General features: G+C 35.3%; 5 protein-coding genes and 1 non-coding gene across 10 annotated transcripts; 1 reads left to right on the top strand and 5 right to left on the bottom strand.

Moving 5' to 3' along the window:
• Nucleotides 1–29,782: 29,782 nt before the first annotated feature.
• LOC127809239 (mitogen-activated protein kinase 9) lies at nucleotides 29,783–34,406 on the bottom strand. The gene is given in 14 exon segments (XM_052348002.1): nucleotides 29,783–30,230; nucleotides 30,327–30,354; nucleotides 30,357–30,427; nucleotides 31,265–31,285; nucleotides 31,484–31,536; nucleotides 31,680–31,763; nucleotides 31,765–31,815; nucleotides 31,936–32,091; nucleotides 32,238–32,347; nucleotides 32,350–32,386; nucleotides 33,600–33,639; nucleotides 33,785–33,941; nucleotides 34,035–34,325; nucleotides 34,328–34,406. Coding segments are annotated over 14 exon segments (1,380 nt in total). The 3' UTR covers nucleotides 29,783–30,028.
• Nucleotides 34,407–40,023: 5,617 nt separating this feature from the next.
• LOC127810058 (uncharacterized) lies at nucleotides 40,024–45,603 on the bottom strand. Its single transcript, XM_052349278.1, has 3 exons — nucleotides 45,053–45,603; nucleotides 41,517–43,187; nucleotides 40,024–40,384 (listed from the first exon to the last, which is right to left on the bottom strand). Exons 1-2 carry the CDS (start codon nucleotides 45,197–45,199, stop codon nucleotides 41,532–41,534), a joined length of 1,803 nt encoding a protein of 600 aa, XP_052205238.1. The 5' UTR covers nucleotides 45,200–45,603; the 3' UTR covers nucleotides 40,024–40,384; nucleotides 41,517–41,531.
• Nucleotides 45,604–46,935: 1,332 nt separating this feature from the next.
• Nucleotides 46,936–69,571, top strand: LOC127810630 (uncharacterized). 5 transcript variants are annotated; one of them, XM_052350200.1, is made up of 26 exons: nucleotides 46,936–47,290; nucleotides 47,690–47,802; nucleotides 47,984–48,110; nucleotides 48,565–48,663; nucleotides 48,740–48,808; nucleotides 48,920–49,054; nucleotides 49,123–49,191; nucleotides 49,636–49,688; nucleotides 49,787–49,946; nucleotides 54,509–54,596; nucleotides 55,351–55,431; nucleotides 55,520–55,750; nucleotides 55,895–55,989; nucleotides 56,116–56,158; nucleotides 61,536–61,693; nucleotides 62,777–62,887; nucleotides 63,345–63,413; nucleotides 63,543–63,686; nucleotides 64,178–64,252; nucleotides 64,373–64,549; nucleotides 64,642–64,727; nucleotides 65,193–65,247; nucleotides 66,509–66,634; nucleotides 66,762–66,875; nucleotides 68,942–69,082; nucleotides 69,149–69,571. In XM_052350200.1, exons 1-26 carry the CDS (start codon nucleotides 47,177–47,179, stop codon nucleotides 69,212–69,214), a joined length of 2,799 nt encoding a protein of 932 aa, XP_052206160.1. In that variant the 5' UTR covers nucleotides 46,936–47,176; the 3' UTR covers nucleotides 69,215–69,571. The 5 variants fall into 5 exon arrangements, 4 of the variants coding, with proteins under 4 accessions (XP_052206160.1, XP_052206159.1, XP_052206158.1 ...); XM_052350199.1 differs by having other exon boundaries at nucleotides 54,509–54,635; XM_052350198.1 differs by having other exon boundaries at nucleotides 54,509–54,673; nucleotides 55,347–55,431.
• A 684-nt stretch (nucleotides 69,572–70,255) lies between these two features.
• Nucleotides 70,256–98,352, bottom strand: LOC127810629 (SEC12-like protein 2). Its single transcript, XM_052350197.1, has 10 exons — nucleotides 98,025–98,352; nucleotides 97,202–97,296; nucleotides 74,996–75,146; nucleotides 73,514–73,605; nucleotides 73,300–73,399; nucleotides 72,836–72,911; nucleotides 72,610–72,730; nucleotides 71,295–71,411; nucleotides 71,122–71,189; nucleotides 70,256–70,776 (listed from the first exon to the last, which is right to left on the bottom strand). Exons 1-10 carry the CDS (start codon nucleotides 98,310–98,312, stop codon nucleotides 70,694–70,696), a joined length of 1,191 nt encoding a protein of 396 aa, XP_052206157.1. The 5' UTR covers nucleotides 98,313–98,352; the 3' UTR covers nucleotides 70,256–70,693.
• Nucleotides 98,353–111,807: 13,455 nt separating this feature from the next.
• On the bottom strand, nucleotides 111,808–118,496 carry LOC127809136 (probable sulfate transporter 3.3). The gene is made up of 13 exons (XM_052347839.1): nucleotides 118,135–118,496; nucleotides 117,806–117,854; nucleotides 117,468–117,675; nucleotides 116,868–117,039; nucleotides 116,604–116,669; nucleotides 115,421–115,534; nucleotides 115,018–115,134; nucleotides 114,608–114,734; nucleotides 114,244–114,530; nucleotides 113,961–114,151; nucleotides 112,622–112,710; nucleotides 112,439–112,515; nucleotides 111,808–112,193 (listed from the first exon to the last, which is right to left on the bottom strand). Exons 1-13 carry the CDS (start codon nucleotides 118,417–118,419, stop codon nucleotides 112,035–112,037), a joined length of 1,941 nt encoding a protein of 646 aa, XP_052203799.1. The 5' UTR covers nucleotides 118,420–118,496; the 3' UTR covers nucleotides 111,808–112,034.
• A 2,505-nt stretch (nucleotides 118,497–121,001) lies between these two features.
• TRNAS-AGA (transfer RNA serine (anticodon AGA)) lies at nucleotides 121,002–121,083 on the bottom strand. The gene has a single exon. It is a non-coding gene; the product is annotated as a tRNA-Ser (tRNA).
• Between the last annotated feature and the right edge of the window lie 23,096 nt (nucleotides 121,084–144,179).

The following is a 144,179-nucleotide window of genomic DNA, read 5'->3' as shown; positions in this document are numbered from 1 at the left end:
TTGATTTTTGGACCGTTCTAATGCCTTTGCATTTCAATTTTGGACTATTCTCACGCTTTTGCATTTTTGTTTTTAGATAGTGAACCTAGGTTATTTTCAAGCATTTTATACTTTGATGTTAAGTGAACCTTAGATCATTCTCACACTTTCTATGCTTTGATGCTAGGTTTTAGATAATGAACCCCAGATCATTATTGCGCATTTTACACATTGATGCTAGGTGAGCCCTAGAGTTCTCATGCATTCTATGCCCGATGCTAAGTTTTAGATAATAAACCCTACATCATATTCTCGTGGATTCTACACTTTGATGCTAAGTTGATCACTTGTTTATTATGGTTTTGGCCTTTTTGTGCATTCATTCTCCTAAAAAAACAAAATACATAAAAAGAAAACTGTAATAGGGTAAAAGTCATTTTATTTAGGCATTATATATTGAATGACAGACATAACTGTTAACACTCTTAATCTTGCTTATAATACTTTCCTGAAGTGTATAAAAGTGTTATGAATTCTTTTGAGGGCTTTACACATTCAAGTAGTGAAACATGCTCCTTGAACCTGTCATTCATCGAATTAGTAGGAATTTGAGTTTTACCTCTTACCTCCAAGGTAGTTGGTTTGTTCATCCTTTTGGGATTCTATGTCTAGAAAGTCTCCCAATTCCCCTTTCCTGATCAAAGCCTCTATTTGATTCTACAAGTTGTGGCATTTGTCAATAGAGTAACCATGAGTATTGTGAGATTGGCAAAAGACTTCCATTTTTTCTTCTCATAGGCTTGTCAGTCTTCTTGGAGAATTAGATAAGGCATGATCCTTTGATAGATGCCAAAACAATAATGCATGACTCTATGAGCGAGGTATACTGTAACATCTCGATATTTTGAGAAAAATTAATTTCTATAATTGAGATGAATTATTGTCAACGTTCAGAATTAGCCGACCGTAATTCGTGGGTCCGCAATGAAAAGATTAATACAAATGCAAATAGGAAGAATTGATAGAAGCAAAGATAAACAATACGCAAGGAAATTTTACGTGGTTTGACCAAAATGATGCCTACTCCACGACTATTCTCTGGGTATTCCGGCAGAGTAATAGTATATTATTCTTGTTGTTCTCCCTCTTACAATGGTATTTTTGACCCCTATTTATAGTGAGAGGTGTTTACAATTGCATAAAATTCAAAAGTGAAAAAATGACATGATAAGGACAAAATGTCCTTATCAACTCCATAAAATCGGGAGTGGGCTCCGTATTATTAGGGATCTGGTTTGCTTTGGATAAATTAGGTGAGTCCTGACCTCCAGTTATCTAGCGATTTTGTTATTATGCGAGTTGAAGGATTAAGCCAGCGAGCTAGAAGCATCACTGGGAGCTCGCTAGATTCCGCAATCTTAGCTTGAGTCTCAACGACGTGTGACCTTGTTTTAACGATCTTGGTCTTGGGCCTATTGGGCTTTTAGCGATGGGGCCGACCTGCTGAGTCGAGTCTAGCCCATAAGAAATGGTGTGGAAAATACCCATAACAATTATTTATGATTTATTGATGACTTTTAGATTTGAGAAATTTAATGGAAGAAATTAAAATTTTTATATTAGGGAGATGATTAAGAGTTTTTTGGGAATTTCTAGGGTTTCAATGAAATTTCAGAAACTAGGAACCAAGATTAGTATTCTTGCATATTAATAAGTGAGAAAGCTGATAGATCGGGTGGTATGCGTGCGCAAGGAAGGATGTTGGGCTGGTTGTTGGTCGCAGGTTCGACTCCAAGCAAGCACACGGGTTAGGGAAAAATGCTAGAATTTTCCTAGCCAAGGGGGGTGCCAAAACGGCACCATTTTGGGCGCCACCTAAAGGCCTTGCGTTGCTTGTTGATGCTAAGAGAACGTTGCTTGAAATGCTTAGACCACGTTCTCTTTATTGTTTTCAACCCATTTTGAGTTTTGAGTTTTGAGTTTTTCAAAACACTAAAAACGCATTTACTTTGCTATTTTCAAAAACGTATTTTTAAAAATAAAAAAAAATTGTAAAGAAAACCCATTTTAGGTGTTTTCAACCAAAACACATTAAAAACACTGAAAACGCGAAAAACACCCAACCAGCCCCCCTACTCGCCAATCTCGCACAAACCCAGCATTTTTCTTCTTTCTTCTCTTTTCTCTTTATTCAGCCGTCGACTACCACCACCACTGCCATCACTGTCGTCGATCGTACCCGCCACCACGACCACCGTTATTGCTCTCTTACTGGTTTTGTCTCCTCTCTTCTCTCCCCTCTCTTTTCTTCTTTTGCTGATTTTTGAGTATGTTGGTCGATAGGCCCTTAGGTGCCTTTGATCGCCAGAAACCACCAGCCACGGTGGCCGGTGGTGACTGTCTGTGCGTATATAGATGGGTGGGTCAAACGTTTAAACTTAGATCTAAGGAGATTTGGCCATTAAATCTTGTTGGTTTTTGGGTATGTTGGTCGATGGGTCTGGGTGTTGAGTGGTTGCCTTTAATCGCCAGAAACCACTTGCCACGGTGGCCGATGGCAACTGGCAGTGCATATATGAACGAGTGGGTCAAACGTTTAAACTTAGATCTAATGAGATTTGGCCATTGAATCTTGCTAGTTTTTGGGTATATTGGTTGTTAGGCCTTTGGATGTTGGGTGGTTGCCTCTGATTGCTGGAAACCACTGGCCACAGTGGCTGGTGGCGACAGGCAATGTGTTTTTCATTTGTGATCGAAAATTAAAAATTAGATCTAAGAAAATTCAACCATTACATCTAGTCCATTATTGTGTATGTTAACGTCCTTGGCTTAGTGTTTCTAATGGTAGGTTCTAATCATGTGAATCTTCGGTCGGTGATGGTCACCGATGATAGAGAAAATGTAGGGTGCCGGAGAAGAAGAGAAGAGAAAAAAATAAAAGAAAAAAATATTATTAAATTTTGAAAATAAAATTATATATTTATTTAAAAATTAAAAAATGTAGTATATCTATATTATAATTAAAAATATAGGATAATATATAATATATTATTAAGTGTATAATTTAATATAAATTATTGTTAAGATGTGTGCTAGTAATTTATTAATCAAATTTATTGTTTTATTTTAATAGTAGAATTTCATTAAAAAGAGTTAATTTTATTTTTAATAATTAAATTTATTAAATAAAATATCAAAATAACAAAAAGAAATAGTTTTTCAAAATTCTAAAGTAAACGCATTTTTTAGTTTTCTATTTTAAGAAACAGTTTTTCAGAATAACAAAAAGAACCCATTTTCAAAAATTTCAAAACAGATACTCAAAATACAAATTTGAAAATGAATTCAAAACTCAAAACTAAAACACAAAGAGAACACCATCTTAGAATTTTGAGTGCCACAGTTCCAATTGCAAGCAATTTTAGCCACAAAAAATTGAAGCCATGTGACGAATGAAAGAGCATTAATTAACATAAGTGAGAGAAACACCACATTAATTGAAGATGTGAAAAGGGCATTAAATTGAGATGGGATTGAAGAATTAAAAGGAGCATGCATGGGATTTTAAATTGGATTTTGCTGCCAAATTAGCTTGTGAATTAGAGACACGTAGCATGCAATTAGAATGTGAATTGAGCATGAAATTAATTTGATTTGATGGTTCTGCAAGTTAAATGATGATAGCAAATGAACGGAGGTGAGATGGAATGGAATTAGAGTTACAAATTTATTGAAATTTTGAAATAGAAAAAAGAGAAGAACTCTATAAATAGAGCACTTCCATGAATGGAAAGTGTTTGCGGGATAGAAAGTTAAATAAATGATTAAGAGTCAGCAGTAGATTGTGAAAATAATTGAGCAAGTCAGAAAGTTTTAAGGTCCAATATCATATTTAAAAATAATTTAATAATACTTAATTAAAATAATTATTTTAACCTATTATGTTGACTTTTTGTTAGAAGAATTATATTACGTGGCAATAGCATTTTTAACATTTAAAAGAATCTATTTAAAGAAATTTATTAAGGTATCAAAAGCAAATAGTAAGGGTCAATATATATTTTATGTGCAAATTTTGTGATTATAACTTGTATGTGATGACAGAGAAGTGTCTAAACATGAGACTATAAATTTTGAGGACAAAACAGAGCTCGTGTTAAGGTTCTTGGAAAATCATATAGGGGCCACCAAAAGTCCAGGATGGATGAGGTACAGGCTTGAATGCATAAATCACTTCATGTTTTCTTTTTTATGTTTGTTATGAACTATAATTTACTATTTTATATATATTGCCTTTATTGATTTTTAGGATTCACCCCCCCTAACTAACTATACAGATAGATTGGATTCTAGCAAAAGGAAGACGGTATTGGAAGAAGGCTCGCTGATGGGCATGATCGATTAGCCATAAGGAGACTTTTATTTATTGATGATTATTTTAATTACAAGATTTCTAGTGTGTATAAAGTGGGTGAGACAAATGGGATTTTACGTATTTATATGAGAAATAAGTTTATATCTAGTAAAAGATATTGAGTGTATGGTTGGGATTTCTTATAGTTATTTTCTTTGAAAAATAAAATGGTTTCATATAAGTTGTTTTATAACCTCATTCGGTCTCTATAACAATTTTTTTTTTTTAAGTTTCAAGCGTGTAGCCTGACTGAGATTCAAGTGGCTTCTGCAGCCTATTTTCTTTTAGGATTCAAAATCTCAGTGAGTGAAGGCGGTGAAACTTAGATCCCACCCAGGAAGCCCACATCTTTGGGGCATAATCGTCCTTCAAATTTGGCAGATGGTTATAGTTGTAATCGTGAGTTACAGTGGCACCCCAGAGGTAGGACCGAGGGTGTCACATATAGTTTTTGAATTAAAATTGGGAAGAGCTATCAATTTTAGCTTTCTCTTTCCTATTGCTTGTCCCTTCATCAAAGTCTCTTTCCTCTCTCTTCTTATCTCTTTCTTCATTTCCTCTAACTACTTGCATTACTTCAACCTACAAAATGTACTTGTTGGCTCGAGCAAACAAATCTACAGGTTGATTTAGAGCTAAGGATTCTTACAGTGGTATTGATTTCGTCCCTTGAAGTATTGCAATTGTTGTCATACCCATTTGCATGTCTTGTATTTTCAATGAAGTGCTCCTAAAATGATCAACATATTGTTTGAGTGTTTCTTTGTCACTTTGTTAGATGCTAAGCAAATATGTAGCATCTTTCTTTCTATGGTTGTTGATAATGAATGCATTAATGAACTCCCTTCTCAATTGTTTGAAAGATGAGATAGCCTTTTCAACCAAACTATTAAACCATGTACGTGCATAACTAGTCAGAGTCAAAGAGAAAGCTCAACACATGATAGCATCTTCTCAACCATGTAATAACATCATGGACTCATAGTTTTGAATGTGATTGAGTGGATCATTTTTTTGGGGGTAAGTAGTAAGTTGGGGCATCTCGAATTTAAGAGGAAAGGGTTTATCCATGATTTCAAGAGTAAATATAATCTTCTTCTTTATGCTAGTTCTCTTCTATTAGTATTAAGTTCTTTTGTTCTAGAATTTTCTCAATCATTTGCTTCATGTTAGTGGCTTCATAACTATTGAAAATAAATTGATTATTTCTTTTGGATTGATGTCTTGGTGGGACCACAACTATGTTTTCTACAATTTCCTAGAATTTTTTTTCCCCTATGGTTGTGTTATTCCAACTTTATTTCAGACTAGAACTTCGCCCAATCTTTCTTGTCACATCTAGAAATTCTCGCATCTCTCTCTCATGACAGGTGTTTGAGAGAGTGCTTTAAAAAACTCTCCTGCAAGGTTTTTGCTAGTGGCCCACCTTCTAGTAATTCTAAAAAGTAGGTGAAAGTGGAGTCCTTAGGAGTGCATTCTAGAGAAAGGTTGCTATCTCCCAAAGAACCCTATTACAATGCTCTCTTCGTATTGTCGTTTCAATGCTTCATGCTCATTAAGAGGACTAGATTGAGAAACTATCCCCAAGTCTTTGGGAGCCTCTATCAAAAGAGTCTTTGATTAGGGGGACTATCAACGTCATAACCCTCTTCATTGTTCTTGTTTTTGGTGATCTAAGATCTTGTACAAACCAATTTTAATTTTTTAGATTTTTTGATTGAATTCTCACAAACGATATCAATTATTGTTGCCTAGATAGACAATAAAATTTATCGTTGGAAAATCATCTTCAAGCCTGTTAAGACTCTACAAGAATGAAAATGATCAGAGAATGCAAGGCATTCCCCAAGCAAGTACTCTGATGAATGCTTAAGTCAAATTCCCTTATTCAGAAGATGGTATGTCTATTTATAGTTGAGTTAAGGGATTTGTAATGAGTATCTCTGATATTCCGAAATTAACTAGGATTTAAATTCTTGTAGATAATTTTTATCCTTTGCAAGATTACCAAAGGAATTTTTCAATTTATCCATTTGTGCTTTTTTCACTAGGAATACCCTATAATGTCTTCTCCTAGAGACCTCTTCGGGAGATCTCATGGCTTTCCTAGAGTTCTTTTCACAAAAATCTACCAAGGCTTCCTGAGAGACCTCTCAGCCAGATTTTTTCAATACTCTTTCCTAGAGGCCTCTTCTTTTAGCCCTTATGCTTTATATCCAACTTTTGTTTTACATAGACTTTATGATTAATGCATATTTAGTCTATGAATCTTTTTGTCTCAAATCTTTTTCCCTTTAGGTTTTTTTCTGTGTTTTTTAGAAATTTTCTCTAAATTTCCTGTTAAATTTATTAACTAAATCTTAATCCATGACACATCAAAAATCAAATCGTTATATTAAAAAAATTAAACCAATCACATTGTTGAGTTCAATTCTTAAATTTACCCAAAACTATAAACATCCCTAATATAATGGGCCATGGGCCACCCATGATTGGTAAATGTTTTTATCTCAATTGTTATCTGAGAACAAACAAATTATCTTCCACCACCAAAACACCCTATCTTTTGGTACCAATTACTGGTCAAATTACAAGCAACAGTCCCACCCTTTCAAGGCTCAGTAGTGGGTACAACTTGGAAACACACTTCTTATTTTATCAATAAAAAAAATTATTACCACGAATTTTGGATGCATATTCCATGTAGATAGACTCATTTCATAAAGTATATGTAATAATTTACAAATTCATATATAATTTCACTTTAAAGAAATTTAGGGTGCGTTTGATTGCAAAGGTGAAATTTGGGTAGAAAGAAAATAAATTCTATGGAATTAAATTACTTAGAATTAAATTCTAGAGAAAATATCAATTGAAGGCATATATACTATGTAAATCAAATATACTATGTAAAATATTCAAAAAACCGAATATATATACACAAATATTCAAAAAACCAAATATACTATACAAAATATTCAAAAAAACAAATATATAAACACAAATCTACATACATACACACACCCTGCTAGTATTAATCTGTGCGTGGATCCAAAATTCATAGATATGTAGAGAGAAACTGTCCAGTGAACAACATCAACTAAGCAAATTAAAATACATTAATGACGAACCAGGTAAGATATGAAGCCATCGCCATCAATCTTCGTCGTTGATGGTGAGATAATCGGCGACGGTTTCCATAATCATCACCAACGACTGGATGCTGATGATGGAAGCGTTCACCGCAGCTTCTTCCTTCAAATCATACTCGATGGTGGCTTTCGTGATGCAGCAATCTTCACTCTTCTCAATCACTTCAAATCGAACTCGATACAACGTGTACCCTAAATTCAGATACCCTCCTTCGATCACCTCCGCTTCCTTCGCTCGCTTCTCATCGTCGATCCTCGTAAACTTCTCCTTGTAATACGTAAACCCCGGTGTCCCTATTCATACAATACATACAATTACAGATTCAATAATCGATTCAGATTCGATCTCACAGGCACAAACTCTTCGCTTTCATCTGAGGGACTACTTAATTAATAGGACAAAATATCATTACCCGGTGGAAATTGGAGGCCGAGAATAGTGCCGACGCTGTCATCGCCTTCTAGGATGTCGATTTTGTTGATGAGATGGTTGAGTTTCTGCAGGACGACATTGGCTTCCCCTTTTCTTCTCCTTCGTGCTTTGGCTCCTCTGCTGCTGTTTCTTCTTCTTCTCCAAATGTCAAAATGCCTAGAATTTCTTTTCCAACAACCCCCCTAAGAATTGATTTTCCAACAAAAGTTAGCATCACTTGAGCAAAAGTGGGAATTTTTTAGAAAATATGGTCTATCAAACACTATCAAAATGAAAATTTACATGAAAAATGAGTATTTTTCATGAAAAATATGTCCAATCAAACAGGCCCTAAATCTACTTATAGAAAAACCACTGTACTCATTTACCACCAACTTCTAAAGGCAATAAATGAATCAATTATGTTTATTAATTAATTAATTGAACAAATTTGAACCAATTTTCAAAACCCGTTCAATAAACAAGCTAAACTGGAACCTAAATTTAGTCAGTTTAATTATATTCATAAATAAATTCATTTATTATTTATATATAAACACGTTTATAATTTATCAAAAACTCATATTATTTGTTTAAAAGGGTATTTATATAGTTTTGTTCTTTCTCACAAATAAAATAATTTATTATTCACAAATAAGTTTTCTAAACCAATAAATTTGAATTAGGCTCCTTTAATAATTAAGTAAAACAAACTCGAACACCACGTGTTCATGAACGGGGCCGAGCAACCTTTACAATGCTTCGCTTGTAAAAGAGCCGAATCCAAGCATAGCTGGACCTGGACTCAACTTATTTCCACAACAATCTCAAAATTGTTTTTTTGGGCACCCGGCCCATATCCTTACGTTAGGCCAAGCCCGTTTCTGGGCCCACCTTGTTCTTTCCCTATAAATATACCAGCCTAGGGCAAGGGTTTCTGTCGCCATATTTGTCTAGCGTCTAGGGTTTGCGGTGTGCCTAGGCTATGTCTTCATTTTCTGGTTCTGAATAAATCTAAATCTGAAAGGTTTCGATCGCCAAGGGCTTGAATTGAATCCAAGGGGAGAGCCATATGCTATTCGTTTGGCTCCGGAAATGCTTGCAGGTTCTCTGCAAGATACCCCGCCATTCGGGCCCTAAACAAAGAAATTTTTCCTGCGAATTTTCTCGGGAAAACGATGGCATCATAGTACGGGTTCCGTGCCTGGAAATTGGTTTGCTCGTGTCGAGGAAGTGATTCTTGGTCTTTGCCGAACTTCCTTTCGCCGGCTAACCGATTTCCGCTCCTCACGAACCCGCCTCCAAACGCCATTACATTCATCCACATTTTATTTGGTATGGTGTTTTGCTTTTAGTTTCTCTCTTCTTGAATTGTAAAATTATATTATTATTTATTTATTTTATTATTTAAGCAAGCAGAAAAGGAAACCTTTTCGAACTGAAAACTTTTTTCAACTTAACATTTTCTTATTTTCATTCATTTTTTGAACTAAATATTTTTATCTCATTTTATTTGGCCCACGATTCGTACAAAAATATTTTTGAACTGAATATCATTATTTTTAGGTTATTAGTTTCTGAAAGATTAAGCTTTTTTAAAGTGAATGAAAAGGCAAGAAGAAAATGTGGGTAATAATAAGATGGTGCTTATAAGTTTGTTTGAATAGGCTCAAGGCTTGATCAATAAATGAGATTCCATTTTCTTTGAAGTTGGTTTGATTGAAATTGATAAGTTGCTTGCGTTGTTTTAACCCGTGCAACACCAGCTCGCGTTAGGCAATCTTATGTTACCCAACACTAGCAACAAATCGTTCTCTTAATTTGATTTTAATTTATTTGTTTTGACACTCCTTAATGAGTTGAATTTGAATTAGGCCATCAAGTTTATAGAGTTAACAGCTCCGTCTAGCTGATTGCTTTTTTCTTAGCATTTATGTTAAAATAAGTTTTATAAATCTAAATATTTTTTATTGATTTAGGGTTTAAATCAGGAAATTTTGATATAATTTTTAAAGATTTTAAAATATAGACGTAACTATTCAATCCAAATTTAATTAGTTTAGTTTTGCTTTATTCTTGAATTAATCTCAAATTTCAAATTTGACCATATTGGGAACAAGCACAAATTTATATAAAACCCGAATGAACCCATCAAAAAAACCTCACGAGATGATGCCAAGAATCCCTAATTATAGAATCTACGAGTATAGTACGGTTGGTTTTTAGATAACAGATTGTACTCAAGGATGTAGATTTGAGTCGTAATAGTCGTAATGTGAGAATTTTACCCTCTTGTGTGGTGGTTCTTTGTGAGTACCATAAACCATGTCTTTTACTTGATGCGTTGTGGTGAGGCAATATGTGGGGACTTTTACCATAAGGGATTTCACCTTTTTGCACTCAAGAATCCTGATTATTATTGATGCTAAATGAGACAAAACTGGCTAAATCTCTCTGGATGGTAAATACCTAATTGTGCAATCTCCCAAGTTGGGTAGCCCTGTGGCCGTGTGATGCCAAAAGATGATATTTATTACTAGGGATCCAATATTCCAGACTGGCCTTTGAATTGCTAAAAGCTTCGTAGTAGAATACAGAGCGGACTCAACAAACTTGAAGACTTTAGACAAAAAAATTTATCGGGATTTTTTCAAGGGTATTAATTTTTTTTATAAAAAATAAATAATACATATTTTTATAAAAAATATTATTTTATTAAATTAAAAATTAAAAAAATTAAAATTTAATCAATTACAAAATACAATAATCTCTTTAATGATATTAATTTTTTAATTAAAATATAATATTTGAGATATCAAAAGAAGCTAAATAACTTATTACAATAAATAGAAAAATGAAAAAAATTAGAAAAAAAAATTGAGAATAATAAGATTTTTTTAAGGGTGCAAAAAATAAATTTATAATTTTAAAATTTATGTGATATTTAAGAAGAAACGTTAAAAATTGAGAAAAAAAATAAGAAAGATAAAATATTGTAAATTGATTGTTGGGTTGAGTGTCCGTAGAAATTTAAACTGAAAGTTGAATTTTATTTTAAGTTCAAATTTTTCTTAATAAAATATTTATTATTAAAAAATATATAAATTACAAAATTTTAAAACTTTCATAGATGTAGGACCTTAAACAGCCGCCTAGATAGCTTCATGGCCACCATTGCCAACAACGAAAATTTAATAAAAACCATCAAAATCCCACTTTGCTACTCTGCTGCTAAAAGGCCTCTCCAAAATAATGTTTTAAAAATTAGATCGGAAAGTAAATTGGCCTATTAATTGGGTCATCGATTAATTGATCTGACCGATTAGACTGGAGTAGTCTAATCGGATAATGTCATATGTATATTTTATAATTAAATAATATATATTTGAAATATTAATATTTTATATATTATTATGAGAAATACTATTATTAACTCATATATAATTAATATTTTATATATAATTGTTATATATGTTATTAAAGAATTAATTAATAATTAAAATTTTAAAAATAAGTGAGAGGGTGAAAAAATCGGGGTCAACCCGATTCCCGATTTTCGATTCACTGGTCCAACCGGATTTTGATCAATTTTGATCGAGTTGAAAGAGATTTAATTTTTTGAATCAAATCGAATTGAATAGGCCACCAATTCTCAATTAAATCAGTACAACCGGTCGTCCGGTCTGTTTTTTAAAACAATGCTCCAAAACCCAATCTTCTATCATGCCCTGGGAATTCACAGGCTGGTCAATTGGGACCAAGTGTCCAGCCCCCAACCACCACCACATGGCTCAAACTGCCCCATTTCTGCGCGTACCCAGCCAACTCTCCTCCTCCTTTCACCCTCCAAACCTTCCTGTCTGCTTCAATAAACTTACCAATCCCCTCCCGCTTCATTGTCTTCACCCAAGACTCTGTTGCCACTACTCCATCTCTCAAATCATACTGCAGGGGTACACCAAAACCTTGCTCTTCTTCACCAGCACCTCCACCATCTTCTTCACACTCTTCATCACATCTTCCTGCAATGCCGCCTCCACGACCACGCTGCATTCTCTGAAAACCATCGATTCATTCAACCCCAAGCGCCTTTTTTACCTCTGGCGCGCCCAGAAATTTAGTCACAGCTGCTAGTTGGTATGGGATCTGCCTTCTGAACCTGTCATGTTTTGGAGCTGCAAAAGCCAGTTTCTCGCATCGGTTGCTTCAGCCCACTTACCTTCCTTGGTTAGCTGAACAGCCCGAGTTTGAAGTTCCTGCAATTGGGTCTTCTGCTTGTGACTGATCACCCCAGAAAAGTAGGCATTCGAGGCATAAGTGGCCACTTGTGTCACACTGGATCAGTCTGTCCATTTCCTATGGCAGCACCAGCCAGCTTAACCTGTTTTGATGCTGAACAGGGCATTCTTTATCAGAATGTAGTGCCCAATTGCTGAGACATACTTTCCACCATAGCTTTCACCTGCAACATAGAGTGGACGTGATTTGAACGAGTGCAAGGTGATAAAAGATGTGATCGTGACATAGAGATGTAAAGTTCTTAAGGTGGCCCATATGTTTTGTCATTATTATGGTTGTGGGTTGCAAGGGAATTATTTACATTTCTTTAGCCCATATTATGTTCTCATGATTATTTTTCCATAATCACTTACTGATTGAGTTGTAAAGTGGCAAACGTATGTATATTCTTGATGGAAGAATGTAATATAAATTTATGATTTTGGTCCCTGAGCTCATCATCCCTTCTCTTCATCATACACCATCACCTGGGGTGTTTGAGAGCTTGGAAGAGCCAATATTAGAATACAAGAAAGCTGCAATGGCTGGAGGTAACTTCCGTTTAATTTTTTTCCGTATTGATCTAAATGCTATTTTGGTGTTTGTAGCATGTTAGATCTTATATACATATCTAACAGTTGGTATCAGAGCATTGTTTGCCTCTGCCTTGACATTTTCAGTATTCTGAAAATTTTTCTAGCATTCTGAAAATTTTTCCAGCAAGATTATTTTGATTAGATCTACATAGTTGTGACATATTTCGATAATTTAAGTTTAGAAATCTTTGGGAAGTTGATTTGTGAGCATTCTGCAATTTAAATCATCAATTTTTATGGCTAGAATAGTGAGATATAACTGGGTCTTCAAAACGGGTTGAAACCGGGTCAAAATGACCCGGCTGGAGGTTGAAGATGACACTGTTCAACAGTGTCAATGATGGCTGGGCTTGTGTTTCATGGGCTGTTTTAATTAAATTAGTTTGGGCCTGCTTTCATGGGCTGATTTAATTAAATGATTGGGCCTATTTTACATCGACTGTTATTTTAATTAAATAAGTTTGGGCTGTCATAAGTTTGGGCCTAGTTTTCATGGGCTGTTGTTTTAATTAAATGGGTTTGGGCTTATTTTCATGGGCATGTTTTAATTGTTTGCATGGAGAATTAAGTGTGCTGATGGTCCATTTCTGTTAAAATTTAAAATAAAGAATTTTATATTATTTGCATAAATTAATTCATTATGTCCATATTAAATTATGCAAAATATTGAATGAGTTCATAAATTAATAATATGTGCATAATATTATGATTTAATTATGCAATATCATTTTTATGCATGAGATAACATATTGTGTCTAGTTAAATCATGCAATTTAGATTATTTGCATAAAATTCAGATTTATGCATAATATTTAAATGTCTAGTGATCCATATAATTTTAATTAATTAAGGATTGGCCACAGCACCCTTAATTAAATAAAATTATATATTATGTTTATTTGGGATCACATGAAGATTCATAGACATTAATTGTAATTAATTATACTTAATATAATAAATTTTATCCCACAGGAAATTTTATTATATTTATATAATTAATTAGAATAAAATATCAAATTATTCTCATAATATTCCCACAGGATTTATGAGTTAGTATATAATTTGATAATTTTATCATAAAATTTATTTTGATAGAATTAATGTACTCATAAATCTTGAATTTAGTACATATTTTGATAATTCTATCATAAGAAACACATGAATCTGCTTGAATTAAAAATTTAGCCCACAGGCAATTTTTATGCCATTAGATTCATTCATGTATGATTTACATTGGTAAAACATACAATTTATTTAATTATACCTCAAATTTTGACATAAGCATTTATGATATTTATGCAGCTTCACAACTTGCTAATTTCTCTGATATTCGTTGCGATATTCCTGAATTAACGGGTGACAACTTTAAGATATGGAAAGAGAGAATTCTTCTCCATTTAGGGTGGATGGACATTGATTATGCTATTAGGAAAGATGAGCCACCAGCAATCACTGATACCAGTAGTGCAGCGGACATCGCGCTTTATGAGCGATGGGAGCGATCTAATCGCCTCAGTGTGATGTTCATTAAGACTAAAATTTCAGCTGGTATACGTGGTTCGGTCGATCAGCATGAGAAAGTCTGAGACTTGCTGAAAGCCATTGATGATCAATTCATCACTTCAGATAAGGCACTGGCAAGCACCCTAATTATGAAGTTCTCATCCTTAAGGTTCACCAGCGTAAAAGGTGTGCGTGAGCACATCATGCAGATGAGGGACATTGCGGCTCAACTTAAGAAACTCGAGGTTACAATGTCTGATTCATTTCTGGTGCACTATATCCTAAACACTCTCCCATCACAATATGGGCCATTCAAAATCTCATACAACACTCATAAGGATAAGTGGTCAATTAATGAATTAATGACCATGTGTGTTCAAGAGGAAGGTAGGCTTGTGATGGAGCATGATGAAAGCGCAATGCTGACTACAACACGGGGAAAAGGCAAATCTCAGGCCAATCAGAAAGGGAAGGGTAAAATGTCACCCCAGACTGATATTAAGAAGGAGTCCAAGTGTTTTTTCTGTAAGAAGAAGGGACACATGAAGAAGGACTGCGCTAAATTCAAGAAATGGCTTGAGGATAAAGGTAATCCAACCTCGTTTGTTTGTTATGAATCTAATATGGTCAATGTTAATATTAACACCTGGTGGATTGACTCTGGCTCTACAATCCATATTGCAAACTCCTTGCAGGGTATGCAAAACCTAAGGAAACCAGTGGGAAGTGAGCAAAGCATCTTATTCGGAAACAAGATGGGCTCACATGTGGAGGCTATAGGGACCTGTGTTTTAACTTTAAGTGGTGGTTTTATTTTAAAACTAGATAGGACCTTTTGTGTTCCAAGTTTTTCACGAAACTTGATTTCAGTTTCCAGACTTGTGCCTTTCAGATATTCCTTAAAATTTTCAGATACATCATTCAGTTTGTTTTGTAACTCTGATTGTGTTGGGAATGGTATTTTGTCTGATGGTCTTTATCGTATTAATTTACAAGACAATACCACTTACAGTTCAATGCATGTTCATATTGGTACTAAAAGGTGTATTATTAACGAGGACTCATCTATATTATGGCACCGAAGATTAGGACATATCTCTATAGAGAGAATTAAGAGATTAATAAAAGATGGGGTACTCAGTACTCTAGATTTTACTGATTTTGAAACATGTGTGGACTGCATTAAGGGAAAGCAGACCAACAAGTCCAAGAAAGGTGCCAATAGGAGTTCAGACATATTAGAAATCATACATACTGATATATGTAGTCCAGACATGGACTCACATGGTCAGAAATATTTCATCACCTTTATTGATGATTACTCACGATATATGTATCTCTACTTGCTTTATAATAAAAGCGAAGCATTAGATGCATTTAAGATCTTTAAAGCCGAAGTAGAGAAACAATGTGGGAAACAAATAAAAATTGTGAGATCAGATAGGGGTGGAGAATATTATGGTAGATACACTAATGATGGACAAGTGCCTGGTCCGTTCGCTAAATTTCTTCAAGAGCATGGAATAGTTGCTCAATACACCATGCCTGGTTCACCAAACCAGAATGGTGTGGCAGAAAGAAGAAATCGAACATTATTGGACATGGTGCGAAGTATGCTTAGTAGCTCCAATCTTCCTAAATCTTTGTGGACTGAAGCACTGAAGACGGCTGTGTATATATTAAACCGAGTTCCAACCAAGGCTGTTCCAAAGACACCATTTGAATTATGGAAAGGTTGGAAACCGAGTTTGCGACATATGCGCATTTGGGGATGCCCGTCTGAAGTGAGAATTTATAATCCACAAGAGAAGAAGTTGGACCCGAGGACCATTAGTGGGCTTTTCATTGGATATGCCGAAAGGTCTAAAGGATACAGATTTTATTGTCCATCTCACAGCACTAGGATTGTGGAATCAAGAAATGCCAAGTTTCTTGAAAATGACTTGATCAGTGGGAGCGATCATATCAGGGATGATATTCCTGAACGTGATCATTCAGAACTTCAACCTTCCACCTCAAATGATAGATTGGTTATAGTTCACAACGCCCCTCAAGTTCCAACTGGTGTTGAACAACCAATCAATGAAGTTCCACAAGCTGCTGACAGCATTCCAGTGGATCAAGTAGTTCAAGAATTACCAGCACCTCCTGAACAGCCAGTTGAATCACAAGCTTCTCAAGAAAATGTTGATACAGCATTAAGGAGATCCACTAGAACTAAAAGGTCAGCAATACCTAGTGATTATATAGTGTACCTACAAGAATCTGACTACAGCATTGAAACCGGAAATGATCCTGAGTAATTTTCACAGGCCATGAGTTGCAAAGAGTCAGAATTATGGTATAATGCCATGAAGGAAGAGATGAGTTCTATGAAGAGTAACGGAGTCTGGGATCTTGTTGAGTTGCCTCATGATGCAAAAGCCATTGGCTGTAAATGGGTCTTTAAGACTAAGAAGGACTCATTAGGCAACATTGAGAGATACAAGGCTAGACTCGTTGCTAAGGGATTCACTCAGAAGGAAGGAATCGATTACACAGAGACCTTTTCTCCTGTATTTAAGAAAGATTCCTTGCGCGTTATTTTGGCATTAGTAGCTCATTTTGACCTTGAGTTGCAACAAATGGATGTGAAAACAGCTTTTCTCAATGGAGATTTGGAGGAGGAGGTTTATATGAAACAACATGAAGGATTCCCCTCTAGTAATGGTGAGCAATTGGTTTGCAAGCTCAAGAAATCCATATACGGCCTAAAACAAGCGTCCCGTCAATGGTATTTTAAATTCCATGAGGTAATTTCTTCATTTGGATTTGTTGAAAACCCCATGGATCAATGTATATACCAAAAGGTCAGTGGGAGTAAGATTTGTTTTCTTGTTTTATACGTGGATGATATTTTGCTTGCAACCAATGATAAGGGTTTGCTACATGAGGTAAAACAATTCCTCTCTGAAAATTTTGATATGAAGGATATGGGTGAGGCATCTTATGTCATTGGCATCAAGATCCATAGAGATAGATTTCAAGGCATCTTGGGTTTGTCTCAGGAAACCTATATCAATAAAGTTTTAGAGAGATTTCGGATGAAGGATTGCTCACCAAGTGTAGCTCCCATTGTGAAGGGTGATAGGTTCAATTTGAACCAGTGCCCGAAGAACGACTTTGAAAGGGAACAAATGAAGAACATTCCATATGCTTCTGTTGTTGGAAGCCTGATGTATGCTCAGGTCTGTACAAGGCCTGACATTGCATTTGTTGTGGGAATGTTAGGACGATATCAGAGTAATCCAGGCATGGACCACTGGAGAGCTGCAAAGAAAGTATTGAGGTACCTTCAAGGGACCAAGGACTACATGCTTATGTATAGACGGACAGATAATTTGGAAGTGATTGGCTACTCAGATTCCGACTTTGCTGGCTGCGTTGATTCTCATAAATCAACATCAGGATACATTTTTATGATGGCCAGTGGAGCTATATCATGGAGGAGTGCCAAGCAGACCTTGACTGCCACTTCTACTATGGAAGCCGAGTTCGTCTCTTGTTTTGAGGCTACTTCGCACGGTGTATGGATCAAGAGTTTCATATCTGGGCTTAAGATTATGGATTCCATTTCTAAGCCATTAAGAGTTTTCTGTGACAATTCAGCTGTTGTCTTTATGGCTAAGAATAACAAAAGTGGAAGTCGAAGTAAACACATCGACATTAAGTACTTAGCCATAAGAGAACGTGTTAAAGAAAAGAAAGTGGTCATTGAACACGTCAGTACTGAGTTAATGATTGCTGATCCTTTGACTAAAGGCATGCCACCATTGAAATTCAAGGGTCATGTTAACAAAATGGGACTTGGTTCCACTATGTAATAGTATACATTTGGTATATGGATGAAACTCTTGTTTCTTGTAATGTTTTCTCATATTCATGTACACCTTAATTTATTTGAGAAAACACATCTATATAGGACCAAGAATGAACATAAGGTTTATTCATTAAGTAATGTTGCCACATGAAGTATAGTTCTTGAGAAACTGAATGCTTTGTAATACATGGAAGGTAATACTCATTGTTAGAGGACTTACCGCCATGATTCATGTATTTATTTCTTAAGAAGCGATAATCAATAAGATTACATTAAGGCATCAGATTAAAACATTTGGACCAAGTGGGAGAATATAAAGTTCTTAAGGTGGCCCATATGTTTTGTCATTATTATGGTTGTGGGTTGCAAGGGAATTATTTACATTTCTTTAGCCCATATTATGCTCTCATGATTATGTTTCCATAATCACTTACTGATTGAGTTGTAAAGTGGCAAACGTATGTATATTCTTGATGGAAGAATGTAATATAAATTTATGGTTTTGGTCCCTGAGCTCATCATCCCTTCTCTTCATCATACACTATCACCTGGGGTGTTTGAGAGCTTGGAAGAGCCAATATTAGAATACAAGAAAGCTGCAATGGCTGGAGGTAACTTCCGTTTAATTTTTTTCCGCATTGATCTAAATGCTATTTTGGTGTTTGTAGCATGTTAGATCTTATATACATATCTAACAAGAGATGCTTGGCAACAGCATGTTGATCTCTTGGGATTTCTTCGGGAGTTGAGGCGATACTAAAACCTATTCCAATTGGATTGTCAAGGAAAAGCAGGCCAAAAAGCCTGTTCCAAGAGCCTGAATTGGGTTCAAGAGTGACCTGTACAACATTTTGCTTGTGAGAGAGGCGCCATGGTCCAAGCTCATAGAAGTTGCCTATGGCAGAAGAACAGCCAGGAACACCTTGCAGCCAAATGAGAAGCGGGGTTTCGGTGAGAGGTGAACTGGGATTTTGGGCTTCATTGAAAGTGTAGAAGATGGCAGAACCTGTGAAAGAACTGACTGGGAGGTAGCCACTTTCCGAGGGGTGGGCTTCCTCGAGGAGGAGCGGGGCGGCTGTGATGGTGGCAAGTGGCGGAGGAAGGACAAGAAAAGGAAGAGCTTGAGGCAGCTTTGAGGAAGTTTAGATTCCAATATTTGAAGTTTGAAAGTCAACCATAAATTGATCATGGAAGAAATTTCTAAGTTTGAATTTGAAGAGCATTTCTGATGGTGTAGATTGATGAGTGTCAGGCTGTGAGCCTGAACGGTGTCAATAGCAAAGTTGAACGACTGTCCCACAAATGATTAAGGCCCAACAATACAGTCAAAAATGTTCTTCTCTAGTTTCTAGGTAAGGTGCTTTATTCAATCGAACAAGGTTTATCTCCTCTATGGTGTATTATTTTAATTCTATCACGGCATAAAAAGGGGTGAAGTACACTTCACTGACGAGGGAGATAAACTTTTCACGACAAAAATCCAATAGTTTTGCATATTGATGAGATAGAAAATACAGGAAAGGAATTCTTAATTATTTACAATTAACAGATAGTTTAGTACATGAAGATGTGATGACAAACTAAATAAACCTCTTGCATCAGCTAGATTATAGCAATTGATTCGGTATGAAACCTTACTGTGATTGACAAACAGAACTAAAACAAAATATTATGCATTTTGCAAATAAAAAAGTGGCAGATGCCTATGAGGTAGAGAGAAATAAGTCCTATTTAGTCAAACCCCCTTGCTTGTATCCAAGTACACGAGATACAAAACCTTGCCAGCTTCTGTGATTGGAATGTACTGTGTTCCCATTTTGCTCTGAAATTGTTTCCTGCAGAAAAATTAAAATGCAGATAAGCAAAAACAGACTTTGTGGGGTAAAATTCTGCTTTATCCTGACCTAATCCATAATCATGATTAATGAGCGGGAGTTGATCATTGAAAACTTTACATAAAACATGAGGATATAGCATATAAACCCCTTCCTCAAATGAAATAGAGAAATGAAAGAAATAATTGTAAATCTACACAAAAATCATAGTTCATTTCCAGTCCCAGTTCCTCCTCCAAGACACTGCTACGTGAAAAATATATACCAAAATTTGACTTACCAGATGGTTTACCTCAAAATTCCTTCCTCTCATGCTGGCAGTCGCTCATTTGTAAGCAGTAATGCTAGAATTTTTTAGAAGGCCCCTGTGAATAATCTGTAGCACAAAATAAATTAAGCAAGAAGAGAACAATTCTATTGAATACACGAGAAACTTATATATTATTGATTACATGAGAGAAAGTGTGAAGTAACTACCTCCACTACTTCTAACTATCTACCATGACCTTAACCATGATCCTAAAATCAAGCAACTACACAATAACTAAATTGACCAAGTAAAAACATAAAATGACAATTGATTCTCTGTGGAGAGTAACAGCTGGTCCTCTTTTCAGAAAGTCTCAAAATATCAACACTCCTCCTTGAGACTTTTCTTTGAGATCACAAGTTTGTTTCTCAACTCTTCAAACTTGTTTTTGGAAAGTGCCATGGTGAGCATATCTGCAACCTGTACTTCAGATTTGCAATGCAGCAACTTAACTTTTTGATTCTTCTCTGCCTCTCTTATGACATGAAATTTGACTTTAATATGCTTGGTCCTACCATGTTGCACTGGATTATTGGCAATAGCAATGGTAGATTTGTTATCACACAAAATGATAGTAGGTCCATCTTGCTCTTCTCCCAGATCAATCAATAACTTTCTAAGCTAGATGGCTTGGTTAGCAGCACCAGGAGCAAAAATATACTCAGCCTCAGCAGTTGACTGAGCTACCACCTCCTGCTTCTTAGAGTTCCATGAAAAAGGGCCTGAGCCAAATGAGAAAACATAGCCTGAGGTGCTTTTGCAATCTTCCATACTCCCAGCCCAATCACTGTCAACATATCCCTGTAAATTGCCACCAGTTTCCTTCTCATACCACACACCAAAATCAGTTGTACCTTTAATATATCTCAACACCTTTCTTGCAACATTCAGATGAGCTTGACTTGGTGTATGCATAAACCTAGATAACAAACTGGCTGGGAACATAAGATCAGCTCTTGTAGCAGTCAAATACAACAAACTACCAACCAAACTTCTAAAAACAGTAGCAATCACTTTGTCCTCTCCATCATCTAAACTGAGTTTTTCATTTTGAACAAGTGGTGTTGCAACTGATTTACTTTGCTCCATCTTAAATTTTTTAAGCACATCCCAGGCATATTTCCTTTGAGTAAGAAAAATGCCTCTTTCCATTTGATAAACCTCTATTCCCAAGAAGTAATTCGTTAACCCCAAGTCAGACATCTCAAACTCTTGTTGCATCTCTTTCTTAAATTTTTTCAACTGCTGAAAATCTCTTCCTGTTACCAACATATCATCCACGTACAAAGATACAATCAATCATTCACCACCTTCCTAGTCTTTGACATATAAAGTAGCCTCATTTTCACTCATCTTTAATCCTTGATGGATCAAGTGAGAGTCAATTCTTGAATACCAAGCCCGAGGAGCCTGTTTCAAACCATACAATGCCTTCTTTAATCTGTAAACTTTGTCTTCTTGACCTGTGACTTCAAATCCTTGAGGCTGATGCACATAAATCTCCTCCTCAAGAATGCCATTTAAAAAAGCAGGCTTGACATCCAAGTGATACACATTCCAACCATTTTTAGCATCAAGGGAAAGCAATAATCTGATGGTGTCATGCTTGGCCACTAGTGCAAACGTTGCGCCATAATCCACTCCAGCCATTTGTGCATACCCTTTCACCACTAGCCTGGCTTTGTACTTGAAAATATAACCATCAGGATTCAACTTTGTTCTAAAGACCCATTTGACACCAGTCACATTCCTTCCCTTTGGTTTGCTAGTGAACTCCCAAGTTTTATTCTTTTCAATCATGGCAATCTCCTCCACCATTGCTTTCTGCCATTCTTCATGTTTGGAAGCTTCAAGAAAATCAACTGATTTTGAAGCAGCTATATTACAACTTTCATAAATCTCATAGAGAGATTTAGTCTTTAGAGGTGGTGAATCTAGGTCTAAATTGTCATCCCTATCAGCATGCATACCATTGTCGTTTGCAGCCAAAAATTTGGAATCAGGTGCTCCTCTTGAGTTGGAATTTTGAGAAAAACATATAGTTTGTTTCTCCATTGTATTTTTATCCCAGTTCCAAAAAGCAGATTCATCAACTTCAACCTCTCTAGAAATCAAGATTTTCTGCTTCTCCAAATTGTAAATTCGGTATCCTTTGGATTGTGCTGCATAACCCAAAAAAATACCCAGTTCAGCCTTTTCATCCAATTTACTTCTTCGCACAGCTGAGACATGTACATAGTAGACCGAACCAAAGATCTTCAAATGTTGAATAGATGGCTTTGAGCCAAACCATGCTTCATATGGTGCCATCCCCTCTATAGACCGTGTTATGAGCCTGTTGAGAAGATAGACAACTGTATTAACAGTTTCAGCCCAAAAAAATTTAGACAAATTCTTCTCAACCATCATGCACCTAGCCATCTCCACCACAGTTTGATTTTTCTGTTCTGAAACCCCATTCTGCTGTGGAGTATAGGCTACTGTTAATTGATGATTGATGCCTGCAACTTCACAAAAATTTTGAAATTCACCAGACTTGTATTCCATGCCATTATCCGATCTCAAGGTCTTGATGTTACAGTTACTCTGCTTTTCAACAAAAACTTTGAATTTTTTGAAAATCGAGAAAACCTCAAACTTGTTAGCCATAAAATAAACCCACACCATTCTTGTAAGATCATCAATGAACAAGATAAAAAACTTGCTTCCATTGAAAGACAGAATGCTTACTGGACCACAAATATCAGTATGCACTAGCTCAAGTTTGGTTGTTGCCCACCAAGCCTTGTTGAGAGGAAAGGCTTTTCTAGTCATCTTGCCCTTTTGACAAGATTCACAAACCTCATCACTTATAGTAACTGTAGGCATATCCCTCACAAAATCATTCTCCTCCATAAACTTTAAAGACTTGTGATTACAGTGCCTAAAACGTTTATGCCACAACGAAGTTTCATCAGTTTTAGCACTATAAACATGGTGGGTAGCCGAGTTAAAATCAAGCGGAAAACTATCATCAACCATTTTTGCTCTTACAATTTCACATCCATCACCATCAAAAACAGTACAAAATTCACCTTTAAAATTTAATTCATAGCCTTTCTTCAACATTTTCGCCACACTCAATAGATTTTGATCTAAGCTAGGAACATAAAGAACATCAGAAATGAACTTTGTACCTTTTTTAGACTCTACAGCAACAGTTCCTCTACCCTTAGTTTGCATAAAATCTCCATTTCCCAACTTCACCTTGATTTTGTATGACTTGTCAAGTGAAGCAAACATAGAAACATCACATGCCATGTGGCTAGTACAACCACTATCAATAAGCCATAGATTTCTGCCAAATGAATGAGGAGATGAAATAGCCATGAACAAATGCTCCTTAGGTTGTGGTTGATTATCATCCATATTGGCCTATTCTGCATGCTGCTATTTATACTGATCCATCTTCAATTTGCAGTTTCTTTCAATATGCCCATATTTGTTGCAAAATCTACACTGGTATTGAGGTTTACCCTTGTAAAAGCAATCTTTCTCTAGGTGATTGGTTCTTTTGCAAGTTCCACATGGTGGGAACTTACCCTTCTTTTAAGGTTTTGTAGAAGCCCTCCCTTTACTTTCCTTATCACCAGCAAATTTCTTGCCACCATTTTTCTTGTATTTATGCTTCAAGACCAATGCTCCTTCAACAGTTTCTTCTAACCACATAGAGGTCATTTGTTCTTGTGCTTGCAATTTGCTAATAAGCTCTGCAACTGACAAATGTTTCAAGTCACAAGATTCCTCAATTGCTGAAATCTTGGACTCAAACCTATTTGGCAAGCTAATCAACATTTTCTCTACCACTTTTGAATCTTCAAATGCTTCTCCATAAAGTTGAATTTGATTCACAAGCTGTAGGAGTTTTGAAGAGTACTCCTTAACTGTCTCCCCATCCTTCATTCTTAACATTTCATATTCTCTTTTGAGAGCTAACAACTTGACTGTCTTTACTCGATCACTACCTTCAAACTCTTCTTTCAGTTTATCCTATGCTTCTTTTGGTGATTCACAAGCCATTATCCTTGTGAAGATTACATCTGAAATTCCCAAGTGTATGACAGCCAATGTGTAATACCCGGGAAATTCTTGAGGATATAAATGGTATTTGATGAAGGGTATAACTGGAATTTGTGAAAGAAATAGGCTGTAGGGTACACTATCGCAGTTTTAAGCGACCAAAACAATCTGAGGGAGTACCCCGAACCATAGGTAGCCAAGGAAAATGTAATGGTACTGACGAGTAATTCGAGTTATGATTTTAGGTGATAAAAAAAATTGGATCAGGAATAAATTTCGATACAACTGTCGACCGGGCTGAGAAAATCGAATCGACGTAGGGAATATCCGGAAAGTCAACGGAGCATCTTGAGGACTTAGATTTTGTATATGAAACAACCCTTGAGTGATTTCTGGTTGAAACGAATGGATTTAAGGTCAAAACGACCAATCGAGCCTAAGTGTAATTTTCTAAATTTACCCGAGAGAGGTCAAAATGATGGTTTTTCAAAAAACAATTAGGGTGAAATGAGAAGAACTAAACTCGTGGGCCTTAATGGTGGTATTGGAAAGATCAGGGGTGCTTTGGAAAGGCCAAAGTGAGATTGGAAGAAACTAGGGGGGCTGAAGTGCAATTAAGCAAAAATTATAGTGTGAACGCAAGGAGAAGACGTCCGCCGCACGTGGCCTTCGTTTCAGGCAATGTGACGGCCTAGGGTGGCTCGGGGGAGGTGGTATCCAGCGGTAGGAGGCTTGGGGACCAAGCCATGGCCGTTGATTGGCCGAGATCTGGTCGATTTTTGCGTATAAATAGGGGCTGAGGGTTTCGAGTTTTAAAGCACAAATCGACTGCATTTTTGGATGTTTTTGAGTGAGTGATTAAGGGGCTTTTGATCCTTGCATCAAGGAGAAGGATTCTGGAGACTTTGGAGGAGTTTTCATTACATTTGGAGGCTGTTCGAAGCTAGCCAGAAAATTCGAGGCGGTCCGTCTCGCCGAACCTGCGACTGGCCTTTTGGAGGCTTTTCCGGTGGTGTTTCGGCCTGAAACCAGTACCCCTAGGATCAATTGAAGAAGGGCTTTGTAACACCTCAAATTTCTTGAGCGTGTTATAACTTAGGATTTCGGGAATATAAAATTTTTCATATCTCAATAGCTGTCATACATCACACAACATCCCAAAAACCCTAATTTTCACCTTCTTAGCTTAACAAACCCAATTATTGAATAGCTAAGATAGGCATTAAAATTTCAAATGCGGAAGCTAGATCGAACCTGATATGGTTCACAACCATAATACTTTATTTATCATAAAATTGTTCAAGATGTTTACAAAATGAATTACATGGACATCATCTCTCGCAAGATATAACTGAACATCTTAAACATATCCAAGACATACATAGGTTCGCATATAAATGAAAATATTCTAAACATGCTATAGACAGCAAATTAAACTTATTCTTCAGCTACCTCATTTCCCTTAGAGCCACTCGTCGAACCTGAAATGTTTGAATATTCCAGGGACATAGTCCAATTAGAAGATGAATCTTCTAGTGAGAAACTCCAAAAACAGTTTATATCGATGCATGATCAGGTATAAAATGTATGAGAAGACAACGAGAACTACTCTGAAGTGTCTCGTGAACATGTTAGCCTCCTCCAACGAGAGCTTTCTCAATGGCGCACACATAGTGCCTCTCGGGAGGTCCCTAACCATGTCATTTTGGCTCGACTTCATAGCACTCATGCAAGCACCACATCCATTGTTCCTTAGGCTCACGGTCTTCCCCACGAGAGTCTTCTCGATGGCCCACGCATAGCGCCTCTCGGGGGATATCTGACTTTTGCCCTCGGCCAACAACAAATAGGTACAACAGTATGACCACACGAATTTTATAAATGCAACAGTTAAAAAGCCAATAGCATATATTTTTTAGAAAAATACATTTCATATATGCAACATGATTTCACGTAAGAGAATAACAAGCGTTTATGTATAAGAACTTCACAAAACACGTCTCATGCAATAAAAGTCTCTCATAAGAGAATAAAAAATAGGATTTGGAGTATAGTAGTCTCACCTTGTTGGTTTATCTCTTCGACGGTATAATTTCACAGCAAACGGCCTAGATTTCTGCAGAAAACATGCGTTTTGGTAAATCTAACATTGAATATTTTTATATAGGCTTGAAGGGTATTAAATTAGGGGCATAACTGGAAAATTTGAAGGAAAATGAACCCCTCACGCGCCCTCACACTCCCCAAGAAGGTGTCTCACGCGCCTTCACACGCAGCCACTTCCGGCGCATGTATCTCACGCGCTGCTTCTAGATTTCGTATTTCGGCCATATCTCCCTTGTTTTAACTCCGATTTGACCCCCGTTTGAACCTACGCGACCCTCTCTTCCCCCTCTACAGGATTATCAAAAAAAATTGGACTTACCTCACTTTTTTGCTGACTGATTTCGGCAAACTCTGGCGAAGACCCGCAACTCCGACGAGGCTCGTTCTCCCCGACTTCTCCTTCGATTCCTTCCCGCCTTCTTGCCGAACTTCATACTCTTTATCTAGAGCAAGCTCCTCCTCTTAGAGTGCTTCAACTCTCAAGCTTACTTGGAATAATTTGAGAACAACCCATGGTGCCTTTTTATAGATTTCTCCAACCAATCACATTATGCCACTTATCAAAATCTTAGCCATGGACTCCAAAGACTCAAAGCCATAATTGAGTGGCTTTTGAAATCCAAAACTAGAATAAATTGATCTTTTGAAATCCAAGCTAAAATCCCAAACTTCTTTCAAATAACACTTTGGCTCTTATTTCAAGTCCTCAACTTCAATATTTTACCACATAAACTCTTAATTTTATCCTTTTTCGTTCAAATAATTCTCTAATTACAATTACACCCTCAAACATCAAATTTATCGAGATACTTAAAATTTCAAAATTAATAACTCAAAATTACTCAATATATACGATTTTTCGGAAGCCCCTTACCATCATTCGGTCTTTTTAGGCTACAACTTAGCTTAACCGAAAACCATTTCTGATTTGATTTCTTTCAGCGTCATAAATCTCGCCTCGAGACGCTCGTCAACAATATACCTTTAATCTTAGGTATCTAAGCTCTAGGGTACTTTCTACGACTGATTCGGTCACTTGTTGCCATTTCAAGTATATTTTTCGGTATTTTAAACTCACTTAAAATACATGGCAACTTCACGAAAATATGGGGTATTATAGGCTTTAAGGGGGTACCATTTGTTTGGCCATCAGAGTCATTGGCGGTGGCCTAAAAATTGAGAAAGAAGGTGGCGCGTGGCTGCATGCACCAGTTTTCACACGCAGCCATGCGCAGGGCGCGTGGATAGGGGTAAATTTGGTATTTTTCTTCCAGTATTTTTCTTGATTTATTTTAGGAATTATTGTGTTGAAAAATTTGAAAAAAATGTTTGAAGAGATAATTATTTTGGAATTATTGAGGTGAAAATTGGGAGAAAAATAGAGAAAATTATGAAAAAATTGAGAAAAATAGATTTTGATACTTCCTTAATTAAATATGATGTTTAGAGAGTATCGTGGCTCGAGGCTGAGTATAAGTTCAAGTATTTGTGATTTGACACACAAATCGAGGCAGTACACGAGGCTCGAGGCAATCCAAATTGTTCGAGGTGAGTGTTCTACCTGAAAACTTGGTTTTAAGTTGCGAGTTGTTCACTACCAAAACTTGTTTTACTGTGGGTGTTTTACCCTAAAAACTTGGTGTTTGTTCTATCTAAAAGTGTTGTGATTTCATGAAAAATGGTTTTGTTGTATGCAAACAGTAATCGGTGATGGTTGGTTTTATGAGAGAGGTTCGTCCCTAAATGTTTCAAACTTGTGCATTACATTTTATAAAATTGTTGTTTATATGATGCTTTGAATTATGAAATGTGGCATTGTCTTGAGTTTTGTGTGTTCGTATGGAATGTCAGCTTAAGATGTTGTCTGGATAGTGTAGCTATAATTCTCCAAGGGCGTGACAGAATAATAGGAGTATCTGGTGCTGGTGTGCATGCTGGGATAGCCGCTTTGGTTTTCGTGCCGGGCCGTTTGGTCAAGGAAGTTGCACTAAGATGACTAGGTGATCTATATTGTGTTGTTCATGTGAGACGTCAGCCTAGGATGTTGTTTGGATAGTGTAGCCATAATTCTCCAAGGGCGTGATGGAATAATATAGGTATCTTGTGCTGGTGAGTATGTCGGGATAGCCGCCTTGGTTTCCATTTCAGGCCATTTGGTCAGCGAAGTTACATTAGGATGACTAGGTGGTCTATGTGAAATTTTGGAGTTGAGATTGTGTGGTGGTTCCTGAATGCTTAGAGTGGGAACATAATCTCCGATGTAAATGTGGTGAGCCGGGTTCCTGCGTTGATGTGACCTTCCTGGGCCAGGAGTTGGTAACGATTATTCCCAAAATGTTGGAGAGATGCGTTGGCTTGCCCTTCTTAAGCTAAAATCGCATCGTGTCGATGTGTCGGTATGGTGGCATAGCTTTTAGAGAGATTGCTCTTTTCCCGTGGTAGGGTTAAGTGCTTGGGATTCTCTTGAGTTACGACTTATCGGGTGTATTAGTTTATTTCATGTCTTGCATTCATTCATGAAAAATGTGTTTTTGAAATCTCACTTAGATGATTCATCATCTAAAATGGACTATGTCCCTGGAATATTTAAACGTTCCAGGTGAAGGCAGGAGTGCAAAAGGGAAAGGAATCGCCAAGGAGTGACGACGATTAATGGATAGTTTACTTTATGTCGTTTTCAATTATGTTGTTACTTTTGATGACGTCATGTAAACGTTGGTTTGACTTTATATTATAAATAAAGTGGGTTCGATTATGATTTATTGAGGTTTCGATCTAGCTTCCGCATTTGAGATGATGTACCTGTCTTAGTTTATTAATGCTACATAGTTGATATACTAAGAAGGTGTAACGGGATCTTTGGGGATTGGTTTTGTGTTGAGTTTCCGTTGATTGGAAAAAAAATATCCCCAAAATCTTATATTACCTAACGCTCCGAAGAAGTGGGGTGTTACACAATGCCTTGGGTTTCTTTGCTAAATCATCTTCATATTTCTTAATTTGTGCTAATGTTGGGTTTTGTCGAAAAGGAGTAGGATTAGCATCACTCTCAACAACTTCCCACAAACTCAAGGCCCTTAGATAAGCTTTCATTTTGATAGCCAATACTTGATAATTTTCTCCGGTAAAGATTGGAGGATTAGGAGCAGAAAAATTGTTGGATGCCATTAGAGAAAAAAATGAGCAGCACACTGATTCACTTAATAATCACAGCCCCTTAAGAAGAATGCTCTGATACCATTTGTGAAAAATCTGTAGCACAAAATAAATTAAGCGAAACGAGAACAATTCTATTGAATACATGAGAAACTTATATACTATTGATTACATGAGAGAAAGTGTGAAGTAACTACCTCCACTACTTCAAACTATCTACCATGACCTTAACCATGATCCTAAAATCAAGCAACTACACAATAACTAAATTGACTAAGTAAAATTATAAAAAATATTAAAAACATAAAATGACAATTGATTCTCTGTGGAGAGTAACAGCTTGTCCTCTTTGCAGAAAGTCTCAAAACATCAACAGCACCAACCACTGTAGTTTTGTTTGCTGCAGCCAGTTTGCAAAACTGCTATACCCCCATGTGCAGTTTCCTGTTTGTTGCTCCGTTGCGCTCTTGCTTGGCATGATAAGGTGGTAGGAGTAATAGCAACTCCAGTACGGTTACTAAACTTGTTATTTTGGTCTGAAGCCTCCTGTCTGGATGCACAGACCCGTTCCCTGAGGAAAAGACAGCAGTAAATGATAAAAGAAACTTGACAACAAAATGGCCTCTCATTCTCAGAATAATGCTGACTATTGTTTGTGATGTTATACCTAGGCAAAGAGACATATTGCCTCTGATGGGAGTGCCTCTTTTTCCTTTCCCATGGTCCTCCTCAAGATCGGCAAATTGTTGTTTAAAGATATCAACTCCACTGAAATAACATGTACAAGACAGTTCAATTACAACCGATGGGACATAAAGATGGAACGAACACACACATAAGTAGACATTTTGATTGCAAAACAATTTAAAACACAGATTTTTCAAGAGAGAAATAACACGAACTGATTGTAAAGATTATCAGACAGAATTTTTAACATTATTTGCCCAGCTCTGTTTTGATGATTAGTGGATCATATTTAACTGTAATCGCATTTTCTTATTATGTGGAGTGGAAGCAGGGGCGGATCCAGAGGGGATCCAAGGGGAGGGCTGGAGCTTCAATTTGAGGGATTGTGTATATATGGATATATATATATTTATATATAATGTTTTGGTTGCGGCTGGCACGGGCTGAAGCCCGTGCCAGCCCCCCCCCCCCTGGATCCGCCCGTGAGTGGAAGTAGAACAGAGAAAAAAACTATTTGACATCATACTAAAACTTGCAATAAAATCCTGTTTCAAAAGGTTAAATGCTTATAATAGTTGTAGCCACTATGTAGATGAGATTCACTTTAATTAGAGAGGGTGAAAGAGAAAGCTGGCCTTATGCAGTGCACAATAGCATCTGCAAGTAAAGACATAGATGTCAGGTCCGAGCCTGACTTGTGATTTTCTTGAAGATAGAATTGGGAGAATAGGAGAAATAGAGAGAATTTGGGAAGAATCAGACATAATAAGAGAGAATATCAGAGAGAAAGATAAGGAGATAGACAGGTGATAGGAAGAATTAGAGTGAACCCGAGAGAGAAAAAGGGAGAATTTCAAAGAGAAGGCAATAACTTTTCAATTTAATCAAAAGCAAAATCTCGATCAAGAGTTGTACAGCCTTAAATAGAGGTAACTACTCCTAAACTATCCCTCAATTGTAAATAAAGCAATAATTAACCTATTACACAAACTAATAAAATCAGTAAAAATAAAAATTAAAAATTACTAGCCTAGATAGTGACAATAGATAAGGAAGTATATTAAATGTAAAGCACAGACAAATGTCTGAACAATTCCAGATGAGAAGTGGAAGGCAAATAATTGAGGAAAAAAACACCCAGCTACACCATTGAGATACTCTTTTAGCATTTGTGCACGATATTCCAGTGTCTGTTTGCTTCAAAAGAAAATAGACCATAAGCTATACCGAGCAAAAAAAAAAAATTGACAAAGAAAAACCCCAGCAAAAATAGACCATAGGCTATGGCCAGAGAAAGAGAGAGAGCAAGAAGGATCATTCACCATGTTCAGACCTCCCTGTAAACAAGCTCTCTTACATTGTCTTTTGCCAGTCTCCTTTCAAACTCAAATTCAAGTTTTGAAATGGGCTCTATGAAATGGTTCATGGTCCACATTTGCCAAAACACCGAAGTATGGATCTCACAAGGCCTGTAAGCATAAAATAACAGCCAGTCTTAGAACATAGTAATATTTAACATCAGAACTGACAAGGTTTTATCAAAATCAAGGAGATCTCAATGTAGTATAATTAGTTTTGATGAATTTTACCTCTTCAGCTGATGGACGACATATGGGATCAAATGCAAGCAAATGCTCAAGTAAACGAAGAGCCAATGGATCTACATTAGGAAATTTCTTTGCAAAAGGAACTGATGGCTTCTTACTCATGCTGCTGAAATATCTTCTCACCTCGTCATTCCAAATCTGCATATACTTATGAAAGTCAAATTATGGGAACTAAGAGAACAGGAATGATAGAGAATTCGTGCACAGCTCAAATTAAAGGAGACCGCTCATGCACTAAGGATGCCCTTATTATCAAATGAAAAAGATAGAAAGAAAGATCAAACCCTTGCAATGGATTCAGCAGCAGGAGTGCCCAGCAGATCAGTTACAAGATCCAATTGGTGCGCTACATTCTTCCCAGGAAACAATGGTTTCCCTGTAAGCATTTCTGCAATATACATCCTATGCTCCCGATATCAAAAGCACGGGTACACTGCAAGTGCATTTAGTTCCACAAAAACCATGAGGACAACATACATGTATTAACCAACTGTCACATACCAGTAGCACAAAAGACACTTGCACCCTGGACAATGTTGACATGCAAAAGGATAGGGCACATCATTATCGGTCTATATGCACAGCCAAGGTTTAGACATACAAAATAACTAAGAGATCACAGACCATTTTCCAGACCATGTCATCGTTAAGAATTACCAAAATGCAGCTTTAGAATTGCAACAGATTCCACAAATATTATTCAAGTTTTCAGTGAACACAGAGAGGAAGGATAAAGACTTTGTACAAGTAGTACATAAAGCAAACAGAATACAACCTCACAAGCATATTATATTGAAAACCCAATATTAATGAAGAAATGTCAACCCCTACCCTTAATTAGCTTGCTAATCCCAAAAGAAGGTCCATGCCCGTGCTAGAAGAAAAATTCAAAAGCAAAGCTAAAAGCAAGTTGGGTTGCAAACCATACAGCCACAAACACCACATAGAAACAGGAATAACTTAGAATTATTTCAGCACTAAACACATCAACTGGAAATAAGATCATAGTAATGGTTAAAAGCTTCCGATGCAATAAATTCCAGAACTAAAAACTAGGTATATAGAGAAAAAAAGAGCTATAAATCCCACCCCCATCCTAACATGAATGGATAAATAATAGTCCATTGTATCGGCTGCTGCTGCTTCTTTTTTTTGGCTCAGCAGCTTCTTCATGTATGAGCCCAAACAAATGTACTCTGAACGGAAAAAGGTTTTGTGTTACAGATTCCATGGTAGAAGACTTGTGAATTGTCTCATCAGATTCAATTAGGGTGGCATAACATCCAATGGAACTAAAACGTAAAGACTCCAAAATTTCATTAGTCACGTCATCTCTATAACTTCAGAAATTTCATAGGAATTAAAAGGATCACCTATGGCTCCCCACTCCACTCTATCTCCAAGCCACTGCATCATTGATTCCTCAAAACAACTAAGTATTTGGAGGGGGAAATGAGCATGTGAACATTGAAAAAGATGCATATGCACAACAAGTGGATGTTCAAGACAAACTTCTATTTGAAGTCAGAGCAACGAAATCTCACAATGAAGAATGAGAAGAAATAATGCTAAACTTTCAGGATGTATAAATAAACATATCCTAGCATCCATGCATGCAGGCCTGCATGTATACAAGACATGCTTACTTTAGAGAAAAAGGAACCACAAAGTTCAGGAGCACGATGAGTAGCCAGCAGAAAGACTTAGAAAATCAGAAAGTAGTTAAATATGTACAAAATTAACAATCATCTGCAATTCAAAGAAACATAGATGAGTAAAATGGATTTAACAAAAATAAAAAGGCTAAAAATAATGGTGCCATTAATGTCATAATTTTGAATAATAAAAAAGGCATTTAACAGTCTAAAAAATAGTTGATGGGGTATCACTGAACGATGCACAAGCAAGCCCAAAATCACAAACCTTGATTTTGCAGTCTGCATTTGCAAGGATCTTTTCTGGCTTTAAATCTTGATGGAACACATTTGCTGCAAAAAACAAGAAAATGTAGGAAGCTTTATTTAGATGGGGAAAAAAAAAGTGCTCAAGCATGCATAAAATTCACAATAAAGAAGTTTAACCTGTACGTATATACTTCAGAGCTCGAAAAAGCTGATACAAGAAGAACTGATAATGTTCGGGGGTGAGATCATCATTTGCCTTGATTACCTGGGGAAGATCAGATTCCGTCAACTCAAAAACAATATATATATCTTTAAATTCTCTTGGGGATGGTAGAAGCATTATATGCTTTTTTTCAACAATCTATGGATGTTGAAGCAGTCTCAGAAGCTTGATTTCTCTTGGAATGAGAGTAGCATCAGGAATATGTTCAAAAACATTGTTCATTTTTTTTATAGCCACTTTTATCCAGTATGAGTATCAACTGCAGCTGCAACAACACAATGACTCCCCTTGCCAACAACCTCCTGGATTTCATACTGAGTTGCCATATTCTGTAAATAATTAACTACTATCACATACATGAACTTGTCTCCCCTGTGAAATGCCTTCCATCCATGGAATTCCATCTTCAAGTTCCAGTCATAAGGAGGTGGCAAGTGATGAGAAACAAAAAATTAACATATCCCTCATGATGCGCCTAAAAATGTGTTTTGTCTTTCGTGGTCAAAAACTCTACTGAAATGAACAAAGTTATATGGATGCTATGCCTGGTGATAATGATGAGAGTTTGGAAATAGCAAATGTCAATTAGATGGTCAGGACACCTCATGGATCGATAGCAGCAAAAATTTAGATAATTACCCAGTCATTTCATATATATTTGCACTTTTGCACTGGTCTCCCTTATTCAGAGTTAACAAAAGTTGTAATTTGATCATCAAAAATAAAAAATATAAATGTTAAAGAGGAATAATGTCAAAACTCAATCCCAAATTATTGAGAAGGTATTGGATATACTACTTAGTCCCAAAACTACAAGTTAACTTCAATTAACTCTTTTGGATGAGAATCCATGTTATAAGCACTGCACAATTTGGTTAGTACAAGAAATCTAGGTTCCCGTGTCTTAGTGATTTATGATGAAGATTTTTTTGTGAAGCAACCACTCAAACAGGTGTTGGCTCCTTTAAACAGTTTTACAAGGAGAAATTAAATTCTTTTTTTTTTTTTTTGCTTGATGAGAAATGAAATTCTTTCATTATCCGAATCTATTACTTCTGGTTTCAAGAATGATCTCTAAAGGCTTTATATGCACAGGAGACCAATCATATATAGGTTCTATTTCGCCCTGGCACACCCAATACTATTTAGACTCTATTTTACCTTTGACAGAGATAGACCAGTGATGTTTAGATCCAGATCTTTTGGTCCCTGCAAATCTACTTATCCACTATAAATTGGAGGGCTTGCTCCAATTAAACAGCATAACTGCAGGAATAGTTGCAATAACACCAGTATGTCTCTCTTTTTCTGATCAATATATTCTTTTTTTCCCAATGCTCTCTAGTATGTTAGGTGCCTTACAAATTTGATTAGATTCTCAGCAACCTATGTAGATCAGCCATCAGTATCTACTATATATGACATAGAGAAATTTCTAGGATAAATATAAAGAATATGTGATTAGTCTAACTACAGTTCAAATTACTCCATATTATTAAATAAGAGGAATAATAGAATAAAATTCAGAGGGATATGAAGAACAATTGTTATAATTGTATATATATCATTACAATACTCGTACATCTATCCTGAGAAAATCCTAAAACAGTTAAGTGATGTTCTCTTCGTATTTCACTTTTGAGTTTTGAATTTATTTTTAGTTTTGTATTTTGAGTATTTATTTTAAGATTTTTGAAAACACATTCTTTTTATCATTCTGAAAAACTATTTTTTTAAAACAGAAAACTAGAAAACTTGAAATTTGAAAAAAAAAATATTCTGCCTTCATTTATGTCATTGTAAAACTCCCTCTCCTACTGTCAGTGCCCACTCCCGGATTACCCGCTAACATAGGAAATCCGATAGAAGGTCCATTTCAGATGGATACAGATACAAACTCACTGAAAATTTGCCAAAAATTTAATTTCATATTTGTTCACTATCAATAGGAGCCAACATAAACATTATACATCATTCCTTACATCATAAATTCGGGTTTACAACCCATACATTTTAAAAATTAAATAGAAAGGCATCAAGGCTTTAAATACAAAATGAAACCCTCTAATCATGCCCTCAAACTACACTCATGGATCTTTGAAGCTGGGACATCTTTATACACATCTAACCAAAACTCGCCCCACTTACTTATCTTCCATTTACCTGGAATGACAAAAAGAACAAGGGTGAGCCACAAGTCCCAACAAGCATATAATAAGAGGAAAGTATCAACAAGATAATGTCTAAAGGCATGAACCATTCAAAGCCAAGGAAAAATTACAATCCCAACAAGCTTACCTCACTTGAATCCATGCCTTCTATGCTTGACAACATCATCTCCCAAGAATTTATAATTCATTACATTTCATCAAAACTAATTTTTCAAAGTGAGCCCTAAGGCTCGACAAGTGTATAAACCAACGAAATCTGGATATGATCATACTTTCATAAACATCATTCATATCATATAACATATGGACACACACCAGTCCCCAAAGCATAGGTGACACACAATCAATGCCATATAGTTATATCACAAGTTACCCAGTCATAACATCAATGCATGGATGCACACATAATGTACACATATGGTCCTTGGGGCCCACGAAAGAAAATGCACATAATGGCACCCAAGACTCTGTATACAAACATGTTGTAGCCAAGGGTAAGCTACCAAAATAAGAACATGAGCCCGAGGCTCTCATCTCACACCCATCACCATCATCTTCATGTACCACATCACTCATAATCTCATCAAGGCCACAAGCTGTTGTGGGCCTCCACTCATAGTCTTACGCATCACAAAATCTAGTTGTTGTGAGCCTCCACCCACAGTCTTACGCATCACAGGATCTAGCTGTGTAGGACTCCACCCACAGTCTTACGCACCACCAGCACAAGCCAATTTCCACCACCAACACCCTCGCGCACAAAGGAACCATGCAATGCAACATATAAGGAATGCAATGGCTCTTATGCATATGCTCGCCTAACATACACAACTTAGCACTCATAGGCCAATAGTGTCATGCTAACGCTCATGCTCCCATCACATACATAGCATGACCCCTCAATGATTGTAACCCATGTTCCAACATCACAAAGTGAGGCAATATAGAAACACAATGCCATGCAACACAACTACCAACAATGCTATGATTAATGGCATTCACACATCCTCACTTGAGTTCCCATTAGAGCTCTTCGCTCTTCCACACATTTCACATTGTTTAAGGGAAATTATTCATATAATGATAGTTATGCATAAAGCATGAGTTACCATGGACATACCAACCAAGATCACTTCTTATTAACTTCCCAAATGATTATCATCATGCTTCCTCATGCAACTTAATTAAATTTTTATCTCTTGAACCCCACATATATACATATAGGTGTATTCCACCACATTTTATCATTTTAGAGAATTGAGGGATATCAAAGGAAGCATTTAAAAACACTTTACATTAGCTATCTTACTTGAGTTGGATTAAGAAGAGCCTTAACCCATTCAAATCATAACCAAAATATATGATATTGTATATCAAATCGAATCCCTCGAAGTCTAGTTTATGAAACTTCAAACGGATCGCAAATCCAAGTTCTACATCAAAAGTTATGGCCGAATCAGCGAGACATGTGCAGAGTAGTCAAGTTGCGACTGAGTCGACTCGGCCTGAGTCAACTTGACCTCCTGGACGAGTTGACTTGGTCGGGAACGACGAGAAAAGTCCAAAAACCCACCGAAAACCCACAAAATGGCCACCAAACATTCCAAAACTTCCATTCTAGCTTCCTAACCCATCAAAGTCATTCCTTGAAGGATGAATAGGGTGAACAAACCCCAACGAAACCATCAACAAGACCCAACCAAAGCTTTAACACAACTCAAGATTTAAACAAAAGTGAAAACAACAATTTCCATCAATACAAGAAATCATTTTTACATCAAAGAATGAAATACCAATATATATCTTCAACAATACAATCAAAAGAGAGAAATAACTTGCACAATATAGGGAAAAAAATAGAGTGCAAGAGGAACTTGCCTTGGGTGATACTTAGAAGAAGAAGCAATCCACTAGAACTCCACCCTCACCTCTTGAAGCTCCAACTAAGATGATGATGGAAGAAGAAGAAATGAAGAAAATGGAAGGAGAAGAACATTCGGGAGAAAGAGGGAGAGAGAAAAGAAGCAAGAAGAAGAAATGAAGAATGGAGGAGGAATGGCTTTCACGCCACCTCCAACCACTCCCCCCAACCTTCTCTTCCCATTATGCCTCTCTACACAACACACACTCTACTAAATATATCACCCCATTTTGGTATTTTTCATTTACATTTCCCTTTTTCAATTATTTCCTTCCACTAATTTACACATGGGCCCAAGCCCATTTCATTAGCCCAACTCATAAGGTCTCAACAAATCCTTAAGCCCATTTTTAACATTTGCTATATTTTTTCATTTTCTTATCTCTTTTTCTATATTCACAAATTTTACACACACAAAATCATGCACATATGTATATATATATATATATATAATGTCCAGCCCACTTTATTAATGGCCCAACCCAATCAAAAGCCCAATTCATTTTAAGCCCATGGGTTTCCTCTAAACCCATCACTTTCATTGGCCTTAAAACACTTGGGCCAAGTCCACTTCCATTTAATTTAAACACATACATTTATTTACATATATTTGCCATATAAAATATTACTCACATTTAATTTAATAGGGCAAATTTTCCAATTCCCATAAGCAAATTATTAATAACTCCTAGACCTATTAATGGATCGTTACACCTACCATATCTAATGTTATGCACCGACACCATCTACCATTGCCAAAAACCTAGTTCTCTTACTACTACAAACAATCTTGTTGATTCTCTCACCAAAAAACCTTCTATCTCGTTAGAACCCTAGTGATAAGGTTTTGGCAAAGGGATGCGCACCGCTAGATTGATCCAATTACAATGACCCACATATTTTCAAGTTTTTTTTAATAATCTATGATAAAAATAAAAAATTAAAAACAAAAAACAAATGATAACATCAAGCTCAAACATGCATTTATGGAGAGTAGGAACCAATTTTGTAAACACTATAATCTTTTAGCAAGCTATTATTTGATGTTAAAACAAATGCTTGTTGCTTATTATTTAAAGTAATTATGAAGTTTAATATAATTGAATCGAAACAATAGAAATATAACTCTAGATGCTATTCATTTTTGTTATCTTTTTACTTTAGTATTGAAGGTTCAAAAGCTTTTAAAATTTTTAGAGATCTAGTTTAAAAGTCTGATTGGTTTAATATGAAATTAGAGAATAAATTTTAACAATTGTTTAAAGTTGCCCATAGTGTATTCTCAAGTAAAGTAGGTTTCTTAGCTGTAAATTAAACATTATTATAAGTCGTTAACGATTAAGAGAATTATTGACTTAACTTAAATCACAAGGACTTAGATAATATAATATTTTGTAAGTTCTAACACTTTATTTACTAATAATTAGTGAATTGTTAAAAATTTATTTTAATGAGAGGAAATTAAATATTAATGAATATTTAACTTATTTTGAGGATTAAAGTAGCTTATAAGTCAAAAATAAGTCATAAAAAGTTAGAAACAATTCATAAAAAAAAAAAAATCTATCTATTAAGTATTCTATACTTCCTTCTCGACTCAATTGAGATTCACGGGCAATTTAGATGTTTATTTAGGATCTTTTTCCCCTTTTCAACAAATCAAAATGAGTGAAAATTTTCTATTTAGAATTGTGTTAGGTCTAATTCTTATTATTTTGGGTGAATTATTCGTAATTACTTGCTAGTTAAACCAAACAGCCTTTTTTATTTTTGTCATCATAGGGATCCCCTTAACACTGGACATTTCCTTTTACTCAAAAGGGGGAAAAAAATAAAAAGAAGGCGATAGCATGAACTTTATCCAAATTTATCAAGTAAAAGAAACAAACTTTTACCTTAATTCTAGAGGAATTTGAACGCTTGAAACAAAGAATAGGAACTCCTGAAACTTGTTTAAGCATCAAACAGATAAAATCCTATCCTATGCTGAGAGTATAAATGGTTCAATCAGAAAACAAGAAACAGCCAGCTATAATTCCCTATTATATGAAAGACTTCCCCCCCTAATTCGCCCAACAAGAAATGTGGATTTGCAGGTCCTTCTTAGATATTCTATTCTGCCCACAAACTCCAGTGTCTTCTCTTTGGCATTCTCCTCTCCAACAAGTCTACTGATCTGTATTGTCAACTTCCCCAACTTTTGTTAACAACCCTGCAATAATAGAGAGAGAATTTGCATTAACATCATTTGTAGCATAAATAAGGAGAAAATCAACTTAACAAATGTGAATAGCAGGTCAATCCTTGCTTTCTTCAGTTCTAGCTTTATGAGCTGCCTGTTAAAGCCTCGACAAATATATAGCATAAGGACTTCAATGTATGCAGTGGATTGTTGACGCGGTATCAAAGAAGAAAGCGAATAACATAACTAGCTTTCCAGAAATAGAATTAACAAAAGTGTAAAGGTAACTCGAACACAATCCTGGAGGCCACCTCCCAAAAGGTTATCTTCGACAAAAGCAGTAGAGAAAATACAGTCCCACCTGACTCTTACTTGTCATCTAGACAATGTCTCCATCATGGAAAATCATAAGAACCAACATTCATGTCTGCGTACCCAATATAAGCATTAATATGGCACACAACAGTAATTGTGGCATTCATCTGTTGGGCTGAAAACTGGAAGATTGATCGCAATCCACAAAGGTGCTGCAGGACACTGATTAAGTTATAGCAATAAAACACAAGAGATATGACAAACATTCCATTTAGGATGTTTGATTTAAAGGAAAGGCATTTACTTCACAGCCACTTAGTCTGCAATGTTTATGCCAAAAGTAATAAATAACAATGGACTGCTGGAATAAAGTCACAGTTAGCAATAAATAGATGCAGAACAGCAGAAGTCAAAATTTAACTTCTATTTTCCCAACCAAAACTAGGAAATTTTGTAGTCCCAGCCCAATCAACGGAAAGCAATGCTAAAAGTGATGAATTCCTTCTGGAATTCAGTGAAATTCTCCAATTCTGTTTGTCCTAGCTCCACATGTTAGTTAGCCACACAAATTAAGAAGTGCATCATGGATATTTGGATGAATTTAATGGCAGACCTATATAAAACAGACAGTACATAATAATAGGAGAGTTTTAGGCTGCAACCCAAGGAAACAAACTGATCAAAACAGCAAGCCAAGATATCAATAGGGATTGCAAATATCAATGAAGGCAATCAGAGTTCTTGCTAACTGTGAGGAACTCACCAGCCAAGGCTACTTTTTGCCTCATTTATGCTACCATCAATTTCATCTAGGTGGGAGTGGAAAGCATAAGCAATGTTGACCTACCAGGTTTGTGTCATTTTACTTTGTCCAGCCTCCGTTGTCTTTCCTTGCCCGGAGGCCCCTGCGCTTGTATGCTTGCAACTGGTTCTCCAAAAGCAACAAATTGTTGCTTGTTGCATCACCTGGTTTTTGGTTAGGAGACCTTCCTTGGGTTTCACTCCTTGTTTGCTCCAGATGCTGTTGCTCAGAATTATGTGAAGACTTACAAGATCGCTGACGTCTTTTTGGAGCTGGGTGTTGCTGCTCCTTGTCCTGATCTTGTGTAGGCTCTAATGGAGTTGCAGTGGCAGTTGCTTCAGATTTGGGGTGCAAAGTCCGTGACTGCCCACGGCATGGCTTTTTCTGTAACTGTTTGTCCCACTGACCCTCTGCGCTTTCAGAACTTGAAATTACTGTTTGATGCCCAGGCTCTCTCTGTGAATCAATACAACTCTTTGCTCGTTCTGGATAAGATAAAAGCAACTTCAGCCTACTGTTGAGTTTTGATCGCTGTTGCTCTCCTTGAGTTGATTCCTCTGCCGGTGCCTGTTTCAACTGCTGCAGCTTTCCTCTATTTGGGGGCTGCATATTCTCCTGATAGTGATGCGCCCTGGGCTGATGGCTTTGAGCCAACCATTCATCTTTTGTAATTGTAGCAGCAGCTTCAAATTTAGGAGGCCGTTGGCGTAATTGTCTGCACTGTGGCTTATCCAACACCTGTTGGTGTTGCACCTCCAATATTATCCTCTCTGTTTGAGATAGTCTCTCTGTTGTCGCTAGCTCAAGCTCTATCTGCATCTCTTGGTTCGAGGACATTGGTTGCTGCTCTTGCTCAACCAAATATGCATCTGAAGCTAAACCTGCAGGCTTTTTTGATGTTGAAGGAGGCAAGAATGTATCAGGTGTACCTTGAGGCACCTTTAAATATATTTGCTCACATCGCTTCTCCTCATTAAGCTGCTTTGCATTGAAAGGTATATCAACAGGTATCCTTCTTGTTTCCAGGTGGGTTTTTGGATTCTTCTGCTGAGAACAAAGTAATGGAGACCCTTCTAGAAGTGGTCTCTCCTGTAACTTGGACAATTCCTGAACTGTCACAAACTCAAACCCGGGAGGTCTTTCAGGGCTTGCATCTTCTAGTTGATTTGGCTCTATATGCTCTAAACCCATGACCTGTTCTTCAGGTTGGTTCTGTTTTCCAATGAGAATACTTTGTTTGTCTAGCTTTTGAGCTTGTAGCACACTTAATTCTTCAATCAGATTGTTATGTGGTTCCACTGGTATATTCCATTCTTCAATCACTTGATCATGTTGATCTTGTACTTGGTTTGGCCCTTGAAACACTACCATATATTCTCCTTCGCATTGAATGTTCTCTTTAACTTTATTCTTTCTACCCCGGCTGGCTCGCCCATTTAATTTCTTCCCCTTATGCTTCTGCACCTGCTTTGTTGACTCTGGCTTAGGACTAGAGCAATGACCAGAATTAAGGCCCATGGTTCCATCAGCAAGCAAATAACGGTTGCTACTAGTTATAACAATCTCACCACTATCACAAAGCTTCTTTAGATTATGTTTCAGATAAGTGAAATGAGCCCAAGGCAAATCGTCATACTCCTTCCTAATAAACTCTGATATGGATCCCTCAGTGGAGCCTCCATCATCCTTCAGTCCCAATAGTGCCTTGTATATCATCTGGATTACACACACCATAAAAATGTCAAAACTTCACAACATTATACACATTTAAAGTTTGTCTCTCTTTTTAAAACATTACAAAGGAAAAAAGCTAGAGAAAAACACAAACAAAAAAGGTCAAAACAAAAGAAAAACAACAACACATAAAACTTAACCAAAGGGGATACCCCCCTCACATAGTTTCACCTTTTCAAGATGGTTTCATCCCTGGCAGAAACATTGCTGACGATATTATTCTAACACTAGAGACAAGAAGAAGAAGAAGAAGGTCAAGGAGGCCTTATGGCAATCAAAATGGATATGGCTAAATCCTATGATGTATGGAATGGGAGCTAATCTACTGGGTTCTCAAAAAACTTGGTTTTCTAGACAAGCCAGAGTCTAGAGACTACAACCTGTTCAATTCTCATAAATAGGTCATATGGGCAAAATTGTTCCACAGAAGGGGCAGCACCAAGTCTATCCACTTTCACCTTTCCTATTTATACTCATAAACGAAGTGTTGTCCAGAATCTTGATGAAGGCTGCAGGAGACAACAAATTAAAAGAAATGCAAATTACAAGCAGGGCTGGAGGGTGACAGTTACTATTTGGGGGCCAAAGAGAATGTATAAATACAACTACTCATGCATAATTTTATTAAGCTTTGACAAGTTTTTAATTTAACAATGTCATTGTACATAATCTCTTCGCTTATTTTTCTTAACATCAAATTTAGGTCTTATTTTACAAAGCTATTACACTCATTGTTTCTTAATATTAAATATTGGAGGCTATCTTTATAAAAATTATAATTAAATTTTCAACACTATATAAGAATTTATATTATATATGAAAGTTATAAGAATGTATAATATAAATTCAAATGCTATGCAGAGGAAGGGGGGCCATGCCACCCACCCCCACAATGCTCCACCACTAATAACAAGAGATAGTACTCCAATCAATCTTATGACATTTGCAGACAACCTGATGGTCTCCTGTAGTGTTGATAGCCAAAATGGTAAAACAATTGAGGAGGCTTTGGGTTTGATTGGGATGGTTTCTGGCCAGGAGATTATATAAAGAAGCCTTCAATCATATATGATAAAAACCCTCCAAGATGTAAGATACAAGAAGGCAGCAGCTTCACCTCACAAAGAGAGAAGCAATATTTCACATCTTAGACAAGCAATGTTTAAAATAAAAAAAACAAAAGTTGAAGCATTTAAATTCCTGGTAGAAAAGATGAAGAATAATTGAACAAGTTCGCTCTGCATGATCTGTATGTGCGTCCAGAGAATTTCTATCCCCTGTATAGGAAGACCAGATTCCTAGACTTTGTAGACTGCAAAGGAACAGGTTTTAATACACAGGCTTCATTTTTACAGATGATCATAGCAGATCATAAAAGGCTTGTCTGGGACCTAGCCTAATTTCATCCTCTGAATTCTCAGACAAATAAAAGCATTGGCCACCTCTATATCTGATTTTCTCCATTGCCAGTGTGAAAATCTCAATTTCCTAAATTTACCCTTTGAAACGAACTTTTTCAGTAATCCATCTTAGTATCAGTAGAAGCTAACAGAAAGACTTGCAATTTGTTAATCACCCTCCTGTAAGTGTCAAAATTATGCACAAAATTACACGTAACTTGAACAAGCAGTTGAAAGTTCCAGCTTCTTTCCCATTTGTTTGACGATAAAAATGAATACCTGAAACCCTAGGGCACTATATTATTTATTCACGAATCACTATCCTTTGTCTTCATAATACGTGTATTCTACAGGAAATAACCTTACTACTGGACCAACTCCATCCTCAAACATATACACATAAAATGTATATATATAGAGAGAGAGATAAAGATAGAGAGGTGTTACCGCAGCGTAGGTAGGATGATTGGGAGTGCGAAACTCGGTGAAGCAGTTACGGAGGTGTTTCTCGATGGCTGCCTTCCGACCGGGCGTCAGGGGTTTGGAGGGATCGGAGGCGGCCAGTTTCATGACGAGGGCCGTGAAGTTCTCCATTGCCCGTCGCGCGCGGCTGTTTCCTCCCCTGCCGGTGCCGGGGACGAGTCAATGCGGAATCCCCTTTCGACTGCTCCGGCGGCAGTGCCGTACCTGAGATTTTGGGGCCCTGAGGCAGCGAGCCACCAGCGACAGAGAGCGACGGAGCAAGAGGCAAGAGCAAGCCACCGGCCACGAGGGCGAGCGACAGAGGGAGAGCTGGCGAGGGTGCGAAACTGCGACGAAGGCTCGAAGCGACGGAGCAGCGAGAGGAGAGAGAGGCAGAGAGCGACGGAGCAGCGAGAGGCGAGAGCGAGGGCGAGGGCGAGGCGCCGACGGCGAGGGCGACGGAAGGAGTGACGGAGCGAGAGAGGGAGAAGGGCAGGGGCGAAGCTTTGCAGAGGGGGAGGGGGTGGGCGGCTGGACCTGGGCAGTGGGCCCTTAGAAAGAGGAAGGTTTTCAATTTATGGACTGTCCAATTTTCATGGGCCCGACCTAACAAAACAGCAAACAAAAGAAAATGCTTTGGATCAAACTTGAAGTGTTAGTCCGATAACTAAAGAAAAGGATAAGATCCTACGCAAAATCAAATGATAAATAAACTTAATTTCTACATAAACCAAAAAAAAAAATGAATGATTATTTTAAAATTCATAACTTACACAGATAATTTTTTTAGATTTCTATGAACAAACATTAGAGATAGCTAAATTGATTTAAACTAGTGGAGCAAACAAAAGAGCGACATCAAGATCTCAAACAATCTTAGCATGAAGAATTTTAAGATAAACAAAATAATTAGGATTTGAGATAGAGAAATAAGATTTGAAAGAGATTTTGTTTCAAAATGACTTAGAGAATGGAAGACATTAAATATCTTAATTGATCATCAGCTTACAAGAGATTCCAAATTATGTTAAATTAATATTAATAAACTTTACACAACAAACACTCTATGTATAATAATATAAAATAAAAGTTGTATTAAAAAATTAATATTATAATTATTCTATTCTCACTTTAAACTCTAAAATAAGAGAAATACATTTATTTTCCTCTTCTTCCTTAAAAATTGAAATAAGAGTAAGGTAACTTTCTCTCTTTTCCATCATTCAATTATTTTTCCTTTCATTGGATTTTCTTTTGTCACAAAAACTCAAATACAAATTCAACTCTTATTCATCTATTTATATAAAAAAGATGTCTCATGGACGTAGCACGGATGATAGCCAAATAATAGATTGCAGACAAGCATGTAGGTTCGAGTCATGGCAACTGTAGTGTGAGAGTTTCACTCTCATCTGGGGTGGCTCTTTGTGGGCATTATACACTGTGCCTTCTACCTGGTACGCCGTCGTGTATCGTGATTAACCCCTCTCAAGTACACGGAATAGTGTGTGAGGGGCCCTTAAGGTGAGGGATTTCACCTTTTGCAAATAATGATGTCTCATGTTATATATAAGGATAAAATAAAAAAAAATAAAATTTAATTGAGTGAGATTTGATAATTATAATTATATTTTTAAAATTTTAAACAAAATTTTAATTTAAGTGCATCTGATAAAATTATTTAAGAAATTAGTTATTGTTTAGAAATTATAAATTCAAAATTTGTTAGTATAATTAAAATTTTATTTTATTATTAAAATATATAAATAAAATCTTAAAAAATATTTAATAACATTAAAAAAAAAAACAAAAATTACACTTAATCCTTACTGTGCTCCAAATTTGGCGTGATACCTTTTCTCCTCCACTATCACACTTCCCTGCAAATTCTCGTACACTATCTACTACAGTGGAAAGATGTTGGAGGTCCCATCCTTGTCCAAAGCTTCACGAAAATTATAACAGAAGGAACATAGATGTTGGTTTCTTGACGAGGAGTCTAACGCGTGCATATATAAAACCCAGAAAGCAAAATCAAGATTCTCTGCATCTATCGTCTTCGATTGAGTTTCTGCAGCCAAGAGGAGGCTTGGATTTGGGGCTGTGCCCATGGACCATGACGTGGTGCAGCGGGTTTTCCAAGAAGGGGGCCGCGATTTCTACCAGCAGCCCTCCACTTCCTCATCTTCCTCTTCCATCCTTCAGTCTCTCCCTCTTCATGTGGTTAGTAAAACTCCCTCTCTCTCTCCATCCCTCCCTCCTGGGTTTATTCATTTTTGCTGATGGTTGATTAATGTTCATCTGGGCTTGATTGTTCATCAATGTACAGAAGAAAATCTGAATAATTTTATACTGGGTTTCATTAGTTATTATTTTTATTTTCTTCAAGTCAATTTGAAATTCAGTTTGGTGATTATTCTAATTTGAGTGATGCGTGTACTAGTTCTTCTATTTCTGGGATATATCCGATCCTGAGAGGGATAATTTGGGGCCTGATGTAATTTTTTTCCTGGAGTAGTATAGAAAATGACCAATGTTTTTTGATGTTTATGACGGGCTTGTTCATTTATCGTTTTATATTCCGTTTCGGTGGCCTAATTATGGTGGTTTTTGATTTTGCAGTCTTTCGATCATGGGTATTACTTGTTGGTAAAATCTGTTCAGGAACTAAGAGAAAAAAAAGAAGGAATTGTAACTGTAGGCATTGGTGGTCCAAGTGGGTCGGGAAAAACAAGGTATGCATACTGCTTTAGCTGTATTCTATCATATCATTTCGGTGTGTTCGTTAAAAGTTATGGTACAATTTGTACTTCTTCTGTGTTTGGCTGGACTTGTTACATACTATTGGTATGCGTTTGGTAATTGACATATTCTTTTATTGTTTTAATGAATCATGCAAATTTCATTCTCGTGAAGCTTGACAGAGAAGGTAGCGTCTGTAATTGGTTGTACTGTTATATCAATGGAGAACTATCGTGTTGATGCAGATGATGGGAATGATTTGGATTCAATAAATTTTGATACTCTAGTTCAAAATCTTGAGGTATACTACTCGTCCGCATTTCTTTTTCTTGGAGTTGAATTGACATGATGTGCCAGGTTTGGCTACAGCAACAACATATCAAGCATTAATGCTTTAATCTCATGGGGATGTACCTGGTTTGACTAAATCATATAAAAGATCCTGGCCTAGTTCTTAGATATACAAGCACATCTCTTTGAAGTCATTAACATTTTACTTACTTTAGGGCTTCTTGTCATAACTAGAATGATTTAGTTTTTCATCATTCTTCTCTAACTTGTGAACTTGGCAAGATCACTTCATTCCTTGGATGTGATTTCCTAAATGAAGTTGGATGGGTTTTGGCAAGTTTCACTTTGTCTTCATGGAATTTCTCATCTGATTGTGTGGGCCAGAACAGTGATGTTATTATTGAATTATTAGTTTAGTTCTCTTTTGTTTCACTGATGTTATACCGGGTTTTCTGTTCAAATAGGATTTGATAATTGGTAAAGATACATCAATCCCAGTATTTGACTTCCAAGAGAAAAGGCGTATTGGTTTTAAAGTAGTAAAGAGTAATTCATCCGGGGTGGTAAGTATGCATATAATATTTTGCATAATCAACCTTTTTACTGTCTTGATTTATTTGCTTTGTGATTTGTTTGTAGATAATTGTTGATGGTACCTATGCTCTTCATGCAAGACTTCGTTCCTTGCTAGACATTCGAGTGGCAGTGGTAATAGTTTCATTATAATTTACTTCATACAACTATATTACAACTTATAGATGTTGACAGTCTGAGGAAACTAATGAAGGCATACATATATATATATATATCACGGATCAGGTTGGTGGTGTTCATTTTAGTCTTCTTTCCAAAGTTCAATATGATATTGGAGATTTTTGTTCGTTGGACTACCTTATTGACAGTATTTTCCCATTGTTTGGAAAGCACATTGAGCCAGACCTTCACCATGCACAGGTTTGTGTTATAATAATTAACCTCCTAAATTGGTTGGCTGTTCTTGATATCATGGATTTATCATGCAGATCAGAATCAATAACAGCTTTGTTTCATCATTCCGAGAGCCAATCTACAAGCTGAAATGCAAAAGTGAGGTTCGTAAGTATTCTTTACTTGTATAATCATATTATGTCTCCTTAAGATAATTAAGAATCAGTCATGCTCTTCTATTTTGTGAAATTACTTTCACCCATATTTTTTTGGGAGGCAGTCTGGAAATTATCTCTCAGGACTTCTTTTTCTTCTTTCTCTTCCTCCTTTGTTGGATTCATCTATAGAAACTTGACAAGAGCTTGCTTCTGGTATCAGTGTGGTGTCAATTGGATTAGTTTATGGAAGACAATTATTTTCATCTTGTACTTTTTGTTTTCTTTAAAAAGCTATGTTTATTCATTTATTGAACCTACTATTAGAGCTCTATACACATTGACATATTCTTTACCAATGTCACTTTTCTATTCTCACTCTGCAGTCTGCCTTTTTGCCCGCCCCCCTCTTTCTCTCGCTGCTTTTTTAACTACCATCATGTGCTTTTCTAGGAAAATGGACATTCAGCTTTTACCTTTCATGGAAAGGATGTAACGACGGATAAGTGAGTTGTTTGCAATTTTTCACTCTTGTATGGCATTTCTTATCATCACATTCACAAAACTTGATGTGACTGATTTATTTTTACTATTTTTCCTCTAGTTATATTGAGATGTACTTGAGGCCTCCCTCTGCTAGTGAAGAAGCACACATAAATGATTGGATAAAGGTGCGACAATCTGGTATCAAATACTATCTATCATTGGGAGACCAGAGAATTGTTGACAAAAATTACATTATTCGGCCAAAAGCAGAGTTTGAGGTGAAATATTTCTTCTTACTGTTTTAGTCCTAGGTGAAACATTGACTTACTACTAAATTTTATACTATTCTAGAACAAGATTTACTTGTAAAAGCTAACAAAAACAGAAATACATGTTAATAATCATGCAAGCTTGTGGCAAAGAAATTTATTTTAGCTATATTTGTTATTGCTGTGGTTGTGGTGCAAAGGTGTTGTGGAGTGTTGTTGAATGCTTATAACAAGCATAGGTATTTGCTTGCTCTTCATTATCAACTCAATGAGATGGGCAGGGAGCTTTAAGTTCAGAGACAATTTTGTGAGGTGGTCCACACTCATTTTTGCAGACAACTTTGATTTCATCTGATTCATAATAGAATAAAGTGGCCTTTATATAGATACCAGGAAACACTAAAAACATAGGAACTTCCTAGAAATTGCCTCATATCATACAAAACCATCTACAACTCAAGTTCTAGCAAAAGTAGGATAAGGTAAATAACAGGTAGGATTGGACCCCTAGAAAATGAATCTTAACCAAGGAAGTTGCTCTTAGAAGAGGGAACTAAATGAAAATGCAACTAGAGAGAGAAATCTTAGCAATGAGAAATTTTGAGCTCACCTAAAACACCAATGGGGACTTAGTAAGCCTCCATTTTGCAACAATTTTTTTTTGGCAGAAAAGCTGAGTTAACAGAGAAAAAAAAGGCTACAAGAAAGTGTTTGATAATTGCTTAAAAGAGCTCACTTCCGTTTGTTATTTGAACATGATTTAGAAAATGTTAATAATATCATTAGAAGAAGCTGGATTTCATTGCTTACGAAATGGATGCGTAAAATGTAAAATATGTCTGATCTCTTTATTTACAGTTCTAAAGACGCTTAAATATACTAGTTTTTTGTGCCTTTTGCTTTTGGTACTTTTTTTGGTCCAATCTCTCACACAAATCTAGCATCTCAATTAGATGTACCTGTTTTCTTGGAACTTTCTCATGAAAACAACAAGCAGTCTTTGCTTCACTGGATTGCCCCCCCAAAATTTTCTTCATATAGTGGCTCTCAACCAAACAAAGCCATCTTAGAAGTAATTTTCATTTGGAAAATCTCTTTTTAAGAAAAGGCCGAATAGACTAATATATCCTTAATTTTGGGTCAATTTTCAATTTTATCCCGTTTTAACATTTGTTTCAATTTTATTCTCAATTGGCCAAGTGTGTGCCCCAGCTTACGTGGCGGTTGATGTGGCCTACTGATGTGTCCAATAATAGACACATCACCATACACCCGACCCAACCCATCTTGCCCCTGACCCGCTCGCTTAGAACCCATTATCTTCATCCTTTAGCTAGGGTTTTCTCTTCACCTGGAACTGAGCTTTTGTAGTCCACCCTCTTTGTCGTCCCTCTGCTCTCCTTCCACTTTATCTCCTCCAACAACCCCTACTTCATGAACTTCAAGTTCATAGCCGTCGACACTCTCTAGGAAGATAATGGTCGATGAGGTTTCAGATCTGGCGATTCTTGAAATAGATCGAATAAGAAGCAGGTTGCAAGTCAATGGGAAAACAAAGTTGTCACTGTCGGAATTTGAACTATCATCGACGCTGATGATGAAGTAGAACCATCATCGATTGGGTTTGATGAGGTGGGTTCGACCAGATCCGGGAAGTCAACAGTGGAGAATGGGCCAGTTTGGGTGGATCTCAACTAGATCTGGTTCGAATGAGGGAGATGGTTCGAAGAAGGAAGATGGTTGTGGTGGTTGGCTAGATCCGGGTCTAGGCGACGGTGGTTGTGGTTGGTCAGATGCTTCTTTGACGACGAGGCCTTTTAGGGGTCCACAATAGATCGGACGATTTGGATGAAAGGAGATTGTCAGGAAAATTGAGCTTGCCTCCAGCCATCCTCTGACTTGGAAGACATTGAGGAATCGAAAGTTGCTGAGTAGTTGAGGTGGCTACTATCTCTCAAATCTGAGTATTCTGAAGCAGCAAAGGATTGTAGATCGATGGCCACAGAAGCTCACTGAAGTAGGAATGCCCAGACGCTGGAGATGACAAGGTGAACTGATCGACGAACAGCTACTTAAGTAGCTTCTCGATCTGGGTCAAGAACGACGTCGGAGACCAGCGATTGACGAGGGACGCCAACCATTTCTGGTACAAGGTTGGGGAAGATGGAAGGGTTCATGTGATGATGAGAAAGTCGACCAGTAAAAAGGTCGGAGGTTTTCTCTAGAAGGTCCCATGGCGGGCCTAATTCCGACCAATTTGATTAGTTCGGGTCGAGTGTTTTGCTGATGTGTCTATTATTGGACACATCAGTAGGCCACATCAACCGTCACGTAAACTGGGGCACACGCTTGGCCAATCGAGGATAAAATTGAAACAAATGTGAGTTCGATGACCAAATTGAAGCAAATGTCAAAACGGGATAAAATTGAAAATTGACCCAAAGTTTAGGATATATTAGTCTATTCAGCCTTAAGAAAAAGAACACTTATAGAAAAAAGGATTTACCACTGAATGCTCCTAAGCATGGAAGACACATATAATTATGTGTTAGAAAGGTTAAATAAATGCTATTATGCCCTTCTGTAACAGCTTAAATTTTTGGAAGGAGCAGTGATTCAATGTGGTATCAGAGGTTTCATTCTAGGAAGCGCTGGGTTTGTTCTGGCTATTAATGTTGTTGTTCCAAATTATTCATGTAGCTGATCCCACCTAGTGCAATTAAGGGTTGTGATTGTTGTTACTGTTATTATAGTGCTACATCTTAAGAAACTTTTGAAACTTTATGTGATGCATTATATGTATGATTGTCTTGTGGTGTAATTCCTAATAAAATGAAGGTGGAATGCTAGTAGTCCTTTTCCCATATTTCTTGTTGTTATTGATCTACTTCTTCTCAGAATATTTCTTCTTGTTGTTTTGCTTCTTCTTCACAAAATATTATTCTTATAGTAGCGGAGCCAGGTCTTGGAGTCAGCAAGGGCAAGTTTTGCAAGTAAAAAAATAGAAGATTTGAAATGAAGGTTCACCTTCAAGGGGTGGTGCTTCTGTTTGCAGTTTAGTAAAAAAATTTCCTTAAACAAACTTTAAATAATGATAAGTTTTGGTGTAATGGTAAAATTGCTCTCAAGTTTATTGTGATTTGGAGGTTGTAGGTTTAAATCAAGAAGCAACCTTTTAGTTGTCATGTCTTTTTATAAAAATATATAAAAGAGGTATTTTCGTAAATTCAGGGCCTCAGACACCAAACCTGGTGTTTGCTTAATAATAGAATAGATAAAACTGAATAAATTAAGATGTAAAAAATCCTTACTTTGTAAAGTTAAATCTAAACAAAAAGCTACATGATTAAAAAGTAGTAACATTTACTATATTATACTCCAACCAATTACCAAACTCAAAAAACAAAGAGTATGTACAAAATTTCAATGACTTTTCCAATCTCTCTAAAATTGTTATAAGTCACAGGGTGGGCAAAATTTCTTTTGTATGATAATCTAAAATTTTAATCTATAATGATGGACTTGTATGAAAGATTTTCTTGAGCTCATTTTAACTCTACAGTTTTTTAAAATATGGATTTGTACGAAAGATTTTTAAAGAGATGATTGTTGATCTAATATTGTTTTTTTCTTAAAAAAACTTATCGATAACATATTAAAAATATTTTTTATATTAAAATTAAATATGATTCAAAAACCACCAATTAAATGTTAATACACTTCATATCGTTAGTATTAGAATTATAATCAATTAAAAGTTATTTGTCCCCAAAAAATAAGTTTGATTATAACATAAAAAAATGGGGGGCTATTTTCAAATTGACCCACATTTCATACTTTTTGAGTGGGGGCAATTTTGAAAAATAATTCAAAGACTATACCTTTAGTGTATTATTTTAGAAACTTGAGGGGGTATAATTGCCCCCCCTCAGCTCAATGCGGCTCTGCCACTGGTTCTCAATTAGTTTCCAATGGTGAAACTGCATGGATGGATCCTAATTTTTCGATGACTCTTTGTCTAAATATACATTGAGGTCCTCCTTGGATCCCCATCACAAATGTTAACTAATTTTTCCTTATATTTCTTCATAACATACATGGATATTTAGTTTATGATGTGGGCTGCTGTTTGTTTCACATTCACTGAGGTAATGAAGTAAAATGTGTTATGAATCTGAAAGAGTCCTCTGTTGAGACTGGCTTGGTAAGAACAATTACTGTCCCTTTAAAGTGGCATTATTAAGGATTTTCCTATGCTTTATGTTTGTTTGTATTTCTCTATATATTGTACTTAAGGTGGTTCTTACATTACATTTCTAGGATTTTCTTTTTTAATGGATACTAAAATGTGTACTATGCTAATAGAGTTGGGGTTAGACTACATGTATATGGTTGGTTAGCAGTTGCATCATCAAAGTGCAAGAAAGAACATATAAGTTTTTCGTATCTACTATTATTTCCATCCAAGTTTTTTGATCTTTAGATGAATTAATTAACTTTGGAACAATTTGCTAAGCTATTGGATTAAGATTGATCCATGTCTCATACTTCCTTGTTAATGACTGGAATAGGTTGGACGAATGACCCTGGGTGGATTACTTGCTTTGGGGTATTCTGTTGTAGTCAGTTACAAACGAGCATCTACATCAGCCAGCAATGGTAGTGTTTCAATATCTCTGGAAACCATTGATAGCCTGGGTGAGACATACTTGGTGTTGAGGGGTACCAATCGGAAAGTACGAACTATTTATCTTTCTAGAAATTTTACGTAGGATTCATCAACTATTGCTGTTCTTTAACACTTCTGAAGGGTTGGTACTATCTTAAATTGTGCAATTTTTTCTGTCTTACTGATTCTGTGGAAGATGTTTTTAGTTTTTTTACCCAAAATTTTGAAAGTGAAATAGAAAACTGAAGACTGTTATAAAATCAGATAACCCCTAAGCTTCCATTGTTTTATTGTTTCTATTTACATTAGGGTATATCTTAATCAGATTTTCGTTACATCGAAATACTTTTCTTCATTTGTTATACAACCAATTATATAATTTTTGGTTAGTGTCTTCCTTACAGTGTTCTTGTCTCTTCACTGTTACTTTGTTACAAGTATTACTTCTGCTGAGCATGGTAGAAATTTTGCTATAAATAGGTTACTCCTATTTATTGCATCAAGTTTGGATGAAGGAGGAGGGTTGTGTTAGGTAGATGGCAACTAGTGTAAATTTGTCTGATCAAACATCACCAATTTAGACAATGAGGTTGGAGGCTTAGGATTCATTTAGCTGACCACCTAGGAGGATTAAGGCTTGTGATTGTTGTTTTATGTGAATTTTGAATTAGAGATGTTTTCTTTTATGGTGATGGATTTTGTATTTTGATTTCATCTTGGACAAATATATTTTTCTGTAGACAGTTGGTGCAGAAGCAGCAAGAATGGATATGAATGGACCATGGATCACTAAATCATATCTTGAAATGATTCTTGAAAGAAAGGGTAGAGAACTGAATAATCTCTCATTATTGTTTTTACATCTGTTTTTTGTACATTTGTCTTGTTCTAAATTAATCTGCCCCACTTTCAGGTGTACCACGCCTTAATTCACCACCACTTTTGTCTGTTACATCTTCAACTCGTAATCAAGAAAGGTTGATTGCTGCACCGAAGCCTCTTCGAGTGCCTGACATTGTTAACCAGCTTGAAGATTTATCTCAGCCATGGACTCGTTCCCCAACAAAATCCAAAATGGAACCTGTACTAGCAACCTGGCATTTCATGTCACCAGATACTCCAGTTTCCGATGGCTCTGCTATTCGTATGTTTTACTATTATTATTATTATTATTGTACCTGGTAGAAATTAAAATTTCTTCACCCATTGTAATTGTTTAATGAAACCATGCTTCAGGTGTGTTTAATGTTCTTTATGTGTCTTGATTCCTTTCATGAAACAACTGCAGATCCTTCTTCTTTCAGGGATAACCTGCAGCTTGCTCCAATGCCTGATTCATATGACTTGGACAGGGGATTGCTTCTTGCTGTTCAAGCAATACAGGTAAGGGATTTTAGATGAGTAGGGGAGGAAGCTTTGAGGAGGTCAGGGCTTTTGAGATTTTACTCTATGGGAGTGTGCCTCATTTTAGTAAGTTTCAGACTTGATAGCCTATGTATTTGATTTCAGGCTTTATTGGAGAATAAAGGTCTTCCTGTTATAGTTGGAATAGGTAAGATCTCTCTCTCTCTCTCTCTCAAAAGTAAATAAATAAATAAAATAAAATAAAATAAAGACCTTTATTAGATCAACACCCCTCCCCCCCATCCCCCGATGGTGGAAGTAAAAAGGATAAGAGATTTATATGCCCCTGGCATCTATAGGACCTTGTATCTGAAACAAGCTTTTTGGCAGCATTGCTACTCTTGTGTCAAAGACATGATTTAGTGCATATTCTAGCTCCTAAGTAGATAAAAAAGAACTTTAGAAACTGACAGGTATGAAAATGCATAAAATGATACCTAATGTCTACATGATATCTCAGGGCTGCATGGACTGTTAGAATGAAATGTGTGAAGTTTTAATCTGCTTAATTATCTTTCAGCATTCAGGATTATGCATGAACTGCAAAGCTTAATAGTTAGTACTCTAGGGTCATTTCTTTTTGTAAGACAGGATCCTATCTTTAGAAAGGGATATCGTGTTTGAATGCTCCTCTAAAAGTGCCTTATTTCATTTATTTATTTACTTTTTGGAGGGTCACTTGGTAGGCTATCTTGACCAGAAACAATTTTGGAAGAGAGGCAAATTTCTGTACTTGCTATTGTTTATGAATGTGGTAGAATCTCTGAATCATCTCTTACTTTAGTGGCTAGGAAGGTTTGGCATGTGACATAGATTTGTAGTAGAGACTGTGATGAATAAGTGGGTGAGGCACCTTAGAGCCTCTTGAAATTACCAGTGTGGGATGGAGGTGATGTGACCTGGGTATTTGTTCCTTTATGTCTTGCATGGTGTTTTATGAGGGAGGAGCAAAAGATTTTTAGATGGCAAGGTTTTTGTAATTTGAAATGAATAGTGTTAGTCTCCTTATATTTTTGGCTTAGCAAGGTCATTCCTTGTTTCTATTAACTGTTATCTATTGATAATATATATATATATATATATATATTTGAATTTTTAGTTACTATTTGATTTATAGGCAGTTGAATTTATACCTCCTAAATACACCTGTTCACTGGGTTGAGTCCACCTTCTTGCTCCTGTGAACTACCAATGAAAAGCAAGTTGCCGCAGGCAGGCTCAAGTGCCGGAAACTTGTCTGTGAGTGAGCTCACTCACTGGTAAGGCTGCCAGTGCGGGGCTGTCCGATGAACCTCTGGCTAGCATCTTCTTGCTTGTCTCTCACTGATCTATACAATTATGTTTTCATATTGACCAAACAACAAATTGTTTAAGTAATAATTCATTCTAAAACCTCTTGGAAATCATAAAAAATACAAAATATGACTCATGTGCAAAAGTGATATCGTTCCCACAGAGATTGTATATTAATTATCAAAATTATGTTAACCCTATTATTATTTAAATTATTCAGAAAAGTTGTAACTAAACTAAAGCTAAAGAAAATAGAACTAGTTATTTAAGTTTAATGAATCAAAGAATAACAAGAAAAACGAATATTAATTAAACACTTGGGTATTTTGAATTCACTTAATTATTTAATTTATTTGACTGATAATCCAATTTTAATTATCTATGCAATTGTTGAACAATCCTAAAATAATTGATATTCTTTCCCAAGTTATATCAAATATATCGATCAATATTTATTATCTATTTTCCAATAACAATAATAAATATCAAACAATTTATTAAGATCAATGGTTATTCAATTTAATTCCACACAAGTCAAGTCTTGACTTCCGTTCCAACTATTTTCTTATAGAGTTTTTTACCTAGATCAAATCATGAAACTTTCCTTTCACTCTCATTTCATGATAACAAATCAATTAAATATTGGCTGAAAATTTAAGAGCTTTAAGAACAACAAGATACTCTTTGCATAAAAACAACAACATATCTAGCATTTATCTCACTGTGTGGGGTCGGCTACATGAATTCTAGACTTCCATGTATTTTTGTCTTTTGTCATATATTCATTTAAACCCATACACTTCATATCAAATTTTAATGTTTCTTCCAAAGTCTTCTTGGATTTGCCTCTATCTCTTTTTTTGACTAATTGTTCCATTTTATCAACTTTCCTCACAAGAGCGTCTCTTGGTCTTTTTCTCACATGACCAAACCATCTTAGTCTAGTCTCTCTAATCTTCTCCTCGATTGACACTACTCCTATCTTATTATGAATAACCTCATTTCTAATTTTATCTTTTCTTGTATGGTCGCACATCCATCTTAGCATCCTCATCTTCGTCGCTTGCTTTTTGCTCGTGCTAGTATTTGACTGCCCAACATTCTGAGTCATACAACAAAACTGGTCTTATAGCTATCCTATAGAATTTTCCTTTCAGTTTTAATGGAATTTTACCATCACATAACACCCCCAATGCATTTCTCCATTTTAGCCAACCCGCCTTAATTCTATGCATGACATCCTCATGAATTTCTCCATCTTTTTTAATCACTGATCCTAAATATCGAAAATGATTTTTTCTTTGTATGATTTGATCTTCCAATTTTATTATAATATCCTCCACTCTTGCATTCTTACTAAATTTACATTCCATATATTTTGTTTTCCTTCTACTTAATTTAAATTCCTTAGATTCTAAATTGTTTCTCCACAACTCAAGCTTAGTGTTCACTCCCTCTTTTGTTTCATCCACCAACACTATGTCATCTGCAAATAGCATACACCATGAATGTGTTTAGTGAGTTTATCTATTACTAAAGCAAATAAGTATGGATTTAGTACAGAACCTTGATGCAGTCCCATTGTAATTTTAAACGGTTTAGTGTCCCCTCCGCATGTTCTAACCCTTGTCTCTACACCGTGATATATGTCTTTAAGGGCTTGTATATAGGCTATTCGGACTCCTTGCTTCTCTAAAACTTTCTATAATACTTCTATAAGGACCCTATCATAGGTCTTTTCTAGATCTATAAACACCATATGCAGGTCCTTCTAATGATCTCGATACCTTTCCATTAAGCGCATCAGTAGGCATATAGCTTCCATTGTTGACCTACCAGGCATGAAACCAAACTAATTTTTCAAAACGTTTGTTTCTTTTCTGAGCCTCTGCTCTATTACTCCCTCCCATAATTTTATGGTATGGCTCATTAACTTAATTCTTTTATAATTTTCACAGTTTTGAACATCTCTTTTATTCTCGTATATAGGAACCAAAGTACTCTTCCTCCACTCATCTGGTATCTTTTTTAATTTAAGTATCGCGTTAAATAATTTCGTTAGCCAGAAGATGCCCTCTTCTCCCATGTATTTCTATGCTTCTATTGGTATATTATCCGGTCCCACCGCCTTATGATTTTTCATCTTTTTTAGTGCTTGCCTTATTTCTTTTGAATTTATGCGTCGATAAAATGTATAGCTCACGTTCCCTTCGGAGTTACTAAGATGTCCCAACCTAACTCTTGCGTCCCCACCACTATCATTGAATAATTTTGTGAAATACTCCTTTCATCTCTCCTTAATCGCTCCCTCATTCACTAATACATTTTGGTTTTCATCTTTTATATATTTCACTTGGTTTAGATCCCTTGATTCAGATCACTTGTTTTTTTGTAATAAGATACTCTTTGCATAGATAAAGAAAATCAATTCAAATAAATATAAATTGTCAATGATTCAAGCTTAATCAAAAACCCTAGTAAATAAAATTAATTCATAGCACCATTAATGGAATCCATAAAAAATAAATAAATGAAAATTAATTCTCCCTGCCCAGATCTGGAACCAGATCCGATACCCAGATCTGCTTCAAATCTGAATCGCTGCCAAGCCCAGCTGCTCCAACAGACGGCCCTTGTGCCTGCCGACTGCTGCCTGCTTGCGTGCTTGCGCCAACATGCCTGCTGCCTTGCAGCTTGCTTCCGCTGTCCTGCTTCTTCCGTCCCTCCTTTTGGCTGCTGCCCACCTTCTTTTTGTATTTCTTCTTTTTAATCTTCTTCTTCTCCTTGCTTAATCTTCAATTTCTCCAAGATTCTCTCCTGCTTCTGTCCTTATCTTCATCTTCAATTGTCCTGCTTTATCTCTCTCTTGACTTTCTCTTCATTTAAATTAATATTGTAAATTACTTCATAATATTTTCTTTTAAGACTCAATTATTTGCATTTATGTCCTTTGCTCCTTTCCTACAAAAGAAGTTTAAATTGTGTAAATTCCACATAAACTCACCCTTTAAATAGGAAAAATAGCACCAACTTAATATTGAAATTAGATAAAAATATATATAAAATTAAGCCCTATCACACACACCTTGTGCCTCAATCTAAGACGCACACCTTAGAGCCTAGACATGAGCTTCAAGGAGGGTACCTTACCTCAGCAGTGGAGAGGCGCCCTCATCTAAGCCTTGCACCCAGGCACGCTGATGCATATTGCTTGTTGGTCCTTAGCTGCCAACTAATCCAAGAGTCATAAGAAAGATAAAAACAGTTTTAGAGTTTTAGGTTTTTGCCTATTAGTCTTATGATATGAAAAAGTAAGTCGTCATGTGATAGTAAGATTCTAGTAAAGCTAAGAAGAAAATTTTATATATGGCACATAATGTTGGGCAATAAAACACTAACATGTGTAATGAGTATAATGGAGATGAGGATGTTATGATGGATGTGTGGGCATAATTAGGTTGGAGTGGTTCCTGTTGAAGATAAGATGTGCAAGGCATGATTACAATGGTTTGGTCATGTGAAAAGAAGACCAATAAAGGCTCCTTTGGGAAAAGTGAATGGAATGGAACAAGTTTTTAACAAATGAGGCAGAGGAAAACTAAGAAAAACATGGTGGAAGACTCTTAGGTACAATATGAGTTATAAGGGCATCATAGAAGATAGGACCATAAATAGAAATGATTGGTGAGCTAAAATTCATGTAGCTGACTCCACCTAGTGAGATTAAGGCTTTGATATGTTATTATTGTTGGTCTTATGATACAGAACAAAGACCTACAGTTGTACTGTCAAGGAAGAGTGGTAGTAAAAAGTGAGGGGTATTTTCTAGAGGAGGGAAAAAGCCAAAAACTAATGTTGGTTGACATTGCAAAGACTATATGTTAGCACGCTGAAAACATTAATTCTCTAACAATTCTCATGTAATCTGCATTAGAAAGTTGTGACAAGGTTTCATGCAGTTTTATTTATATTGTCAGCTTGTTGTTCTGGTGTCCTTGTCTATTGAACACAACATTTCCTCCTAAAGATTGAGGCCATAAGAAATATAGATTACTTCCACTAATGATAGTTTTAAGTGACTTACATGAACCATTGGAAATCTAAATTGTCCTTTACAGGGAAAAAAAAGAGAGGTTAAAAAGCATTTTATTTCTTATCTTGGTAAGTGTTTATAAAATGGTTCTATCATTTGAGCTTCAAAACTTTACTTATGTTTTTTGCTGTTGGTGTAGGAGGTCCAAGTGGTTCTGGAAAAACTAGTTTGGCTCGTAAGATGGCAAATATTATTGGCTGTGGAGTTGTTTCCCTTGAAAGCTATTACAAATCTGAGCAAGTAAAGGACTTCAAATATGATGATTTTAGTTCTCTTGATTTATCATTGCTCTCAAAGGTAAGGCATTGTATCTCATCTTTCATTAATTTCATGATGCTGAATGGTTTTTGGTTCTGGTTGAATTCACCTTTAAGTTACTCTGAGTTACTCTGGGAACTGGTAGACAAGTAAGTCTCTCAGAAATATGATGAGAAAATAGGTTTAGTCTTTTAGGAAATAATCTGATTGCCAACCTAATTTCTATGGTTAAACTCCTTGACTAAAGGCCAACAAACAGAAAGCTTTTCTGCAAACATCACCATCATTTTCCACATCCTCTTCGTTCTGTTTATATTGATTTCACACATATTTTTGGAAGATAATGTTTACTACCCAAAAGTTCTGATTATCTATCTACACATGTTAAGCAAAATGGAATAATTTAATTTATTAATTTGTTGATATATAAGGAAATTATATATCAACATATGGTCATGGATATATAATTTAGGGAAATTACATTTAATTTATCTACATATGCTCATGGATAAAGATGATTGGTAAGCTAGTATCATGTAGCTGACCTCACCTACTGGGGATATGGCTCGGTGTTGATGTTGTTCTATAAGGAAACAGTCTTGTTGGTCTTAGCCCTATGCTATGTATTGAATAAAGAAACTGTGTCCGTCCAACTATATATGTATTGTTATTTTTCTCTTGTCAACCATGTAGTATGTGCTTTAAGAGTTACAGTATATTTGGAATTTGGGTTGTAAGGTTTGCACTGTACGAAAGAGTTTTTTGGGGTATAGTAAATTTTTTTACTTCTCTGGCTCTTGAATATTAGCAACAAGCTGAACCATGTAAATTTGTATGCCTATTTACTTTTCTCATTCTTGTGTCTTCTCTATATTATTGTGTATTGTTATATTTTCCACAACAAGAGGTACTCTGATTTGTTAATGCCTGAAGAACTGAATTTCAGATCAAGAAACAGGGTTATTTCCTACCTATCTACTTTTTTCTTTTAACTAGATAAAAATTTTCCTTCTCTGAGACAGGTGCTTCTTTATCCTGGTTCATTTGATCTTGAGTTGAGGTTTAACATTTTTTGTTTATGTTCTTAAGGTATATGATCTTGTTTCTTTGCCATGCTTGCAGAATATTGAGGACATAAGAAGCTTTCGAAGAACAAAAGTGCCTGTCTTTGATCTGGAGACTGGTGCTCGAAGTGGCTTCAAGGAACTTGAAGTTTCTGAGGATTGTGGAGTGGTAAACCATGAAAAGTGCTATGCCTTGCTCCTAATTATACAACAAAAACGCTCAAGTCATCAAGAATTGAAAACACAAACTAATTTTGGTAGCATTGGAGTAACTTATTCTGCAATGAAGTTGTCCAAGATGGATTTCTTGAGCAATCAGAATGTTGGGTGCTAGGAAAGTCTGCTGCTTAATCCTTTTACATTGTTGGGCTTCAGTTGATGATAATTCAGACCTGAAGCTGTAGAGTTATCCACTCACAGTTCTAATTTTTCGAACTCTTTTTTTTTATCCCTTCTGTTGTGTCTTATACTGTTCATGGCGTCCATGTAAGAACTTATTTTTAATGTTTTCCCTCCGTTTGTTACATCTTATACTTGCTCTCATATGAATGAAAATAAACTCTTATATGTCTTAAAAGGTATGCAATAATGATTCCTTAAAAATATTGTGTGTTTAATTTTAACAGGTTATTTTTGAGGGGGTTTATGCTCTGCACCCTGATATCAGAAAATCACTGGACCTGTGGATTGCTGTTGTAAGAATGCTTTCCAATTCATTCATGAGGCTATATATTTTGTTGATTAACTTTACAGTTCCCCAAGTTTGAATTCTTCTGTCAAAGTAGAAATTCTCACATCTGAAGGTAATTGGTTTTTTGAAACAGGTTGGGGGAGTTCATTCGCATCTAATTTCTCGAGTTCAAAGGGACAAAAGTAGAGTTGGGAGCTTTATGTCGCAAAATGAAATTATGACAACAGTGTTTCCAATGTTCCAGCAGCACATTGAACCACATCTTGTTCATGCACATGTTGGTAGATTTTAATGTGTTTGAGGATTATTACTAGTACCTCATGTCAATAAATGTGTAAATGTTCCCTGATTAAAAAGACTTACTTTAAAAAATTAACAATTGTTTTTCAATGTTTTATTTTTCTGAAATAATTCAAATGTGCTATGGGTTATAAGATTGGTTATTCTTTTTTATTATTATTACTTTCTAAAATTGGGTCCATTCAAATGTTTGAAATCAATTCTGAAATTTCAAGATTTTTCCTAAAAATTGTATAGTTGTATTAAAATTCTGAAGTATCAGATCTAGACCTTTTGTTGCAAAATACGTGTAAACTTCATAATTACTTAGTACCACGGATTGTGGTGGATGCTTTTTTCCTCTTGACACATATCCATAGTTTAATTTTTTTTCCAGCACACTGTTGTCATGATATCTTCAATTTCGATATCAATTGTAGATTGTGAGGCTTAAGGCTCATGCTCCTCTTATACTGTATGTTGTTGCAGCTCAAAATTCGAAATGACTTTGATCCTGTGCTTTCCCCTGAGAGTTCATTGTTTGTGCTGAAAAGTAACAAGCAAGTCAGTCCATTTTGTAGTTATTTATTTATTTTTTTGCCAAGTCTTTTGCAGTTCTTTAAAATAGGACTAGTTTAAGTTGGTTTTTCCTGGACATGTTTTTCTGATTTTATTATTAAACAGGTGGGCTACCAAGATATTTTGAGAATTCTTGACCATTCAAAGATATGTAGTTCTGTTCAGAATTTTATTGATATATATCTTAGGCTTGCTGGAATACCTGCTAATGGACAGTTATCAGAGAGTGACTGCATAAGGGTTAGAATGTGCGAGGGCAGATTTGCAGTCCTTATACGGGAGGTATGTGGTGCAATTTATTCTCACTTTCCTGTATACCTTATGAATTATAATCAGTTCTAGATCCTATTTGGTTTATGAAATGTTTTTGTCAGCCCATAAGAGAAGGCAATTTTATTATTCAACCCAAAGTGGATTTTGACATCAGCATCAGTACAGTTGCCGGTCTTCTTAACCTTGGGTAAGTCATGTAAACTTCGAGGATTGTTTATATAGAGTATAATTTTTGGGGGAATCATCCTGTACTATTACTACCTCTGTCTCCATTTTTATGGCATGGTTTGTCATGCAAATGTTTTAAGGTTAACTTTTTTGAATAGTAGGTATACAGAACAGAAGACAGGTTTTCAAAAAAGTTAATTGTGTATACCTATGGATTACACTTGATCAAATTTATTGATGGCACAATTTTAATGGTTTATTATGCACATAATTGTGTACACCTGCAGATTACACCAAAAAGAGTGTGACATCAAACCCTTATAACTTTTGTTTTTTAATTGTGTGCGCTGCATGCAGTATCCACTGACTGTTTGTGCAAGACTTTTATCTTCCCATTTCATTTCCTTTCTTTCTCTCTCTGCTGATAGCTAGCAGATTTACTTTTAATTCTGGACAAGCCATATTTAATGCTTCTTTATTTCAGGTATCATGCTGTAGCTTACATTGAAGCATCTGCATATATCTATCAGGATGGAAAGGTATTATTACTTTAATGGGGATATATCTTTTCTGTAGCATACTTGTAATCTCATGTGCAAGACGAGCCCTTTCTCTATCCACGTGATTTTCCTAAATATTGTAAACAGTTTCTTGCCAAGGTTGCTTCAAATCGTTTTAATTTTAGAGCTTGTTTAATGTAGTGTGGGTAATGATGAGTTTAGTTATAGGGATCTGTTTGTTCGCTATTTCTTCACATCTATACTGCTTCTGTGTGTGAAATTTAAATTTCTTTATTTGCTTCATGACTATGCATGTATGCTTTTAAGCTTCCACAAGTGAGCTAGAATTCGTTGGGGAACAAGGCTTGTGATGTAGTTGTTATTAAGCGAACACAGATGTAGTTGTTATCACACGTGATGCTGCATGTGTTTCAGAAAGGTGCTTTAGTTATATGAGGTGGGGACGGAACTTTAATTTTTGGGATGCAAGTTTAGTCAAATATAGATGTGGATGATTTTATGGTGAGACTTGAAGATCAATTTATTTTAAGAAAAATAGGAGATTAATTCAGATATATTGAATCAATATTTAAAACAAAAAAGGAGATTGTTGAGAATGTTACTCATAGAATAAGGCAGGATAATTAAGATAGAGAATTACATATAACATGTTATGTGATAGTGCAATTCTATTAAAGCTACAAAATTTATTGGATGGCTATATAACCAGTTCTGTTGTGTGGATGCGTGGGCATATAAGAAAGGATTGAATTAAAAATGAGGTTACACATTGTAAGGTCAAAGTGGGTCATGTTAAAGATTAGATGTCTAAGATACAATTAAGATGGTTTGGTGATGTGATAAAAGGCCCAATGTATGCTCTTGTGAGGCAAATGAATAGGATGGAAGAATCTTTTAACAAAAGAGGTAGAGGAAAGCCAGGAAAAACTTGGTGGGGGATCGCTTATGTATGATAAGCACTATAGTCTTACAAAAGATATGGCTATAAATAGAAATGGTTGGTGACTTGGTGAACTAGAATCCATGCAGCTGACTCTACCCAGTGAGATTGAGGACTGATATGTTGGTGCTGTTGTTATATGGAATACTTAATTTATAGTCAATCCGTTGTTTCTGATATTGATGCTTTTTGTGAGGATTTATTTGGTCTTGTTTATGTTTTAGTTGGTAATCCTTGTACAAATGCTTTTCCTGGCTGCGTTTGATCTTCTTGCAACTGTTTAGGTCCATCCTCTTGGCAGGAAATTTCTTCTGAATTAGAAAATTCTCGTCTTCTCAGATCCTTATTGAAGTTGATCATCTACAAGATGTCCCAAGTTCTTACTTACAAATAAAAGGAGTTAACAAAGAGACTGTGGCTGCTGCTGGTTCAACTCTTAAGCTGGATGGTTCTTATACCACAAAGGTTTTTCCTTTATTTCTACTCATTTTGTTTTACTCGGTGTGCTTTTATGATCTCAGCATGTGATTTTTAGCATCCAAATCCAATATTCTGTGCATGAATTGGTGCGTTCTTATGATATCCTCGTCAGAGCTATCTTCAAATAATTCTGGAAAAATTACCAGCACCAGAAAGGAGTTCCAGCGGGATTCATACTCAGCAAGCTGCAAGGCTGCAGGAACTTGTGGAATTTATACAGTCTCAGGTATATGGGTGTCTGCTTCTAAAAGTAGGTTTATTTGACAAATGCAAGTAGCATACATCTTGAAACATTTCTGACCTGCTAGAACCATAAATGCAAATTCGAGATTTTCAAATATTTCTTGTGACCCTATAAATCAATAGATCTATGAATACCAGGACATTCTTCAGTTCCTGTTGTGAGTGGCACCCATGCCGGCAATTCTTGTTTTCTTGTACATTTACCGAGTAGTTTGTTTCTTTTCTTTTTTTTTCAACTTGTTTGGTGCTTGTGTGAATTATTTAATTTACATTAGTCCCATGTGATTTATTCTCACTCTCAAGTCTGGGAGGAGTTCTGTTACGTTTTTTTCATTTGGAAGCTCAAATATGGTCTAAACTTTGGTTCTATTCATACAATGGTATGGTACAGGATCCATCAAGAAAATTCAGTACTTTCCTCTACAAAAATCCAGCTTAGGAACTTTTATTCCCACGTATGAATGTGGAGGAGCAATTTACATTGTGTATGGCCCTCAATTCAACACTGAGAAGAGATGCTTTGGGAAGAGTTATCAGGTGACGGGGCATATTGGAAAGCACCTGGTGGGTTGGGGAGATTTCAATGTTGTAAAGATATTCCACGAGAGATTAAGGTGTGAAAGGGGTTTGGTGGGGCTTTGAGTCACATCTCTGATTTCACCGGTTTCTAAAAAGGTCATGTATTTTCTTTAGAAGGGGTAGGTTCACCGGGTTTAGACCTTTAGAGAACCTTCCCAACATCTTCATCAGTCTTGCTGTTCATATGTTATGTCTGAGTTTTGCTTGATAGTGGCAGCCTTTAGGACTCTGGTCCTTTTCTCTTTTAAGTTTTTTGACACGTGGCTTAGAGAAAAAGAGTTATGTGGATATGGCTAGGAAAAGGTGATTTAAATGAGGTAAATGGTTTCTAGTTTTTTGTCTAGCTAGGAAGCTGAAGTTGCTGAAGAGGATTTTAATTAAGTACATGGACACTACTTGGAGGAAAACACGAGCAGTGAATGATCATTTAAGTGAAGTAAGGGAGTCTCTGCCAAAGATCAAGCTACGGTAACCTTTTTCTTCAAAAGAGGAGGTAACGTAGCTGCAAGAAAGGTGAAGTCAGGGGGCTCAATGAGGTGAGTCGGAAACAAAATTTAGAATGGTGTACTTCAACGAAGGTAACAATAACACATTTTTTTTTTTGTTTTTATTATAAAATGGCTAATTCTCATAGGGAAATTAATAGCATGGGTAAGCTAAGGATTGTAGGAAGGAGGTTTCTGGGGATTGGGATATGTCTGTTGGGATTTGTAGAACCTTTCTTTACTCACAGGAGGGCTGTAGGCCTACTCTTCCAAGCTTGGAGTTCAAGTCTATCAATGGAGCAAAAAGAATGGCTTGAGAATATCGCACTGATGGTGTGCCCGTGTGGAAAATGTCAGAATTAGAAATGATCATCTGTTTGTAATTAGGTTGGAGTGCTGCTTATTTAATATAAGTATGTGCAATGAGTGTTTTATGATTTTTTTTTTTTTTATACGTGAGACAAAAATCAATATACGTACCAGGGTGAATGGAAATGTTTGCAGCAAAAGAAATAAGAGGAAGACCAAAGAAACTTGAGTGAAAATTCTTAGACATGACACAGGATATGATGGCTTATAAAATATATGGTAATGGATACAAATGATTGACAAGCTATAATCTATGTAGCAGACCCCCCACTGGGTTTGATGGTGGTAGTGGTGTTCTTTTCTCCTCTCTAAGGGAGAATTTGGTCACCTTGATGAAAAGAATGAGAGATTTGGGATATCATTAAGGAGAGCTCTAGTAAGTATGGAGAGTCCAAATGCATTGTTATTTGCTCTTGTTTCTAAGAAAGGGAGTGATAATGAATTGATGGACTTCAGGCTGATAGCTTTGATTGTGACTTCAGCAAAGTGCCACTTTTAGATTTATGGAACTCAAAAGAGCATCACTAGAATATGATTTTCTTACATGTTACACCGGGCAAGTTTTCAAGCATGACTTAACATTTTTATTCATCATTCAAATTTTGTGATGTTCCAGAGTAACATAGTCATAGAGAAACATGGTAGTAGCTCAGCTTCAGTTTCCTCACCAAGTAGGGAAGCTTCTTCATTGGAAGGGGTAATTGAAGATATGCAATCAAGGATCAAGAGACTCGAACGATGGCATACGATTAATACGGTACCTCTCATGCCTTCTCCCTAGTAGAGGTTCCATATATGTGTTCATTTTTATTCTCTTTTCCAGGTTTTGTGGACATTTTTTATGTCTGCACTGGTTGGCTATTCCCTGTATCAAAGAAAGCACAAGTAAACCATTATTTCGGTGAATTTACTCAGCGCGAGCAACCAAAGGAAAAAGAAGTTTGATGTCATTTTCTTACAGTAACTCCTTGAAGAGATGTCAGAAGTCAAGCAAGTTCTTCAAAGAGGCTAACCATTCCCAGCCCAAAATTGATGATGTACATCACATTATTGAATTCAATTTTTTTTTTTTTTAAATCCCATTCTCAAGCCCATTGTCAGCACCTCAATGTACATGTCTTTGTTTTCAATATGTTACAACTCAAAAGTTGAGAGTATTACTCCTTTGTGGACAAAAATAGAAATCCCAATAGAGTTCTAATGCCGAAAGATAAAACTGTTTTGAAGAAGGTTGAAATTGTTGACTAAGGGCCGTTTGGCTCTGTTCTTCTTCTATTTTCTATTTTGGTTTTCATTGTTTCAGAAATGAAGATAAAATAATTTTGCTTTAAAAATTTACCGAACAAATTGTGTTTTAATATTTTTCATCTCATTTTCATTTTCTCTCTAATCACCGGTGGCTAGGGGAAACAAAAGATACAAGAAATCGAACTCAAAACTAAAAACAGACCATCGTGAAATAATGCATTAAGTTATTTTTTTAAAATAATATAAAAATTATAGAGTTATTTTCTTCATATTTTAATTTTAAATTTATTTATAATTTTATATTTTAAATATTTATTTTGACATCGTTAAAAATACTTTTTTTTGTCTATAATATTTTTTATATTTTAAAAATTTTGTGCGTATTTTTAATAATATATATTTTTTTATTTTTGAAAATATAAAAGTAGATATATTTTTACTGTTTTGAAAAATTAAAAACAGTTTAAAAACAACAAAAGAGCAGAACTTAAAAACCCAAAAATAAAATTAAAAAAAATTAAGCTGTGGTGGCCCCTATTTGTGATACAAAGCCCTTTGTTAAAGAGACCTACTCCCCGACATATTCTATCCATCCTTAATACTATGTTAAGGGCCATTTTTGATAGCCTCATCAATCCTTTCAATCTAAAACCGTGAATCGCATAACGTGCAAGCGAGACCATCCAAACAATATCGTGACTCGTATTTGCAAAGTCAAATTCACAACGTGATGTATTCTCCCTATGCCAACCACTAAGCTGCCATTGCCGGTACTTGAAACTAGAGTTGGTTACAAGAAGAAACAGTATCTAAAGCAACAATGTTCTGGCAAAGCAGCAATTTCAAAAGAGATGTAATGGCTGCAAACAAAGAAGTAACCTTCCGCTAAGACATTTTTTACAAGATGCCAACAACGAGGTTTCACCACCAACAATGACATTCTAAAATGGGCTTGTATCAGCTACTTGTTTAGGCACTAAAGTTCACCAATTTTCAGCTCTGGATTAACCCAATGTCCAAGAAGGCACTCACTTCTTTGCCTCACAAACAAGCCTTTTAATTTTGTATTTGATTTATGGAACTGTTACAGTATCTCGGTCCGTCCGATGGCAAAATCAACTTATGGAAGGATGCCTTCAGCTTTCATATAATAAACAGCTACAGCAAGAAAAACGATTAATATGATCACCCACAAGCTCAGTCCTGCACCCATTACAGAAAGGAAAAACATTACCAGACGGCTTGTGGTAGTATATTACTAGATTCAAACCTAGGTACTTGCAAATAACAAGAAAAATAGTAGAGTTGATGATTTAAAATGTTGACCCAGTCACAGACAAGGTAGCACAAATAAGTTGAAATTATAAAAGAAACATGACCCAGAAAGACTGGCTAATGTTGAAAAACTCATTGAAGGCAGCTGCATTAACTATTTCAAGTGCAATTTGATAAAACTGTGAACATACATTTTTCACACATTTTGGCAGAATTTACAATAATATTCACACATTTTTCCCATTGCTTAAGGAAATTAAAGCAGGAACATACCAGTTTTCTTCTCATCTTTGATTAGAGTCACCCTTGCACTCGAATCCAAGGACGCAGAGACCAAAGCCCTGCATGAGAACCACATCTTTTGTTGCTAACATCATTTCGTATAAAGTACAACCACATTAAAACACAAGGTTGATTAATGGGAACAAATAAACTTTTATTGAAACCTTGAGTCTTGGGAGAACATCAACGCAGTTACAAGGCCAAGGTGTGCTTTTCTAACCATATTCAGCACATGCATATTGGCGGAATTTACAATAAAAATGTCGCCTTGAATTGTCCCTCTGCATGTTGATCAATCAAAACAGTAACGTTGAATTCATATAGGTTGTGAAAGTTGACTGAGATAGTTGATAAAAGCAAACAAGACTTGTTATTATTGCCAAAGACTCAAGTAACATCAGTTCCTAGCACTAGTTACTAAAATGCCACAACTACTATAACTGCTATTACTATTGGGAAAAGCCAGATAAATCCACGCAAAAGCAATAATATTGGGGGGGGGGTTGCGTTGAAAAATCTATGCAATTGAAGGAACTTAAAATCTCCATGCTTCCAAGACAATAAGCCAGCTCAAATCCATGCATTTTAATACAGCTGGTAACTAAAATTTCCATGCAAAAGTAAGCTCACAAACCACAACATGGACTGCCTTGAAAATTAATAGAAAATCAGATTGTTTTATGGCATCACAAAAGAACACTTTCCAATTAGTACTCATAATTTTTATGTAGGGTAGTTGAAACGGTTCTTCTTTTTATTGAAACTGAAGGATTTAGGGCAAAGAGGTCTGTAAAAATTATTAAGTTTACCTATATTCTATAGAATTGGGTGGGAGTGTTGGTTGTAGGTATGTGTCTAAACATTGGGCACATCTTTTATCTTATTGGGATGTCTATTTAGAGGTTCAGGATGAGTACTACCATAACAACACGTATGGTACTAATCAGATATGTGCTTCAAATGAAATACTTCTTTTTTTTGTTGAAGAAGAAGGGAGGTATTCTATCAAATTTAGGTTTCTTGGTCCGCAAACAATAACTATACAGGAGTTAGAACTAGTACACAATGGCGAACAAGTGCTTGGTGAGTACCTGTAGTCTATCTTACCAATGATAAATTCTCAACCTAACTATGGTGCATGATCTTTTGTAAGAAAACGTGTACAAGGAACAGTTGTTTCTGTTTGGCACTTCATGCACCTACTACTAATTGAGCTATTACGCTAATTTTGACCAACTCCCTCCAACCTTCAATAGAGGGTTGACAACCACCATACTGTGTCTCTACTCTAGAGGTAGGGCATTTTTAGGCAAGTATAGATATCCTTTCAGCACTTCTAGCAAAAAGGAAAAACAAAATACTTAACAGTCATAAAGCAATGTCTTTCCCCATTAAATAAATTACGTCCATGCAACCTCAAAAGGGAAACAGATACCCAGTTCTTGATTAGCTTAAAACAAATTAATTAAAATTTATTACATTGCAAGCAGCTTTCCATCAGCTGAAATGTTGAAAGCAGAAACTGGATCCCGAACTACAAGCTTCGAGCTCATCCTCTGCCATGTAGAAGTGTCCCATTTCACAATACTTCCACCTTGACCTAAGTAATCAGGAGGCAATATCATGATAATGAAGTTCTATAGGAAATCACTTTTTGGAACAGAAAAAAGAGAAATGCATCTGATGCTAAATAGCAAGTGCAGACCTCGCATGGAAGTGATATACAGAACCTGATCCTTGCTAGCATCTTTTGAGAATCTGCAGAAACCAAAAACCTCATCCTGGACAGAACAAAAATACAAGTTACTGACTAGGAGAAAACAAAGAGAAACTTAATTGGCAGGGAGAACTTTGCCATTCTTGATAACAAAGATCCATATATGTAAAACAAGGAGCACATTTAAGGTCATAATCTCAGTGTCCCGCAAAAAGTTACCAGTTAATTTCTCATCCCCTTTTTTAAGGGATGGTTGTTCCTGCATATACTGAAAATTGTTTTGGTGCATCATACAGAGAGTGTTATGAAATTAAGGAACCACCACTCAAGAACTTTGAGAACTGAAATATCTTAAATGGACATACAAAGTCAAAAGATGCTTCTGCCCCACAAAAAGTTCACACAAAACATATTTACCTAGACACAACAAGTACAAATAAATTATTGCTCACATTTTCCTTTGACAACGAAGCTACAGGTGCTCGCGATGCTACATCCCAAACCCTACCATGGCTACCACTTCCTACTGAGACAAGAAATTTCCCATCAGTGCTGCATGACACAGCCAAACCCTGGGTCAGCAAAAGAACATGGAAAATAGAACTTCTTTTCTTTAACATAAAACCAAGAATCAAAAGTCAGTACAGCAAAAGTATTACTGTGAACCTGAAATCCAAGTCCTTAACAGAGGCATGAGCATTTGCTTCATCAAGAATAATTTCCATGTTAGGCCACTTGAAAACCCTCAACTTTCCATCCTGTACTGCACCAAAAATAGGATGATCATGTAACACAATAATTTCCATAAAAATGCCAATTCAGCTTAATATTTATATTTCAGTTTGAAAATGACAAAGCACAAAATTTAGATTGAATATTGTCAAGCCCTTGAATTAGGGCAATTTCAGTAACTATAGAATGTAAGAAGGAGGGAGAGAGATAGAAACAGAGAGAGAAATAAGGAAAGAAAGAAGAGGAAATGAGAGAATCAATAGAGAGAGACTTTGATTATTCATTTCCGAGATATCCCTCAAAGTGCTGTAGGTCTATCTTTTATAGGACCTCTAGCTACATCAACTACCTTCTAACTACCCAATGGCTTCAATTAGCCGCTTACAGCACTAGCCGCTTACAACATTTCTACTACTTTATTCCTTATTTAGACCCTAAAATTTTACAATATTACACACTACTCCCTAGGGTCATGACAAATATTTTGAGAAATAATAACAAAGCCACTACAAGAAAAGCTTCTTAAATCCAGAGGTGGCCTATTTTTATCAGATCAAGCACCTGCATCCTGAAATACTGAATCCGGCACAGATTAAAGATCTGACCTAATGGAAAAAGATACATAACCACCAATGAATGCTACATTTGGTGCCCATGGGGTAACTCCATATTCAACAAAGAAAAGAATAATAAGCAAGAGAGGGACATGATATGTAAAATCCAGTTTTGCATGTCTACCAAGTCCAGTCAAATAGCTCTTTCCTTCACAGATATTTACAGCTACAGATGGACAAACAAGATTAAAAGTATCCAAGTATCAGAGAGTGCTCTCTGGATGGTTGAGTAGGAATTTTTTACCTATCCATAAAAAAATTCAATTCAGGGCTACACATTTCAAAAAATAAATATAAAAGTAGAGAAGGGAACATATTGAATTTGCGTTGCTAGGTTGGGAAAAAACAAAGAGGCAGCTAAATCTGGAATTTTTGTTCTGAAGCAGATGCAATATGTTTTTTAAAGTTTCCTAGATGGAAGGAAGAAAGCAAAGGGCCAAATGTCACCAGAATGTAGTAAAACTTGGTTTGCCAACTTTGTTTTTTTTATCCTTGTCAAAAGTGTAAGAAAATATCTCATGGCATAGTTCTCCCGCATCTAACAAAAACTACAGAAAATCTATAGCATTCAGGAATTCCAATTTAACAAAAATAATGACATAGGGAAATCAGTTCATAATCTAAAAGGAACTATTCTCATTTCCTTTTCTCTGGGAATATTCCCCCTAGTCTTTCTGCTCCAAGAATTTTTTTTTTTTTTGTTTCCTTTGGACGAGCAGCTTGCTTTCTCATTTGAAAATATCTTGTTCTCTAACATGCAGTAAGTGCCGTAAGAAATAGCATAATTAATAATGATCTCTACCTCGCCTCCAACAGCAAGTACAGAACCCTCAGCATTAAAAGTCAATGCTAACTGTTGCCCAACATCTTCCAGTTGAGTTAGGACATTGCCAGACATCTTGAGACCCCATTTGCATAGATTCGTGCTCTTGACTGTATCCCAATCAATTCGTCTATATAAAGAAAACAGAAGGCAAAAATAACAACAATAATAAGATCATATATCAAAACCATTTGCAAGAAAAATGTGAAGGTTCAAATAGTTCACTATGAGAACTTGTATTCAACTGAGCATCTTTTTTCTTTCTCTTTTTTGCTCTCATATGCTCAGATTTCAAAACAATAGAAGAATAAAAATGAAGGTTCAAGCATCCAAAAGGGTAGTCACCTTCAAAGTACAATTTGAATTGCGTACGTGTCAACTTAAAATACTGATATTCACAATTGCTTTATGACACCATCACCTCTAACATAAGATACAACAATGGTTCTAAGCAAATTAGCTCCTTTGACATGGTGACTTGCAATCATTTGGAAAGTTCCAATTAAAATCTATCTAAAGTAAAATTGTTCTATTTTTTATCAGACAAAATAATGGGCAGTGCATACCAATGGAATTACCCAGTACAAATTGTTGGATGAGATTGGGTGTTCAAGTTTAAAAAGGAAAGATAAGGTGGTTGGATAAGATAAAGATTTAAAAGAGAAGGAAGCCTGGAAGATAGGATAAAGCTCCAAGATTCAAGGGGGAGATTCAAACTTGAAATTTGAAGATAAAGGCCAGCATGTTTTGAATATTAGTTACTGTTATCTAAATTTGAATTTGTTCTTATTTTCTAGGAGATAGAGTAGATATTTTGCCTTATATAAATATCTCCCTTCAGATTCAATAAATTTTAAGTAAACTTTCGAGAATTCAGCTTATTTCATGGTATCAAAGCCAAATCCTGGTCACCTAGAACTTGAGGTCTAGGCTGTTTACAAAATCATGGCTGAAACTCTACCAAACCCAACCATAACTGAAGCCTCAGCCATGAGTTCTCCTAATCCTCATTCTCCGCCAAATTTTTCTACAAATCCTATTGATAACCACCCTCTACAGATTACTCAACATAAGTTAAATGGGAGTAATTTCAAAGAATAGTTTCAATTGGTATTGCTTGTAATCAAAGGAAAAGGAAAAGCTGGATACTTGATAGGAGCAATTCCTACTCCACATAGCAGCCAATTATGGCACCTAGGCAGCATAAAACTCTATTATGGCATGGCTTATCAACTCGATGGAGCCAAGGATCTATAGAACCTATCTGTTCTACAAGACGACGAAGGAGATTAATCCAAAAAATGCACTTAGATTTGGAGAATATCTCTCAATGTTTTGAGATCAGGTTAGCCATTCACAAACCAGACAAGGTAATCTGAATGTTATAGAATACTATAACGTTTTGGTTGAGTTATGGCATGAAATGGATTTATCCTACACTATTAATTGGGAGTGTTCAACTAATAGCACAAAATATAATAAAATGTTAGAAAAATATCGCATTTTTTATTTTCTCCATGGTCTTAACTCTGATTTGGATGAAGTTCGTGAAAAATTATTGGATACTAAACCCTTACCTACACTTAGAGAAGTGTTTGTTGAGGTTAGGAAAGAGGAGAACTGGCGTAAGGTGATGCGTCATCAAAACTCTGCTCTTGCTACTGTCAAACAGGTGGACACTTTGTCAAGAAATCATGGGACAAGCAGTGGTGTGACCACTGTAACAAACCCTACCATACACAGAAAACATGTTGAAAAATTCATGGCAAACCAGCAAACTAGAAGCCACGAAAAAAGAGGGAAACAACTAGATTAGCCTATGCTGCCGAAGTCTCCACTGAATCTGGGAATAGCTTGAATCTAAGCCTATAATCAAAGCAGGTTCAAACCTTGTACATGCTACTAAATCAAGGTATAAACCCCTCAAGTCCTCCTACTCCTAAGCCAACAATTTCAATAGCCCTACAAGGTATTCCTTATTACTCACTAGTCTCACAAAAGCTCCCTAAACAAGTTTGGATAGTGGATACAGGTGCATCAAATCATATGTCAAGTTTGGCTAACTTTATGATGGATTATACACCTTGTAACACAACTATTGATATTTCTATGGCTGATGACACAACCTCTCCTATTTTGGGATTTGGAACAGTGTGTTTATCAAAACTAAAGTTGAAATCTATTCTATATGTACCGGGATTGCAGTGCAATTTACTATTAGTTAGTAAACTTACAACATATATGAATTGTAGTATAACTTTTTTCCCATCCTACTGTATATTTCAAGACCAGGCTTCAGGGATGATGATTGACAGTGCTAAGGCTAGAGATGGCCTTTACTATATGATGACAGAAGATGTTCCAAATTCTTCAACCAATAAAGTTGTCTTTACTGTAACAGCTAATGCCAATGTTCTGCTATGGCGCAAACGCCTAGGACACCCTAGTTTCCCATATCTAAAATCCTTGTATCCTCACCTTTTCATTAATAAAGAACAATCTTTTAAATGTGAGCAGTGCACTCTTGCAAAACAACCTCGTTCTCATTATTCTACACAGCCCTATAAACCATCTAAACCCTTTCACTTGATTCATAGTGATATTTGAGGTCCTTTTAAACATCCCAATATCTTGAGTTCTCGATGGTTTATAACCTTCATTGATAATCATACTAGAGTTTGCTGGGTATATCTTATAAGAGAAAAATCAGAGGCTAGTAACACTTTCAAAAGGTTTCATAAACACATTTTGAATGTGTTTCAAACTCCTATTCATGTTATTCGAACTGATAATGGCCGAGAATACTTTTCCCATGATTTCACTTACTATCTCTCTGAACATGGCATATTTCATCAAAGCTCATGTCCATATACCCCCTCAACAAAATGGAGTGGCAAAAGAAAAAACAAACACATGCTTGAGGTGGCCCGAGCTATGATGTTCACTACCTATGTTCCTCATTTCTATTGGGGGGAAGCTGTTCTTACAGCCGCCTATTTAATCAATTGTCTTCCCTCTAAAGCCCTACAATTTAGAACTCCTCTCAACACCCTTCGTGATCTGTGTCCAAATGTCCATCTCCTTCTCCCAAGGTTTTTGGTTGTATTGTGTATGTGCACAACACCAATCCCTCTCGGACCAAACTCGAACCAAAGGCACTTAAATTATCTTTGTTGGGTATTCTCCTTCCCAAAAAGGATACAATTGCTATTACCCCTCCTCCCACAATTTTTTTGTATCCTCTGACGTTACATTCTATGAGGATCGCCCATTCTGTTCTCCTAAATCTTCTCTAGAAAAGACTGACAATACAAAGTGGCCTTGGGTCCTTCTCATTTCTCTTCCTCTGCTTGATTCTACACTGCTAGTATGTTCTCAAGGGGAAGCATCAACATCAACTCTTGACAACATACTAGTAGCTACTACCTCTCCTGATACCTCTATGCACCCTCCCGATACCTCTATGCTCGATATCCCTACTCATAAACCAATCCTTGCCACTCACCTTCCAACTCTCGAAATCTAGAGGCTAGTCCATCTGAGGACAACATTACTACAATGATGGAAGATTTGGATTGGGTTGTTCCTATAGTATTGCGAAAAGGGGTAAGGTTATGTGTCAAGTACCCTATTTCTAATCATCTGATTTATACAAAATTGTCTCCTCAGTTCAGGGTTGTTGACCTAATCTTCTACCTTAATTATTCTACCCTCAAGATCTCGCAGAATACTCACACACAGAATGATATAGAAATAGAATAAGAAAAACCAAAATTACGGTGAGACTAACACCTAACCCCGACCCCTTATTTATAGAACATAAGGGCAGATATTACAAGGGATTAAATAACGGCACACTAGGAATATAACTAACCAAACAAACAGTCAAGAGAAATAACAAATATACCCCTAACATAAACTAATTAAACAGAGACACAAACTAATCTAATACAAATGATTTTTAACAAATTCTCCACCCATTTGAACTAGAATAGATTTTCTCTGGATTCTCCACCCTCCACCCTCCTTCACTGCACAGATTTTCCTTCTTGATTAACACCTGAAATACCTTGCAAAATCTTCATGCAATGCTTGAGCTTTGCAAGAGGTACAATCTTTGTAAACATGTCAACAACATTCTCATCACCTGAAACTTTGGTTAGAATAACATCTTGTTTTTCAATTATTTCCCTAATGAAGTGGTGCCTAACATTTATATGTTTAGTCCTTTCATGATGAGCCTGATTTTTAGACAAATGAATAGCACTTTAACTGTCACACATCAAAGTTGCCTTGACATCTAACTCTAAGAGCTCACTAACTAGACCCTTAAGCCACATAACCTCCTTTATAGCTTCCGATACAGCTATGTATTTAGCTTCTGTGGTGGACAAAGCTACCACATGTTGGAGATTAGACTTCCAACTAATTGTAGAGTTCCATAACATAAACACATAACCTGATGCGGATCTTCTTCTGCGGTGGACAAACCATATGTTGGAGACTAGACTTCCAACTGATAACCTAATGTGGATCTTCTTCTATCTAAATCAACAGCATAGTCTACATCCGTGAATCCTAGTATACTAGCTTGATCTCCTATATTGGCTCCACCATAAGAAAAAACATTATTAGATGAAGCCTTCAGGTATCTAAATACCCATTTTACTGCATTCCAATGGGGTTTTCCTGGATTTGCCATAAAACGACTTACTACACTCATTACATGAGCTACGTCGGGTCGAGTGCAAACCATGCTATACATCAAACTGCCCACTACACTTGAATATGGAACTTTTTCCATTTCCTTCATACTTTCCTCATCCTTTGGAGATTGATCCGAAGACAACTTAAAATGAGATGCAAATGGCACATTCACTACCTTAGAATTTGCCATTCCAAACCTAGATAACAACTTTTCTATATAGGATTTTTGAGATAGGTGAATTTTCCTTTGCTGTTTACTTCTGGTGATTTCTATCCCTAGAATTTTCTTAGCTTCACCTATTTCCTTCATCTCAAATTTAGCTTTTAATTTCTTCTTTAGCTGCTGGATCTCTTGACTGGATTGACTTGCTATGAGCATATCATCCACATAGAGCAGCAAATAAATTGAGATATTAGGAGATATATGTTTGAAGTAAACGCAACAATCATAGGAATTTCTAAGATACCCTTGTTTTATCATAACAATGTCAAATTTCCTATACCATTGTCTTAGAGACCGCTTAAGCCCATAAAGGGATTTCTTAAGCAACCACACCTTCTCCACCTCTCTGATAGACTCAAAACCCTTAGGTTGATCCATTAGGATTCTCTCATCTAAGTCTCCATGTAGGAAAGCAGTTGTGACATCTAATTGCTCTAGCTTTAAGTCTAAATGGACAGTGATGGCCAGCAACACTCTTATTGAGGTATGTCTCACAACAGGTGAGAAAACCTCATTAAAATCTATCCCTGGAATTTGGGTAAAACCCTTTGCAACTAACCTAGCCTTATACCTAGGTTTAGGGTTAATTCCAACTCCTTCCTTGATTTTATACAGCCATTTATAGCCTACTATGCGCTGTTCTTTAGGTCTTTCAACTAGATCCCATGTTTGGTTCTTCCTATGGGAAGTTATTTCTAACTTCATGGCTTCTATCCATTTTTCAATCTCTAGAGGACACTACCTCTTCATAAATGAGTGGTTCTTCTCCTACATTTTCTGATGTGCTAATGAAGGCATAAGCTACTAACTTTGGCTACAGCTACTAAATTTGAGTAACCAAAACATTTTGGAGGTCTTCGAGTCCTAGGTTGCCTAGAAGAGTTTGGCAGATCTCCTATACTGGAATCTGCATCACTTTCCCCTCCACTCTCTTCATATTGAGTGGAGTCCTGGTCCTGATCTCATTCCAAGGCCTGTTCACCTAGGTCTTGATTGTTACTTGATAATTCCGAAGGATTATCAATCCTTATCTCAAGGATTTCTACATCCATGGTCTCTGTCTTTTCTTCTAGGCCCTGCTGGGACTCTACACCTCCTGATTTCATGGTAAAGGATTCATCAAAGGTTACATCTCTGCTAAATATAGTTCTTAGCCCTTTAGATTCAAGGTTCCAAAGCTTATAACCTTTTACACTGATGGGGATAACCAATAAAGAGGCATTTCTTAGCTCTAGGTTCAAGCTTGCCTTGCTTCACATGAGCATAGGCTAAGCACCCAAACACTCTACGGTGGTTCAAACATGGCTTGTGACCTGTCCATTTTTCATAGGGATGTCAGATTCCTGATTTGACAAGCGAAATCGAGAATAACGAGAGGGAAAGAGAGAGAAGACTTGAGAGAATTTGGAGGGAAAAGAAGAGAGAAATTTAGGAGGGAAATGAAATGAGAAGGAAACTGATTTCATTCAACATACCCCTTAAGGCGCTCTTGATCAGTATATATATACTGATCAAGCTCGTTTGGGCGCCAAAAGCCGTTGGGCCTCGCCCATGTGCACTTACAAGTGGCTACCGCACGCGCTGGGGTGCGCTTCACGTGATCCTACATGCTGGGACATTCTCCCCAGCTATGCTCAACGATTTATTTACATTCTAATAGCCCAAATATATTGTTCTCTCTACTTAACAACTAGCTACTGTGACAATCCCGACCCCTTAAAATGTTTCTTGTCCGCAAGAAATATGTAGCAAGCTTGCCACATTGGGAAATTGCTGGAGAAGTTCTGGTAAGCACTCCCAAGTATTGTTATCAGGATGAAGGGAAGACCATTGAACTAACACCTGGATCATAGGAACGCCACTATGGTGTGTCACCCGTCTATCCACAATGGCCATGGGAACAGCCTCTGGAGATACTTCTCCCACCATAGGAGGTAAGTTCAAGGTAGAGCTTTAGTTGCCCACTGATTTCTTCAGCAAGGATACATGAAAGATCGGGTTTATTCTTGCCTCAGTAGGTAGTTCCAGTCTGTAGGCCACAGCTCTGATTTTCTCCATAATTTTGAAAGGGCCATAAAACTTAGGATTCAACTTTGAAAAGGGATGTTTAGTCAATGCCTTGTAATGTTAAGGATTGAGCTTCAAGTAGACTTCATCCCCTACGGAAAATTCTCGTTCGCTCCTCTTCCGATCAGCTTGTTGTTTCATTCGGTTATGTGCCTTGGCCAATTCAGCTTTCACCATTCTTAATACTTCTTGTCTCTGTTGGAGGTAGGCTTCAACTGTGGCTACTATTGTGTGACTTCCTAAGGCAGGAAGTAAATCTGATTTGTAACCATAAAGGGCCTCAAATGGAGTCATCTTAAGTGAGCTGTGGAAGCTAGAATTGTACCACCACTGCGCCATTACCAACCACTTGTGCTATCCTTTGGGCTGCACAAAACTGAAGCACCGTAGGTAACCTTCCAGGCATTGGTTAACGCGTTCGGTTTGGCCATTCGTTTCAGGATGGTATGCTGTAGACATTAGGAGTTTAGTTCCGAGACCTTTCATAAGCTTTTTCCAAAACAGGCTGGTAAATATTTTGTCTCGGTCAGAGACAATCGATCTGGGTACACCGTGTAGTTTTACCACATTATCCAAGTAGATTCGAGCCACTTCCTGAGCTGAGAACGAATGGGTTATCGACCGATGAAGTGGCTAAATTTTGTGAATCTATCTACCACTACCAAGATACAATCCTTCCCTTCCGATTTTGGTAGGCCTTCAATAAAATCCATAGTAACATTAGTCCAAGCGTGATCTGGAACTTCTAGAGGTTGAAGTAAACCGGGATGGGCCACTGTTTCGTGCTTACATCGTCTACAAACCTCACAACTCAAGACACATTTCCACACATACTTCCTTAGTTGCGGCCAAAAGAATAACTGTCTGACTTTGTGATATGTGTTTTGGATACCCGAGTGCCCTCCGATGTGGGATCCATGTAACGCATGAATTATCCTGTTCTTCAGTTCCTTACAATCACCGATCACCATCCTTCCTTTGTATCTTATCACTCCTCTAGTAGGTGAGTACCCTAGTTTGCTGGTAGTGTTCACCGTTAGCTGTTCTAGGAGACCCTTGGCCCATCCGTCCTTGTGGTAGATGTCAGTAATTTCCTGGAGCCAATCGTGTACCACTGTAGACATAGCTGCAGCCATCCCTTCTTCATGACAGCGAGATAACGCATCTACTGCAACATTTTCTTTTACTTGCCTATATTGGATCACATAGTCTAACCCCATGAGTTTAGACATACCTTTTTTCTGTAATTGGTTGTGCAACCTCTGTTGTAGAATGTATTTCAAACTCTCATGATTTGTTTTGATTATAAACTTTCCTCCTTCCAAATAGTGGCGCCACCTCTCTACTGCCATTAGCACTGCCATCAGTTCTTTCTCATAGATGCTAAGGCCTTGATGTCTTGGGGCTAAGGCTTGGCTGAGAAAGGCCAAGGGTCTTCCATCTTGAGTCAATACTGCCCCTATGCCGGTGTTGCTTGCATCTGTTTCTAACGTAAAGGACTTATCAAAATCAGGAAACCCTAATGTAGGTACGCTGCCCAGAATTGCTTTTAACTACTCAAAGGCCTCTTCCGCCTTAGTGCTCCATTGGAATCCATTTTTCTTTAACATTTCAGTCAAAGGTTTACTTATGGAGCCATAGTTTTTCACAAATTTCCAATAGTAACCAGTAAGCCCCAAGAACCCCCTTAAGGCCCGTATGTTTGTAGGTTTGGGCCAAGCCATAACCGCTTCAATCTTCTTCGGATCAGTTCCCACACCTGCTCCTGAGATAATGCGTCTAAGATACTCAACTTGGGGTTGGGCAAAGGCACATTTCGACTGCCTGATACATAGCTGATTGAATCGCAAGATCTCAAATGCAGCCCTAAGGTGGGTAAGGTGTTGGTCAAAAGAAGGGCTATAAACTAGTATGTCATCAAAAAAAACTAGCACAAATTTTCTAAGGTGGGGTTCAAAAATTTGGTTCATAAGAGCTTGGAATGTAGTTGGGGCATTTGTGAGACTAAATGGCATTACGGTAAACTCAAAATGCCCATGATGTGTTCGGAAGGCTGTCTTGAAGGTGTCATCAGGATGGACTCTAATTTGGTGGTATCCAAGCCTTAAGTCTAATTTGGTAAATATGGTTGCATGTTTGAGTTCATCAAGTAGGTCATCAATGATGGGAATGGGAAATTTGTCCTTAATAGTGATGGCATTAAGCTGTCTATGATCAACACAAAAGCGCCAAGTACCATCTTTCTTTCTTACTAATAAGACAGGGGAAGCGAAAGGGCTGTGGCTTGGGCGGACAATGGATTGATCTAACATTTCCTTGACCATTTTCTCAATTTCCGATTTGAGTTTAGGTGGATACCGGTAAGAACGGATGTTGACAGGTTCGACTTGGGGTATGAGAGGTATAGTAGAGGTATAGTATGGTCCTAAGGATGCTTAGGAGGTAAAGTCTTAGGTTCTCCGAAGAGATCTTAATATTCATTCAACAATGAATCTAAAAGGGTCAGATTGTGTACCTGTTGCGTAGACCTTGAGCTTACTGTCTGGAAATGTTCCCCTCGCTGATCGCCGGCCTCAATGGAAAATAGATGAGCCACCTGTGCCCACTTCTTTCTGAACATTTGTTGTAACTTCTTGCCCTTCATCAGCTTGCATGCTCCTACCCCCATGTGGCCTTGCAGAACCACCCTTTTCCCCTTTTTATCCAGCGTTACTTCCATGTTATTAAAATCAAAACTAATAGGACTCAGTTCCCGCATCCAATCCACCACCAAAACAATATGGCAGCCCCCTAATTTGAGTAGTCTAAGATCAGCCAGGAATTCTTCCCCTTGCATCTCCCAACAGAACCCCATGCAAGCTAATTTGCTGAGAACTTTATCTCCATTGGCTACCGTGACTGATAATGGTTGTGTTCTCGCTGTTGGCTACCCCATCCTTTTAGCCGTCGTTTCATCAATGAAACTGTGGGTACTTCCACTATCGATTAACAGCATAAGAGAACTATTGTGCACCTTCCCTTCTACCTTAATAACTTTGCCGTTAGCCACTCCTTTAATAGCGTGTAATGATATGGCTCCACTGTCTTCGCCCTCTTCTTCTTCCATTGTTGCTAACTCTTTTGTTTCATCCCTTTCCTCTTCTCCGTCCAACAACAACAGTTGTTTCCTACACTGATGCCCTGGTGTGTACTTTTCTCCACACCTAAAACACAGTCCTGCTATCCTCCTTTGCTCTAACAGCTTGTCTCTGCTCAATGTATTTAGAAGGGGTGCAGGTAATGCGGAATACCTGACATTAGGACCCGTCCTCATTGCCTCTCTTCCTGGTGGTCTTCCACCTTGATATAGCATTCCCCCTTGGACACCTCTAATCTATCCCTTTTGTTTCCTTAGCAACGCATCAAATGTCATTTCCTATAGGTAAGCCCCCTCCACCGCCTTAGGAACCATCCTGAGCCTAAGTACTTGTATTGCTGATTGTAGCTCCTCATTAAGTCCTCCTTTGAAGCTTGATACAAAATAATCTTCAGTGAGATAGGGGTTCCGATTGAGCATCAGGAACTTGAGTTCTTCAAACTTCGCTTGATAGTCCATCACTGAACCTTCCTGCCTCAAGCGATTAAATTCCTGCACTATATCCAACCGACCTCGTTCCCCGAATCTTTCATTGAAGCCTTTGGTGAAGTCATCCCAATTATAGTTCGCTCTTACCTTGGACCATCCTTGGAACCACACATCTCTTTCATCATGAAGATATGCTACTGCCAAGGCCACCCTCTAATTCTCTGGTACTTGGTGGATCTCGAACAACTTCTCACACCTTCTCAACCACCATCGCGGTTTAGTACCTTCGAAGATTGGAAGTTCCAATTGAGGTACTAGAAATCCCCTCCTCCTTTCCACTACCAGTTCATTACCTACCGTTGGTTCTTCTTCAGATCCAGCAATTCCCGCGTGTCGGGGTGGAATACCAATTCCTTGTAGAATTGGTTCTGTCGTTCTCTAGGCGGAAAATCAGGGGAGATCCTTACCTATGGTTGATTTGCGAACATCATCATAAATTGTTGCAGCTGATCTCGCAACAAATTCCCTTGATCTCGAACTTCTTGCAATTCCTCTCGAGTTTGCAGGCGCATATCCCCCCTGAGTCGATCGGCTAGAGCCTCCAGCTTCCTATCCACCGCCGATCCTATCATTTCTTCCATTGTTTCGACTCTTCCTTGCATCTCGGATACTATCGTTGTTACCTGTTGAAGTTGCATCTCCATCTGACGCATCCTAGTACCATCCGCCATTGATCTGATCGTCTTTGAACAATCTGGCCCGGAGCTTGCTCTGATACCAATTTGTCAGATTCCTGATATGACAAGCGAAATCGAGAATAGCGAGAGGGAAAGAGAGAGAAGACTTGAGAGAATTTGGAGGGAAAAGAAGAGAGAAATTTAGGAGGGAAACGAATTGAGAAGGAAACTGATTTCTTGATTTCATTCAACATACCCCTTAAGGCGCTTTTGATCAAGCTCGTTTGGGCACCAAAAGCCATTGGGCCTCGCCCATGTGCACTTACAAGTGGCTATCGTGGGGGTGCGCTTCACACGATCCTGCATGCTGGGACATTCTCCCCAGCTATGCTCAACGATTTATTTACATTCTAATAGCCCAAATATATTGTTATCTCTACTTAACAGCTAGCTACTATAACAAGGGAGTCTTAAAGTCAATGGCTGCTGATGGAGACCTATTTATTACATGTGCAGTTGTTGTGATTGCCTCACCCCAAAAAGATTTTAGAAGGTTTGCATGGAATAGCATGCACCTAACCCTTTCCAATAAAGTTCTATTCATTCTCTCAGCTAATCCATTTTGTTTAGGGTTTCCAGGGGCAGTTAAGTGTCTTATAATTCCACTATCTTTGCACATTTGGTTAAACTCCCTATTACAGAATTCCAGCCCATTATTAGTTCTTATGGCCTTAACAGTTTTGTTCTTTTGATTTTCTACCAGCGTTTTCCATGTCCTAAAGGCTTCAAAGGTATTATCTTTAGTTTTTAGGACATAAACCCACAGCATTCTTGAGAAGTCATCAGTAATTGATAAGAAGTACCGAAAGCCTCCATGAGTTAGGGTTTGGGCTGGCCCCCACAAATCTGAGTGTATATAATCTAGGTGTGATTTAGATGAATGGATGGTTGTTTTGTTGAACTTTATTTTGGCAGCTTTGCCATAAATATAGGATTCACACTTACTTAATTCAGTGACCTGTCCTTGACTCAAAATTCCTTGTTCAGCAAGTTCTTTTATCCCTTGTTCACTTATGTGTGACATTTTTAAATGCCACAACCTTGCCTGATTTTGGATACTATTGCAGCTTCACCACTTAATGTGGTTGCTTGCAGAAAATATATACCATTTTGCAGCACAGCCTTCATGCATACTAAAGACCCTTTAGATATTTTAAGAGTCCCACCCTTACCCTTAAATTTAAGGCCATTCCTATCCAACTCACCAAGAGAAATCAAATTTCTCTTAAGTTCAGGAACATACTTGACTTCAAAAAGGGTTCTAAGGGATCCATCATGCAGTCTTAACCTTACATCCCCTACTCCTAGAACTTTGCACTCATAGTCATTACCTAGTAAAACCTTTCCCCCATTAATTATTTGATAATTTTGCAACCAATGTTTCTTAGGTGTCATATGAAATGAGCAACCAGAATCCATGACCCATTCATTGTTGTCTGCTCTTTCGGAGACTATCAGTGCATCAGCACTGTCATATCCTATTTCACATATATTTACACCCCCTTCTGACTTTTCCTTATCAAGAACATCCTTCTTTTTCTTGGGGCAGTTTCTCTTAATGTGACCTTCTTCATGACATATGTAGCACCTTATAGGATTCTTTCATGTCCTAGACTTTGACCTAGATTTTCCTTTCAATGGGGGTCTTTCTTGAGGCTTCTGGATCTTGCAATCAAGGCATCTACAGATGAGGTTCTGCCATCCAATTTAAACCTTAATTCCTTTGAGTTTAGGGCACCTATAACATCATCTAAGGAAAGCTTATCCCTGCCATGTTGTAGAATATCTACAAACGTTTCATAAGACCTAGGCAATGAGTGAAGAAAAACTAGGTGTTGAAGATTGTCTCGAGTAAGTGATAGGTTAATATGCAAGGTTTTGTATGCAGTTATGGGTTAGTTGATAGGCGGGTGGCTCTCTTGTAATATTAGTTATTTGTGGAGGGCAAAACCGATAATGTCATAATCGGCCCTAGGAAATATCACCCTATTTTCTATAAATAGGGCAGGGGGGATGAGGGAGAGATAATAGCATAGTCTCTTTCTGTTTTCACGAGAGCCTAGAGAATGAGAAAGCTGTGAGTTAGGATAGTCTTGTTTATTATTGGGAAGACTTGTATCGTGGGAGAAAGAAAGAGTGAAAGACCTGTTGTTATCCATCAATAAAGAAGGTTGTTCGGTGGTGGTTTCAAGGCTAGATGTAGTGCTAATTCAATTGGCATGAACCAAGATAAAATTCTTTCTTATGTGGTTTGCATGTCTCATTTCCTGTTATGTTCTTTGATTAATTTACGTTCTTTATTATCTGTTTGCTTTGTGGTTTATTAGCTGGTGTGTTGAGAGTGGTTGAGAGTGTGATTGGGAGGTGTTTGATTGGTTTCTTGAGAGGAACAAAGGCTGCTAGTGTTCCCAATTATAACACTAGGGCCTTATCTTCATCATCATATTTTACATTTATATTCTCAAGATCTAGACATAGTTTGTTAAGTTCATCTATGTGATCTTGAAGTTTATGATGATCTTGCATTTTAAATGTAAAGAACCTGGCTTTAAGGAAGAGATGACTGGACAAAGTCTTCTTTAGATATAGGCTGTCCAATTTCTTCCATATTTCTTCTGCTATCTTCATCTATGATACTTCCCGAAGAACCTTGTCACCAAGGCTCAATATTAAGGTATTGAAGGCCTTCTTGGTGATCTCCTGCTTCTGTTCTATCGTGAGGGATTTAGACATGTCCTCTTCTTTCAACGCTTTCTCAAGGCCGAGATTGCCGGATTGCCGGGAGGGCTTCCATCTTAATTTTCTAGAGAGAGAAATCATTTGTACCGTCGAATTTCTCCACATCGTACCTTGATTAAGACAACGCCATTTCGATCCCTTGAGACTGGATTATTTCCTCTTGAGTTTCTTGATCGACAGAAATGACCAAGGCTCTAATACCAAGTTGTTGACCTAATCTTCTACCTTACTCGATTATTCTACCCTCAAGATCTCCCAAAATACTCACACACGGAATGATATAGAAATAGAATAAGAAAAACCAAAATTAATAGCACAATCACACACACAAAAGACTCACGATTTATCCTGGTTCAGTTTCCGTTAAGGAAACCTACATCCAAACTGTTTGGCGCCTTTTCTCCACTATCAAGAACCTCTGAAATGATTACATGTATTACCCAAAACTTTCTTCTCTCTCACAACCCAAAGACCCAGGCTATACAAAGAATAAAACCTGATTACAAAGCTCTCAGAAGCTTTTCTCAAACACAGCACTAGCTCAAAATTCCCCAAGATGGTACAACCAAAAACGATGAGCCTAACACCTAACCCCGACCCCTTATTTATAAAACATAAGGGCGGATATTACAAGGGATTAAATAATCGCACACTAGGAATATAACTAACCAAACAAACAACCAAGAGAAATGACAAATATACCCCTAACATAAACTAATTAAACCGAGACACAAACTAATCTAATACAAATGATTTTAACAAGGGCTTTTGTTGCAAGTATTAACAACATTGAAATTCCCAAAACCATCCAATGTGCTATGAAGGATCCTAAGTGGAAGGTTGTTGTTTTGGAAGAAATGAAAGCCCTGGTTGGTAATAATACATGGGATATACGAGAATTGCCCTCAAATAAGAAGGTAGTCAGATGTAAGTGGGTATTCACAGAAAAACATCATGCAGATGGGAGTGTGTTGAAAGATATAAGGCTCAATTGGTGGCCAAGGGTTCAGACAAACCTATAGGATTGACTATAAGGAGACATTTGTTTGTATAGCTAAGTTGAATTCTATCAGGGTATTACTCTTTATTGTTGTTAATTTAGAGTGATCTTTATTTCAATTTGATATTAAGAATGCCTTTCTTAATGGAGATTTGGATGAAGAGATATATATGTAGGTTCCTCTTGGTTTTGAGCATGAAGTTGACACTAGAAAGGTTTGTAAACTTAAGAGGTCTCTATATGGGTTAAAACAATCACCAAGGGCTTGGTTCAAAATGTTTAGCATGACCCTAAATCGGTTAGGGTATAAACAGGGGCAGGTAGATCATACTTTGTTCATAAAACACACAACAAATGAACGGAAGGCTATATCAATTATCTATGTGGATGATATTATAGTGACAAGAGATGACATGCAAGAAATAAAGAGCTTGAAGAAGTAATTGAGAGCTGAATTTAAAGTCAAAGACCTATGAACAATGAGGTATTTCCTAGGAATGGAGGTGGCTTGGAGTAAAGAAGGTTTGTTCATCTCACAAGGAAAATATAAACTGGATTTATTGAAAGAAACAAGAATGCTAGGGTGTAGACTTGCTGGAACACCCCTAGAAAAGAATTGGAAATCTAGAGAAATCAATGATGATGCCACAGTAGAAAAGGAAAGATACCAATGGTTGGTTAGAAAATTAATCTACTTGTCCCTTACAAGGCCAGACATAACATATGCAATGAGTGTAATAAGTCAATATATGCATTCTCCCACTCAAAGGCATATGAACATTGTTTTTCATGTCCTAAGGTATCTAAAAGGGAGACTTGGAAAAGGATTACTATTCCAGAACACAGAGGAGAGGGGAATTGAGGGCTTTGTTGCTGCAGATTGGGCAAGGTCTATTGAAAATGGCTGGTCAACTTCAGGTTATTGTGCCAAAGTATGGGAAAATGTGGTTACATGGAGAAGTAAGAAGCAATTGGCTGTTGCCCGCAGTAATGCTGAGGCAGAATTCTGAGCTATAGCTCAAGGAATTTGTAAAGTAATTTGGTTAGAAAGGTTGATGGAAGACTTGCATATTCCTTTGTCACAACAAACAAAGGTGTACAATGATAGTAAATCAACGATTAGTATTGTTAAAAATCCAATTCAGCATGATCGCATGAAACATGTGAGAATAGAACAAAGTTTTATAAAGAGGGAAATTGAGGAAGGAGGAATTAATCTATCCGATATTCCTACAACAAGTCAAGTGGTAGATATGTTTACAAAACCCATGACAAGACTAGGTTTCGAATTGCTAATTGACAAGCTGGGAATGACTAGTATCTATTCTCTAACTTGAGGGGGAGTGTTGGACGAGATTGGGCGTTCAAGTTTAAAAAAGAAAGAGAAGATGGTTGGATAAGATAAAGATTTAAAAATAAGGAAGTCTGGAAGATGGGATAAAGCTCTAAGATTTAGTAAAGAGATTCAAACTTGAAATCAAAAGATAAAAGGTCAGCATGTTTTGAATATTAGTTACTATTATCTAAATTTGAATGTGCTCCCATTTTCTAGGAAATAGAGTAGATATTTTGCCTTGTATAAATATCTCCCTTCAAATTCAATAAATTCTTAAGTAAGCTTTCAAGAATTCAGCTTATTTCACAAATCTCATTGCATATCAACATATCCCCTTCATATAAAACTCAAACATGAAGCTCTTGTTCATGTTGCATATTCCATGCAACAAAGGCAAATTATTTTTAGTGGATTCTTTTAAACTTATATCTAGACTGGACACTTCAACCTTGAGCAAAAACATCAGATAAGTGCTCCGCATGTCAAGTTGGATATGCATCCATATACTTATATAGTAGAGCTTGCGTAATAACTATGCACCAAAATGTTTTATTTTAATTTATAAACATCATTTTACCCTACTTAAATAAAATAGATACCAAACAAATATGGCATACAACTATATCCTGATACCTTGGAATGAGAATTAGATAAATCCAATGACTAGGTATGTACTTATACCCTTCACCTAAGTTCTTAGATGAAATGAATACATCAATAAAGCTATAGCTTCACAATACCTAAAATTTCTGTCTTTTTTTTTTGGATAAATCTCATAGAAATTGTATGTTAACTATATCATAGTTGAGATACTTTGGTATCCTCATGAAAGAATGGCTTCTTTACACTGAGAAATTTTTGGATCATGACCACTGCTATTAGAATCATGCGATTCACATTTGGCTTGATTCAAAGAGAAATCGAGTCAAATCCATAGAGTGAATCGAAAATCCCTTAGAATCGACCGTGAATCGAAAAATCAGCAAAGAATCGAACGAATCAATAGAATCAGACGAATCGGACGAATCACAAGACTAGAACAGAGATGGGGTGAAACGGCAGGAGTTGAAACGTTAGGAGCTGAAAGCTTGAAATAGAGAAGAAAAAAAACGTTGCATATGAGCATGAACTGAAACGTCAAAAGCAAAGGCGAGAGTTGCAACCATGAGACTTCAAATTCTGTTCAAAGTGCATTGCTTTCTTCTTCTTCTTCTTTGCTTTATCCAAGATCGTACGAGTCCTAAGAAGAAGATTACGTTGCTTAACATAGTGATTTCATGTGCTTGGTACCTTATGGGCATGAGGCTCACGTGACAACAAAGAGATCACAGGTGTGGGCGGCTGGGCGCATGAGACTTAGGCTTACTACCAGGCACCAGCTACTTTTGTTGAGTTTGGGGTTGTCACTTGTCAAAAGCAAGCCTTACTACCAACTACTTTTGTTGAGTTTAGGGTTATCAATCTCTGGCAACCTATTTTGTAGTTGTTATTGTTTTGTTTTTTTATTTTTATTTTTTCTTGCTATCGCACTACAGTGCTACGTCTTTTTTTTTTTCTTTTGATTTTTTCTGTTATGTTTTGTTTTCTGATCCAATTTCTGTTCAAATTTGTTCTGCTTCTTTTAATTTTCAACTAATTCATATTATTTTCAATGTTATTTCTTTTTATATGGTGAAACTTCTAATTTTCAACTAGTTTATATTATTTTCAGTTTTATTTTCTTTTATGGTGTTTTATTGTTTTCTATTTCAAAAGTTTGACCTTATGTTGTTTTTCAATGTTAAAAGAAGAATATTGCTTTCTTTCTCATTGAATATGGCGTCAAGATCAAAAGAGAGATCTACAACGAAGAGTAATGAACCTGAGAATATTGCTCTCAGATTAATGGAAATAGAATGAACTTAAAGTGCAATTATTGTGGACTTGAAAGATGGGGAGGGATAAATCAAATGAAACACCATTTTGAGGGTGATCAGGATAATGTGACTCCTTGTACACAATGTCCAGATAATGTGTTGGGTTTTTTGCATGGAAGATTAGCTCTAGAAGTTGAAGAGAAGAACCTGTTTAGAATGAAGATATTTTTCTGACTGTTTTTTATTCTAGGTTAGATTAGATAACTTAGTTATTTTATTATGGGGGGTATGTTGGTCTTTTGTAGAGGCAAAGTTTTTAAATCCCTTGTAATTGCCGCCTCCCTATAGTTTATAAATAAGAGGCGAGTGCTAGCAGTCGGATATAACATTCTCATTCATTCTGATTTTTCTCTAGATGCAAGTGATGCTGTCAAGATAGCGAGAGAGAGAGAGTAAAAGGCTTTGAGATAAAATTAGTCCTTGTATTCTCTTGAGAGTGCAGCGAACTTGTGTGAGGGAGAGAAAAGAGGTTCTTATATCTTGTTTCAACTGGTTTCTAGTGGATTTATTCTCGGATAGAAGGCTGGATGTAGGATTGTTTTAAAGCAATCCGAACCAGGATAATTCTTTGTCTCTTGGATGGTTTGATTGTTCTTATCCTTCATTTACATTCTGTTTTTCAATTGCTATAAATATATTCTGTTATTATCTTGATTTTCAGGTGATGAGTGTAGAGAGATTGGCAAATCTAAGTCTTGAATCAGTTTCTAAGAGCTCATAATCCTAACATAATGTGAGGGAACTTTGCATTCAGATCTTAGGAGAATTGGAAAGACAAAAGGGGAATGAAAAAGAATGTTTCCAAGAAGAAGAGAAAGAAGTTCAAATGATAGGACGAAGAAGAAAAACTAGTATGGATGTCTCTGTCACTAAAGGGAAAGAAAAACAACAAACTTTAAATGCAATGGTTAAGAAAAGAGAGCCCGTTGTTCATAGCATTTATAGATTTTTGTATGGACATGCAATGCCTTTCGTTTCGATAAAAAGTCCCCTTTTTGCTTCAATGATGGAAGCGGTTGGTAGATATGGTAAGGGTTTAAAACTTCCTAGTTATCATGAGGCTAGAGTTACATTTTTGAAGAAGGAAGTTGACAATGTAAACTCAATGCTAGAGAAGTATGAAAAGGAGGGGAAAAGGACCAATTGTACTTTGATGTCGGATGGGTGGACGGATAGGAAAAGTAGGTCTCTTACAAACTTTTTGGTGAATAGTCCAAGTGGAACAATTTTTCTTAAATCTATTAACATTTCAGATATTATAAAATATACACAAAAGTTATTTGAGTTGCTTGATTCATTGGTGGAGGAAATTGGGGAGGAAAATGTTGTTCAAGTGGCGACTGATAGTGCTTCGGCCAACATAGCTGTGGGTGACTTCTTGATGGAGAAAAGAAAAAAATTATTTTACCTCCTTGTGCAGCACATTGCATTGATTTGATTTTGCATGATATAGGTGGGCTGCCTATTTTCACAGATACAATAAAGAAGGCTAAAGAAATTTGTGTATGCATTTATAGACATGCTTGGGTCCTTAGCATGTTTAGGAAGTTCTCTAAGAAGAGAGAGTTGAAGAGGCCAGGAGTTACAAGGTTTGCCACATCATTTCTTACATTGAGGAGCTTTGAGGAAACAAGATTCCTCTTAGGGCTATGTTTGCATCGGAAGAATGGGCTAAAAGTCATTATGCTTCTAAGGTGGATGTAATTAAAGTGGGAGCAATCTTGTTATCCGATGACAAGTTTTGGAAATCAATCAAGTATTGCTTGAAGTGTGTAAGTCCACTTGTTAAAGTTTTAAGACTTGTTGATGGGGATGTGAAACCAACAATGGGATACATATATGAAGCGATGGATAGGGCAAAGGAGAAAATTGCACAAAATTTCAACCATCAAAAGATAAAGTATGAGCTCATTTGGAACTGTTGGAAGAAACCGAGATATAAGTCACAAACTAAACTCCTAGATGAAGAAGGAGTTTAGATAAGGTAGCAGTCATAGATGGTGAAGGAGTTTAAAGAGATCAACAACAACTAATATCAGCAGTTTTATAGATATATCTAATGTGTATTTATAAAGTTAAATAAAGGATATCTATAGCTGTAAAGAAGGAGTATTTTTAGGAGATTTTTTAGGTTTCTCTTTGTATAAATATCCTCCTAAAGCTAATGAATAAAATACGGGTGAATGATTGATTTTCCCTAGATATTCTTTCAAGAACATTATTGATACAAGATGGGATTTGCAACTTCATAGGCCACTCCATGCGACGAGATATTTTCTTAGTCTCAAAGTGAGTTTCTAAAATCATATTTCCTATAACCAACAAATTCTTGTATATGCTTTATTGTTTCTTGTATTGCATTTTTTTAAGGTTTCAATATGATGAGTCTTTTAATGCGGATATGGAAGTTAAAGTTGGTTTGTACAAGACAATAGAAAAGATGTATCCGGATATTGAAACAAGACTCAAAATTGATGAGCAATTAGAAAAGTTTAAAAAATGAGAAGGATTGTTTGGCATGAGCATGGCTACTTTAACAAGAGACAAGAAGCAACCGGATATTATTTTGATTTAACGTTTGCATTTTCAAATTTCAATTGTTAGCTCCTTCAAACTAATTAGACTAATTAGTTTTCTATTTTTCTATCTTAGCTTTATGGTGGGAAAGCTATGGGGAAGAATGCAAAGAGTTACAAGACCTTGCCATACGAGTCTTGAGTCTCACATGTAGTGCTACGAGATGTGAAAGAAATTGGAGCACATTTGAGCATGTCCATTCCAAAAAGAGAAATCGTTTGGAACAACAAAGATTAAATGTTGTTGTCTTTGTGAAGTATAACATTCAACTTGAATTGAGGCAAGCCAAGAGGGAGAAAAGAGGTGAAAATTATGATCCTATTTGTTTGAGTGATATGGAGTCCAATGAAGAATAGATCACCGAACAAAAAAACCCTTGTTTATCCCAAGATAGTTCATGGATGGATGCTAATGAATGCTTTGAAGATGAAGGAGGTATTCAACCAAGTAATAATAGAAGAGGTATATTTCTATACTTTATAGTTTCCTACTTTCTAAAACTAAGTTAATGTGTTTGTGTAAGTTTGAGTTGAATTCTAATATGTTATATTGTATAATATAGGGCCAAGGAACTTGAAGCTAGATAGAAAAAGAAAAGGAAAAGTTGTTGAAGACAAAGTGGAAGAAAAATTTAATTTAGAAATGATTGATGGTGAGGAAGATGTACAGGATGGAGAGCAAGTGGATTTGGTTATGTTTGAAGACAAAGAAGATGATGAAGATGATGATGCTCTTGAACTTGAAGATGAAGATGATTGATACCTAGTGAAGATTATGGACAATGGAGTTTATTAGTAGCCTAATAGTTGTAGTTTTTTTCTTTTCTTTTTTTCTAGCATGTTAATTTGAAAGTGGTTTAATTTAGTGCAATTTGAATTTAAAGGCAACATGAATATACTTTTGGTATAATTTTAATATATTTTATTTATTTTCTATGGATATATATTATTTATAGTTGAAATTGAAAATGTGTACCGAATCTTACGATTCAATTTGATTCTCGATTCACGATTCATAAAATAAGGATTTCGATTCTCGATTCAGTAACCATGATCAAGACATACAAGCTTTGTATTAACCAAGGGTAATAGGGATCTGGGGAGCCATTAATATGGAATGCACAATGTCAGAAGGATATGAACTAATAAAACTACAGCATGGATCTTTTGGAAACCCTAATCAAGTCTTAAGCCATAATCTCCTTCTTCAGTGTATGTGCAGTTAATTTATGGTCCATAATTTGACCCAGAAATAATTTTAAGCGGTTTTAAATAATTAGGTTCTTCATCACCTTGCGAGAGAGAGAGAGAGAGAAAACCTGCAACTTTTTGGCAATGAACAAATAACACCGTCTCCTCCAGGGTGGACAGCCATTCTGTAAGGCAAATCAGTACCAGTTTCAAGCTTTGCAACCTACAAAAAAGATAACTAGAAGCATAACTCTTGTTGCCATAAAAGGCTAATTTTAGATCAGGGAAGACTGAAGGAGCCTCTGTTTTACAACACCACAATATGGCCCTGGCTATCCCTAATGAGAACAGCAAAATGGGTATAGTGAAATGGACACAGTCGCTGGAGGTTGGCACATCATCATTTTCTCTCCCTCCCCACCAACTGAGCTCTCATGCACCATACTCTTCCCTTGAATTTGTCCCCTATTTTTTTTTTAAATAACATTTTCACTCATAAAAAGAAAAAGAAAAAGAAAAAGGAAAAACTCGCTAATCCTACAACTTCTTCTAAATTGTGGTAAACCCTAAACCAAACAAGCTTCCAAAGGCAAGAATATGCAACTTTATATCACGGTCACGAAGTAGGGAAAGATCTCTTCTAGGGGTCATGTTTATGCACTGATTATCCAACCAAAACCCCATCTAAAATAGAAATGTAAGAGCTCGCTACAATACAATTTTTAGCCTTAATGCATCTCAGAGCTACTGAATCCAAGTCAATATCCATAAAGCATTATTCTTCTAAATTTTCTTGCATAAAGGATCCAACAGTTGATTTCAAGCAAAGAATTAAGATACGAGATCGAAAACCCCACATTGGCATTCCTATAGATATAAATTGAGCATGGAGACAGAGGTATAAATGCGTCTGACTACAGTAACTGAAAAATGAGTAAATGGGGGGCTCACAGGCTGATCGGATAGGGAATTGGAGTCGAAATCGAAGTGCGCGAGGAGGAGAGCGTTGGGAATGCCGCTACGGCCTTCGCCGCCGCCTCCGGCGAATACAAGGTACTTCTCTGCCTTGAACGACGGCGGCGATCCTTCGGCGGAGGGTTCGTCCTTGCCGTCGCGACGCTCTCCTTCTTGGGTTGGATTTGCGTCAGATCTGATTGCGCTCGATGGTACCCACGCGGCTCCGTAGAGAGGAACGCCGTACTTCTGGCAGTTCGTCGGAGGCTCCATTTGCTTCCCCATCTCTCTCTCTCTCTCTCTCTCTCGCTCTCTATGAGATGCGAAGTTATAACTTATAATAGCTTGCGTTTGCTTTGATCGTGCTTAATTGTTATTTTTAAATATATTTAAAAATAAAAAATAAAAATATCGTTTGATTTATTATTTGTGTTTCCAAAAACCCTACACATTTCCAAAATTAAAAAAAAATGAAAACTCTTTCTTATTTTTGGTATAGAGTTAATTTCATTTTAATTCAGCATAAAAATAAAAATAATTAAAAGACAATTCAGTGTTGCTTTGATTTCATTTCATTTTAACTCCAAAAATTCTGAATGCCTTGTTAACGCTTTGCATGTTAGATTGATTTCATAACCCTAATCTAGAAAATGAAATATCTTTTAATTTTTTTTTTGTAAAACTAATTTTATTTCAACTCCGTATAAAAATCACAAAATTTAATAGTTAATTTTGTGTTAAGTCGATTTTATTTGAACTAAACACAAATGTTTTAAAGAAACTTAACTCCAATATACTTCTTGTTAGATATATCATTCTTAAGTTATTAAGAATATGATGACGAGATTTTTTAATACAAAAAATCTTAAATTGTTTCTAATTTTTAGGTTTCTTAAATGGGGATTTTAAGCTAGTGATTACAGACTAGTACGAAAGTTTACTACTTTAATTAATATGAAATACTAATGATAAATGATAGTGACTCACGTATCACAAACATGAAATGCTTATAGTAAACGAGTGGGTGGTTGTTGATTGAACAACTCATTAAACTTGACATTGATAATAAATCACATGGCTAAGTAAATTAAAGATTTGTTATCAATTACAATTGTATAATTGATCATTTGACTAGAAACAACATGGTTGTCTTATGTATTGGTATGTAAGATTTGTTAGTAATGCGAACTCATTCAATTGCGAGACGGGAATGTTCACTATGTGATCTCATTCGATTGGCATACAAACGCAAGTGTTTACCAAATATGATCCATTATGTAACAATTTGGATTTTTGAGAAAATAATATAATAAATAATATACGTATTTAAGGTGATATGTGGCATTGAGAAATTAATGGAAAAATGTTAAATTTATTATCTTTGTGAATGAAGGGAATAATTGAGAGTTGGTGGAATTTATTGGGTTTAAATGTAAGTTGAAAAATAGACATTTATTTAGTATAAAATTAAATGTGGTGCTAAGACGGATGGTTGAATATGCAAGTATTTTGTATTTTTAAATTAATTAGGAATGAAATGGTTGAATGACCAAAATGTGTTTAATGATGGTATTAAGAATGAGAAAATGTAAAGGGAAAATGTGAGATTTAAAGATTGTGGATGTGAGCCTTTATTCCAATTTAACTTTAAATTTCAAATCTCATTCCAATTTAGCTTTGGATTTTAAATTTCATTTCAAATTAGTTCTGGATTTCAAATCCTATTACAAATTAGTTTTGAATTTCAAATCTTATTCCAATTTAGTTTTGAATTTCAAATTCTATTCCAATTTAGTTTTGGATTTCAAATCTTATTCCAATTTAGTTTTGGATGAAATTTCAAGTCCATGACTATATATATTCTTCTTCTTTTCATTTTTTCTTGCATTTCCTCCTTCGATTCTTTTCTTTTTCTTTTTATTGGATTGGAGCTACAAGTTAGGATAGATTTTCCCAGCATTTGAGTAAACTCTTATATTTGGTTACTCTTTATAAAGGTAAGTTCTTCTCATTTTCTTGCAAGTTCTTATCTTCTTTTCATTTCTTTGCAAGTTCTCCTCTTTGCCTTGCGAGACCTATTCTCTCTTTTATAAATCTTGTGTTTGTGATTTCAAGTTAAATAAAAGATCTCTAGGAGTTTTATTTTTATAAGATAATGGGGTTTGTATTGCATTTGTATCACCCCTATTTCTTGGGAATGGTGTCAAACCGATATGGGACTAGGTTCCTAGAGAATTGGAGAGACTTGGTATGGATGTTGTGGTAAGTGTTGTGGCAGTGGGTCTGCGTGATTGTCTTATATGGCAGTTGCGGTCAACTAATCTACCTCTGTTTAATCTTCAATATTAATTATCAAATATTCTAGACCAGTTAATAATGTGAGTAACGATAGACGTTATCCTTAATATTGTAGGTGAAGTGGTACAAATACTTACACCATATAGGGGTTCATATCTTAACCTCGGAATCATTTGAAATATTAACATGTCAACCTATAAATATTGGGCTGAAGCCTAATGCCAAAAGTGTGTTGGGAACGTACAAATATGAGTATAACGATGTGTAGCATTAACTATGTATGTCTAAGGGTGTGGGGTACAAAGCTATTGGTTGTCGATCGTTGAGTTGTGGCAGCTGATAGTTAGATGATGGGCGCCAGCTGTCAGTTATTATGATAAATTGTAAACGATCTAGGAAACTGGTATTACTAGTCACCCATAAGAGAACATATGGGCGGTTGCATAAAATATGTGGAAGCGTGTGTTCATGCATGATATTGTATATATGTGTATCAAATGAGTTTGATTCTACATGATGGTATTTGTCCCCTCGGCCTCTAAGCGAGGGCACTACTATTGATGTGCCTGTGATGTTCAAGCAGGGTAGGCGTGTGTTTCCATGCCAAAGAAGGCAACGTATGGGTGATAAATATTATAGGCCTTGATGTTGTATATAATATTGTTGAGCATATTGACATGTGCATGCCTAAGGGCCATTTGTATTGAGCTTAAGCATGTGTTATACATAAGGTAAACTATAACATTGGATATACAACATGAAAAGTAAATATGAACATATATAGCGGTACACGTCGTGCCATATGAACTAGGCCCAACTGGCCATTTGCATAATCATGAGTATGTGGCATACAAACTTGGAACCTGACATAGGCGTATAACGTAAAGCATAACGAATATATACAATAATTTGAAACATGACATGGGAAACGTATGTTGAAAGCCTTGTTATGGCTAGTAATGGGTAATTATTTCTTGTTTCAATTTCCTGCGGTGCCTATTTACTTCAAATATACTTACTGACCCTTGTGACTCACTTTACTTTAACATCATTCTAGGTTGAGGAAGAAGAAGTTCGAGGATGAGTTCAGTGGTGTCAGATCCTCGCTTGAGAGTGTGTATTAATGGTTATTTGCGCTTCTGCTATTGTAAGAAAAGATTGGTATCAGTGTGTTGTGTAGGAATAAAAGAATTTATTTGCTCAGAGAATTTCTAGTCATTACACATTGCCTCCATTGTTAAGCGAATGTCCTATGCGATCTTCTTTTGGTTTGTGATAGAAGAAGTCATTAGCCAAAACAAAGGAGTTTTCAATGTATTATCGCATCAATCTAACTAAGTTATATCGCATAGTACTAAATCAATGAGTTTGATCAATCCATAACTCTTATTCTATCAAGATGTTAATAATAGAAGTATTGAATTACAAGATAGTTATCAACGAAATGAGTTCACTATGAATTAACTTCATTATCATTTAGGTTATCTTAATATGTTTCTAGACATCACTCAAGATTGTTAGGGTGTTTTGAGAAGATGGAGAAAAAATTCTCAAAATAGATCGAAGAGTTCGATTAATATCAAAAGAGTTTGATGTTTCTTGATTGTTACTTGGTGGTGAACTTAAAAAGTCACACTCCCGAAAGTAAAATGACCAAAATAAAGGAAAAGCCATTAAAAGTTAATAAAGGGTTTAATTCTCATTAAGAGTTAATGACGATTTTGTATGTGTTGTTGCTAAACTATAACAATTGAATTTTTATACAAGGGAACCTCAGTAAACAATCGGCAGGGCCAAGGGAAATGGAAGAGTGATGAGTCGTTAGAGGAGATTAGTAGTCAAAGGCTTGACCCGCTGTCTAGGAGAACAGAGGGAGAGAGCACCAAAGAGGTAGAGACGCCTCAGATAGGTCTTCGAATGATGCCTATAGGGCCCATGAATGAGTCTTCTGGGAGGCTTGCAAGGTAGAAGGCACATAGGGATTTCTCCTATGCAGGCCCTCCGATGCCTAAGTATAAGTCATGAAGAAATAAAGATGCAGTAAGATACAGTATGATCGGATGTATCGCATGGATGAGATCCCGGGTGCACTATGATGAGGTGCACGGGTGAGGAATATGAGTGGACTATGTAGGTGGACTTAGAAGGGTAGAGAGAGAAGTTCTGCGGTTGGAATGGCTTGCTTGAAGTCGAGGGGCTAACAGGTATTTATAGAGGTCGACCATGACTAGGACACATGATTGGCATGTGGCATGTAGCTGTAGGGAGTGCATGACTCTCCCATTGCATTTGATGGTCTCGGGGTTAGGTGTGCATAAAGGGACCTAGGTGAGAACCTTCCCCCTCGGTCGGGCATGATTCTGGGAGGAATACGAGTCTTCAAAGGCTGGCCTTATTGCCATGAGGCAATGAGGGGCGAGATCGTGGGAGTTTTCAAGTGACCTAGGAGGTCACCGAAAACTTGACTGGGTGCTTATGCGGATACCCGGGAGGGTCATCTGCTGGTGCTCACAGAGGAGGAGCACATGACATTGTGCACACGACATGGCGTGATGAGACATGCGGGTGTGTTGGTCAAAAGATGTGTGATGGACATGCGACAAGTGGCACACATGGGGAGCACATATGGCAAACATAGGTATGCAAAAGGCAGACATACAGGTGGCATCGCTGTGGCTGGACACACGAAAGAGTCTTCCATGCATGAAAGAGTCATTTGGGCTCCGAAAGGTGGCTTCTGAAGGTGGTGCGCAGAAGCCTACCAAGAGACAAGGTTGTTGATGACTAGTGTTGACGTGACATGGGCGCGCGGATGACTAACACACATGTGTGGTGCGCAGATGGTTGGACACACAGGTGGTTGCGAAAGAGTAAACCCCAGATGGGCTTCCGTGGGCGCACGAATGTGTACTGGTGTAAAAGCTTTTCACGCATGCAATCGCGTAAAAGGCCTGCGAGCAGCAAGGGACATCAGCGTAAGGGGTTAGGCCCCCTCACATGGCCAAAATCCCTTATGCAGGGTTGTGCCCCTTATTTATAGGGGGCCCCTGCTAGTTACGCCTTTGCTACGCATTTCTTCTCTTTTTATTAATTTTGTTTTATTTTTTATTTTAATTTAATTTTTGCCTTGGCTTTTGGTTTGGCCTTTTGAATGACGCATTTTGAGCATGAATACTTGTAAGGGAGCAGACACGTCCCTCAAGAATCTTCCTGAGGACTTATTTGAGGGAACGGTTCTAAAGAATAGGTTACAACAGTACATGATAAAGGAAAAGTCTTGTAGCATTGAACACCAAACTGTCAACTCCTTTCATGATCGATCAACAGTTTTTCAAAAGTTAAAAACTGTTAAACTCGATGAATATTGTCGATAATTTCTATTCAACAGATAATGCCTGAAATTGCATGGTTTTGAGGTGGATAATCACTAATTAGCCTTCCAATTAACATATAAAAGTGAGATTAAACGATTAAGGAAGAAGCTAGAAACCTTAGTGTTTTCTGCAGACTTTATCTTCTCAACAACTTCTACTTCTTATTCTTTTTTTCTTAATTTGCTCAAGGAGACGGGCCAAGTTTTGAAACCAAGAGAGCAACCAGGTAACACATTCCTTGTGGCTTTTAGCTAGATAAAAGGAAGCAAGAATGAGTTTTGGAGGTCTACTTGGTGTGAACCAACTAGGCTCTTTACATTTGAGGAGGAAAGATGTCAGTTTGTGAAGTTTTTTCTACTTTATTCTTTAAATCTTCAAAGAGGTATTTTATTAAAAGTTTCAATTTTATATTCAATGGATATTGCACATTGCTTAAATACCCAAAATTTATGTAATTCTGTGTTTAATTCTACTGAGTACATAAGATGTAAAAAAAAATTTGAAACCTACATAGTCATATGAGATCCCCAACACTTATTGACCCTTCACGACCACATTTTTGATTATTCAACAAGACATTTGTGTTCATAGACCTTTTTTGATGACTAAGACTTGCCAAATCTTAATGCTAATAGTCTCATACAATACCCTATTCTTTTTCTCCATTTTTGACGACCCTAAAGTTGACTCTCTCTGTAATGTCCCGAATCAAAAAATGAATAATTATATAATTATTTCATGAATTGTTGCATATTTGGTGACAATAAGAGAATCTATGAGACAGTTTAGGTGTACTAAATAGCTGAATCGATAGGAGGGAACACCCTGGGATGCACATGACTTAAAAGAATGAGATATCCATAAGGAGCATAATAAAACAAGATTTTTAATATCGAGAGGAACCGAATCTAGAACTATTTTCGGTATAGCTTTGGATCGGCTTAGAAAATCGAATTGTCGTAAGAGGCTTTCGAAAAGGAAATAAAACCTTCACAAAAGTCAAAAAACTATATAAGAAACAACCCTTCAGTGGTTTCAAGAAGAAACAAAAGGGTTTACGACCAGAAATAAAGATTCAGGCCTAAGCGTAATTTTTGAAAATGCCTGAGAGGGATCGAAACGACATGTTTCTAAAACTTCGGGGGGTCAAAAGAGAAGTTTAAATCGTGAGGGTCTCAATAGAAGTTTTAGAAAACTCAAGGGCCTTATGGAAAGGACCAAAATGCATTTCAAAGGTTTGGGGGGTGAAAGTGCAATTTCTGTAAAAGCTTGGCAGCCATGGCTGACCAAGCTTTCGGCTACCCACTTCATCGCCGCTTTCGGCCACGAGAAGCTCGAGGTAAAGGGCTAAAGGACCTCGAAGTTTGGACTAGAGCAATCTATGGCAGATAAAAACGATTTAAATGGTCAAAAATCGGTCAAAAATGGCCAAAATTTTCCCACTATAAATCGACTTATGGGGCAACTTTTGATGCATTTTGGACCGATCTAGGGCACGAGAAAACTCTAGTGGCCTTGGGTTGAGGAGGTTAGTCGTTTTGTGGTTCAATTTCAGGTATAAAAAGAGATCCTAAGTGGCCAAAAATTTTAAAAATTAAAGCTCGAAATCGGGCTCGTTTTAAGGCAAATCGAAGGTCATGGATAAATAGGCTTTTGCTTTAGACAGTGTGAGGTTCATTTCTGGAGAGTTTAGTGTGGTTTTGAGGTGATTTGAAGGGGCAATCAGAGATGACCGAAATCGCGAAATAGACAGGTTGGCCGAACCTGTAACCTGCCAGTTGGGACATCTCGGCACCTCCTTTCGTGCATCAGAGCATACCATTGTGATCGATTGGAAAAACGCTTCAAGGCCGTGTGATCAGTTTCATCGCTAGTGCTGGAGAAGATGACTGAATCGTGAAGCTCATGCGCCAGCCTTCACGGGCAGTGTAATACTCGGGAATGATTTGAGGATATAAATGGTATTTAATGAAGGGCATAAATGAAATTTGCGGAAAAGTGAGACTATAGGGTACACTAACGCAGCTTTGGACAACCGAATTAGTCAGAGGGAGTAGCCCGGACCCTAGATAGCCAAGGAAAATAGTATAGCATCAACGAGTGATTTAAGTTATGATTTTTAGTGATGAAAGAAATCGGATCGGAAACAGTTTTCGGTACAACTGTCGATCGGGCTGAGAAAATCGAATCGACGTAGGAGACGTCCAGAAGGTCAATGAAGCATGTCAAAGATTAATATTTTATGTATAGAACAACCCTTAAGTGATTTCGGGTTGAATCGAATGGATTTAAGGTCAAATCGATCAATCGGGCCTAAGTGTAATTTTTTAAATTTGCATGAGGGAGGTCTAAACGATGGTTTTTTAGAAATTTTGAGGAAGAAATGGGAAATACTAAACTTGAGGGACTTAGTGGTATATTTGGAAAGATCAGGGGTATCATTAAAAGGGGCCAGAATGAGATTAGATGAAATCAGGGGGCTAAAGTGCAATTTAGCAAAAATTGCACAGTGTGAATGTAGCAGTGGATTTCGGCTGCCACACTGCCACTGCACGTGGCCATCGTTTCAGGTGATGAGATGGCCGAGGGTGGCTTGGGGAAGGTCGTATTCGGCGGGGTGAGGCTTGGGGACCAAGCCATGGCCAACGATTAGTCGAAAAGTGGCCGATTTTTGGGTATAAATAGTGGCCGAAACTTCAAGGTTTTTGGCATCTAATTGGCCGTGTTTTGGTACGATTTTGGGAGCTTTGATAGAGGGCTTTTGGTCGCGAGGCATCAAGGATCATTTTGGGAGTATTTTGAGGCATTTTCGTGTTCGTTTGGTGGCCAATCGAACTTGGCCCTGAGTGGGAGGCGGACCGCCTAGGGCTGCCTGTAAATCGATTTTTGGAGGGCTTTTCGGTGTTGTTTCGGCCTGATTTTGGTGCCATTGTGATCGACATTAAGAGGGCTTCAAGGGGGTACCTTTGTTTTGGCCATTGGAGCAACCGCTGATGACCGAAAAAAGGTAGAAGACGGTGGCGCGTGCAGCCACGCGCCAGCTTCCACCCTCACCCACGCGCCAGGCGTGTGAGAGCGCATGACAGGGGCATCTTCGGTATTTCTTCTTCCAGAATTTTCCTTTAATTATTTGAGGATTTATTGTGTTGAAATATTTTGGAAAATGGTTGAGGAAATAATTATTTTGGAATTACCGAGGTGAAAAATGGGAGAAAATAGAGGAAATTAAGGAAAATTTAAGGAAAATGGATTTTAATGCTTCCTTAATTAAATATGGTGTTTAGGAAATATCTTGGCTTGAGGTTAAGAATAAATTCAAGTGTTTGTGATTTGGCACGCAAATCGAGGTTGTGCACAAGGATCGAGGCGATCTGAATAGGTTGAGGTGAGTGTTCGCCCCCAAACTTGATTTATTGTGCTTGTTATATCTGAACATGTGGTGATTTATTGCAAATGGTTTTGTTGCATTGAAACGGTAACCGGTGACGGTTGATTTTATGAGGGAGGTTCCTCCCTAAACGTTTTGAACTTATGCATTGCATTTTATAAATGTTGTTTATATGATTCATTGAATTGTGAAATGTGGCATTGTCTTGCACTTTATGTACGTATGGAATGTCAGCCTAAGTTGTTGTCTGGATAGTGTAGCCATAATTCTCCAAGGGCGTGACGGAATAATATGGGTATCTGATGCTGGTGTGCATGTCAGGATAACTGCCTTGGTTTCCGTGCCAGACCGTTTGGTCAGGGAAGTTGCACTAGGACGACTAGGTGGTCCATACTGTGTTGTTCATGTGGGATGTCAGCCTAGGATGTTGTCTGGATAGTGTAGCCGTAATTCTCCAAGGGCGTGACGGAATAATAGGGGTATCTAATGCTGGTGTGCATGTCAGGATAGCCACATTGGTTTCCGTGCTAGGCCGTTTGGCCAGGGAAGTTGCACTAGGATGACTAGGTGGTCCATGTGAAATTTTGAAGTTGAGATTGTATGGTGGTTCCTGAATGCTTAAGGTGGGAACGTAATCTGGTGAGATGCGTTGGCAGCCCCATTTAAGCTAGAATCGCGTCGTGTCGTCGTGTCGGTATGGTGGCATAGCTTTTAGAGAGATTGCTCTTTTTCCGTGGTAGGGTTAAGCGCTGGGGATTCTCTTGGGCTAGGGCTTATCGAGTGTATTGGTTTATTTCATGTCTTGCATTCATTCATGAAAAATGTGTTTTGAACTCTCACTTAGATGATTCATCATCTAATTTGGATTATGTCCCTGGAATATTCAAACGTTCCAAGTGAAGGTAGCGGTGCGAAAGGAAAGGGAATTGCCGAGGAGTGACGATGATTAGTTGATAGCTTTTAATATATCGCTTTCAATAATGATGTTTATTTTTGAGGACGTCTTATAAGTGTTGGTTTGACTTTATATTATAAATAAAGTGGTTTCGGTTATGACCTGTTAAGGTTTCGATCTAGCTTCCGCATCTGTGTTGGTGAACCTGTCTTAGTTTATTGATGGTTCATAGTTGATATACTGATAAGGTGTAACGGGATCTCCGGGGAACGGTTTTTGTGATGAGTTTTTATTTGGAAAAAAATTTTTATATCCCCGGAATCTTACGTTACGTAATACCCTCCTGGAGAGCGGGGTGTTACAATTGGTATCAGAGCCAAGGTTTGAAATTTAAGAGACTCTAATTAGAACAAAGGTTATTTGAGGATTATAGTTTTCGTTGGAAATTTAGAAACTATCGATTTGAGGTCAATAGTTGAAATTCTTACGTGAAGTAATAGGATAACTGGTAGTTATCGGGAGAGAACGAGTTAGAGATAATTCGGTTTGGATCGAGGATCCTAGGGATATTGAACTTAGGATGATTTGATAAGTGTTGTGGAAAATCGAGTTTAAGGATTTTGAGGATTGATTTTGATGATATGGATATCGAAATAAATGTTGTGAGGATCGAGGTAGGGTTACCTCAAGAAAACGACTCATGGGAATGAGTCAAGTATGTTTAGTTCAAGGGTTGACCTAGAGAATGAAGTGTCGGGTTGTAGGATTGAATCTCGTAAAGGTTATTGGAGATTAGGAATTTTGATTATTCTTGATTTGGATTTGGACAAGGTATCTCTGATGGTTGTGGGACCCGAAAGAAAAATTAGCAAGGTGTAGATTATCTTTAAGTGAGATTAACACTGATTAAGAATGTGTTTTTCTTTTTTAAATGGTGAAAACTCGAAGAGTCACGGATCTCAACGAGCATGATGAGAGTGACAGTAGTAGCAGTCATCGCAGCCGTTCTGCGAATCATGTCACAAACGATGGACGATAAGAGGAACGATCAGGTCCTAGTGAGAATAGACTTAACTGAATGGAAAGAATCTTGGAAAGCATGCTGACACATGTAACGAGAAACGAGCCGCCAAGGCATACCACTCATGTGTGTTGCAACGAATGCACAGAAATGGAATGAGACGTAATCTACCCAAGGCATTGCGAGTGAAAATAAAATGTTTTCTGCATTTAATTTCCGTATGAGGATCCTATTATGTACCAGTCATGTTATGTTTTCAAGTCATGTTGAAAAACTTATGTTTTGTTTTAAGTTATGTTGAAAAACTTATATCATGTTGCAAGTTATGTTGGAAGACTTATATTATGATGATGAATAATCTTGTATTATTAATTATGTTGAGACGATCGTGTAATATTATTAGCATTTGAGGTATGTTGAGATTCGATTTTTACTTTTGCTATTGATGATTACCTAACCTAGCATATATAGAGTAAGTAAGCTAATTATAGGCAGGTGATAGGGAAATTTTGAAATTATAACATGATGAGTTATTTTTAAAAAAAATAATAGTTAAAATTTCCTAAATTATAACACGCCCGAGTGAGTGGGGTGTTACACTCTCCTATTCCCAACTCAATTATTTGAGTACGTCTAGAGACTTTTAAATTTTCTAAAAAATTCTAATTCAACAAATTGAATTTCATACTCATTGTTTGAGTTTGTTTAGATAGTTAAAAACACCATTAAATCACCTATCTAACAAACAAAATGCATTGCTTAGATAGTTGAGTTTGTTTAATGCATAAAAGTTCATCCTAGGGATTGAGTTTCTTATTCAATCATGTGAACTTGGTTAGATTTGTAAACTTTTACCTAAACATTTGTTTAATTTTTGGTGAGATTGTTCTTAATATATTTTAGGTAGATTAAACACATCTTAAGAATGTCTTAGATCCTTTTAACCATGCCTATTTCTCTTTGAATTTTGCAAAATTAATCTTCACTTGGAGATTTAGCGAAATACATCGAGATATCATCCAACTAATCATTAGCGTTTGCATATTTAAGTTCAATTTTTTTTCTTTAAACATCTTCTCTAATTAAGTGATTTCTAATTTTACTGTGTTTTGTTCATGAGTGAGTCGTGTTGGGATTTCAGTGAGAAATCATAATTAGTTTTGAAGATTTCCTAAAAAGTTCTTTTCCTATTTTTAGCTGGTTTCTCGTTTAGTTTGTAATTCTATTTCCTAGTCAATTTTTACTTTTTGTTAAGCAAAAAAACCTTAGCATTAGTAAACAAGGAAAACAATCCATAAATAGGATGCTTGACTTGTTATTCAAGATGTGCATATTATTTGTGAGAGACCAGTAAAGGTTATGAATTGGGTGTAATTAGGATTTGAGTTTAGAGAGAATATTGAATTTTGTTGTTATAAACTTTACTACATAGTGATATTTTTTCTCTGTCGTTCTAACGGTCGTGATTTTTTCTTTTTAGAATTTTTCACATAAAAATATTTTGTGTTTGAGTGTGATTGGATTTTTTATTTTTTTATCTTATTTTTTAACAAGTGGTATTAGAGATTTGGTTATTAATTACCTAGTACACAAAATATATGTCAAGCACAATGAAGTTTGATTTTGAAAAGTTCGATGGGAATATCAATTTTGACTTGTGGCAAATACAAGTTAAAGATATTTTGATCCAGTATGAGTTACATAAGGTGTTGAAGGGAAAACCAACTCCTGAAGGCTTTAAAAAATTTAGTAAAATGGTATACTGGAAGTGCAAATAATTCGATCATGTGAAAAGGGATTGTCGCGTTGATAAAGCAAGTCTGGCAAAGGAATCCAAAGATTGTGATGCTAGAAATTCGTCTCTCAATTTTGTGGGAGATGAAGATGTCCTCTAAAGAGATGGATACATTCTCATGGCATGCTGCTATACCATTAAAGTTGTCATGAAAAGGATCTAATACTTTTAGCAGGTCCACAAGTTTGCACAAGGACGTTGGCTTAGTGGTGATGTAAAGTGTGTGGTGGAAAAGATGTCGATGGCTGAAGAGCTTCTAAGAAAGCCAAGCATGGGGTTGCACCATAGTTTTTCAATAAGGTACTTTTTGACATTATATTGTAAAAATCTTAGGACGATATATGCCTAAGTGGTTGTACCTTTTATAGTGAGGTACAATGATCTTGGTGATAGAGGTTATGGTGATTATCGATAATAGATAGTCATGGTTGTCGTCCGAGAATAGATGAATGTTTTTAGGAATTCTCACTGAGGTGGTGGTTTATTGGAATTTTTAGCAAGAAATCCTAATTAGTTTTGAAAATTTCCTAATAAGTTCCTTTTTTTATTCCTATTGGTTTCATGTTTAGTTTGTAATTTTATTTCCTAGTCAGTTTCTATTTTTTGTTAGGCAAAGAAACCTTAGCCTTGGTAAACAAGGAAAATAATATATAAATAGGATGTTTGGTTTGTTATTCAATGTGTGCAAATTACTTGTGAGAGACCAATGAGAGATAAGAATTTGGTGTAATTAGGATTTGACTTTAGAGAGAGAATATTGAGATTTGTAATTGTAAATTTTACTACATAGTGATATTTTTTCTTTGTCGTCCTTATAGTCGTGGTTTTTTCCTTTTAAGGTTTTCCATGCAAAAATCTCTTATATTTGAGTGTGATTGGCTCTTTTGTTTTTAAACTTATTTTTCAACAAATCCATTAGATCTTGTCCTATTAGTGAGTCAATTTTGTATTAAAAAATTACAAACTCAATCATGATTAAGTTTGAATCTATATAAAATTGAACCAACTCTACCCATAAACCCATCCTTATTTTTAACTAGGGATGTGTATTAATTGTAGACAAAGTTTCATCCAGCAAATATGATCTTATTATAGTACTTTGATACTGAATGTTGCTGAGCTAAGACATTGCAGGGTTACAATGCTTGAAACCCTGGATCTTTCAGTAAGAGAAGCAGTGAGGGTGAGGGTTGTTCAACTTCCAACACCGCTGTCAATGTCATCAGTGGAAGTATGTCAAACATGGCCTGAAGATTGGCACTTGATAGTTGAAAATAGCGTCGCCACGGCCTCCCCAACTGTCAAGAAAAGGCAATCCGGCCGGTTCAAATGGTGGCCGCTGTCTGCTCGCTGGAGCTTCTCCATAACCTCGCCGAGAGGGTTCACCAGCACAAGCTGCAATGGCACCAAGCATATATCAAATGAAAGCCGAAACCGGCGAATTTGTTGGGTTTTTGGTTCCCATGGGAAGAAAAGATCAAAAACTACGTACTAAGTTATATAACTCCGTTTTAGGGGTTTATAGGTTATTTTTTTTAACTCGTTGTATCAAATTTGTGATTATGGTCGTTCTTTTCTTTCTTTTTTTTTTCAACCCAACAGGATTACCAGAAAAGGGGGAAGAATTTGCAGCTACTTGCCTCTATACCCTTGCTTTCTACGGTCTTTCGCAAGTCTTTAAACAGTGATACTCCACTGGTATCTATGGCACTCACAGCTGAAATAATACGCGAGCATATGCATTGTAAGTTGCTGTACTTCAACTGCTTAAGCTCGCATTAAATTCATGAGAGAAATCAGCTTTTAAATCCCAGAAAGTTTACCTGACAGATCTAGGATGACAAATCTCAGGCTGCACTGCTTTTCGCCATATTCTTCATCTGCTTCATAATCTTCGATCCATCTCATAATCCTTCATCAGAAAAGCCGGGCAAGACAAGAATTAGGAGTGGCAAACAGGGCCAGCTCAAGGGTGGGTGGCGCTAGGCGATAATTAATTTAGTACTTATTTAAAAAATAATAAAAATTATTAATTATTAATTTTTTTTATTTTTTGAAATGTAAAATCAAGAAGTAAATATTTTTCAATTGATAATATAGATATGAGAAAAATATTTAAAAATCAAAAAAATTAAATAAGTAAAAAATGTGACAAATGTACATTCAAATCTACAAATTAAAAATTTATTGATTTACTTGTGTTAATTTCTTTAATGCTCAGATTAATACAAATTTTTGCAAATAAAAATTTTGTCGCTTAAAAAATTATTTTATCAAATTATCTTTTTAAAATAATATCACTTCTTATATTTTTTTTTGTTGTGTTATTAATTTATACCACATTATTTATTATCTAACCCTGAAAAATGATCAATACATTTGAAGAGTTAGGAGACTTTCTTGTTCAAATAAAATAATAAAATAAATAATATTAATTCAAAAAAATATTATTATAAAATAAAATAAATAATTTTACATTGCCAAATATAAAAAAATAAATTTCAATTAATTATTAATTTTAAAACCCCTTCTCCTTGGGGGCCTACCGGCCTGGTGGCAAATAGATAGAAAATTCATATATTTAACCCAAGGCTATTAAGGCAAGGTCAATGGTCGCTGACCCACTCGAAATTGTAATCCATTAACCACCCACCAACTTAGCCCATGTCATAAATAAAAATAAGTTTCAAGAATAAAATAAATTGATTCAATTGTTTTAATTTATAATTCTTCTTTATTGTTACAATTTTTTTGCAAATTATAGTTAAAAAAATCATCTTTCAAATATTTTATTTATTATATTTGGAGTGCATCTCGTTATAGGTGGGATTTCGTCCAACTTTGTTGCATTTTTGTTTTTATGATTCAGATGTTCGAGTTTTGCCTATCTAATTTTAGAAGAGTTTGACATTTTCTTTGGTTCAATTTTCATATAAATTGAATACGATTACAAATTTATATATTTTTAAGTAGACATCGATAAGTTCTCAATAAGATATTTATGCCTGTATTAAGAGTTGATTTTCGGTGACTTTTAAGAAAATTTGGAAGTTTTACTATTTTGTGTCATGCGCGCCCCCCGGGGGGGGAACTTTGTTGCATTTTTACTTGAAAATGACATGAAAGTGAACAGATTTAGATTTGAAAGACGAAGCTGCAAACCTTTCATTGAGGTAATTGGTATTGGCAAAGTTGATTGGAGCTTCAATGCTCAGAATGAGGAAGCCCGGCACTCTGGCCGCCTCCTTGTATTGCACAAGATTGCGATAAACATCAGTGCCTGGTATGTTCCCCAGCGCCACCGTCTTTGGCCTAGTTATTTGCAGCAGGACCTTGAAAATGGACAATCCCACCTGATTATCACCGCCACAGAGACAATTCATCAAACATAGCATCGGCATTCATTGATCCTAGTTCGAGCTAACAACAAAAGCTACGAACTTACAGCAATGGCTAGGCCTTCCTGCACGGAGATGAAAATGACACCCAGAAAGGCGCAGAGCAGGACGAGGAAATCGAATTTGTCGATCTTCCAGATATGATAAGCGGAGGGGATGTCAATGAGGCCGACGACGGCTGTAACAATGATGGCGCCGAGCACGACGTTGGGGGTGTACTGGAACAGCGGCATGAGGAAGAGCAGCGTGACCATGACAGTGACGGCCATGATGATGTTGGAGGCGGCGGTTTTGGCGCCGGCATTGTGGTTGACGGCGGATCTAGAGAAGGCACCTGGTGAAATGGTTCAAAGTTTTGGTTAACGTATTACCTGTTTGAGGAAAGGTCTGAAAGGGGGTGTAGAGACAAACCGGTGGTGACATAGCAGGAGGTGGAAGAGCCGACCATGTTCATCAGCCCAATGGCAATCATCTCCTTGTTCCCATCCACTTGGTAGTTCTTTAGAGCAGCAAACGTCCTTCCCACTGCAATGCCTTCCTGAAACACAGTTGGGTTTTGGATTAGAAACCAGAAGATTTACCAACCCAAACAAATGTTATTAAGTTTGATTTGGATTCTGTTTTTTGGTTTTTTCAATTTGATTCTGTTTCAGTTCTGCCTTTTGGACTCAGTTCACGTCTCTCAGTTCAGTTCTGCTTCATATCATGATTAGTTCAAGTCTAATTTTTTTTATATAAAACTTGGACTAATCTGAGCCACAACTACCCCTAAGTCAACCGTGATTGATCAAAGCATACAAACCAAAAAGGAATGGACTCACAGTGAGGGAGATGATGCCGGTAATAAACCCAGTTTTCACCACAACTCCCAGGTGACTTCCATGAAAATGCAGCATGCTCCATGAAGGAGGGTTCAATCCTTCTTGCAGCTTGCCAATCTGACCCCATAAGAACAAGGAAAATAACACTTGTGCATAAGCGTCATGTGACAGAGATTATTAAATTATAAAAATAACATTAGTACAAGATCAGAGTTAAAAGATATATAAATTTATCATAGTTTAACATTTGTACCTACTTCTACAGCAAGTGAACATGAAAAAAAAAATTAGATTGAGGAAAAAGGAGGTAAACTTCCACTCAAGAATAATTATTTAAATTATATGTTTTACAAAAAAAAAAAATTGAAGAAAAAATCAAAATGAGAGAGTGGGAGAAGCTTACAACACTAATGCCATGTCGCTGTCCCTTGAATGCAAAAACCAAGAGGGTAGAGAGGATGACAGACACAAGGGGAGCTCCAGCTGACACCCAAAATAGCTTTGGTTTTCTCATACTCTGCGTAGCACACATCCCAACGTCTTCAAAAATCTCATATATTTACAACATTTATGAATTAACTCAGAAAAAATAATTAAATACAATATCTTTATTCATCCCAGAATTCATGTCACAATAATTCAAATCCAGACAGAGCCTGCCTCTCTCTGGTACAGTACCCAATCAAGAATTATAAGAGGTCTCTTTACAAAATAATAATAATAAAAAACCCTCCTTTTAGTGGGAATCCATACAGATTAGGACTTTTGAGTTTTTCATGAGCTCTCTTAAGATGGTTCATTAATAAGTTGTTGAATTAGATTTAGAGATGAAATCATAATTGACAAGAATGGAATTAACATTGATGGATGATGAGTGACTAAAGGAAATGGAATTTGTGGATCAAAAGGTGTGAGACCCTCAATTTGAGGCCTAAATTTGCTTAAATGAAAGATTAAATCACCACCGTTGAAAGTTGGCCGGTGCAAACCTTATCTCCACGCTGTAACAATTCCTACCACCCCGGCCTCCTCCAAGGCGAAGGGGCCCATTGACCGACCAAACCCAAAACGGTTTGATTCACCTCGAAATAAAGAAAAGAATAATTTTCCTGTTGGGATTGGAAATTTTAATCCAAAAATATCTATGAAATATATAGATATACTATATTCTGGTAATTTATTGGACCTTTTACTGGGAAATAAAGAAAGAATACCAGTGCATATATTTTATTAAAATGTTATAGTCTTATGGTATTTTAAACTTTTTATTTTTTAATTAAATTACAAATGAGCCCATTGATTATTAAATAATCACACTTACTATTTACCTCATAAAATGTGAATTAGTTAGTTATACATACAAATACAATTTACTGTTCAACACATTGTGTTCTTTCTTAATTTGGTATACACGTGTCGTGCTCATATTTTTCTAAATATTATTTCCTTCTAAAAATTTGAATGCAATAATGGCAGCCAAGAATAGAGATGGCAAATTTAGGAGATGATTTGGCCTTTCGTAAGTGGCACAAGCAAACAGTTTCCACCGATTCATTGGTATATATGAAGGGGTTACTCATACTCACAACGTATCTTGATAGAAGCAGCAATACCAGGAAGGAGAAGCCCATCAGTATAGTCTGCCATGACCACTGCACAGCACCAATAATTAATTTAGAAATTACCACTATATACATGCACACTCATTGCTCGATCGGTTGGATAAGATCAAAACAACACTCTACATTAATTATATAAGATCATCATTATGCCTACAATCATATCATCTGGATAAAATTTGTCTATAAATAAAAAAGTTAAAAACATTAATTAAAATTTATATGGCTAACCTCATTAGTGCGGTGGAAGACCGAAGTTAAGACGGGAACCAAACCCATTTGGATTGTGAAATGAGTGATGCCGAGAAGGGCTTTGAGTTGCTGAAGGGAGACGATGATGGCTGCTCCGGCCATGAAGCCTATCAGCGTGGCCTTTGAGAGGAAATCTATGAGAAACCCGAGTCTGCAGCACCAAACACCAACATCACAAGAAACAAATGCATCACCCATATTGCACTTTATCTTAATCAAACACCAACATTCACATCACAAGAAATAATGCATCACCCATTACGCTTTTTTCTTAATCAAATTACAATTGATGGCATCGTGTTTCATAACACCAATTCATTTTTTAAAATTTTCATTCACAATGCAAATTCATGCTGAAATAATGTGACAAAATCTTAATATCAGAGTCTTTTTAATGATAAAATGGTGAGAAAAATTTTAACACCATCAAAACACTTCATGAGTGAAGATAAACCCTTCTTATGGAATTATGTTGGTCACCAAATTAAAAATATGTGAAGTCACAATTAATATTTAGTATGGAATCTTATTCACTCAAACTAAACCACCCATAATGGTTGAAAGATCAAATTAACTCACCTTAATATTCCAAGAGAAGCTTGGAAGAGGCCGGCGAAGAAGGTGGAAGAGAAGGCCAGTTGGAGGAACAAGGTGGGTTCTTTGGCAGGTGACACCTCTTGCCTGAGCATTGATCCCATTATCAGAGAAGCTATCGAGACAGGTCCCACGGCCAGGTCCCTTGAGCTTCCAAGAACCGCATAAACTAGAGGGGGAACAAAGCTTGAATCTATCCCAGTCAAAAACAAAGAAGTTAATTCAAAGTCAAGTCAAATTAAACATCCAACTTTAGCTAGCTATCTTTGTTTAGACTCGCGCGCGAGTGTGTGTGAATGGACCGATAGAAGGAAAACACTCACAGAGACCCACAATAGGCGGCAGATTTGCAAGCTTGGCATAGCTGATACCCTGAAAGAAAAAGAACAGGCCCGGTGACTAACAATGGCTTTTCGCGACATATTGATTTGATAAATTTTGCTACTCCCTAAAGAGAATTTTGAATGAAATTTTCTTCTGTTAAGACGGATTTTTGACTTTTCATGTACACTGACATCATTTCTCAACAGAATTTTATATTACAAAATTTTTGTCTGCAACAGCGTTATTCTCGTGTAGTCCGTACACATGTCAATGTGCATGGCGAAGTGCACGCCGAGAGAGAGAGAGAGAGAGAGAGAGAGAGAGAGACCTGGGGAATGGCTAAGCTGGCAATAGTGAGGCCAGCAACGACGTCGGATTTGAGGAGTTTGAGGCTGTAGCTGGGGCCCCATTGAAGCACGGGGAAGACGTACTGAGCGGCAAGCAAGAGCTTCTTCTTCCCGGGCTGGCCCTTGAATTGGCGAAGCGGGTCGTCCGGGAAGAAGGTCTCCTTCAGCCTCCCCTTGAGCTTCTTCAAGCTGCTCTCATGGGGCGGAGCCACGACCTTGTGCACCTCCATGGCCGCCATCTCCAGGCACTGATGATCAGAGCTCATTCTCAAGACCCCCTTTGGCCTGAATTTGCTCTCAATTTAGTTGCCTCTATGAGATGCTTATTCTTAGATATGGAAGCCGTGCGCGCGCGCACATATATACATGTGTGTACATTTGTAACACGAAGAACGCGATTTTGATGCCGACCCAATCAGCAGTTGGCAGTTGGGTGATTGCGAGCAAATTACGACTTTACCCATGCTTGTTTTAATTAGAATGATAAAGTGGAAGGGAGTCAAAATCGTAATTTTATAAACAAAATTAACCATTGAGAGAAAGAATTACTAATTTCACACCGGGTAGCTAACAAGGAAGATAGCAATAAATGAAGGATAGGCATCTTTTGCCACATCTGCCAATGTAGAGAGAGGGGCGGGGGTTCATCTTTCTTTACTATGTGAAAAAGCCAATCTTATAAGCAAGAAGTGGAGGGTAATTATATCCATACACGGAGGGCCAAATTTAGAATGGCCAAGTTTGGTTGGGAAACCAATTGTCCAAATGGAGATTGGCCTTTTCTAATTCACCTCAATTACCACAGTGTCATCGATCAATTAGGGAGATTTTATTTTTTGATTTTGAGGTAACCCTTTCATTAGCAAACCTTGGTGTTTTCAATCAATAATTTGATATAATTATGTGTTAATCAGATAAGAGTGAGAGGCCAAAAGCAAGAGACACCAATCGGCAATGGCTCGAAAGGGAACAGAAGAGGTGACGCAGGCCCTTATTTTTGCAAGTAGCCATGGATCAATTAGTACCCAACAATGAATGATTCTGATACCCATATACTCACTGTTTTTATTTTTTTAAAATCTTCTGCTACCACTTCGTAGCATTTATTCATGTGTGTATATGTCCATGTCACATTATTTCATTTGCTCCATTCGAGGAAAACAATAATAATGGTAACAATGATTGGTAATTACAAAAATTACAAATAATTGAGAAAAAAAATAAGCACAAAAAATAGTTCATATATGTATTTGTTAAAGGTAAGTTTGGGACACCGCTGTTACAATAAAATTATAACTGATATTTTATAATTAACCTTAAGAAAATGGAAAGAGTTTCATGTGCTAATTAATGATTTTACTTTTGAAGTTAGACAAAATGGGTGCAAACCTTTTGCTTTAGGGAGCCTTTTTACAGGTAAACAAATCTTGTTCAAAAGTGTTATAGGTAATGTATATGTTTGTCCACTTTTTGGCATGCATATCTTTACTAACTTCTAACTTAGCTCCTAACTTGAGATAAAAAGGGTGAGAATGCTATAGATATTTAAAAAGTTATTTAAATATTAATATTAAAAGTCATAATTGATACGATATTATTAGTTATGTATTATATTTTTTTAAAAAAAATATTAAGCAAAGAAGATAATGATGCATGATTTTTTTTAGTCTCCTTTAATAAGGAGACGTCATATGACTGTCATAATTTTTAATATTAAATATTATATAAAATATTAAAATTTAATATCTAAATAACATTTAATGCTAGGTGGGTGGGTTTGGGTGCGAGCTAGACTAAAAAGAGGTCAACAAACATTACATGTAACATAATGGACAAAGGAAGGGAGAAAGAAGATTGATTGAGTTGATCATCATCTCTAACTCTTAACTCTAACTCAATCCACTCCACTCCACTTTCCAAATGAATGGTCCCACTCTTTCCCTTTGCTTTTGTAGTGCTATCTCCAATCATGAAGCTTGCTCCGATGCCAATGCTTTGATTTGTCTTTTTTTTTTTTTTTTAAGCCATTCAATTATTAAGATCGATTAGGGTAAAAGTTGCTTTAATTTTGTCACACACACGTATTGAACATTGACTCTATTTAATATGATAATAAAGTCTATAATGTTATAATTTTAAATTTTATTGTTTAAAAAAATGAAATAATTTGTCTCTATATATAAAAAAAGGTAATTAAGATTTATGACATGGGCGAGTAGTAGTTGAATACATTACAAGCACCGTAATATGCTTCAATTTGGAGGGGTTGATTTTTTTTAATTCTAAATAAATCGATTCTTAATTTCTTATCATTTTTTTTTTGTTTATTAAGTACCATCTTTTGAGACTATTGCACTTTACAATCAAATAGGCCAAAGTGGTCGGAATTTAGTAGGTTTAGCTTAATTATGTAATCAAGATATATATATATATATATATATCTTTGTTTTGCAATATAATAATTTTTAAATAGGAATCATATAGCCTTTAGTAGGTTTTCAAGTCTCACATCACATATCATGATAAATAAAATAATTTATTATACTTTTAAGTAGGTAGCAATAGCAATATCAATAGCATAGAAGCTAAAGTAGATCACATGAAGATACTATATATACAAGTGCATCATCTACTTTTACATAAAATCATTTAATACATAAAATATCTTATGTAAAATAAGATAAAAATATTTTTAGACAAAAATATATTTTTTCAAAGAATATATTATTTTGACCTATATATTTTGTATATAAAAAAAATTAAAATTTTATTCTAGAGCCGAAAATTGTAAATTTGATGCTTATTTCCTTTTCATTCATAAAGAAAGAAACAAGAATAAAAAAACGCGCGTGGGCGGCAGGATTCGAACCTGCGCGGGCAGAGCCCACATGATTTCTAGTCATGCCCGATAACCACTCCGGCACGCCCACCTCACGAACATGGCGCTTCTCTTGAAAATTAATATAAAATGAGGCCCACGTGACACAAATGCAACCGTCGCATCTGAATGTGACGGGGGAGATTCCCACTGAATCTGAAGCACACGATTCGAACAGTCCGCCAATGCCGTCAAAGTGCGGTGCCTCCGAACTGCACGTTACCTGGACGTGCGTAATGGCCCAACGGGTGATGGAATGTTATCTTTGGGTGATAACATAAAGTAGTTTTTGAGAAGGACCTGTCTGTTATCTCACAAATGTCGTTCTTCTTATTTTCTTTTTAAATTTTTTGTTAAGAGGGTAAAACCCACGTTAAGGAGTTTTAGTGCATGTCCCATGATCCATTCATGGCATGGGATCAGCATGCACCGATTTAATATTTCATTGCTCGCGATGTATCAAGGATCATTTGTATATAATTTTTGTTAATCCATCAACGACAATATCATTAATTTTTTTTTAATGACTAAATCGTGCTTTAAGAATAACAAGCAATTAGCTAAATGGAAATTTTAATAGAGTTTCCAATTCTGAATCACGAAAACGATAAAGGTAGCCCAAAACATTTTTCAAGTCATTTTTATAATTTGTGAAACATTTTGGGAGCATTTTGCAAATTATAGAAAATGGCTTGAAACACGTTTCTAAGTTCCAATGTTTAGTCTTCTTCTTCTTTTAGTTCTTTGCTTTTTCGAATTCCAAAGTTCCTCGCCCTACATCAAAGCTTGCTGCTCCTTGCTGTTCTCTCACTTTCGATCACCGTTGTTTCTTGTTACTCATATATATATGTGTGTGTGAGAAGGAGACCAAGAGAGAGAGAAGATTAATCGAGGAACAAGGTTGTTGCATTGCTGGATGGGCAGAGACAAACGAAAGAAGACGCAAAATTGGAGAGGTTGAGAAAGGTGATTAAGGGCGCTGGCACTGTTACTTTTTTTCTTAATATAAAATATATTAATAATATATTATAACATATATAATATATTTTACATGCAAATCTCCATAGTCAAAAGAGGAACAATTCCCTTTTATCCAATTTTTTCCTTGCACAAGAGCCCATCTCCTCCATTGTCTTTTTTTCCTTTTAATTTGATTGATAATTTTCAAAATCTCTTTGTAATTAATTAATTAATCATTACAATGTAATATATGTATAACAATTATATACAAAATATTTTTTTTTGAATGACACTCTATCATAAACGCCATCGTTGTTCGTAGCGCCCAAGGTTCAAACACTGGCACACCACAAACATAAGGGCAAAAAGCCTTTATCCATGCTTGTCGTGACCATTGGGCTATGCTCTTGAAGATTATATATAGAAAATATTATATAGTAATTAATTAGAGTAAGAACATTTCTCATAATATTAGTTGTATAGGTATTACTAAAATAAAATTATACATTAACTTTAACATGTTATATTTTCAATTAAAATATCCTAAATAACTATTTTTTATATTAAAAATTATATTTACAAAAAAAAAACTCTTATATTTTTTAAATTTACATTTTATATCACATTTTTTTTATTTTTTTTTAAAAATATCATTTCTCCATTTTCATTTCGTATTAGAAACGTTTTCATTTCGTTTTTGTGCAACCTAAATTTTCAAGAAGTGATATGTGCTTTATACTTGTAAAAATATAAAAAATTTAAAGTAAAAATTTATGATTATAGGTTTAGTAGTAACTCTTTAGATTTTAATTTGTTTAAATAAAATTTTAAATGTTTTGAATTTTGCATAATAGTAAAATTATTTTAAAAATTAGATATTATTTAGAGATTATCAGTTAGTATAATTAATTTTTATTTTTTAAATAAATTCATAAATTATCAATAAAAATTTATCATACCAAAACTTAATCTTTACTTACATAATAATATAAAAGAAATAAAATTATTAAAGACATATGTCATTAAATAGAAATTATTGGTGAGGGTTGTGATGGATATGATGCGATTTTTTTAATTATAATTTCATTTCCTTTTAGCTAACAAATTAAAAAAAAAAAAACATTGACGTGACCCGTTGACTTGCAGGCAAGAGCATTAAGTTCAATCTAAGGATTGTTGCATTGAACTTTGGAGACTAGCTAGGCTTGACCCGCAATTTGACACAACCTTCCATCGTGAGGTGGGTTTTATAGCATGGCATAGCATAGACCACACAATTTGTGTCAATGCTCTTATGATTGTGGCATCATCATGATGACATTTACACCTAATATATGTTATTAGAATTCCGAGGATAAGAACATTGGAATGGAAGCCTCTCGAAGTCGAAGTTATTTGGCATATATGCGTGATGGGGCACCAACGACACAAACTAATTGGCATCAATGGGAAATTTTAGTGACAAATACGTAGGGTAGGGATGGCTTCGGATCTGTTTTCATTTTTATTGGGAGAATTTGAATATAAAATAATATTTATTGAGAATATATGAATGAGGTATTTAAAATATTTGTTCAATAAGAGTAAGGTGGCCGGAGTAAAATCTTCTATCCATATCCTACTCTGATAAAATTAATATATATATTATTTTATTTAATTATATATTACAATTCATAAATTTAGAAGAAACCCAAATCAAATATATTCTCATAAACTTGATACTTAATTTGCTTATAGTCTCTTTTGCCTCTCACTCTTGCCCTTTGACAAATCAATCTTGTATTTTTTATTATTTAATGTGTTGGAACAATTTAAATTATTGCAATTTTTCGTTTGTTTTTTGTTTGCACTAACGTCATATTTCTTATTATTATATTATTATAAAATTATTTAAACTATGAATGTGAATTTATTAGGATAGCGTTTGTTAAAATGAACAAGATAAGGGAGTATCAAAATAAAATTAGAATACTTTCTGAACCAAGATATTAAGACTGCGTTCTCTTTGTTGTTTTCAAGTCATTTTTAGTTTTCAGTTTTCTAAAATAAAGAAAACTCGAGGTGCGTTCTCTTTACTTTTTAATTTTCAGTTTTGAGTTTTAAATTCATTTTCAATTTTCTGTTTTGGTACTCTGTTTTTAGAAAATTGAAAACGTGTTCTTTATGTCATTTTAAAAAATTATTTTTTAAAATAAAAAATTAGAAAACGCATTCCTTTGAAATTTTAAAATTATTTTTTTAATGATATTTTATTCAATAAATTTGATTATTAAGTAAATTATAAATACTTAATGTGAATATATTATTAAAAATATATATATATTTTAAAGTTAATGAATTTTATAATATTTTTTACATTACAATAATAAAATATAAATAAATAAATAAATATATTTTGAGTTTTGAGTTTGTTTTGGATGAAAACACTCAAAACAACTTTTTGTTGTTTTGAGTTTTTTTTACAATTTTTTTTTGTTTTCAAAAATACATTTTTAAAAACAGCAAAGAGAATGCGTTTTCATTATTTTAGAAAATTGAAAACTAAAAATGACTTGAAAACAGTAAAGAGAACGCAACCTCGTTCTCTTTACTATTTCTAAAAATGTATTTTTGAAAATAAAAAAAATTACAAAAAAAACTCAAAATAACAAAAAGTTGTTTTGAGTGTTTTCATCCAAAACAAACTCAAAACTCAAAACACATTTATTTATTTGTATTTTATTATTATAATAGAAAAAATATTACAAAATTCATTAACTTTAAAATGTATATATTTTTTAATAATATATTAACATTGAATATTTTTAATTTACTGAATAATCAAATTTATTGAATAAAATATCATTAAAAAATTATTTTCAAAAGTTCAAAGAGAACGCATTTTTTAATTTTCTGTTTTGAGAAATAGTTTTTCAAAATGACAAAGAGAACGCGTTTTCAATTTTCTAAAAATAGACTATCAAAACAGAAAACTGAAAATGAATTCAAAACTCAAAATTGAATATTAAAAAGTAAAGAGAATGCAATCTAAATGATTAAGATAAAAATAACATTTCAAGATTTATATCTTTGTTAAATTTTTTGGAATCTATTGAGAATTGTATTTTTTTTTCTATATGTTTGTTAAATATATATGATAAGTACCAAGATAAGAGTTTTTTATCAAAATATACCTATTATCAAATTCATTCAAAATTGTATGTTAATATCAATAACAAATTTATGATTAAAAATTACCAAAACATATTTTCATAATAAATAATAAAATATAAAATTAAATAAAATAATTTAAAACATTAGGGAAATGAATTTGTATTAGATAATAAAATATATATAGAGAGAGAGAGAAATTTAAATTTTAAAAATCGATGAAAGGAATAATTTCATTTAAATTTTAAAAATTGTCAAAAGATATGGCAATTTAAAAATATATTAAATGGCATTAATTATAAGACTCAAATAAATAAGTTCTTTTAAAACCAAACTTATTGTAAAAATAAGACTTAATAAATTTAAATTTAAAAATATATTAAATGATATTAATTATCCTATAAGGGGCATATGGGTAATTTAGGTTTATCTGTAAAATATTAGATAAATTTATTTGGATGAGAGATCAGATAAATTTATTTGTAAAAAATAAAATAAGAAGTTACGTAAGAGTTTTTTTAGAAAAAATCAGATAAGTTTTAACAAATGCGTTAGAAAGAACAAATATCTGAAATGCTTCTCATATCTAACATTTTTCACTCCATATATTAGTTACCAAACACTATCTAAAATAATAGGTATTGAGTATATGGATATCCATTTGACATTTATTACCCTGCAAGTATAGGGATACAAGGTATGGGAACAAAAATACCTAAAGATACAAGTACGGGGTTTAGAACAAGAATTGAGATGCAGGTACGGGAATGATAAGTTATATTAATTACATTTGTATATTTTAAACTAATGTACACTTCTTATGAGTTTTTTAAACGCGAAATACTCAACTCCCCCTACCAATAACAAAGAATTGCTATTCTTTTTTTAAAATTTTCAAAATACCTCTCTCCCACAATTATTAAATAAAAAACAAAAAAAAAATTAAACAAAATAGGTGGTCAATGATGGCATTGCTTGTGATCTCTTTGGAACCCAAATGAGTTCATTCTTTTGGAGAGAGAGAGAGAGAGAGTTACGGATTGCATCAAACAAAACCGGCAAACCTAGATCAAAATCTACTTGTCCCATAGAATGAAACTTACCCCAGCAATGTAACCCAAATAGTTGGGTTAGTACAAAAAGAAAAAATGGGAGATATATGGAAAAATGGGGTTTTTTGCAAACAGGTGGGAATTAAACTATTGGGGTTGATAACTAAAAATGGGTTTTTTTTTTTTTTTTTTTTGGGGGGGGGGGGGGGGGGAATCAATGTAACAAGCTTTGATTTGTAGAATAGAGAGAGCCTATTATATTTTCCTCTGCAAATCAAACCCTCTCTTTTTTTAATATGGGAAAAACACTACAAAAAAATTGTATTTTTTGGTGATTTTTTTAACATTTTGCAGTGATTTTAAAAAATTGTCGTAAAATTTAAAAATTAAATTTTGTGATTGTTTTTGAAAAATTGCAGTTAAATTTAAAAAACAATTTAATAATTAAAAAATAAAAATTAAATTTTCTGACAATTTTTGAGAAATACCTGTAAATTTTTTTAAAAAATTAATAATTAAAAATAAAATAAAATTAACATTTACTACGATTTTGAAGAATCGTCACAAAATTCATTAAAAAAATTAAATTTTGACTCATTTAAATTTCAAAATATCGTTACAAAATTTTAAAAATAATTTAATAATTAAAAATAAAAATAAAAATTTTAAATTGTCATATGTTTTTGAAAATTGTCACTAAATTCATTTAAAAATTAAGTTTTGTGGTGGTTTTTTAGAGTCGCAGCAAAATTTAGAAAATTATTTAATAATTAAAAAATATATAAAATTTTAATAATTTATAAAAAGAAATTTTTAAAAAATATGTTAACTCTTTTTTTTATTTTTTAATCAATTAATTTATTTTTAATTTATTCTATTATTCTTTTAAAAAATATATTTTTAATTTAATCAATTAATTTATTTTTTAATTTATACTAAAAAATATAAAATATAATTATGAAAAATAGTGGTTAGATTAGTATATAATTAATGTGTGTGGATATATAATAAGGAGGCTTCGCAGGTCAGATGGCTTCGCACGCGCACGCTTATACGGGAGGTCCCGAGTTTGAAATCGAGAAAAGATGAAGGCGCTATAATTAAATTTCCAACATGTGGCCACGTGACGCATGTGAGCGGGTGGCCAGGCGACGGCGCAAGCTCAAGGGAAACAACGATTGTTTCAAAATTGCCACTAAAATTTAAGGTTTTTGGAATTTTTTGTGACAGTTCTAAACTGCCACTAAATGTTTTAAAAATTGCATCTAAATTTATTATTTCATGGCGGTTCTCAAATCGTTGCAAAAAATGTAATTTGCGTCGATTATTCCAACAGTTACTGAAAGTCGCCGCTAAATGCTTCGCAACGACTGTTTTAGCAGTGATTTGACTAAATCACTTTGCGGCGGTTAAAATCGCCACAAAATGCAAAAGAAATCACTCCTAAATGCTGATTTTTATTTTTTTTTAGTGAAAGGTGTACCAAACCATCTTTATTTTATTTGTAGAATGATGATCTCAATGAAGTCGTCATCATTGACGATGCTAGCAATGTGAAAGAGGTCAAGAAGTGGAGTTGATCGTCGTCGATGATGCCAAAGTTATAATTGGTAGCGACAACAAAGGTTTGAGAGATAGTGAAGACAACTATGGTTAGTGAGAAGGAAATGAGGAAGGAAAAAAAAAAAAGAGAAACTTGAAAAAGAGGGGTAAAATGATCAATTAACACAACAGCTTAATAGTAGGAGAGGTCTATGCCTTCTTTAAAAATATAGGAGTTCTTAGTATAAATGAGGCAAACTTATGAAATTTACCCATACAACCATAGTAATATAATTAGGGGCGAATTCAGAGAACATGTGTGCAGTGGGTTGTGTGGGGTGGACAGAGGGCAAAGAGTTAAAAAAAATGATTAATATATATATATAATATATATATATATATATATTGATGTCTAGGCTAAGGCTGGCATGGGCTAAAGCCCAATCTAACCCTTTCCTAGATCCGTCCTTCATTCTATTAGTTAGGATGGTTATACCGATTCTAGCTAGTTCGTTACTCATTTAAGCATGGTTTATGAAATTTACCTATACAATTATAATAATAATATAATAAGTCTTAATTCTATTATCTAGGATGGTAGCTACTATTCATTTTTTTCATATAACTAAATTATTATTTTTATTTTTTGCTGATAAATAATCAAATCATTTTAACTATCTCTCACATCTTATCTTTAATATAAGCTACTCTAGTTTTATTATAAATAATCTCATTTCAAATTTATATTTTATTATATAGATGTACATATATATATATATATATCTTAACATTTTAATTTAAATTACGTTCATATTTTCTATATGGGTGATGATATTAAGACATTCACAAGCAATGTTAACACACTAGACAGCTTTGAGAAGACAAAAGTACCCTTCTTCTGGAGAGAAAACAATTGTTAGAAGAAGAGCACCAGATAAGGATGAACAAGGGCATTTTTGTCTTTTTTGTCTTTGTATATTAGTTTTTTTCCTGCTTAGCATTCTAGTAGGTTTAATATTTTGTCATTATGATTTTATTTAACACTACTAGTTTTCGTTTTAAGAATCATTAATACAGTGGGGAGGGGGAAAAACTATAACGATGACTTATCACCATCACTGAATTCTTTTACAAAAATTGTAAATCAAAAAAAGGGCACATAGTCTCATGGATTCTTATGGATAAGGAATCTGCTAGTGAATATATGGAGGCCCACATTGTGAGGGAAAGTCCTTTTTGCAAGATACCCGACTTGTGTGCACCATTGCTTGAGCATTCCTTTATGTATGCATGGTTAATTAATGATGGTCCAAAAGCATTATTATTTCAAGGCTCTCTTTCTCTTCACAACTTTATGAAAAATATATATCTGTAGTGTGTGGGCTATGTATATCTAAATGATTAACATTTTACACACACACACACACTGTCACACACTTTTGAGAGGATGAAGATGAAAAGATGGTCCTCAAAATGTCAATCATATTTCAAAAGTAGATGGCATTTGGACACGCTTTCTTTCTTGCTTTCTTTCTCTTTGGGATGGACGAGGCAAAAGGAATGGTGGGGAAATCAAGTGCCAGCCCCTTCAACGCTTTGCTTCATCTCCAATGCCTCTGCTCCATAGAATTAGATGTTCCGAAAAAGAATGATGGTTTCAGTACACATCCACTTTGAGCAAGGCTTCTTTCTTTGTGGAACCAACGAGTCAGAAGTGGCTTTATATGTATGTATGCGGATGCCATTTAATTTCTTCATCAATCATTCTCACATCTTCACTTCTTTCTTCCTTTTCATCTAGTTATGCATTAGTTACCCAAATATTATGGATTAGTTACCCAAATATATTGAGTGACTGAAACAAAGTGTCAATTTTTATATAAAAAAATAAAATTATCTTTAGTTCAAAGTGTACTTATTTTTTTGCAGTCTGAGTTATGAAATATTTTAAATATCTCTTAATAAATTATATAGCAATAAAGAGTTGTTAGAAACATCTATTCTGAATTGTAAAAAATAAAATGAAAATAGTTAAGCTTTTACAAAATATATAGTAGATTTTTATTTTGAGATTAAAAAATTGAAAAAATTGAAAGACATCATTCACAAAGCATTATAGATTTAATTTTAGTAATAGAATGAGTAAATCTAAAATTGCAAATAAAAAATAAAAAGTAGAATAAAAGAACCTTTTTATTTTCTAGGCCAAAAACACTAGGGTGTGTTTTGATATTTTACTCTTGTAAATTAAAATAGTTTTGATAATGACTACATATTATGAAAATCAATCTTTAAATCTATATGAATGAATTTGAAGCAAAGTTATGAAAATCAATCTTGAACTCTATAGGAGTAAGGTTGAGTGTTTAAAATTCAAAATATCTTTTTGATAATCTCAATTTACTTTAAAAAAAAACAAAGCTAGGAGATGCTAAGAGTTAAGTTTTTCTAACAGTATAGTCAACTATGTGCTTTGCATCTGTCGACTATGCCTTGAATAGTTGACTATGTTTTTTCATTTGTCGACTATCCTCATCATTCTGTTGACTATGAAAATTATTCTATTGACTATGTGTGTGTATGATGTTATAAGTTTTCTTCATATTTTTGCTCTGTCGACTATCCCATCTCTTCTGTCAACTGTTTATGAATTTGTCGACTAACTCTTTTCGCAGAAAGTCATAACAGCTAGTTTTTTCAACTCCAACGGTCACAAAACGACTAATTTTGGGCCAGACTCTTGGAATGCTTATAAATACAAATCAAAGAGATCAAGAAGAGACTAATGGACGAGAATGAAATAATTTGAGTTTACTGTTATTCTCATTTGTCTTTACATCGACTATGCTTCATTTTTCTCTCTTCAAGGCTTTAATCTTTATTTGTATTAATTCATTCAAGCGTTGTTTCATATTTTGAGAGATCTTATAACTAAGAGATTTATCTCTTAGATCATTTCTTTATTACATTTCTTCTATTTCTTAGCTTGTGTAGCTAAATGACCCATTTAAGTGGGAGGTTTTATAATTTTCTTAGTCACGAACTAGAGCACCTACTTGGTTTAAGTAGGGGGTTTTAGTAGATTGTTTGAAAAATCCTTAATGAGAAGTTAAAGTAGTGGATTAGGCTTGAGTTAAGTCGAACCATAAATCTTTGTGTTCTCTCTTACTTATGTTATTTGATTTGTTTATCATTACTAGTATTTCATTATCCTCACTTGCATTGAATTTTTATTTTCAATCAAAAGGATTTCAAAGTTCTATCAAGTTTTAAAATAACAAATTCACCCCCCTCTTGGTGTGTGCCATAGCACCTCCCAGTCCGACAATTGGTATCAGAGCCTAACTCCTTATTTCAAGGTCTAACAACCTAAAGAAAGATCCATGGCTCTTAAAGAAGGTTACCCTATTAATGTGGCATCGTATTTTGATGGCTCATTTTATGATTTTTGGAGATTTTTTTTTTTTTTTGTATTTACTTGCAATTCATTGATTTTAATTTGTGGTATATTATAGAAAAAGGATTTGTTTCAAAACCAAAATCTATGTGGAGTGAAGATGATAAAAATTGTTTTGTTTTAAATATCAAAGCCATGAAAATTTTGCATCAAGCTTTGCATAAAAATATTTATGCAAAAATTTCTAAGTGCACTAATGCCAAATATATTTTGAATACTCTTGATTCAATTTATCTTACAAATCAATCTTGTGAGAATGTTGATAAAAGTGTACAGGTTAAAAATCCATTGAATTATCAACAAAGAAAAGAGAAAGGAAGCTCAAATCCCATATCGTGCTTTATAGCTCAAGAAGAAGAGGAGGTAACCTCTACTTCTACTTATGATTTTGATGGCAGTGTTGATATTGATAATGTCCATGAGTCTAGTTCTTTGAATACTAAAAATGATAATCATGATACCTTTTCAAATGGAGAGTTCTTGAATGCTTTAAATGATTTATATGAAAATTTTGAAAAGCTATGATTGAGAAACAAAGCTCTTCAAAAATAATTAGACTTAGTGTCAAATGATTTGGAAGTTTTAAAATCAAAGAATGAATATTTGCTTACTTCCAATAAAGAATTTTCAAAGGAAAAAGTTTTGGAAGAATTTAAATTGAAATCCTCAAATAGCGCATTAAATGAGAAATTCAGTTTAAAAGAGGAGATTACAAATTCATATGATCATGACAAAGGTGATGAAATCTTTCATAGTTCAAGAGCAAAAGTTAAAAGCTCACATTTACACACCTGTCATGAAATTAAATGCTTTTATTGTTATAAATTAGGTCACATCGTGTACAATTGTCATTTAAAAAGAAAATCATATTATGGACCTAAAATGTTATGGATTCCTAGGGGACCTAAACCATTGAGTGTTTCTCATACTAAACTCCAAGGATCCAAGCAACCTTTAATACCTAAAAACTCTCATTTTAAGAGCAATGTGCATAAGGATAAGAAGCAAACAATCGTCATAAAAAGGAAACAAAAATCATTTGCTTCATATCTTAGTTATTGGTATCATTTTATAAACAAAGGTTTTGTAAGAAACAATCCACATAAGTTTAAACAAATTTGGGTTCCTAAAGAAGAGCCCTATGCTAACAATGGTGAACCCAAAGTGGTTTGGGCACCAAAAGGTTGTGGATGATCTCTTTTTGTAGAGTTGCTTAACATCCAAATGGAATTCAAAGTGAAATTTGTATGGATGTATCAAGCATGAAGAGAAGAGTAAGGTGAAGAAGAATTTCACCTCTCATTTTACCAACCAAGAGTAAGAGATATTTAAATTTCATCATTTGTGGTATATTCCCTAAACTCTATGTTTATAAGTTTTGATGATTTTGAATTATGAATTTGTCTTTATGATTTTGTTGAAAATTTCTATTCGTAATGTCAAATATATTGGTTTATCAAAAATTAAGAGAAAGTTATATTGTCAACTTTTTTTATGCATTGATTAAGAGGGAGAATAAAATTTGTTGATGTGTGCTAGAAAATGTGTTCGTGGTAGATAGCCTTAAAACATAACTTGATTAATGTTACCAATTATGTGATATGAATCATAAAATATGCATTAATGCTAATTCTTGTAAGGTTACATGTCTAAAAACAAATGAGACAAAAATAATAGGTTATGGGATTGAAAATGTGTATAGATTTATTCTTATCTGGTATAGAAAAATATCTAGTATCATCTACTGCTCAAAATTCTTTGATATGACATAATAGGCTAAGGCATACTAGTATGATTGTTATTCATGAATTATGCAAATATGATTTTATTAGAGGATTGTCTAGCGTCAAATATGAAAGAAATCACATTTGTGAGGCATGTATGAAAGACGATCAAATAAATATATCATTTAAGCCTAACAATAGAGTCACAATATCTAGGTCCCTAACCTAACTTTGTTTAGATCTTTTTGTACCTATGAGAACCCAAAGACTAGGTGAAAAGCATTATGGTCTTGTCATTACAAATGATTATTCTAGGATCACTTGGCTAATATTTCTTACTTCTAAGAGTCAAACGTTTAGATAAATTTGAAATCTTTTGATAAATGTATATGTGTATATATATATATATATATATTTCAAAAATTTCAAGTGATCATGGGGGATATTTTGAAATAAACAATTCAAGCACTATTGTGAAGGAAAATTATATTGATCATAATTTTCTAGTGTTAGATCATGTCTACAAAATGGGGTAGTTGAAAAAAAAAATAGATCTTTATAAGAAATGGCTAAAGTCATGTTATGTGACAAAAATCTTTCGTTCTAAGCCATTAACACCTCATACTACATGTTGAAAAGGGATTCCATAAAGCATATCTTAAAGAAAATCGTTATGAGTTATAAATCAAATATTCCATATTTTCATGTTTTTGATAGTGCATGTTTTATCCTTAACAATGGTAAAAACTCTTTAAGAAAGATTTGATGTTTAGAGTGATGAAAGAATTTTCTTAGGTTATTCCACTCAAAGTAAAGCATATAAGGTATATATCAAAAGAACTCTTATAGTAGAAGAATCTTTTCTAGTTATAGTTAATAATTTGAGAGTTGAAATTGTTGGTTCCTAATGATGACAAATATGTCCCAAGAGGGGGGTGAATTGGGATTTGTATAATTTTTCAATAATTTAAAACTTTGATTGATGGCAAAATACTAGATTTCAAAATATAGGGGTTATGTTTCGAAATAAGACTTTTTGTTAAGTAGGTTTCAAAACCTACTATATATGTTTCAAAATATACCTCACTGTTTTGCTAGTTTCGAAATATAGAATGTATGTTTTGAAATCCTTTAGCTTGTATTTCAAAATAATGATCTTTGACAACGATGATTTATTACATAAGTAAGAATATACCAAAGGTGTTTGTATATCAAAGATATGCTTATATGAATATGTATATGTTTATGCTCAAGAAAACTATTTTAGTCTTTGATAACAAAACTTATGAAAGCATGTGCAATAGGCAATAATGATAAGTGAAACCTAAAGAACTCTTGCACACAAGATGTATAGTGGTTCGGCACTCCGCCTAGTCCACTACCTTCAAGCTTACCCACTTAAAGGATTTTTCAATCCTAATCACTTTTATTTAGTGATCAAACACAATAAGGATTTTACCACGGTTCACCCCAAAACTTTACAAAATGAGTTTTTATGGGCTCAACTCAAACCTAGCACCAAGTGAGTTTTTACGGGCTTAACTCAAACCTTATACCAAGTGAGTTTTTACGGGCTTAACTCAAACCTTACACTAAGTGAGTTTTAAGGCTAAACTCGAACTTTTGACATAATGAGTTTTAGGCTCAACTCAAACATTTACACCACAATGAGTTTTAAGCTAAAATCAAACCTTACAACATTAACAAAATAATAAGCTTATCTTTACAGCCCAATAAAATTTATAGTAATGAATATCTCACCAATGGCTGCATAAACCTCTTGGTTTGATGATAGGAGAGCTTAGAAGGATGAGACTTCGAATTTCAGTTTGCTTCTTCTTTTTCACACCACAATGCACATCTAGAAATGAATGAATCGATCTTCTTTGAAAACTTTGTCAAGAAGGATTTAGTTCATTTGTGCTTGTGTATGTGTCTCTAGTGTGTGCTCTCTTGTTCTTGTCTTCAAACACCTACTATTTATATCAAGAGATAGAAATCTGGCCGTTTTATAGCCGTTAGAGACAAGACAAAAAAGTAGGTTTCGAAACATAGCATACATGTTTCGAAACATCACAATTTTACGATTAGGTTTCACAACATACTCCTCATGTTTCGAAACATACAGTATTTCCAGCTGTACTTGCACTTAGAGACATCAATGAGTGGGAGACATAATCTATTACCCACTAACATATAATAATGATCTCTACTTCAAATTTGAATTTGAATTTTGCAAATCATGGAGAATGCATTAAAAAATGTTTTGAGAAGCTTTTAGATAAATATTAAAATGTAAAACAAAAAGCATCTCGGATCTCTGCTGACAAAGACATAGGTTTCGAAACATATTGCTTAAACTCAAATAGGTTTTGAAACATGAAATATAGATTTCGAAACATACCTCTTTGGAAATGAGGTTTCAAAACATGACATATGGGTTTCAAAACATAGTTCAAAGCCTGAAACAAATGCTAATACATAGATGTTTCGAAATAGCATATGCACTATAAAACATTGAAAATCTTTTTAAAGGGGTTTCGAAACATGATAGATTTTCAAAAGAATATACTTGAAAGCACAATCCACAACATGTATACATCACAGTATATTTACATTTATTTTGTTTAAGTAAATGTCCACATTTTCTTTTATTTATATTTTACCTTCCATTTACTTTAATATATAAATGTAAATAACAAACTACTCGCTATTTGGATTCAATAAAAATATCTAGAAAATCAAAATCCAAAACAATAAGAAAGTAGAATTTTGGTTTTAGTACAAACTCAAGATTTTGCAATATTACCACCTCCAAAATATATATTTTCTATTTAACGAAAAATTCATTAAAAATCATTGTAACACCAATGGATATTAGATATCAAGATAATGGGAGATAGTTTTTCAAAATGAAAACATTTTCTTATATGTCTCCTTATAAGGTGCTAACCATCCAGACTCAGTCAAAATAAAGTTTTGAAATCTTGATACTTGAAATTCATTTGGTTTTCATTTTCAAAAAGTGATACTTGATATTGAAATTGATATATGTTAAAAACCATAGCATTGACTCATGACTTAAGGATTAAGTCAATATATGTTTTTCATCATTAAAACTAATATACAAAAAGGTGCAACAACAGAAATTCTTAAACCTAGGAAAGATTGTGATAATAGATTAGATCTCAAGGAAATCAATCCATCATTAAAATGATAATACGCTTAAATGCTTAATGAAGAAAATGTAGCTTATGAAGAGAGAACCATCATTTTTGAGAAAAAGGAAATATGTGTAAGATAATGAGATCATAGAAAAGCTCTCTAGAAGAAATTAGGACAAGATCTTCTCATTAGAAATAAGTGTCAATATGATGCCTTTATATATCAAGAAGAGCCAAAAAACATTAAGAAAGCCTTGAATGATGAAAATTGGATCATTAATTGCCATGTAAGAATATCTAAATCAATTTGAAAGAAATGAATTGTGACAATTGATTTCAAGACCTAAGAATCACCCAACCATAGTAACCAAATGGGTGAGCTAAACAAAGTTAGAATTAAAGTTAGATTAGTAGCTCAATGGTATAATCAAGGAAATGAATAACCCTCATGGCTAGCTTAGAAGCATTGAGAATATTATTGGCATTTATATGTCACCAGAAATTTAAGCTATCTCAAATGAATGTTAAAAATGTCTTTTGAAAAATATAAATGAGAAAGTATATGTGGAACAACCTCTTGGTTTTGAGAATCCTTAATATGAGGATCATATGTTCAAACTCACCAAGGCACTATATGGTTTAAAACAAGTCCATAGGGTATGTATGAGAGACTTAGCATTTCAAATCTAACAAATAAATGTCTTCTTAAGGAACTCAATATTCTTGAAAGCAAATCATTAGCCACTCCTATGAGTAGTGCATCATACCTAGACAAAGATGAGATAAGTCAAGTTATAATGAATAAAAAATTATATGGAAGTATGATTGGATCATTGATATATTTGATAGCTAATAGGTTGAAAATTATGTTTAGTGTTTACCTAGGTGCTAAACTTCAATCCAATCCTAAGATAAGTGAACTAGAAAGAGTTGTATCTTGACATTTGTGAAAAATGCATGATTGATTGAATATGCTTAGTAATTGTGTATTATATACAAAATCTTTTATCCTTTGAATATTCATATACACAAAAATTTTGCGATTTATGATCTAAATTGTCAAGCCAAGCTTGTTTTTGCATTTTGGCTATAATAGACATGCATGTATGCTTATTGAGCTAATTGGTATATGATTGGATGTCATGTATGCTATGGTACCTATGGCTTGATCTCTTATAAATGCATTAAATATATGATTGGATGTCATGTTTTTGGGTTCTTTAACGATTATGCCTTAAATCACTTACAATACTATTTTCATGTATGAAACTTGCCTTTGCTATCCAAGTCTATCAATTAGTATCAATTGGTACATTGTTTGGTTTTGTATGATGAATGAATACTTATCCTTCAAATTCAAGGAAAATGAGTACATGTTGTGACTTTCTAATGATGATATTTACATCTTAAATAACATGACTCATTCATGTCATATTAAGGGGGAGTTTTCATCTAAAGAAAAGGAATATTTTCCTGTTGTGGTTTAGTTGCTTTGTTTCTTATATGATAAATGGATATGAACTTGATATGATGTTTTGACATTTTCAAATAATCAAAATATGAGCAAATTATTTGGAATGATATCTTTTAGTCTTATAAGATCATGAGTACGAGATATGGCATCAAAAGTTTTGAACTATTTGGAGATTATTATACCCTCTTATGTGAATGCCTTATGAATGACTCATATATAGATTGCACACTTATCACATAACTTATCAATGTTGATTTCGAGTGTTTCTCTTCCATTAATTCTTTGGAGTAATGCACATTATGTTCATATCGTCAATAACTTACTTCTAGTCATATTAGCTTAAGAAGAAGTTTTTGAAGCTCATATTATTTTTTATCTCAAAATCATTTTTAAAAACTCATTCTATTTACGAGAGAGTATTAAGTTTTCATTTTTGAAAACAAATCTTTTTGATTTATGACAAAAAGTGGGAGATAAAATGAATGAATTGATTTTCATATTTGTTTTGTCATCATTAAAAATGGAGAGATTGATATTTTATTCTTGTAAATTAAAACAGTTTTGATAATGACTAAATGTTATAAAAATCAATCTTTAAATCTATATGAATGAATTTGAAGCAAAGTTATGAAAATCAATCTTGAACTCTATAGGAGTGAGATTGAGTGTTTAAAATTCAAAATATATTTTTGATAATCTCAACTTGCTTTCAAAAGAAACAAAACTGGGAGATGCTAAGTGTTAAGTTTTTCTAAGAGTATAGTCGACTATGTGGCTTGCATCTGTCGATTATCCTCATGGTTCTGTCGACTATGAAAATTATTCCGTCGACTATGTGTGTGTATGATGTTATAAATTTTCTTCATAGTTTTACTCTGTCGACTATCCCATCTCTTCCTTTGACTATGCATTGTTTTGTTTATGAATCTGTTGACTATCTATTATTTTCTGTTGGCTAACTTTTTTCGTAAAAAGCCATAACGGCTAGTTTTTTCAACTCCAACGGTCACAAAATGGCTAGTTTTGGGCAAGACTCTTGGGATGCTTATAAATATAAATCAAGGAGATCAAGAAGAGGCTAATGGACGAGAATGAAATAATTTGAGCTTACTATTATTCTCATTTGACTTTACATCGATTGTGCTTCATTTTTCTCTCTTCAAGACTTTAATCTTTATTTGTATTAATTCATTCAAGCATTGTTTCCTATTTTGAGAGATCTTGTAACTAAGAGATTTATCTCTTAGATCATTTCTTTATTACATTTCTTGTATTTCCTAACTTGTGTAATTAGATGGCTCATTTAAGTGGAAGGTTTTGTAATTTTCCTAGTCACGGACTAGAGGACCTATTTGGTTTAAGTAGGGGGTTTAGTGGATTGTTTGGAAAATCCTTAGTAAACAGTTAAGGTAGTGGATTAGGGTTGGGTTAAATCGAACCACTATAAATCTTTATATTCTCTCTTGCTTATGTTATTTGATTTGTTTATCATTACTACTATTTCATTATCCTCACTTGCATTAAATTTTTATTTTCAATCAAAAGGATTTCAAAGTTCTATCAAGTTTTTAAAATAACCAATTCACCCCCCTCTTGGTGTGTGCCATAGCACCTTCCAATCCAACATGTTTGATTGGAAAAAGATAGAAAAGGAAAATATTTTTTAATTACATGGAAAACAATTCTCACCTCTCCCCTAGTTGCAATTTTCTATGGAAAATGGGTCAAAACATACTTCAATGAGTTGTTCCATGAAAATTTTTCATGAAAAATGTTAAGTAATCAAACATGCAAGTATGAAAAATTTTCTATTGATGTGACATTTTCCATGAAAAATAATTGCAATCAACTAGAGTGCGTTTAATTGCAAGTATGGAATTTGCATGGAAAAAAAATATTTTTTAGACAATTAAATTGACTATAATTAAATTTCAGGAAAAATGTCAATTGAAGGTGTTTGATTAACTTAATTTTTTACCTAAAAATTGTTATATTTTTCAACATTTTAGTATTTGATTGCTATTATTTTTCATAGAAATAATGATTTTTTTCTAACTTTTGGTGTTTGATTATCATTATTTTTCTTGAAAAATAGACATTTTTAGAAGTGTACCTTTTTTAAAAATAAGTGTACCTTTTTTACTTTAAAATTTGTCCATTTTTAGTATTAAATTTTATATCAATATAATATATATTAAAAAATTATACACAATTATTTTATCATTATGTCTTAATAAATTATACACAATTATTTACCAAATTTTTATATTAATACAATATATATATTGATGTCCAACTGATAAAATTTTATCATTGATGTTAATAAATTATACATAATTATTTATCAATATTTTATATTAATAAAATATATATATATTGATGTCTAACTGATAAAATTTTATCATTAGATATTGATAAATTATACATAATTATTTATCAAAATTTTAGAATGATGTTTGTAAATTTAAGAAGAATGGAAACAAATATCATCTAAAGCAATCATTATCTATTATTTAACAATGCATACTCTTAACTCCTCGTGTTGAGGTTGTCACCATCTAAACAAGTCATACAGATAACATACATGTTACAAAATATATAAAAATACGCAATTATGTTTTGCTTTACAAGTTAAACAATGTTTTCAACAAACATACTAAACACCATCCACTAATTAAGCAAAGGTGGATCACAACCAAGCTTCTCAAAAACCAAATCCTGCATGAATGCTTCATTAGTCAAGCTCATAAAGATTCTAGCAAAAGTTTCATTCGCTTGAGATACCTTCCTGACTTGCATGATATTACGCCTGTCTATCTTTATGCCTTGTAGTTTTTCTAGAACCAATTGCCAATTGTGTGATTTTGTGTATGCATGTTGCTTGAATCCCCATAGCATTAGCAATTCTTTTCGATGATTTGATAATGCTCGATAGGGTAATGATACTCTCATCCATGGGTTGGGTACGTCTATGTCAGCTTTTGTTAGTTCTTCATTTGGCTTTACGCTTAGGAGTATGACTTTTGTTTGGATTCGTATCTTCACTTTGACTGTCAACCTTATTCACACTTTCATCCATTACTAATAAAAAAAAAAAACTTGCTAGAATCTTTTATACAAGGAATATTATAAATAATATATATTTATTATTTACTTTTAAATACCATGAATGGGAGAGAAATTGTCATTGTCAGTTATTGAGCGATCTCTTGTAGTAGCATCATTTCTGAGGATAGCCTCCAACTCATCATATTGAGGACAAAGTTTGTTCCTCTATTTTCCAAATTCTGGTTTTCCTTAAAAAAAAAATTAGAAACAAAGGAAAATGCTTTCATGACTTGTAAATGCCAAAAGAAACTATACTACTGATGTGTAATGACAAAAAAGTTTATTGGTCGATAAAGTATTATACCTTAAGGAACTTTTCCCAAGCCAATGCATTGGCTGTGACACATCCAGTATTAAGATCTAACCTAAAACCACTCATACTTAATAATTGATAAAGTTCAACATATTCTTTCTTAATAGTCTTCAAACGTGCCCTTACATTTTTTTCCGACACCACAACTCCACACTCATTATATACGCTCTCAATTATCTTGGACACTTGAGATGTGGTAACACCATTGTCACATCTTTTGTGATTGGTCAACACTTGATGATATAATGAGCTAATCATACAAGTATCCATTGCATCATTCCCACGTATGTGGGGATTTTTAGATGTAGGATCTATTTGGCTTGAGCTCATTTCCTCTCCCATAGGGTTTTGTCGATTATGTTCCATGAAATTTATCTTTCAAAATTAAAAACTTATGGTCAACCATTACATAATACCATATTAAAAAAATAATAACTGACTAATAATCTTTCTTCAATTTCAACAATGTCAATTACAACATGTGAAACACTAGGAAGTTTATGTCAACCATAACATAATAATATGTTAAAAAAATAAAAATTCAACAAGTCATGTGTTCAATTTCAACAATGCCAATTATAACATATGAAATACAAGTAAGTTTATGTCAACCATTACATAAGGACATAAATAACAATAACAAAAAAAAAAATCAAATTTAATCGAAATGAACTCCTGCATCATCGTTGGGATGATTAATCAGCCCATAATAAATCAACAATTGTATTCCTATTATTAAACCATGCTGCTTCAGTTGTGAAAGATATGTGAGCATTTAGAGTCTCGTCTTCAAGTACATCGACGTGTGTAAGGTTAACTTCATCATTGTAAGGTTAACGTTCTCACCACAAACATCTTCTATATCATCAATCCTTAAGAAGTTATGGACGACACAACAAGCAAGGATTATCTTTGCTTGTGTTTCAACGTCATGGTAGAGTTGATGCCTCAAATATGCAAATCTTCTCTTAAGAAAACCAATTGTCCTCTCAATAACATTACGTAGAGATGAATGCCAAAAATTGAACAACTCCTTACTACTTTCAGGATGTTAACCCTCAAGTCTCTACGATGATAGCAAGTCTTACGATATGGTGCAAGAAATCCCGAAACCAATGGGAAGCTAGCATCACAGAGATAATATTTATCTATTAAAGAATTGTTTGTTACATATTCATTATTAAATAATTGGTAATCTTGTGAAAAAAATGTTATCAAACTAGTGATACAACTTACCCAAAGGAATTGTCAGCTTATGTCCTTGCCATAATATTGCATTCCTTAACAATCGACTGTCATGTGTCAATCCCTCCCAATCGGTAAGCACATATATAAATTTCATATCAAATGTGCAAGCTACTAAAACATTTTGAGAAATCACTTGCTTTCTATTGTGAAACCTAGCTTGTTCCTCTAAGGGGACATTCACAGCAATATGTGTATCATCTTTTGCCCTAACTGCATCCTTTATAATTTTTTTTAATTTTAATAAGAAAATAATAATATTGAACCTTTATAAAATATAATGATAAGACATTGACCCTTAACCTTAAATATGTGAACCAAAGCATGACATTTTCCTTCTCGTATGGTGAGTTGTGAATAGTAGCATTACTAACTACATCTCTATATAGCCCAAGACAAGCGTGTAACACCTTATGGAAGTAATAACTTGTTGTTTGACCAGATCTAAAGAAAGTAAAACTTCCAACTCGATTACATTGGCCATGCTCGATCGTGTTAAGAAAAATAGCCACATGTTCCTCAATTAGGATAGATCTATTATCAACCAATCCATATGTTCGTAACTAAGCAGATAATCTATGAAACGAACCTATTTTCATCCTAAGTAGCTCATGAAAAATTCTATCACTCATTCCAAACATTCATATAATAGTCATTTGTCTTTTAGAATCCCAATTTCTATGAGGCCTTGGGAGATGTGCCGGTTGCAACGCCTAATTTCATTATATATCATAATCATTTGTATGACCATCGTCCAAAATAACCCAAACATTGTCATTATCGTTGACGTTGATTCCTTGTTGTAGCCATGTTACTTACTATCATGTATAAAATGAAAATTCAATAAAACATATTCAAATAGATTATATAATATAATTAAATAAGACACATACAAAATGTTTTCCCAAAAATTCAGATCACATGTTTGATTCAAAATGATTTCAATAAAGAGCTATTCAACACAATCAACGCACTATCCTAGGAATTAGAAAATATGGTGCAAAACTTGTATGAGCAATCATTAACAACCCAATCATTCATAAGTTACTAGAAAAGATAAAAACAGATTTTGTTCCTAAAATTTGTTTAGCCAAAGAACAGTTATCTTTGTAAAGTTGACCAATAAATGGAAAAAAAGCCCTGCATGTATGAGATGTTTTTTAACTATCTATCGTTCATATGGTTTTTTTTCAAAAATACGTACTATAGTAATTGAAATGTCATTAACATGAAAGTAGCAAATGGAGAAAAATTCACAATAAAGATGCACCATGATCATGATTAAAGGATTCATGAGAAAACGAATACTAGAAGTTAATTTAACAATTTTAAAAATCCACCTATTATTTTGCCCACCTATTATTTTGCACGGCGATTATGTACCGCGGGGTGAGAAAAAAATATCCTAAAGAGCGCTTGATGCGGGTGAGGTGACTATAAATCCTGTAGGTGATGCTCTAGCCAATGTGGCATATGCGAATCTAAACATTGGAACATTTTATGCATCATGCCACATTTTATGTATTTCATATATACATAAATGAAATATAATCTATGTCGTGCGGTTATAAACATGTTACCTAGCCATAACATAAATGCATAGATGCACACATATGGTCCTTGGGCCCACATAAAATGCATACACTAGCGCCCAAGAACCGATTTACAAATCTGCCCGCAGCTAAGGACAAGCTACCAAATCAACAACTTGAGCCCAAGGCTCTCATACTACATCCATAATATCATCTCCATCACTGTCATCATCACGTGCCAAAACACTCACAATCGTATCCCGATCATAAGCTGCTATGGGACTCAAACCCTCCAGTCTTGTACATCACAAGATGTAGCTGTTGGGGGACTCAAACCCCTCTAGTCTTACGCATCACAAGATGTAGCTGGTAAGGGACTCAAACCCCTCCAATCTTACGCATAAAAAGATGTAGCTTCTGGGGGACT

The sequence above is a fragment of the Diospyros lotus genome, chromosome 9, assembly GCF_014633365.1.
Source record: "Diospyros lotus cultivar Yz01 chromosome 9, ASM1463336v1, whole genome shotgun sequence".
NCBI classification, from domain to species: Eukaryota; Viridiplantae; Streptophyta; class Magnoliopsida; order Ericales; family Ebenaceae; genus Diospyros; species Diospyros lotus.
Note: the sequence above shows the minus strand (reverse complement) of the source record. Positions and strands in the feature narration are given on the sequence as shown.

Bases quoted from the DNA above. Each gene is read 5' to 3' on its own strand.
- LOC127810058 (XM_052349278.1), bottom strand. From the start codon at position 45,199: ATGGAGAACTTCACGGCCCTCGTCATGAAACTGGCCGCCTCCGATCCC. The intron at 43,188-45,052 runs GTAACACCTCTC...TGTGTAATCCAG, and splicing joins ATCATCCTACCTACGCTGCG to ATGATATACAAGGCACTATT.
- LOC127810630 (XM_052350198.1), top strand. From the start codon at position 47,177: ATGGACCATGACGTGGTGCAGCGGGTTTTCCAAGAAGGGGGCCGCGAT. The intron at 49,947-54,508 runs GTGAAATATTTC...TGACTGGAATAG, and splicing joins GGCCAAAAGCAGAGTTTGAG to GTTGGACGAATGACCCTGGG. The intron at 63,414-63,542 runs GTAAGAATGCTT...TTTTTGAAACAG, and splicing joins TGGACCTGTGGATTGCTGTT to GTTGGGGGAGTTCATTCGCA.
- LOC127810629 (XM_052350197.1), bottom strand. From the start codon at position 98,312: ATGGGGAAGCAAATGGAGCCTCCGACGAACTGCCAGAAGTACGGCGTT. The intron at 72,731-72,835 runs GTCTGCACTTGC...CTGATTACTTAG, and splicing joins GTATATCACTTCCATGCGAG to GTCAAGGTGGAAGTATTGTG. The intron at 71,190-71,294 runs GTTTCAATAAAA...GTTCTCATGCAG, and splicing joins ATGTTCTCCCAAGACTCAAG to GGCTTTGGTCTCTGCGTCCT.
- LOC127809136 (XM_052347839.1), bottom strand. From the start codon at position 118,419: ATGAGCTCTGATCATCAGTGCCTGGAGATGGCGGCCATGGAGGTGCAC. The intron at 114,735-115,017 runs GTGAGTCCATTC...ACTGTGTTTCAG, and splicing joins CCGGCATCATCTCCCTCACT to GAAGGCATTGCAGTGGGAAG. The intron at 114,531-114,607 runs GTTTGTCTCTAC...CCATTTCACCAG, and splicing joins CTCCTGCTATGTCACCACCG to GTGCCTTCTCTAGATCCGCC.